Source organism: Neodiprion lecontei, chromosome 7 (genome assembly GCF_021901455.1).
Source record: "Neodiprion lecontei isolate iyNeoLeco1 chromosome 7, iyNeoLeco1.1, whole genome shotgun sequence".
Taxonomy (NCBI): domain Eukaryota; kingdom Metazoa; phylum Arthropoda; class Insecta; order Hymenoptera; family Diprionidae; genus Neodiprion; species Neodiprion lecontei.
This window is the reverse complement of record NC_060266.1, coordinates 19,823,031-19,959,332: the sequence shown is the minus strand read 5'-3', so window position 1 is coordinate 19,959,332 and position 136,302 is coordinate 19,823,031. Positions and strand designations below refer to the sequence as shown.

Sequence of the window (136,302 nt, the reverse complement as noted above, 5' to 3'; positions counted from 1 at the left end):
TCCGCGACTAGCTTAAGGGCTTTTACACCAATTTCTTTTACAACATTCTAGACACCAAGGTGAACGTATAAATTCATTCTTTTTTTTTTCTTTTTTTTTTCCTTTTTTGTACTCTTCCGGTCCTTCGACATGCGCTTATACGTACCTATACCTACCCTTCTTTCTGGCGTGCGGTCTCTCACGGAAACGAAGTTACAAGCGTGGGGGAATAGCTTCGGCTTCAGGGATGCGCGATGTCTGCTGAACGGGAGATAATTGCGCTGCTGGTGATTTAATTTAATTAGCCCAACTTGAGATCCAGCTTTATACTCACTTCACTCCGAATCTTCTATTATATTGAGTAAAAATTCAGATAGTATAGTCGAACTCGTCTCATTTCGTTTCTTTTTGCGTCAGGCTGAAATATCGACCTACCTACATTGTCCATACGAAGCATAGAATGAGATGAACTCAATTTTTAACTGTACTTATACTGTATTAAAATCGGTATAATCTGTATGAGTGCAACAATAAGAATCAAGACTACGCTGTATAAAATTGGCGGTGTTCTAAACGTTTTCTTTCTGTCTTCTTTTATACAGTGGTATTGACGTATCTTTTAACTGGACGTATGATACATCATGGTGCCTGGTATTTTGAAAAAAAACGGACTTTCTGGGTAATATCGTCATCCGATAACATTGTGTTCACAAAAAAAAATAGATAAGGAAATTTATTATAACTTGAATTTGCAGTAAATAACATAAATCCTAGCTTCATATTATATTATCCCAGCTACAGGTACATCATTGAGAGAAAAAACAGTCCGACATAGCTACACACGTGTATATGTATAATGCAAGTCTCGATCAGAGCTTACATTCCGATTTAAATTCTCTGCTGTTGAATTTGTGTTTCTCCGTTATTTTATAAGACTGTAGTTTTATACAGGCTTCTTGATCGTTTTGTTTTTAATGTACACACCTAACGTCTTTCAATTATTGCGTGTCAATAATCTTATCAAATTTCCATTATAATACCTCCCAACAGCTCTACAAAGATATCACATCTATTTTATACAGTAATTACTCTTCTTCCTTCTTTTATAAAACCGAGAGTTTGGGGTGTTTGCTATGCGAAGACATGAACCATCATTGAAAATACAAATCGTAAATCAATAGTCACTGACAACTCACTCACTAGTTCCTAAAAGCATTGCCCGAGCACCTGAGCAGCCAATGTCGTGTATGATTGTAATACCCATACATATTTCTGATATTTCCCAGTGTACGGTAGCTGAAAATTCCCAGAGAGTATCGATTCTATCCTAATAAATTCGGAATTTGCAAAATCTTGCAAGTTTCTCACGGTGTTAAGTCGGTTCACCCGTAAACGTAAACAATACCATGCACTTGCAGTAGGTACTTGTGTAGGTACCAACTCACCTGTGTAGACATACCATGTAAATTGAATTCTCCGTCGTTATGGTGGTGAGTGGAAGAAGGTGCACGGACGCCTGTCGCTACAGTGCATGGCCATAGAATCGCAGGTACATTTTCCACCAGGTATATATATATATATATATACGCGTCCCATGCCGAGGAATTTTATAACAGGCAAATCGCTTCCAGATGTGCTGTTCCAAGTCTACGGCAAACTCGCTTCCAGTACCCGAAAACTAAGTACAGTATAGTTACAAACCGAGGATTCCCACGAGTCTCCTACTGGGACAAACTGTCCAGGCAGGTTGTAATTACTATGCTGGTACACGAAATTCTTGCTTCAAAAATTTTTCACGCTGAAGAAGAAACCGTGTATTGGTATAGATGTGTATGACAGGTAGGACGAGGTTATTGCTCGTGGGTGTTGCAAGTGCACTGTGGGAAAATTCTTACTCAAGCTGTAACAACGCTTTCCACGTCGTAAATCAGGTGAATAATTCCGCCTAGTGTACGTGGGAACGGTTCGTTATTTAGGAAGGCGAAATGTCTGCACAACTACTCATGAATCCAGATCTCCCATTATACGAAAACTGTATATATACGTTGCATTGCGAAAACACGAAGATTATTGTAATTTCTTTTATTGTAGCTTTTGTATGAATTCGGAGTAAAGGATTGATCATTGTTCCTATCTTACTGTGCTGTTTCTGATATAAGGCTTCCAATTCTTACATCTTCCACGAAAATAAGAACAGAGCTGCAAATTAATTGTATCGAAATTTGAATTCAATGCTTTGAACTACCTCGGATGCGGATTTTATTTTTCAAGAGTAAGATCGTAAACTTACATGACTTTTTCCCTAGGATATTTCTCTCTTACTTAATCGGAAAATAATTTGCCTATTACACGATGAAGATTTTATACATTGATATAATTCTCCCTATATTTTCTCAAATGTCATTTCGTACGCACGTATAAAAGTTGCAGAAAATAATCAGATCTGCAAAAAAAAATAGAAGAGTAACCAAATTGTATAGCTTGATAAGTTTCATTGATCTATAGACTTGTCATCATGCGTTACAAAAGAACTTACCGGTGAAATAATCTCTAGCCAACGAACCTCGTGAAGATTCGATCGGACACTTCGAATTTTGAAATTCGAATGATTTACCGTTTGCGCGTGTGTAAGATGCGATTGGGATACCTACGCGCATTTACCGTCGGTAAAACAGAAACGGAAAGTGTTGCGTTATTGTGAAAACGCACGTTCCATCAAGCTCGTCATGTTACCGACCGACTTGATACCTAACCTAAAAAACTGTGTTGAAAAATTCTCGTCTGTTACACTGTTTACTGTCAAATTGTACCGAGCGTTAGGCATCATCGGTACCATCCATCGAGTTGTTGACATCCTGATCTCTGCACAGGTAAAAACATCCGAAGTAACTGAGAAATGTCTGACAAGCAGAAAGTGTTGGTATGCGGAGATGTGAGAGGAAACTTCAAAGCGTTATTCACAAAGATCGAGGTAATAAACAAGAAGTCTGGACCGTTTGACTTTCTGCTTTGCGTGGGGAACTTCTTCGGTCCAACTAACATCGAACTGGAGCCGTACAAAAATGGTATGAGACACATCTCTGTGCCAACTTATGTCATCGGTCCAAACACAGAAGCAGACGTCGAGCACTATCCCGATATAGATGGGTGCGAAATATGCCCCAATCTTACCTACCTCGGCAGACGAGGTCTCTACAATTCATCGTCGGGGCTGAAGATCGCCTACATCAGCGGTGTGGAAAACTCAAACTCTGCCAGATCCTCTGGCGCTTACAATTTCAACCAGACCGACGTTACGGCCATCAGAGATATTTGCCTTAAAGGACAGCCCAGCTTCAGGGGCGTTGATATTCTTCTCAGCTCTCCCTGGCCGCAAGACGTCACAAATCTCGATCCCAACAATCCACAGTTCAAATATCACGGCTCCAAACTCGTGGCGTGGCTCGCTGCCCATATCAAACCAAGATATCACATCAGTGGACTTGAGGATATACATTACGAAAGACCTCCGTACAGGTGAATTGGTTTTTTTCAAAGTTTATCACATGTTTGAATAAAAGTTTCAAGTTTGGCGATTTGTATTAAGAAATTTTCCTTATTTTCTGATTCATTTCAATAGGAACCACGCACCGAATGGAGACAGCATCGAGATAGCCTCAAGATTTATAGGTCTGGCTTCAGTCGGCAATACACAGAAAAAGAAATGGCTTTACGCCCTGAATCTCACACCTGTTGATCGCACAAGACTCTGTGATCTGGCGCTAGGAACGACAGACGAAACGCAGAGTCCTTATCCGCTATCTTTGCTGAATTCTAAGCACTCCAATCAGGCGGATGACTCGAGAAATACCCAGTTCTTTTATGACATGGACTCCAAGGACGATAAAAAACGATCCAAAAATCGCGATGGCGGTTTTCACAAAAAACCCAGGCCTGAATTTGACCAGGCCAAGTGCTGGTTTTGCCTTTCCAGTCCTGAAGTATCAAAACACTTGGTCATTTCCGTTGGCACTGAAGTTTACCTCGCTTTAGCCAAGGGTGGATTGGTCGACGATCACTTCTTGATACTGCCCGTGACACATCACGCCAGTCTTTCCATCTTGCCAGATAACGTTGCCAAAGAAATGAAAGCTTTCAAGAAAGCCGTGGCCAAGTATTATGCCAGTACCGACAGGGTACCAGTATTCTTTGAAAGAAATTACAAGACTTCACACTGTCAGCTACAGGCTGTTCCTGTTCACAAAAATCAGGAACCTGCCTTAAAGGAAACATTCGAGGTACGATGAGTAATTAAAACGACCAAGCAAACTTTGTCACGTTTCAATTTCTTTTCTGTTATTTCCCAATAGGAGTTTTCCCAGAGCAGTAATTTCCAGCTAGATGAACTCCCGCCGCGAACTCAGCTCGAACAAATAGCCCCGGCAGGAACGCCCTATTTTTACGTTGAACTTCCAAGTGGTGAAATGCTCTACCACAGAATCAGGAAAAGTTTCCCCATTCAGTTTGGGCGTGAAGCATTAGCAAGCGATCGGATATTGGACATGAGCGATCGCGCAGACTGGAAGGATTGCCAGTTGGACAAGGAGGAAGAAACTCAGTTGGCAAAAAAAATTAGACAGCAATTTCAAGAGTATGATCCTGCTGCATGAAACAGGAGATAATCCTGAAAGACACGCAAAGTGCAGTATCGCCCACTTGGTGCTGATGGAAATCACATTTTATATTCGCCAAATGCTTTTTATTTTCGTAAATTGTAAATATATGAAATGCCTCCAAAGTTCGACGTCCTTTAAAACATATTTTATTGAATTTCTGTACGCTGAAACCGTAACTCGTATTGCTCGGGTGTTGCCAAAGGGTTTAAATTATGCTGTTTCATCTGAACAGCGATGTCGAACAAGTAGTCGTAGCATTCTGTCCTGTAAGCGAAAGAAAATCGATATTCGTTAGTAATTTCAATATGTCGAATAATAGAAATTGAATAACTCTTACGCATGGAAAAATTTTAGTAAAAAAACAAACTTGATTCACAGTTTTGGAAATGTCGTCACATATATCAACATCATTCTTTAAATTCTTCTGAAAAGTGATAATCTTTTTTTTTTACATTGTCTTAGCTTGTTGCCAGGTGTCGCCCCATACATAAACGCCGTGCCTTCTGACCAGAATGGCGCAAGTTTCTGGATATTTTTCAATAATCTCTGCCATACGATCTTTCAAGTCTTCCTCAAACGGAGTATTTTCTATAATCGGCACAACCAGCTCTTCGTCGTAGCGATAAGCGCGTCCTGTTTTCTGATTTCTAATTCCTAAAAGGTGAATTATCTATTCAGTATGCCAGCCAATGTACAAGCAAACAACTGCTGCAGTTATTGACAACTACCTTTTATCATCTCTAGATGAGTGATGCGGAATTCTGTTTCTGGCCAAAGCAGCGTTACCATGACTGCAAATTTGGAATGGGTGTGTATAACCGCCCCTGCATTTCTTGCAGTATAAGCGCACATAAACAAAGGCGTGCACTGCGATGGTTTCAGCTTTTTCTCATCGGGAGGAGTCTTCTTGACGGTCCCTCTTATATCGTGAATAAACATCTCGTCAGGACTGATACGCTCTTTCTGCACACCAGAAGGCGCTATATAAATTTCGTCGCTATTCAAAAAATGAAAAAGTAATTTAATAAATCTTTAATATTTTCTCCTGGATCAGCTAATACTATCAAACTTCCAGGATGTCCAGTCAAATGTTAAAAATAGAGTTGATTATTTTATTATAATTATCTTAGAAATGAGATATGCTGATTGAATGTAGAAATTACAAAAAGTAAATTCGCTTCTGAATATGCCATCCATTTACAAGTGCAATTTATTTGGCAGATTGTAAAAGTTTCAAAAGAAACAAGTGGCAGTTTGAAAACGAGACTGCTTTTTAGTTCAAATTCACGTTCGACTTCAATATTGTATCATAGAATTCCAAGTAATTCATAGTCTTGCGATAATTCCCTGATTTAAAAAATTACAGTAACTATTGGACACCCTGGAATTTCTCCTTGCATGCTGAATTATTTTTTAAATTGATGAGGATAATAACCCATCCTTAATAGAGATACCGCCTCCAGTTCCAGTCACCCATCCAAGGTGATAAAACTGCCTACAAAGTTCAGGAATCAAATTGCGAGGATGCTCCTAAAAATGAAGTTGATTTCTCATCATTCGGTTTCCAGATTTCAAATTTTCCGTTCAAAGAACGCAACGATTATACTCAAAGTAGCAACAATCAGATCGAATTATCTAACACTTCGGTAATTCATACCTTCGGGTAATTTGCGTCGTAGAAGTCCATAGCGAACTGCAAAGATTATGATAATTTATGACACTGAAGCACGTCGTTGAATGATGAGTTCGAGTATTTTTCAACTCAACTGTGAATATTTAATAGATGATAAGAATTTCCTTATCTTCCTGACGAGATCATTTCGAAACGGGCCTTCGAACTCTGAAAATATAACGCATATTTATCGAGTTTAGGCCAGGTTAGGTTGACGTTAACTTAGGGTTAGGTTATGTTTGGGTTGACTAGGTTAGGTTAGCTTGAGAAACTGCGTGATGACTGTGATTGTACACAGTTTACGCGCAAATTTCGCATCATAACCGCCTAAATGAAGATCTAAAACGTGAAATTGGGCTAGCGAATCGTCCACCAATAGCAACATGATGTCAATTCATTGACATCCTGATTCCCTGTATCGAATTACGAAGCTGCTGGTTCGTCTCTGTTGAAGATTCTCTGATCGCAGACGAAAACAAGTGACAATCGCAGGTGAAGTTTTTCACCCTTTTCATGATGATCTAAAACGTGAAATCGGGTTAGAAAATCATCCACAGAGAGCAAAAAGACGTCGAATCATTGACATCCTGATTCTCCGTTCCGAAATATCAATTTACGAAACTGCTGCTTCGTGTCTGTTGAAAATTCTCTAATCGCGCTGCGTCACGTCTTTTCGCCTTTGCGGCTGCAGAGCAGAAACAAGCGACAGTCGGAGGCGACGTTTTTGACCCCGAGATACGAAAAACAAGCGAATCGTCAGAATGTCGGAAGAAACGGAGCTGCGGGAATACCTGGAAGAGGACGGAGGAACGATAACCTCTGAAAGCTTTACCTTCGCTACACCAAGTTTCGTATCAAGTCCTGACAAGGTAATAAACTTCGGGGTGAATTCTGAGCATGTATTTTCCGCCCGCCAGAACCAGGAGAACTCGTTCATTTTCGCACCTCCGGCAAGCGCCTCGCAATTCAGCTCACAAATCGAAGACTCTGTCGAGGAAACGGTGCAGGAACTAAAGGCGGTCAGAAAGCTTTACAACGCACCTTCGGGCCTTTTCACTTCAGCGCTGCAAGGCTTCAAGGCCACGGATAAACTCATCGAGGATTACGGTCATCTCAAAAAACATGCCAAGTCGCGTTCTGCGGTTAAAGAGGACACGAGAAAATCAATCACATGCACCAACGTCCCCGAGCAACTGTTGACCAAAACGGCGGCGAAGGAATATTTCACCCAGTTTGGCCAAACGGCGAAGATTGCATTGAAACCTCGTAAGACCACCATCACCGTCTACTACACTAACAGGGCGGCGGCAAACGCCGCGTTTCACAAAGCTGGTCAATTTGCGGGAAAGATGTTTGACGTGTCTTGGACGAGTTCGGAAGTTGCGCCTAAATCTTCAACGAAAAGGACAGTCAAATCTGATGAAGAGGCTGTGAGAAATCTCATCACCGCCGACAAGTACACGGTAAATGCTGAACTCCAGGCTATGATGGGGCTGGAGTACAATATGCACGGCGTTAAAACACCACAGGCCTTACTACCCCCTAAACCGAAATTGAAAAAGTCTAGGGAGGTCACAAAACACGAGAAGCTGCCGTCCAAGGCTGCCCTGAAGTCTGAGAGACCCGAACACGAGCCTCAGGCGATTGTGCCTAAAGCAAGCGCCGAGGAGCTGCAAAACATCATTCGTCAAGCGGCTTACACCGCAGAAGAGAAGTACAAGGTGCTGGAAGCGAGAGATAGATTAATAAGACTAAAACAAATAAAGCCAAACAGTTTGGCGGCAGCCAAAATAACTATAGGCACTTGTCCTGATATGTGTCCCGAGAAGGAGCGACTGATGCGCGAAGCGCAGCGGCAAGTAGCGCTATACGAGCAGCTCGAGAGCAGAGAATACAGGATAAATCACACCAAGGCTGTAAAGCAATATTCGAGGTCATCAGCTGATCAGGAGGAACCGCTGGCCCATGAGTTGAGGCCTGTCGCGTCGTTGAAAATGACGATGAGCTACCTGCTACACGAGATCATGGACATGTGCATGGCAGAGAGCACAAACCTGGCAGAGTGGTTTCACTTCCTATGGGACAGGACGAGGGGCATTCGCAAAGATATAACTCAGCAGGAACTGTGCTGTGTAGATAGCGTTGAGCTGGTTGAACAATGCGCAAGGTTTATTTTATTTAATCTCATTTTAATTACTTAAAAACAGGTTTACACTCCATACATTCAATACAAAATCACTATGTGGCATAAAAATATATAAATTTTAAACATTAATCAAGGAGAATTAAGTATATAACATGAATTATAATTGATATGAAAAATAATTAATGAATTCGATAGTCTTCTTTTAATCGATATTTATATATTTGTTTTTGCATTTCATTTTTAGATGATGTGCAGATTGAAAAAAGTTAAAATATATATATATATATATATATATATATACATTCTATAAAATGTAAAAAGTAAAAGAAAAAATACATATATTATTTAACTTATTCTTATTTCATACTTTAATGAAGTCTTCGGCAAACCAATTCACTACTTCATACCTCATTTTGCTCTAACATCTTGACAATACATTCATGGAGATATCAATTTTATAGGTTTCACATATTCTGTTCGGAACGTCTGTGCGCTGAGGGGCCGTCCGTCTTTGACAAGAAGATAAATACCGAGAACTTGACCAAGTGCTTGCAGACGTTGAAGTACATGTACCACGACCTCAGGGTGAAAGGAGTCACGTGCGAAAATGAAGCAGAATTCAGGGGGTATATCGTGCTGCTCAATTTAGACAACGCTAACTTCATGTGGGACCTCCAAAAGCTGCCACCCGATATACAAAAGTCTCCCGAAGTCAGATTCACCATTGAAGTTTACTCGTCCATTGACTCTCACAACTTTTCCAAGTTCTTTAAGCTTGTCAAAAAGACGACTTACCTTAATGCCTGCATTCTGCTGCGGTACTTCCAGCAGGTCAGGGTCAAGGCCCTGTCTGTAATGGTCAAGGCTTACTGCAGAGTCACATTCAACCCGTTTCCACTCTATGAACTAATTGACATCCTTGGATTTGAAGATGAAAACGAAGCCGTTAACTTCTGTAAACAAGTTGGGCTCAACATTTCCAAGGATGAAATGGACATTGTTTTAACCAAAGAAAATTTCAGCGAGCCTGAATCGTCCATTGAACAGGGCAGAGCTATTCTCACTGTGGAATCCAAACGAACCCGGCATCGTCTGAGTGTCGGGCAATGCATCGCAGGTGGTAGAATGCCTGAGAAAATTTACAAAAATCATATTCCCCACGACAGTTTTGATTCAAACGGATACCTGCAACCCAGCGCCATTAACGTCGAGGATCAAACTAAACAGTACAAATGTAAAACAGGCCCGGTCAAAAATGATCCCTATGAATTTATGGAGGAAGACACGATTAAGTCTTCGCAGAAATTAAGACCACAGTTGAAATCAGAGGATCGAACTGATACTGGGACCAGAAAACCAAACCAAACACTTTTGGCTGAATCTTCGAGCAAATCTGCTGGCTTCGGCGATGTTCTTAATAAAAGTGATAAAATTCCGCCATTGTTTCCCACTGTCTTTGACCAAGCTCCTGTACAAAAGGTACAATTTTCATTTATAAAACCATCCACTGCTTTCCAAAAGTCGGAAACTAACACACCGTTTGTATTCAGAGCAGATACCAGTTTACCACTTGAAAACAAGGCTTCAATTTCTGATGTGAAGCCTTGTCAAAATTTGGGGGATGGAGATAAATTTAAGAGTCACAGTTTTGGAGCATTTTCAAAGCTGAGTCAAGGCACAGCTCAGATTGGGAACCAGAAACCAATTAGCGAAAATAATACAGGTTTACAACATGGACTCGAGACGTCGAAAACTAAAGATATTTCCCCGTTTTGTATGCCTCAGAAAAAAAGTATATTTTCGGAGATTACGCCGAAGAATATTTTTGGAAAACCTGATAGTAGAGTGCAAATTGTGGGTACCAAAACAGTAAAAACAGATGCGACAAGGGAATTTGAAAAAAAAGAAAGAGAAAGAATTGAGGTAGAGTTGAACAAAAAGAAATTAGAAGAGATGCAGAGACAGCTTGAAGCTGAGAAACAGAAACTGAAGGAATTGGAACGAGCAAAGAGGTTGAAGGAGGTAGAAAAAGAAGCCAAACAAATCCTGAATGAGGTAGAAGACGAGATGATGAAGGAAATATGCGAATCTGTGCTAAAGGAAGCGATCGATCTACAAAAAATGTACGACGTGCTGAGCAAAAACGAAACAGAATCTTTAGTAGACCAAATTGTGTTGCAACTTTGTACGGAACTTCTAAAGGAAGAAATACGTATCCAAGATGGATTGAACAGAATATCGAAACGAATCGAACATCGAATAATGAAAAAGTATTACAAGACTTGGAGGCAAAATGTCACTAAAAAGAGACGTCAAAGAGAAGCTCTCGACGACACACCGGTTTGGCTACAAAATCACTCGGTCAGCGAGTGCGCCAGACTGTTATATCACCATGAGCAGGATATGGTACTCGACAACATGAGGAGAAAAAGATTAAGAACCGATTCACCACCACAGGAAGACAATCTTGCACCAGTCGAAGTGATAATATATGCCGGAATAAAGGAGAATTTAAAATCGTCCGACAACGAACTGATCCCCAATGTATTTTGGAAGCTTGTTATATCATGGCCCGACGTCGAGCACCAGGTTCAACTGTGGCAGTACAAAAAAATAATGAACACCTACCTAAATCCTGAAAACTATACGCAAGAGCCGATAATGAAGACCTACAGTCCGAACGAGTACGAAACCTTGAACATATGCATAAGACACTTTGAGGGTATAATCAATGATTATAATTTGGTCGGAACTGATGGTTTGTTATTTTTGGCAGCCTCTTCAGAGAACTTGAATACAGTCAAGCGACGTTTGTCAAAAACCATTTTGTCCAGATCCAAGCTCATGCCTATACCAATAGCGATTGTATTCCTGGGACCTGATGACCTGGTGCCAGAGAATGTAGAGTTGGAGCTTGATTTAGAGATTCTATTGGAATCTGGCTATGTATCTGAGTATACTGTCGTATTCGAAAAAGAAATTAACAAAAGTCAAATACTCAGATTAATCCAAAGTGCTGCACTCTGGTTAACAACAAATAAATCACCTGTTGTACCTTTGGAAATGGATTATCTTAACCAGGTGTTGAGCGCTTGTTTAACTCAAGAATTATGGCTAAGGTGAGGCACTTTCACTAATCAATCTCCTCATTACCGCTATACGTTCTTAGAAATTAGGAACTGTAATATTTTCACATTACTGAAGCTAATTGCCTCAATTATAATTTCTGTTACCTGTGTTTCCCTAACTTCACGTGTAGTTCTGCTTCAATAGAAATCAAACTATACTCTCATTCATTCACTTTGTTTATACAGAATACAAGGACACTCCAACTTCAACAAACATCTAGCCTCAGCGTTAGACGATCCTGCTTTCATCATTAACTTGCATAATGAAGCTGTTACGCATCTTACCGATATATTTTTGGACCCAGAGTCCTTACAATACACTGAGTTTCCAAGAGAATTTAAGTCGCTGTTGAGTGACCAGGTGGACCTGCCATACAGCTATGAGTATTTTGATAACGCATGGAAGAACGAGCAAAATAGATCTGAGCTTGAGCAAATTATGAACAGTTTTCGACTGCCGGATTGGAAGTAAGAATTTGTTGACCGATTTTTAACGTTCAGTAAAGCTGTCTATGTATTCTTACTACAACTTTATTTTATAATTTTGTGCTTTTCCAGATATCAGTGGCCAATAGCAAACATGTCGGAACTTCACAATGCAATAAAAAACTACTGTTCGAAAGCATTACCTGACTATAATTGCGATGACTTGGCTTACAAAGTTATGAACGCTCTCTTTTTTATGACCGACAACTCGCAAAGCCTTAGTTTTATAGAGGTGATTCTAGAGATCGCGAAGAGAAAGATTTTATTGCTCGAAACGGATTTAAGAGTAGTGTATAATAAAAATCACGTCAAACATTTCCGTACGTTGCCGTGGTGGTTTAAATCGAGTATATTGTTGGAATACATTTCACAAAAGGAACTTGACATCCAAAACCAAGCGAGTGAAAAAACTTTTATGAATGAACCGTTTGAAAAGCGGCAGCGATTGCAACCCGATTTTAACGATGATTTAGATGTAGATAGTTTCTATGATCGTAATGACAGCCTAGCTGAATATTGTAAAGAAAGTCAAGACCGAGTTATGACTGTACACGGTATGTGTAAACAGTTTGAACTCGATATGGAAAAACAGAAAATGAAAAATAAAGCGCTGAACAAGCTCTTGGAACAAGCTTTACTAGACGAAGATCTAAATATTTTGAATTGATGCTAGGTGTAGGATAAATTAATAGCACTTGACATTTACACAAAAGAGTGAAATATTTATTTAAAATAATGTAGTAAAAAGCCTTTCTACTTTATTGAAAAAAAAAACCGCAATAAATAATTGAAACGGCCTCAAATTCATTATTTACATCGAGTTATAAGAAATTTAATTGATTTTTCAACCCAAGTGCTATCTTAATAAAATTATTATCTAAACTAAATTGTAAGTTTCATCGTAATTATGGTAAGTTTGTACATTTCGCAAAATAAACTCCCTCCAATACAAGCAGAGGAAAAAAACCATACTCGGGCAAGAACAACTACAGTGACAATTTAAAAATTAGTTGTGTACATATAATTATTCAAATAAAATGTTGTGTAAATTATATTTTTCTCCGCCTTTTGGAATAATTTTGATAAAGAGTATGGCCAAAAATACATGCAGATGAAAACGAATTATTTTTCATACAAAGAATGCTGTTTATTATAATCTTGAGAGAACTACTTCCAAATTTTAATTAAGGGGACAAGAATATTGAATAAAAGATTGCTTTGTAATATCTTCAGATAGAATAATTTGGCATATAAAAACTCGAGAATGTCAGGCTGTGCAATTATCGAATTTTTTATACTCGAAGATGCTTTTGAACTACCTATCAAAAGAACATGATTTTCTCTGTTACAATCTTAGGAATATTACCATTTAGCAGAATGTTACAGGGTTTTTTAAAATCTGAAAATCGTCATTTTGGCCTCTTTTTTAAATCCCCCCCATTTTCCGCATTTTATCCCATCGTGATAAAATTTTCTATATCAAATGCAAAATGTTCAAATTCTTTTACATGTTTCGAACATCGAATACAAATCGATTTTTCCCCGTTTTCCGTGTAATCGTTAGTGACTTATTCAGGTATTAATCTGTCCCGAATTTGCGTCTGGATTCGATGTTTAGCCGGTTAAATTACGGACGTTACAGGATATTCGGATATAATTATGCAGCTGTTTGGAATGTGTATTACGTTATGCGTCATTTACGACACTATCGACATTTCCGCAAACCATAATACGGGATAATGAGTCATACGGACGGGGAGGAGGAAAGAGTAATGGTCAGCGTCAGCAGCAGTGAAAGAGATTATTTTTAACAAGCTCCTCAAGCTTATTATTAGTCACGGCTTCATTAGCCATGGCTGAGTGACTCGCCGATTGTAAGCTATTGTTGATTCGAATTGATTCCCTCCAGGAACCCTCGCCGCTTGACGAGCCAATCAGATTCGCTCAATCTGTGGTAAGTAGCGGCAGCCAATCGGATGTCTTGTGTATAGACAGCATCAGAGTCCTCAGCGGTAAAACGTCGAAGCTTCGAATTGCTTCGAATGTCGAGTTCATTTAAAGCCCAACGGTCGTTTCGGGTGTTTTGTTGACGATTTAAATGGTCGAAGCGAATCTCGCGCACTTACGCCGTGGTTTTGAACGGATTTTTTACCTGTGGCGGATACTCGTGGCGTCGTGTTTCACGCTTAACGGACAACAAGATCCAAGATAAACTCGCGGCATTGAATCAGTGTGACTTTTTGACGAGAACCGCGAGTACAATTTAACCGAAAACTCTGGAGCCTGCGGATCACCGACGGATACCCGAGGGAAGAAAAGCAGCTGTGATGTTGAATTGAGTGTCTGTCTCAACTGCTATACCAATTTACTAAACACCTGCCTTCTCTGTTATCAATTATACGTGTTTACACGTGCTGCTTGTAGAATTTGCTATTAATATTTCAAGTAACATGTCTCATCTCAAGTACATGAAAGAGCTCAACAGCTTAACCCGCATGGACGAGCCGGTTAAGGGCCCTGTTCCTAGGTGGCAGAAGAAATGTTTGGAAGCATCGAATTCAAGGTATTGATTAGGCTCTTTGCTTTGTTTTTTTACCTTTCCAAATTTTTACCTCTCTATTTCATGTCTCCGGTTTTTTTTTCCTCTACTACTCGGTGAAGAACGTGGATAATACTTTTTTTTCACTTCCACAGCGTCTTAACTGCAGAAACTACGAACCGTCGGTAACGGAGATTGACAGTTTTTTCTCTTTCTTTAGATATGAAAATTAACACTACCGAATCATTTGTCTTCTCTATTTTTTATGATTCGGTACGAGATATCGTGATTGCATTTTGCCAGATAATCAAATGATTTGAATATTGCGAAAATAATTTTTTACTCGAGTAATTCCAGTCGGTCAAGTAAAATTGAAATGTCGCCTTAAATCGCTGTGGAGTATTTGAAATTTTTAACGGTCCGTATGTAATAGATTTCTTGTCAGAAAATGACTTCTAATACTCAATTAAGCTTGGTTTCTGATAGGAGAAATATTTGTCAACATTTCTCTTTGATTTTTATTTTCTCCTCATTAATTTTACAATGTTTTATTTTACAGCATCAACGTGAGCATAAATTCGTCACGAAAAATAATGAGTGGATCATTTGCAAATTCAACAACGAGTAAAACACCGACCAAACGATCTGAAACACGGGGTAAAAAAACACCGGCTAAGGCCACGAAAAAATCTCCCAGTGAGTACAATTTTCAGTTTGTCTTCAATATGTATAATGTGTATGCTATTGGATTTTTTGTACGAATGAGGTGTATGTGCGGCAGTAGTTAGTACCTCATTTTTAACCTGTATCTTTGACTCATGGTTATTACAAGTTTCAAAATCCAGAAAAATTACTTGCAAGTTTCATTTTAAACCTGCAATTCGAATTATTTATGTAAGTAATCATAGATGATCAGACTATACGATCCTGACCGAAAACCTTTTTTTTTTTCATTTCAAATGCATTAGGTCCCACTTCCATTTGGTTGTTATTCATTAATAAATTTATTTTTTACTTCAACACAAAATTATGTTAGTACATTTTATTAGTCTTATTTTACGATATGTCATCATCAATGATAAATTATGGAGCATTTCCAAAGAAATTATCAGACCTAAGACAAAACATAATTTTTTATCAAAAAATCATCAAAGGTTTCAGAAGAAAGCATCAGCCAGCCTCACATTTTATGATGAATATCATTAAAAAAAAGTATTACAAAGCTGAAATTTCAAACTTTGTAGAAAATAAAACACTGTAATAAGGCATATTCTAAATGTCATATCACGATTTTCCCATGTTTATTGTTATTTGTCAAATGCTTTCGAAAATTTTTGACATCTCTATAGCATGATGTAGCAATTATTAAATATCTTCAATACTTTTTATTATTATCTGCCCCTTGTTGATTGCCTAGTATGCTTGTACTGTGTGATTAATATTGCTGTGTGTGTTGTCTGTGTGTAGTGGCTGAAATGTTGAACCTGCTTTTGGTGATAGGTCGAGCTTCAACGACTCCAGCGAAGACCCCTAGTGGAGGGGATAGGTTCATACCCTCGAGATCAACGACGAATTTTGACTTGGGCCACTACAAGGTAATTTTGAAGAGAGTGAAAAAAATTCTAGCTTTGTATAATGGCAGGATAAGAATAACTCTGTTATACTTGGTAACTTATTCTCATTTCCTAATGTTACTCAGCTTCAGCAACAAAATACTGATGACGCAGATAAGGGTGAAACGATTAGTCCTTCAAAGAGAGAAATGCAGCGCCTAATAGGGGAAAATTTGCACGGTGGTGACATTAACAGCATGAGGGTTCTCTCCTACCAAAATAAAGCCCCAGCACCACCCGAAGGCTATCAAAATCCACTCAGAGTTGTCTATAGCCAAACAAAGACACCTGCCAGTGTCAAAGCTTCTACAAGATACATTCCGCAGGCACCAGACAGGATTTTGGATGCTCCAGATATCATAGATGATTACTGTAAGTCGGTTTACCATGTACCAGGCATCAAATAGCTATGTGACTTACGTATATCATCTTTTTTAAAAATTTATTATCAATTTTTCCCCCACTTCAGATCTAAATCTCGTTGACTGGTCATCGTCAAACCTGTTAGCAGTAGCTCTGGGAGCAAACGTATATCTATGGAATGCAGGATCAGGAACCATTGAACAACTTCTGGAGCTAGAAGGCTCTGACTACGTGTGTTCTGTGGGATGGATTCAAGAGGGACCATACTTAGCTGTAGGTACAACAACAGGAAATACTGAGCTATGGGATTGCAGTCAAATGAAAAGAGTGCGAGTGATGAATGGGCACGTCTCCAGAGTTGGTTCCCTGGCGTGGAATTCGCATGTATTATCAACTGGATGCAGGTAAGAATTAAAGTTGCGCATAAACGTGGGTTTCAGTTCTTTAATTGCTTTTAATTTATTGTTATTTGAGTGAAAAATGTTGAACCGTTTCCACAGATCTGGGCAAATCGTACACCATGATGTTAGACAACGGGATCACATAGTCGCTTCCATAAACGCACACGCCCAAGAAGTTTGTGGCTTGAAGTGGTCACCTGATGGGAAATATCTCGCTAGTGGAGCAAACGACAATATGTTGATGGTTTGGTCTGCAGTTGCTGGCCAAAATCACTCGCATACCCAGCCTATTTACTCCCTTAATCAACATCAGGCTGCTGTGAAGGCTCTCGCTTGGTGCCCGTGGCAGAATAATATCTTGGCCAGTGGCGGTGGAACTGCGGATAGAACTATACGATTCTGGAATTGCAATACAGGTATATTCGCATTTTGTGATTGTGAAAAAGAAAGAATTATGAATACATGAAGACGATATGTTGAAGTCAGATTCGAAGTTGTGAATCAAAGTTTGTTCCTGTTCTGTTACAGGTGCCTGTGTCAACACGATAGACACAAAGTCACAAGTATGTTCACTGCTCTGGTCAACCACATACAAGGAAATCGTATCTGGCCATGGTTACGCTCAGAATCAATTGACCATATGGAAATATCCGGGAATGACAAAGGTCGCGGAACTAACAGGGCACTCTAGCAGAGTGTTGCATTTGGCCATGTCGCCGGACGGTACGACGGTCCTAAGTGCAGGAGCAGACGAAACTTTGAGACTATGGAAATGCTTCCAGCCCGACCCGCACAAGAAGAAGGAGATAACGGAAGTCAAATCCGTTGCATCTAGACTCAAACAATCCATCCGATAAAACGTAATTCTTGTAGGACTCGATCATTGATTAGAGTAAATTAATTTTTTTGTATAATTTATTTTCAATGAACGTATAATATTTTATTGTGTAAACTCTACCTTAGCTTGTAACGGCGGAAATTAGTTTTAGAGAATAAAGACTTTTCATTACTTTTGTAAAATGATATTATAGTTAATAATGACGTGTGTAAGCAATGAATATCACTGTATTTTTCTAACCATTATTTCACACTGCGGTTTCTTTGTTGACTTCGTATTCAAAATGCCCATACGATTATCTGTGTTATCCGCGCACAAATTCATCTTTTTCTTGACTTAACGTTTGGTAATGTGTTCATTGTAATTATAGTACTTGTAACCGTGACTGTGAGGTGAAGGATTATAGGTAAACAATACACATTGCCTTCATAAGAACTTCGCTTTGAATATAATCAATATAGACAATAGTAATGTATCTATTTCGTTATTATGTGCATCATGTAAACGTGCTCAAGTCAGATGAAGGCGGCAAAAGGGTTGACCTCCCGTTTCCCAAACAATAAATGTCACAGAATGGTTTGTCTACAAATAAGAAATATGAAATTCTTATTATATTAGATTATTCTGTGCAATTGCAAATAATATCGAAATCCCTATTGACTGACTTGTACACATTTACGCAGAACAGGTGATTATTGTACAAATATAGTCTTTACGGTAATTAAGATTGTATTATACGAACATGTATTTCGGTGATTGGAAATTTTTTGTTCGACGAACAGTTAGTATAAATGTTTCCTAATTTATGATTGATTACAATCATGTTCGTAGTTTAATTGTATCACATTTAATTCAATAAAATTCAATTATTTTGATTGCAAAGAAGCAATTCTACGTGATTATACAATCATATACTTGACTCGAGCAAAGATATTCATGATATATATTGATGGATGATAAGAATGCTCTTTAATTATACGATAACGATTTTTTGCATGCGAAAGTAATGTATCCATGACTTCTTCGCGTGTGAGGAGTTTTTTTTTCGTACACAAAATTCTAATTCCTACCATGAGGAATTCACTAAGTTTCAAATAATGAGCTGGCGCCATTTTAACAATTAACCATTAACTACAATAAAATCTTTTCAGTTAATAATTAAGTGTTAGTACATTTGAGAATAAAAGACTGTGCAAAATACATGTAAATTTATCAGTTTACACTAGAATTGTGCACAACTATATCATTCCGCTTTAAAATCTCGTCTAATGGCCGTTAGAATACGACGACTGCCGAGTCAAATGAGATTCCAATTAAAATTTACGCCTGAGCGACAGCAACTCGTCAAACAGGGAGTAAAAATAAAAAAAAGGAGAGCGTCTCTTACTTCATTTGCTGGGACCTCATAAGTTAAAAAAGAGCCCTCGGGCTTAAAACGCAATCGCAAGAATCGCACGTAAAAAATCCGCAGGCTCTCTTGGAAATATCCCTCGTCCAACTCTAATAGCATTTTCCGCTTTCGGGTACCGGCTGAATTGAGAGCGCACCGCGCGCGATTTCAAAGTGCAGCATATTTTATTTCAAAATCTGGTGCATGTTTTTTACACTAAGTGCAGAATAATTGACACCGTCATTGGGACTCTGCAGCGAGTGCGAGTGCAACAAAATTGTGCGAAACTTGCGGATAATATCAAGCGGTAAACTTTACAATAATTGGATTTATTATCGTTTTTCTCCAACTACGAAGATGAATTATTGGCTTATTTAAATATGGCTCAAAGGAATCTAAAGCCCAAAGGCCAAAACTTCATTACAGTCGTTGTGTATAAATTAACCGACAAAGAGGTGAGTAAATAAGTACATTTTTCTCGATTATTAATCAATTAAAATACATGAACAATTATATGTCAGTTCAGGGATGATTTTCGAATGAGTCGCAAGACTGCATATGAAGTAATTAATATGTACAAGAATTCGCAGTGTTATCCAAGTCCGCCCATTCGCTCGCCACTTTGATTTAGGCGGAAAATTGTAGATCTGTTTGCGATCCCACCTCACACTCAGGCAGTGACTAATCATTTCACACGTTTCACTTGGACCGCGCTGAACATGCACTGCTGCAGGATCTTTGAAGTGCGCAAAATCATCGTGTAGACTGGAAGAAAGCTTCCTGTTCCAGCGTGACCAAAGTTCACGCGTAAAGCTCGTGTCCTTTCGCTCAATGTAGTAACTAATCGGACATCATGCACACTCAGTTTTTCAGTTTCGTTGAAGTTGCTCAAAATCGATGACATATTTCATTTTATTATTAAACACTTCATCCTATTGGTGACAGTTTATTCTATTCGTGTCGACTCGATGCTTCCCGACCGGTCAAATCAGGCCTTCTTGGTCGGTCTGTTGAATGCTAATTCGTCCTGTCATGTCCATGGAAATGCTCGATCTGCTGAGTTAATATAACAAATTGTAGGCAAATTTTGCTACGGGAACGATATTCTTCGTGTGCGGTTCACATTTCTGATTCATATTCTTGATGAAAAATTACGGCGCATTGGCACTGCTTTTAAACGATTCCTCACGTAAAATTACGTCGGATTGGTGGACAAATCGTTTGATCCTGTGCTTTTCAAAATCGCGAGAATTTTCGCCAAAATTGCAAAGGGGTTAGCCTTACTTTTTCTTCATTTTTCGACCAAAAATTTTGGGTCTACGATTCGATTTGTATGACCTTTTTCTGACTAATTGGACCCTCCGGAACTCAGAAAACGCAGCGAAAAGAGCGTGGGATCAACAGGAGAGAAATGGCGAAGGAAAAAGCACCTGCTGAAAAATGTCGAAAACACAGGTTCTCGTTTTCTGGCTGTAACTTTTTATACAATAATCGCAGCGTATTGGGACTGCGCCCAATCGATTTCTTTCGCAAAATTACGTCGGATTAGTGCCACAATGAATTGATTCCAGCACTTTTGGAAATCGCGATAATTTTCGCAAAAAATGCAAAGGGGTTAGCCTTACTTTTTCTTCATTTTTCGACAAAAAATTTTGGGTCTCCGATTCGATTTGTATGACCTTTTTCTGACTAATTGGACCCTCCGGAACTCAGAAAACGCAGCGAAAAGAGCGTGGGATCAACAGGAGAGAAATGGCGAAGGAAAAAGCACCTGCTGAAAAATGTCGAAAACACAGGTTCTCGTTTTCTGGCTGTCACTTTTTATACAATAATCGCAGCGTATTGGGACTGCGCCCAATCGATTTCTCTCGCAAAATTACGTCGGATTAGTGCCACAATGAATTGATTCCAGCACTTTTGGAAATCGCGAAAATTTTCGCAAAAAATGCAAAGGGGTTAGCCTTACTTTTTCTTCATTTTTCGACCAAAAATTTTGGGTCTCCGATTCGATTTGTATGACCTTTTTCTGACTAATTGGACCCTCCGGAACTCAGAAAACGCAGCGAAAAGAGCGTGGGATCAACAGGAGAGAAATGGCGAAGGAAAAAGCACCTGCTGAAAAATGTCGAAAACACAGGTTCTCGTTTTCTGGCTGTAACTTTTTATACAATAATCGCAGCGTATTGGGACTGCGCCCAATCGATTTCTCTCGCAAAATTACGTCGGATTAGTGCCACAATGAATTGATTCCAGCACTTTTGGAAATCGCGAAAATTTTCGCAAAAAATGCAAAGGGGTTAGCCTTACTTTTTCTTCATTTTTCGACCAAAAATTTTGGGTCTCCGATTCGATTTGTATGACCTTTTTCTGACTAATTGGACCCTCCGGAACTCAGAAAACGCAGCGAAAAGAGCGTGGGATCAACAGGAGAGAAATGGCGAAGGAAAAAGCACCTGCTGAAAAATGTCGAAAACACAGGTTCTCGTTTTCTGGCTGTAACTTTTTATACAATAATCGCAGCGTATTGGGACTGCGCCCAATCGATTTCTCTCGCAAAATTACGTCGGATTAGTGCCACAATGAATTGATTCCAGCACTTTTGGAAATCGCGAAAATTTTCGCAAAAAATGCAAAGGGGTTAGCCTTACTTTTTCTTCATTTTTCGACCAAAAATTTTGGGTCTCCGATTCGATTTGTATGACCTTTTTCTGACTAATTGGACCCTCCGGAACTCAGAAAACGCAGCGAAAAGAGCGTGGGATCAACAGGAGAGAAATGGCGAAGGAAAAAGCACCTGCTGAAAAATGTCGAAAACACAGGTTCTCGTTTTCTGGCTGTAACTTTTTATACAATAATCGCAGCGTATTGGGACTGCGCCCAATCGATTTCTCTCGCAAAATTACGTCGGATTAGTGCCACAATGAATTGATTCCAGCACTTTTGGAAATCGCGAAAATTTTCGCAAAAAATGCAAAGGGGTTAGCCTTACTTTTTCTTCATTTTTCGACCAAAAATTTTGGGTCTCCGATTCGATTTGTATGACCTTTTTCTGACTAATTGGACCCTCCGGAACTCAGAAAACGCAGCGAAAAGAGCGTGGGATCAACAGGAGAGAAATGGCGAAGGAAAAAGCACCTGCTGAAAAATGTCGAAAACACAGGTTCTCGTTTTCTGGCTGTAACTTTTTATACAATAATCGCAGCGTATTGGGACTGCGCCCAATCGATTTCTCTCGCAAAATTACGTCGGATTAGTGCCACAATGAATTGATTCCAGCACTTTTGGAAATCGCGAAAATTTTCGCAAAAAATGCAAAGGGGTTAGCCTTACTTTTTCTTCATTTTTCGACCAAAAATTTTGGGTCTCCGATTCGATTTGTATGACCTTTTTCTGACTAATTGGACCCTCCGGAACTCAGAAAACGCAGCGAAAAGAGCGTGGGATCAACAGGAGAGAAATGGCGAAGGAAAAAGCACCTGCTGAAAAATGTCGAAAACACAGGTTCTCGTTTTCTGGCTGTAACTTTTTATACAATAATCGCAGCGTATTGGGACTGCGCCCAATCGATTTCTCTCGCAAAATTACGTCGGATTAGTGCCACAATGAATTGATTCCAGCACTTTTGGAAATCGCGAAAATTTTCGCAAAAAATGCAAAGGGGTTAGCCTTACTTTTTCTTCATTTTTCGACCAAAAATTTTGGGTCTCCGATTCGATTTGTATGACCTTTTTCTGACTAATTGGACCCTCCGGAACTCAGAAAACGCAGCGAAAAGAGCGTGGGATCAACAGGAGAGAAATGGCGAAGGAAAAAGCACCTGCTGAAAAATGTCGAAAACACAGGTTCTCGTTTTCTGGCTGTAACTTTTTATACAATAATCGCAGCGTATTGGGACTGCGCCCAATCGATTTCTCTCGCAAAATTACGTCGGATTAGTGCCACAATGAATTGATTCCAGCACTTTTGGAAATCGCGGGAATTCTCGCAAAAAATGCAAAGGGGTTAGCCTTACTTTTTCTTCATTTTTCGACCAAAAATTTTGGGTCTCCGATTCGATTTGTATGACCTTTTTCTGACTAATTGGACCCTCCGGAACTCAGAAAACGCAGCGAAAAGAGCGTGGGATCAACAGGAGAGAAATGGCGAAGGAAAAAGCACCTGCTGAAAAATGTCGAAAACACAGGTTCTCGTTTTCTGGCTGTAACTTTTTATACAATAATCGCAGCGTATTGGGACTGCGCCCAATCGATTTCTCTCGCAAAATTACGTCGGATTAGTGCCACAATGAATTGATTCCAGCACTTTTGGAAATCGCGAAAATTTTCGCAAAAAATGCAAAGGGGTTAGCCTTACTTTTTCTTCATTTTTCGACCAAAAATTTTGGGTCTCCGATTCGATTTGTATGACCTTTTTCTGACTAATTGGACCCTCCGGAACTCAGAAAACGCAGCGAAAAGAGCGTGGGATCAACAGGAGAGAAATGGCGAAGGAAAAAGCACCTGCTGAAAAATGTCGAAAACACAGGTTCTCGTTTTCTGGCTGTAACTTTTTATACAATAATCGCAGCGTATTGGGACTGCGCCCAATCGATTTCTCTCGCAAAATTACGTCGGATTAGTGCCACAATGAATTGATTCCAGCACTTTTGGAAATCGCGAAAATTTTCGCAAAAAATGCAAAGGGGTTAGCCTTACTTTTTCTTCATTTTTCGACCAAAAATTTTGGGTCTCCGATTCGATTTGTATGACCTTTTTCTGACTAATTGGACCCTCCGGAACTCAGAAAACGCAGCGAAAAGAGCGTGGGATCAACAGGAAAGAAATGGCGAAGGAAAAAGCACCTGCTGAAAAATGTCGAAAACACAGGTTCTCGTTTTCTGGCTGTAACTTTTTATACAATAATCGCAGCGTATTGGGACTGCGCCCAATCGATTTCTCTCGCAAAATTACGTCGGATTAGTGCCACAATGAATTGATTCCAGCACTTTTGGAAATCGCGAAAATTTTCGCAAAAAATGCAAAGGGGTTAGCCTTACTTTTTCTTCATTTTTCGACCAAAAATTTTGGGTCTCCGATTCGATTTGTATGACCTTTTTCTGACTAATTGGACCCTCCGGAACTCAGAAAACGCAGCGAAAAGAGCGTGGGATCAACAGGAGAGAAATGGCGAAGGAAAAAGCGCCTGCTGAAAAATGTCGAAAACACAGGTTCTCGTTTTCTGGCTGTAACTTTTTATACAATAATCGCAGCGTATTGGGACTGCGCCCAATCGATTTCTCTCGCAAAGTTACGTCGGATTAGTGCCACAATGAATTGATTCCAGCACTTTTGGGAATCGCGAAAATTTTCGCAAAAAATGCAAAGGGGTTAGCCTTACTTTTTCTTCATTTTTCGACCAAAAATTTTGGGTCTCCGATTCGATTTGTATGACCTTTTTCTGACTAATTGGACCCTCCGGAACTCAGAAAACGCAGCGAAAAGAGCGTGGGATCAACAGGAGAGAAATGGCGAAGGAAAAAGCACCTGCTGAAAAATGTCGAAAACACAGGTTCTCGTTTTCTGGCTGTAACTTTTTATACAATAATCGCAGCGTATTGGGACTGCGCCCAATCGATTTCTCTCGCAAAATTACGTCGGATTAGTGCCACAATGAATTGATTCCAGCACTTTTGGAAATCGCGAAAATTTTCGCAAAAAATGCAAAGGGGTTAGCCTTACTTTTTCTTCATTTTTCGACCAAAAATTTTGGGTCTCCGATTCGATTTGTATGACCTTTTTCTGACTAATTGGACCCTCCGGAACTCAGAAAACGCAGCGAAAAGAGCGTGGGATCAACAGGAGAGAAATGGCGAAGGAAAAAGCACCTGCTGAAAAATGTCGAAAACACAGGTTCTCGTTTTCTGGCTGTAACTTTTTATACAATAATCGCAGCGTATTGGGACTGCGCCCAATCGATTTCTCTCGCAAAATTACGTCGGATTAGTGCCACAATGAATTGATTCCAGCACTTTTGGAAATCGCGAAAATTTTCGCAAAAAATGCAAAGGGGTTAGCCTTACTTTTTCTTCATTTTTCGACCAAAAATTTTGGGTCTCCGATTCGATTTGTATGACCTTTTTCTGACTAATTGGACCCTCCGGAACTCAGAAAACGCAGCGAAAAGAGCGTGGGATCAACAGGAGAGAAATGGCGAAGGAGAAAGCGCCTGCTGAAAAATGTCGAAAACACAGGTTCTCGTTTTCTGGCTGTAACTTTTTATACAATAATCGCAGCGTATTGGGACTGCGCCCAATCGATTTCTCTCGCAAAGTTACGTCGGATTAGTGCCACAATGAATTGATTCCAGCACTTTTGGAAATCGCGAAAATTTTCGCAAAAAATGCAAAGGGGTTAGCCTTACTTTTTCTTCATTTTTCGACCAAAAATTTTGGGTCTCCGATTCGATTTGTATGACCTTTTTCTGACTAATTGGACCCTCCGGAACTCAGAAAACGCAGCGAAAAGAGCGTGGGATCAACAGGAGAGAAATGGCGAAGGAAAAAGCGCCTGCTGAAAAATGTCGAAAACACAGGTTCTCGTTTTCTGGCTGTAACTTTTTATACAATAATCGCAGCGTATTGGGACTGCGCCCAATCGATTTCTCTCGCAAAGTAACGTCGGATTAGTGCCACAATGAATTGATTCCAGCACTTTTGGAAATCGCGAAAATTTTCGCAAAAAATGCAAAGGGGTTAGCCTTACTTTTTCTTCATTTTTCGACCAAAAATTTTGGGTCTCCGATTCGATTTGTATGACCTTTTTCTGACTAATTGGACCCTCCGGAACTCAGAAAACGCAGCGAAAAGAGCGTGGGATCAACAGGAGAGAAATGGCGAAGGAAAAAGCACCTGCTGAAAAATGTCGAAAACACAGGTTCTCGTTTTCTGGCTGTAACTTTTCATACAATAATCGCAGCGTATTGGGACTGCGCCCAATCGATTTCTCTCGCAAAATTACGTCGGATTAGTGCCACAATGAATTGATTCCAGCACTTTTGGAAATCGCGAAAATTTTCGCAAAAAATGCAAAGGGGTTAGCCTTACTTTTTCTTCATTTTTCGACCAAAAATTTTGGGTCTCCGATTCGATTTGTATGACCTTTTTCTGACTAATTGGACCCTCCGGAACTCAGAAAACGCAGCGAAAAGAGCGTGGGATCAACAGGAGAGAAATGGCGAAGGAAAAAGCACCTGCTGAAAAATGTCGAAAACACAGGTTCTCGTTTTCTGGCTGTAACTTTTTATACAATAATCGCAGCGTATTGGGACTGCGCCCAATCGATTTCTCTCGCAAAATTACGTCGGATTAGTGCCACAATGAATTGATTCCAGCACTTTTGGAAATCGCGAAAATTTTCGCAAAAAATGCAAAGGGGTTAGCCTTACTTTTTCTTCATTTTTCGACCAAAAATTTTGGGTCTCCGATTCGATTTGTATGACCTTTTTCTGACTAATTGGACCCTCCGGAACTCAGAAAACGCAGCGAAAAGAGCGTGGGATCAACAGGAGAGAAATGGCGAAGGAAAAAGCACCTGCTGAAAAATGTCGAAAACACAGGTTCTCGTTTTCTGGCTGTAACTTTTTATACAATAATCGCAGCGTATTGGGACTGCGCCCAATCGATTTCTCTCGCAAAATTACGTCGGATTAGTGCCACAATGAATTGATTCCAGCACTTTTGGAAATCGCGAAAATTTTCGCAAAAAATGCAAAGGGGTTAGCCTTACTTTTTCTTCATTTTTCGACCAAAAATTTTGGGTCTCCGATTCGATTTGTATGACCTTTTTCTGACTAATTGGACCCTCCGGAACTCAGAAAACGCAGCGAAAAGAGCGTGGGATCAACAGGAGAGAAATGGCGAAGGAGAAAGCGCCTGCTGAAAAATGTCGAAAACACAGGTTCTCGTTTTCTGGCTGTAACTTTTTATACAATAATCGCAGCGTATTGGGACTGCGCCCAATCGATTTCTCTCGCAAAGTAACGTCGGATTAGTGCCACAATGAATTGATTCCAGCACTTTTGGAAATCGCGAAAATTTTCGCAAAAAATGCAAAGGGGTTAGCCTTACTTTTTCTTCATTTTTCGACCAAAAATTTTGGGTCTCCGATTCGATTTGTATGACCTTTTTCTGACTAATTGGACCCTCCGGAACTCAGAAAACGCAGCGAAAAGAGCGTGGGATCAACAGGAGAGAAATGGCGAAGGAAAAAGCACCTGCTGAAAAATGTCGAAAACACAGGTTCTCGTTTTCTGGCTGTAACTTTTCATACAATAATCGCAGCGTATTGGGACTGCGCCCAATCGATTTCTCTCGCAAAATTACGTCGGATTAGTGCCACAATGAATTGATTCCAGCACTTTTGGAAATCGCGAAAATTTTCGCAAAAAATGCAAAGGGGTTAGCCTTACTTTTTCTTCATTTTTCGACCAAAAATTTTGGGTCTCCGATTCGATTTGTATGACCTTTTTCTGACTAATTGGACCCTCCGGAACTCAGAAAACGCAGCGAAAAGAGCGTGGGATCAACAGGAGAGAAATGGCGAAGGAAAAAGCACCTGCTGAAAAATGTCGAAAACACAGGTTCTCGTTTTCTGGCTGTAACTTTTTATACAATAATCGCAGCGTATTGGGACTGCGCCCAATCGATTTCTCTCGCAAAATTACGTCGGATTAGTGCCACAATGAATTGATTCCAGCACTTTTGGAAATCGCGAAAATTTTCGCAAAAAATGCAAAGGGGTTAGCCTTACTTTTTCTTCATTTTTCGACCAAAAATTTTGGGTCTCCGATTCGATTTGTATGACCTTTTTCTGACTAATTGGACCCTCCGGAACTCAGAAAACGCAGCGAAAAGAGCGTGGGATCAACAGGAGAGAAATGGCGAAGGAGAAAGCGCCTGCTGAAAAATGTCGAAAACACAGGTTCTCGTTTTCTGGCTGTAACTTTTTATACAATAATCGCAGCGTATTGGGACTGCGCCCAATCGATTTCTCTCGCAAAATTACGTCGGATTAGTGCCACAATGAATTGATTCCAGCACTTTTGGAAATCGCGAAAATTTTCGCAAAAAATGCAAAGGGGTTAGCCTTACTTTTTCTTCATTTTTCGACCAAAAATTTTGGGTCTCCGATTCGATTTGTATGACCTTTTTCTGACTAATTGGACCCTCCGGAACTCAGAAAACGCAGCGAAAAGAGCGTGGGATCAACAGGAGTGAAATGGCGAAGGAAAAAGCACCTGCTGAAAAATGTCGAAAACACAGGTTCTCGTTTTCTGGCTGTAACTTTTTATACAATAATCGCAGCGTATTGGGACTGCGCCCAATCGATTTCTCTCGCAAAATTACGTCGGATTAGTGCCACAATGAATTGATTCCAGCACTTTTGGAAATCGCGAAAATTTTCGCAAAAAATGCAAAGGGGTTAGCCTTTCTTTTTCTTTATTTTTCGACCAAAAATTTTGGGTCTCCGATTCGATTTGTATGACCTTTTTCTGACTAATTGGACCCTCCGGAACTCAGAAAACGCAGCGAAAAGAGCGTAGGACCAACAGGAGAGAAATCACGAGGGAAAAAGCACCTGCTGAAAAATGTCGAAAACACAGGTTCCTGTTTTCTGGTTGTAACTTTAGATGCGTTGATCGCAGCGTATTGGGACTGCGCCTAATCGTTACCCTCGCCAAGTAATATAATGACAGCAGAGAACTTAGAACTGAAGTGGATGTGAAAATAACCGTATCATGTTCGAGCATACGTCGTTACATGAAAACTGATACGCTCATTTGCTACAGTCCTCAGTTTTCCAACTTTTTGCCAAATATTCTAACTTCACTCTTATCACTGGTCAGTTCCGTTGTTAATGGAGCAAATTCAGCCGTTCTAGAATCATGGGGACCTGGAGGTCTAGAGCACGAAAATTTCACCTATTTTTACGATTTTTTGTTCGCCGTTAAAAATTCACAAAAGATTTTCAACTTTTTGGGCTTATCACTATGTTTATTGAGCAAAAATTTTTTTTACATCCCAAATACAATATTCATCATTATAAAAATGCCGCTGAAGATGACCCTCTCGAAAAATCGGACCTGGACGGCGTAGGTGATTTCGAGACTTCTACTCATCTGAAACACAAAATTGAAGAAGTTTCTTAATCAGAAATAGTGCAGTTATGGTCGGACTTAGAACAAATCGAAAAAATTAAAAATAGACAAAATGTCGCGCTTTTGAAAAAAAAGTTCGTAAAGTCGGGTCTTCTTCACTAATTTTTTAGTGTAAAAAATAGGACATTATTCCAATGAAATTATGATTCTAGTTCCGAAGATAGCCATACCTGTTGTGAACAACATATCTTATTTCAAGTGCTTCGGTTGGATAGTTTTTTGTTTTCACCCCCGCTGTGTCGAAAAAAGTAGTTTCGAGATAAACGCGTTTAAAATTTCAAGTAAGTATTTTCTCAAAAAAACTATATTTAAACGTGTACTTACACTCATCTGCAATTTCCACACCACACAATATCCCTTCAGTCTTCTCATACTCTTCTCTCATATTTTCACTACAACTCAGGTAGACAACTCAGGTAGCAGCTGCTCTTCTACGAACAACAGAACTATTCACTGAGCGGACCGACCCTTCTACTTACTTTCGCGCCGACCTTAAATGGGCTGTAAAAGTAGAAATACTGTGAATATCATTACCAAATTTTTACAGTATATTCTTAAGGTACTATACTTTTGAAATATTGAAAGAAAAAAATCGATTTTCTGAAAATTCCAGACCACCGGTTCCCCCTAAGTTCTGCTTGTGTACTGTTTCTACGCCTGTAGGCGTATATACGTATAATCCCATACGGAATCTGTTGCGCCTGCAACGTAGGCATTAATACCTACGTCAACGCGAGCCGTGACCTGAGCAAATCAGGCGTTCCTTCCACCGAACTTGCTATCGAGATATCGATAACAAAGTAGGTGTTTTCAACGACCGTGGTTTTCTCTACGTCTTAAACACTGAACTCCGCCAAATATCGATACTCTCTCGTTTTAGCCCAACTTCACCTGAAGCGTGTGCTTCACGGGAATTCTAATATCTTGGTGGGGTTAGAGCCGAGTTTGAAATTAACTAGCCTAAATAATCACGGATTAATGTATGTCAACTAAGGATCCCTGCAAACAGTTTGCGTGCAAGCTACAGAAGTGTTTAAAAGGTATTCACGGTAGCGATACAAATTCATACCGCGAAGCGTTTCGTGGCGCCGGTTAGACCGCCGAAATAGGTTAGAAATCGTTAGCATAAATCCTATTACTTATTTTCCATGTTTCAGAGAACGTTTATCAACCGGCTCGCTGTGAGGAAGTGATAGAAGAACTACGCCAGTGTTGTATTAAACACGCTTCCGAATCCCTCGTTTGCGATGGTATAGATACATCAAAACCCTACGAGCACAACACCATTGATTACGTAAGACGATTTGTTTCGCCAAAAATTACTTTATATTCAATCAATCGACATAGAGACCAACCGAATTAGACCGAGCCAAAAACTTTTTTCTATATAATTAAAAAATCTATATCAACTGGTATTCCAGCGAATCTATGAAAGACAGATAATCAAAACATTTGAAATTTCGTTGAATGTGACGGATTTTAATCTCACATTCCGCTGTTCATCAAACCTTATAATTAATGTTATTTACTAAACGAACCGTGTTAAATATTCTTCTTTCATCGATTCACATCGACTATTTATGAAAAGTGATTTTGTTTTGTAATGATGTTGTTAAACACTGGAAAGTACTCGATACGCTTAATTCAAAAGAGAAGAATACAGAATCGATCAATTGCTGTAAAAACTGTTTAATTGAATTTCGTTTTCTGATTGCAGAGAAAAAGTACCAAAAGAATATGAAACCAAGACGTGCAGTGCTTGGAAAACGTTCGTTATTGCAACGTTATCCACGTGCCGGAGTATCACTAATTACAACCGGGTTGCTTTTGATATTCTTCAGTCGACCATTGTACGACGCCTTTCTCAGACCATATCCTGAGATTCCCATACCACCACCCGAAAGAAAATACAAACCGAACCGAAATCGAACGGTCGTTGAACCGCCAGCCAATCCATCGACGTAGTTTTCATAGGTCGCATCGGTGAGAGTGACGAAAGTATGGATGTTGTAAACAAGGCTAAGACTCGACTTAGAAAATATCCAATTTTGTTGGCTCAATGTAAAGATTCAGCAGCAGCTTACGCCAGTTGCGTAGTTAGCAAGGAGAACCTCAGAAAGGGTGACTGCCAAATTGAATTTGACAAGTTCAAAGCGTGCTTGATCAAAGCTGCTGCCGCATCCAACACTAGATTGTAGTTAACTAGTTAGGCACAGATGTTTATCGACAGGTGAAGCATAATCCTTGATATGTAGCCTCGTTTTGCATTTTAATACATGAAACACTAGCAACGATTGTTTCCATTTGTTTTTGCTTATTCAATCCAACTATCACCTTGTGCTGATACATGAAAACCTGAAAAAATGGAAGACAAACGTTACGCGATCCATTGCTGCGCTGCCCTGGCAGCGAGGCTAGTTCTCATCGCCTATTCAAATTTCCACGACAAAAATTTCAACGTTTCGTATACGGACGTTGATTATAAGGTGTTTACCGATGCGGCAAGGCACATCACCGAAGGTAATTCACCTTACGATCGTGACACCTATCGTTATACTCCATTTATCGCTATGATTTTGATTCCTAACGTTATCATCTGCCAGGAGTTTGGTAAAATCGTTTTTTCCTTCTTCGATATACTGATCAGTATTCTTATAAGGCAGATACTGCTGGGACAAAAGTTTAACGATAAAACTTCGAGCTTCTGCAGTTTTTTGTGGCTCTATAATCCTCTGGCGATGGTAATATCGACACGAGGAAACGCTGACTCGTTGGCAGTGTTTTTTGTACTCTTGGTAGCGTACTATTTGCAAAAGGATAATTATTGGCTTGCAGGAATCGTCCACGGATTTTCTATACATCTTAGATTGTATCCCTTAGCTTTTAGCTTGGCGATGTATTTGGCATTGAGAAAATCTAGCGGTTTGATAATTGTTCCGAACAAAAAGCAGGTAGCCTTGGTTCTGAGCTGCGTTTTATCGCTTCTCACTTGGACTTCGTTGAGCTATTATTTTTACGGCTACAAATTCCTTTACGAAAGTTTATTGTATCACTTAATTCGCAAAGATGCTCGACACAATTTCTCCGTCTATTTTTACATGCTTTATCTTTCCGCCAACAATGATCCCGGCATATGGCAAAGAGCCTTCACATTTTTACCCCAATTAATACTACTAATCGGTTTGTCCTTCTCGTATTCCTCAAAGCGGAATCTATCCTTTTCAATGCTAACGCAAGCCATAGTCATGGTAACTTATAATCCTGTTATGACGTCCCAATATTTCTTCTGGTTTTTATCCCTGTTGCCAGTGTGCTTACCTCGATTAAAAATGAGCATCTCAAGATGCGTCGTTTTGACCTCCGCATGGATAATCGCGCAAAGTATTTGGCTCTTCGCTGCCTACTTACTAGAGTTCAAAGGTTTCAATTCTTTTATCTACATATGGCTAGCCGGACTTTTATTTTTTATCGTTAATATCAAAGTTTTGATTGACGTTATGAATAGTTACCATTCAACTATGGATGTTGAAAAAAGTCAGTAAGATTTTCAAAGTCAACATTACGTACCCAAAGAGCATCTTTAGTTTATTCCTACAAATTGTAGGAAGCGTTTCGTTATATTTTTATTTAGTTTGATTAATCATTTGTAACACATCATTGTCTTGATGTTTCTCGATTTTATTCTTGCAGGAATACAAAATACTTATTTACAGATAGGTTTTTTTTTTTTTTTTCTTTTATCTTTTCTTGCAAATTAATTGCGACAGATTCTTAGTAGGAATTTTAAGTATAATAGTAATGGTAATATCGTTATAGTAAATCTAAATTACTAGCCTAGATTTAACCATGAGCAAGGGCATACCTTGGACCATATTCAGAAATATCATTCAAATATAAAATTGACGTTTTTCACAGTTTCTCCTTCTCCATCTATTCCCAAAACATAATAATCTTATTAATGTCTAGATAACTACAGATCACAACGATGGGACAGTTTTCGTTCTAACAGAATAAATTAGCATTTCTATTCGCATAAACATATTCTGTACCTGTATATCGTGTTATGTGTGTGGAATAAAAGAATAAGTTGAAAATTGAATCATAATTGATCAAAAAAAAAAAATAAAAAATAATTCTTTTCGTTGACACACTTCGTTACGAACAGATTTCAAGTTTGACACGCAAGTTAGAGAGCGGTAATCAACGATTTGAAATTTCTGAAAACGATCCAATTTTCGTATAATATATGTAGTTTAATTACGATATTCTTTATATTTACCTATTATTATCAAGATTTTTTTTTTCTCTACAAAATATTCATTACAATTATTTTTTCTGCAAACGTAAAAAGAGAAATCTTAACTTTATTTATTAATTTATTCAATTTGTTTATTTATTATTATTTTTCTTTTCTCAACAAACATCACCGTTACACCGGAAACAAGAATTACAGAAGTGAAACAAAGAGAGTTAAAGAGGCACGCATAATTTTATACGTTTACTCTGCCTTTTTTTTTTTTGTTTTTTTTTTCCTCATTTATTCAAAATTTTGCTACACGACGCCGACGCGAGTCTGTCAAGTTTATATATATATATATATATATATATATGTATGACTATGTACATATATATCACTCTGAGAAAGACGATTAAATACATATCTTACAAATATGTACAACAGTCCGATTACTAACTTACCGTGATTTTTTTTTTGTTTTTTTTTTTCTTCCTGTTTTCCATTATTCCTATCTTTGCCTCAATAACGATATATATATATATATCAAGGGGGTTATTATTAAAATATACATGCAAGTGATTCTTTCGTTCGTGTATGGATGAATATGGCATGAGTTGAATAAAATAATAACATTATAGATTATACATTATTTAATGAAAAATATATAAAATAATGGCTATCGTAATAGATTATTCATTTTTAGATGCATACGTTTATTCAAATGCTTATATAGACTATAAATAATAATAATAATAATAATGATAGTAATATTAATATAAAAGAAAGTATAGAGAAAATATTATAATTGCAAAATAATGTACAGTGTTGTTTTGAAGTAACACAGGAAAGTAAATGTTGTATTGCAAAAATGAGATAATAAAATATAAAATAAAATAAACAATATTATTCAAACTTGTGTTGACATTGATAATATTTAAAACAAATTAAAGCACTCGGTGATTATGTCTTTAAATCTAACAACTATACATTATGGGTATATTGCATACATATGTGAATATATATATATATATATATATACATATATACTTATATACATATATATATATATATATATATATGTATATGTGTGTGTATGTATGAACGTATTTATCGCATGCGCGCTTTTACGTAAACGCGGGTAAATTATTACATAATAAAACATAGTAAAATATAAAACTCTCTTTGGCAACAGAAAAAGTATGTATTCCGGCCTCCTCTTCAAACCGTTAATAATTATGCTTGTTCGTTCGGAGGCGCATTAATATAATTATAGAAAAAAAAAAAAAATTAAACTTCCCCTAACGCGTAGATGAATGTCGGGTAAGGATTCATTTGCAATGCGTATGTGACAAAACAATAATAATAGTATCTGTGATAATAATAATAATAATAATAATAATAATAATAATAATAACGATAACAATACCGGCCGGTTTAACTCGAGTGCGATGGAAAAAAAAAAAAAAAATAATTGGGAATTGTAATGAAAAAAATTATAAATAAAGAGAAATAAAAAATTATTGGCACACCGTTGTCGTACTTGAGTAATTAGTTCAACACCTGAACCGATTCGCGACGATTCGTCGTTTCATACTAACGGGATACACCGTAATGATGATAAATATTAATACAGTAATTTGAACGAATCGGCGAAGAAATTTTAACAACGTTTTCTTTCCCCATTGTGTTATAAGTTACATGCATACGGTTATCCATATTTAAAATACTAATCAACTTCTGCGGGTAGATTATAAAGTATGAAAAAAATGTGACAGACGTAACAGAAGTTGTTTAGCGCGATTGGATCGAGTAATTGATAGTTGTTGTTTTTGTTATTATTATTATTATTATTACTGAAAAATTGACGTAGTTTTATGTTTAGAACAGAGCAGTCGGGTAGCCATTGAAAAAAGCAACAGCCTTTTCCAATCCTTCCGTGCACCAAAAGTTTTCAAACCCTTATCGTTATCGTATAATATTTACACACCACTCTTATTGTTACTGTTATTTTTTTTTTTTTACGTATATACGAATACACATTTTACGTATCGTACAAATTGTGAAAATATGACTTCGTAGATGCGTAAAAAAATTTATTATACAATATCTGTAATATATGTATAGTTCTTCTTATCAATAGAGTACCAAGTATCAATTACGATCGGCGTTATTTACAATGCAAAATTAGATATTAATTATCGTTACCTTACACGCTATTACTATTTTGTTTGTTTATTTATTTTTATTTTATTTTATTTTATTTTTTTTTGTTTTTGCGTTTTGATCTCGCGATTTGTAACAGTTATTTGGATATTCTTTTTTTTTTTTACTCATAGTATTGATACGTCAAATTTATGAATATTTTGCAAGTAAAGTCGTTAAAAGAATTTAACACAGCATGATTAGTTTCAGCGGCGAAATAATTAATATTCAGATATCGTCGATGAAAATGAATGGTAATAAATATTTTAATTTTCATTAAAATTACACCCAGACTTTTAATAAAATATTTCAACATTGCTCTCATCTACGTTAAATGTACCGTTTGATAATTGATATTTTTATCATTGTCTCGTAGCAAAAGATCGTTAGAATTAAATCTAAATTCATGCATTCCAGTTATGTCGTTGAATCCAATATTTACTTAAAAAAAAAAAAAAAAAATTGATTCTACCGATCTCTGGTTATTATTTCGTTATAAAATCTCTTACGTTAAACTCCGTTCCCTATATGTTTACATAGATATTGATCGTTAAAGCGTAATCTAACGAAAATGGCGAACAGTCTTTTTTTTTTTTTTTTAAAATTTTTTTTATGCACTCTTCTCTCTTTTGTCGAAAGCAATACGATGCCTAATATTTTGAAAATAATTTTTCCGATCGATGAAACAGTTCAGATGAAATATTGTCGGCAATGCGTTATTTTTTCAACGTATACAATACGCCGGTTTCATTTTCAATATAAAATAGAAGAGAGATCGTGGATAGTGTATTTACAATATTATACGGTGAGTCGTGAAATTTTGAAATACTAATTAACATTTATGTATTCGAAGTTGTCGGTTCCTTTCTTTCTTTCTTTTTTTTTCGTCTCTTATTTTATTGTTTTTTTTTTTTTTTGTTTTTGTTTTGTTGTTTTTTTCTTTCTTCTTCCTTTTGTAACAAATTTTTTGTTTCAATTGTTTTTTTTTTTTTTTTTTTTCAAGCAAGCCTTACGGAGACTTGTATCATTTAGTTAACACATCACAAACACTTAGAGAGTATGCCAGGAAAAAGGATGCGAAATATATTTTATGTAGATGTATCTCATTGAATTGTGTTTTTAAAATCAATCGTTTTTTTTTTTTTTTTTCCCCCAATCACTGCTAACTTTAGTCGAGATTGTTTAACAGAAATTGATTGTTTCACATTTTCCTTTTCTCAAAAAAAAAAAAAAAAAAAAATTGACCCTTGAAACTTTTTTTCAGGAAAGAGAAAAAAGGTTGTTTTTTTTTTCCCCTCCACTTTTGAACTCGTCGCGATCCCAGCGAATTGAAATCGTATACTCAAGATGTTCACAGGTAAACAAATTTCATTAAAGTCATTCTTCTCCATCTAAAATTCAACACCTTCGAACGCGCTATATAATTTTTCGATATCCTCCGTTTTTTTTTTTTTTCATTCTTTAATTACCATCGTTATTCCTACCATGTACAAACGAAATCTGATCTTCGATCAGATATTTTTTTAATTATAGATAATTTCTATAACGTATCTACGCGCGCGTGTGTGTGTGTGTGTGTGTGTGAATACACGATAATTCAGGAATATCGTAACGCTATATTTTAATTAGATTCCGTTATTATTTTTTTTTTTTTTCTTCTTATCCTTATTTAAGAATTCGTCTATTATATATGTCTGAGAAATAGTTTCAACATCGAGAAAAATATCAGATATATTATATTTTCTAATCGTTCAGTCAAATTCGTTAAAGAGTATTCAGTATCAATATTATTACGATATATATATAGTTACAGTTATTAGACAAAAGGTTTCACTGTCTCCTATAAAACGTTACTTTTCCTACTTGATGTAACGATATTTAAAACGGAGATTCAATGAATTATTATACGATAATTTTTCATCTCTTCTAATATCGCGTCATCTGTTTGATCTCATTAATCGATTAGAAAAAAAAAAAAAAAAAAAACTTACACGGCTTGATCACTTTTACTAATATCGGTTACGTTTTGTATTTTCGATTAGTCTTTGTACGCTTGAAATGTTTGTTTTTTTTTTTCTTTTTTTTTTTCAACACTATCCCGCATTTTTCACCTTTTGACCACACTGATTATTTTGATGTATTATGAAAAGAACGGAACGTGTTGTAAAGTAACTTTTCACTCGGCGACAGATTGATTATTGTTAGTAATTTGTAATTCGTTTATTGTTGGGTTGTCGGGTTGAACGAATCCGTTATTTTCCTAATTCTGTAAAGTATTGAAAATTACGAGCGTTGCGCGAATATTATACTATTTTCATTGATAATCGTTGAATGTATAAAGAGAAAAGCTAATTTGTCAAACGAATTGTTTCGTTAGATTTCTATCAATCGTCGCGTTACTAATAAGACTGAAAAAATTACTTCTCGTATACCGATGTGTTAAATTCACATTTTAAAATATTTACATCCAACGTACATTCGGATAGTTGAAGAAAAAAAGCATATCTACGACGAATTAGTTGAGGAACTACAATGTTTACGATATATGTTAACTTGACTCGACGCGTTTGAATAAACGAATCGGTTCGGAAGAAAGAATAAAAAAAAAAAACTGTCAGAGACAATCGGATATTACGAGATTTTATCACTATTATCATTACGAATCTTTACTATTTTACGTTAAATATAATAATTGACAAATAATGAATGAATACGTTTTATGCTCTTACGTAGAATGACCCAAGCAATTATATACATATATATATGTATATATATGTACGTTTTACATTAAATATTTGTAAGTATTAAGCAACGAAATTTTCTAATTAAAACCATTGCTTCGGGTCACCCTTTGATTGTTGCGATTCTTATATTCGGAGTATAAACTGACTGATATTCAGGAAAAAAAAAGTCAAAGTTGCATAAAAAGGAATTAAGCAAGTAACGAATCTTTGTAGGCTTTGAATACATTCATGGTGAGTAAATTCCATGTTGCATAATTTTTGTTAGCTTTTTTTTTTTTTTCTAGTTTTCACCTTCTTTGCGTAATTTATACAAGTTATTATACAAGATCTGGATTTGATTGATTATTATATTTTATCGGTTTTTAAACGTTTATGTACACATATAGTATATATGTACAGAGATTTATGGTTTTATGTTTTTAATTTTGTCGATGAATTAGTGAAATATGTATTCGTATCGTGTGTTTAGATTAGAAGCGCGAAACGGTGTTGAAATTTTCGATCAATTTTCATCATTCGGTTCTTTCTTTTACACACACATTACAGGCTTATGTAACTCGTGTTTAGAAACCATGCAATTAGTTTAACACGTAATTATACTGTTGTTAAGCTGTTATCCATAATGGAATTATGGCAAAAGTGAGATAAACTAAATAAATTCAAAGTGTCTAAATGTATGTACATTTTTTAACGGTGTCAAGTGGCAAAAAGCAATCTTTGATTTTGTCAGAAATTTTTACTTTACGCTTTGTGAAAAAATGTGCGCAAAATTGACGAAGGGACGATTCGACAAACTTAATCTCTATGCCCGACGGTATTACTTGGAATGAATACAAAGAATCAAACTAAACAATGATCAACAAATAATTACGAAAGTTTTTTTTAAATTAAATTAATTTCACCTTTTTTCTTTCTTTTCTCTTGCGTTAATTAAAACTTGTAAGTATGAAAGATTTGTGTACGTAAGAACGGCGGTAGAGCTTTAGGGATTTGACCGCCATGCATTGAATAATTACGTAAAGTTGCATCGGTTAATGTGGAGATGAAACGAAAGAAAAAAAAAAAAAAGACTTAATTATACACCGGTAGATATCTTAAATTATTCGTACGATTCGTATAATCGTCATATATATATATATATATATACGTATATATATATATTTTTTTTCTTCTCATGGTATATAGTCGATAAGTATTAATGATATAAAACTAATTAAACTTACAAGATACAGTGAGCAATAACTTCAGCTATTTACACAAAGTTATATTACAGAGTTCTCAGTTATAATATAAAGATATTTTCTTTTCCTCGTTTTATTTATTTATTTATTTTTTTTTTTTTTGCTTCTTTTCTCTCCCTTTTTTTAAATCTATCTATCTTCTTTTAATTTCGTCGTCTTTTTTTTTTTTTTTTCCCCACCTCCCCGCTCTCGTCAATTTTACATCGTGTGACAAGATTTTATTATACGCGTTCGTATTAATGAATTACCTCGCTACGACGAAGGGTTGCCCTGTTTGCGTAACGCCGCTTCGTGGTTATATTCCTGTTTAAATAATTGATAGGCGACCCTGTTTCGTTATTAATTAGCAAAGCTTTCTCCTCTTCATCCGTACAGTTATTAATCTTATGGATGATTTTAAATGGGTTTTTTTTTTTTTTTCCATACCTATAACGAGATACGTGAGAATATATACCGTGTATTGTTTACCTCACCAGGTATTAGGTATAATGTATCCTTTGTACAGTTTATTATTTCTTTTCCTAATAATGCATTTTTCTTACGTTTTTTTTTTCTTCTTTTTTTCTCTTCTTTTTCCTTTTTTTTTACGAAAAAGTATGAAACCATGTCAGTCTCTCTATACAGACTGGCAAGTACATAGCGAAAGGGTGAAGTATACTTATAAAAAACGTATAAATAGGACAAGTGTAGTATAGGTGCGGCTTCTTACGTACGGAAATCATAAAGATAATATAATATAAGTGTATATGGAGCATTCCACGCCAATTCGACCCGGGTTTTACCCTTGACCTTTTAGATTCGGTGCGCGATTTTTAAAGGATTTTTTTAGAAACGACTTTACCGACCGACCAGAATTAAAAATTTCAAATAATTCGACCCACTCCGGGTCCAAGCTTGAAAATTTTGTTATCTGAGACAGGATTTTTCAGAATTTTTTCAAACTTTTAATTTTGGACGGTCGATAAAATTGTTTCTAAAAATTGTAGAAAATTCAAAACGGGTCGAGAAAAAACTTTTAAAAAAAACTGAGTACCATTCAAAGTGAGAACAATCATAGAAAAATCGCGCGCCAAATCTAAGATGTGAAGGGTAAAACCCAGGTCGAATTGGCGTGGAACGCCCCATATATATATATATATATATATTTTGTGTGTGTATATATATATATATATACACATATTATACACGTATCTATTCGAGGCACGTATAACGCACCGCGAAGAATATTTTCACAAAAGGTTTTTTTTTTATTTTTTTTTTTTTAAAATTAAAAAAATTCAGTTGCGTTTTGAAAATGAAGTATTTGTTTTTTTTTTTCAATATACATTGACGTACATATACGTTTGTATATGTATATTTTCATGTATACGTTATTATTTGCGTAAATTGTTTACGTTTTTCGTTTTGCTTGAAACGTTGGTTTTTTTCGATAATGAAATTGTTATTACTATTCTTGTTTGTTTCACTTTAGTGCCATTGAACTATAGGCTCTATATGTTCATATTAACAACAGTGGATTAACATATCTAATTATTTAGCTATCTATATATAATATATACATACATATACATATGTATATATATATATATATTCATAACGTGGCCTAACATTTGGGGTTTCTTTTATAATATGCAAAAGCATTCCTTGCTTTATCATTTCTCCGATTCGTATAACGATTTCAGGCCAATGGAAACTATTGCGACACAGAAAAACAAGTGTCAGTTTTACATTTATAAAATTCTTATAGAATGATTATTAAGAGTGTAAAGAGGATTTTGCTCAGCTCGTCGTGTAGATAAATAAAAATAAAATACTTTGTATCCTGGTCTGTTTTACTCATTCTGTTTTTTGTTCCCCTTTTTCTTCGATACATTCAACGAACTGGCGATCACTCAATTTGTTTCGTTAAGTTTCGTATTTTCGGTAAATATGTTTCATCGTTAGTTTCGATTTGTGATTCTGGGACTGTCTGTATTGCCCGTTGCTTGATTATGGTACGAGATTTTTTTTGTTCCATTGCAGGAAAAAAAAAAGGAAAAACAAAATGGTTGAAACGACGCGCGGCGGAGATTTTATCCAATTCTCAAATAAATGCTTACAATATCGATATCTAGTTGGTATCTGTTTCTTTTCATCATTTCTCTCTCTTTTTTTTTTAATCAAAAGATTGTCAATATCTCAAGTCGTCTATATATACAACGTGTATTTTTGATACTATATTTTAAAATGTTCTTTTACTTCTGCTAATTACGAAGAGACACCTATTGTAACGATAATCATCATTATCACACGCATCGGTATAAATTTCAACCTTACTGCATTAATTTCAATACATTTTCGGTATAATTTACGTACGTTTTTTTTTAAATCCTTTTTTTCCTAAATTTTGATACATACATACATACATACATGCATCTATATATATATATATGTATATGTATGTATTCGTTTTATTTACTTCACGTTAATTAATTAATAACGTAGACGTATTTTGAACAATATCAAAAGCCAAAGATTGTGAAAATTACCGAATCTTACGATTCATTTATCTCTAAGGAATAAAATTTTGAAAGTTGTCCAAATAACAATGATAAACATGTCAATTTAAATCTATGCAACAGAACGTAAGGCTAAGAAGGCTCGCGTATGACGATTATGATTATTATTATTATTATCATCATCGACTACACCTAAAGAATACTTTTTCTTTTTTCACATATTTGGGAACTTTTAAAAAGATTACTTTTTACAAACACGATAAGTTTTGTCCGTTTTGACGTTAGTTTTTCAAGTTGCTTAGCTGACAATTCTTACTACTCACATCTACTGAGTAGGTAGAAAAATGATTGACAATTAAAAACAAAAATAATAATAACGATTAGATAATCATTTTATACAAGTAATCGAGTGGAAACCCAGATCCCTTTCTTACAGTTGTATACAAGTTGACTTGTTTATAACATTTTCGTTATTTTTTTTTTTTTTTTTTATAATATATAATGTACGTTGACGTTGTTATCGATACATGAATTTCAGTGGCAATTATCATCTTTTTTACATTCATGCTCGTTTTCAGATCGTCACTGTTTTATTTATTTATTTATTTATTTTTTTTTTAATTTCACGCGCGATAGCGGTCATATTGTTCTTCGAGATTTCTTTTTTTTTTCTCTAACTTTCTCCTTTCTCTCTTTATATTTTGCTCATCATTTTCAAAATCCGAAACACTAGGCTTCTCTTTACAACTATTTATATTTCCTTTATCACAGGTTAGATCGAGCGTCTTAAGATGAAATACGATTCCTTTTAAATTTTTTTATTTTTATAACGATCTAAGGCATCGCTTGAAACGAAATATTATATTAGAAATCTTTTTCACATTACATCTTCTTTCTCTCATCATGTTTTTACCGATCATATACCTATTTAAATATCTCCTACCTCTTCTAATACATTTTTATCACTCCTTACAATAGCCTTTGCGTGTCCAACTTTCAATATTCGTGGAATCTCAATATCGATCCTCGCCATGAGATCTTTTGAAAGCAGTTTCAGACTGTAGAGATTTTGCGATCTGGGCAGACAATCTCGGTCATATCATCGTCGGAAAATCGTCGTATCATCAAGTGTGTCCTTTTTTTTTTAAAGGTCAACAGGGCGACGAATCATTTCGACGATACTCTTGACACGCACTTGAAACCCGAATCCTCTAATATTTAGCAGGGACTATTCCAGCTGTAGAATTCCAATCTCATACATGCGTCGCCAGACTTCCAACTGCTGATGTACGCTTCACCGTTGCAACGCCTCCGTTCGGCCCCCCCGTTATGTAATGGGCAGATAATGGAGCCTGTGAAAAATCGCACAATATGCATTCATTTTAGTTCACATTGTTGGGTACGGCAAGCCTCCATTATCACGTCTATCGATGTACTTTTACATAGCAGGCTACTGTAATTGATGATGATATTTACCTGTGGACCTGCCCCGTTCAACGCGTTCATATTACTCATTCGCATCGCCTGAGTATATGGCGGAGGGGCTGGAGTTACACCAGGTATCGCCGTGTGAGGTGCGTGCCTGAGTTGCTCTGCCGCTGACATTCTAATCGAGCAAAAGTCTTGATTAGTATATTCGTCAAAGATAATTATTGGTGCATTTTCTCGCTGGACCAGCAAATTTTAGTATTGAAGAAGTACATATGAGTATGGTTCAAAAATGGGCTCCATTTTGGGTATATATGTCTCAACGACCTATTATTCCAAATTGATTGGGTTCTGTTTTATGTAAAATTATGTATATCAAGGTTTATTTACAGTTGTTTTGTTTATATTAGAGTTAGTGGATAGGAAGCATTGTTATTGATATTAACGTCAACCATTTGACTCGGTGACACGTTATGCGATTTCTACAATATCACAAGAAAGGCTGAACCGATTTACTTCAAATACTTCGTATTGAATGACTCTATTGAAAAATTGCACGAATGAAGCTCTATCTAAATATTTTTGAGTAAAAAAAATCCAATCAAACAGAATAATTGGTTAATGAGATATAAACTTGCAAAATTCTCCCACTTTTTCAACCATCCACCGTTATAAATCTCCTTAAAATAAAGGCATAAAGTATTTTAGCTATTGTACTAAGAATTTTTACTGCAGTAGCAAACTTTTTACAAGTGTAGTCAAATGGGCTTCCCAATTTAGCAAGGTCGTTAGTTAAACTTGAAAGATTCTAGCTTTTGCAATATATTTTTCTCTTGCTATCTCCGTATTGACATTAAAACTTGTTGCACCAGCGAATCATTTCCTTTATCTGCGTGGTAATCTTTACAGTATACGTTTGTCCGATATATAATCGATCACTCACCTCAAGTAAGGGTTTCCATAAGTGGCTGAAAACCTTGGATCTATAACAGAATTGACCTGTTGCGTGTTGTTACCAAGGTTCGCCGAACTGAGACCAATTTTTTTAGAACCGAGAATACCTCCCGAGGGTATCCTGCTCAGGGATTCTCTGGATGCTCCCATTCCTTGGGCAACTGGCGGCGTGTAGTCACGAGCGTAGTCGACGTATGGCACGTAACCGTTGTTGTTGCTTCCATCCTGTATCGTTTAAATGTTAATTTTATCCAAGATTCAATTTACATAAGTAAGAGCGCAGCTATTTTCTGCAAGATCTGAACATCGATCATGTTTGATTTTTGAAAAAATCTTCTTACATTGTTCTTTGGCGGAAATGATGGCTCTGTGTAATCGGCGCTGTATCTGAATCCGAGCGGATTAGGAACCGGACCTGCTAATGCCAGCGCGTTGACGCCTCTGGTGCTCCCTTCCCCTTCGCTATCCAGGGCAGTGACGCTCTCTGCATTGCTTACACTTGATCCAGCTCTAATATCCGCTTTGACGTCGGAAAGATTGCTGCTACGATCGCTTTCGCGATATCGCTCGTTGTTCGAATCTGTCTCTTCTGTAAAATGCATTGGAAAATTCATACGAAGAAGAGATTATGAATGCAGACCTCGAAATTTCAGGGTAAAAATTGTTGCACATTTAGAAGAGTTAACCATTTTTCAGGATATTATCATCGATACTCCGATGATAATCGACAACGGAGAAAAAAGAATTTTCAAAGAATTGATAATTGCAATGTTTTACTCACGAAGATCGTTGTCTTGAGCTTGTACAGTACGTGGCCTAGGCTGTTTGATACGATCTCGACAGTGCAGGATTAGAGCTACGATTATCCCAACGAGGATCACACATACGACTAATCCTCCGACGATAAGAATCAGCTGCCAATCGACTGGAATCAGCGCTACAAGGGTAATAAAATTTAGTTACATATGACGTTGGAACTCTCTGAGGAAAAAGACGAAAAGTACGTTGCATTGAAGGAACACAATTATGCGTCAAGTCCGTAAGAAAAATTCCAAATCTTTACTTAGTTTTTACTTATTGGGCGTGATCAGGTTTGGGAGACATTTTGACAATCTCAAAGCAGGGTACAAAGATTACAACAAAGTCTTCTGATACAGTCGAAGCTGTTCGAGTACGTTTTCTGGTTCTTTTTTAGGCAGTATTTGCTCTTATCATGTAACGAGGCCAGGTATAAATAAGAGAACAGAGTTTTTTTACTTACCATGAGTGGTGAGCTTGATAATCACAGAGTCAGTTCCGTAACTGTTTGTCACCGTACAATTGTAGTCTCCAAAGTAAGTCGATACTGGATCCAGAAGTGTTATGGTGCTGACTATTCCTTCAGGCGTGAATTCTTCCTGGACAAGATAGGGCGTGCTGTTCGATGTGAAATTCAATTCTCTACCTCCGAAGCTCCACGTCACCGTATCTGCCTTTGGTACGGAAATAGCTGTGCATTCAACCTGCGGGATGAGAATATTTTTCTTCAATTCCAGATAAAAATTAAGTATGTCGGAAAAATGACGCATTGCCAGTTATCATAGAATATTGAGTTGAACGTAAGTCTGATTTCAATGGCCAAGATCCCTGACTCATCGGGAAAGTAGCGTATCTCATATGAAAAGATAAAATTTCTATGCCTGCAGTTGTTTTTAGTTTTTACCTTGACGACTCCTTCGTCTGGGACGTATTGAGTGCGTTGAGAAACGATGCTAGGTGCAGCTTTGATGTAGATATTTGCATAGCCAGTAAGTTCTGGGAATCCAGAAACATGCGCTTTGCAGTAATATCGTCCAGCAGATTCTGGGTTAACATGAACGCTGATGTTAGGACTGCTCGCTACGATTCGATCGGTTTCTTCGTGAATCCAGAGAACTTCTGGCGTTGGATTACCGTCAACGTCACATTGCAGGATTTCAGTAGCATCATAGTGAGTCTCTACCGATTGGGGAGGGTGCCGAAATTGTGGCCCATCTGTGCAAAAAACAAAATTCGATATCAAAAATTTGTCGCAGAGTTGAACCTCGTTTTTTCCTTCTTCGAAACAGCTTGACAGCACTATTTCTTCAGACCATTTCGTGAAAAACATCTGCAGTGAAAAAGGTAGACACTGAATAGACGTATAGTAAAGGAAACTAGTTAAATACTCGAATTAATACATGTTGTTGTAGAGACTTTTAGAGGCTTTGCATTCGCACTATGTTTGTTAAAATTTTACCATGTTTGTTTTTAACAAGAATGATATTATAATATACATTATAAGTTCTTCAGATATATTGTTGGGATTGAAGAAATGTATTTTTTAAACGTTATCTCAAATTTTTTGGAACAAATTTTTTTTACTTGCTGTAACTAGCTATAAAAAATTTTCAGCGATAAAGGACGACTTACGGTTTTATTCTAATTCTACATGAAATAGGATCAAATTTTAGAAGCGATCGAAAACTTATAAATAGTTATTTTAATAGTGCAATACATTTGTTTACAAGTTATATTTTTTTTTATTTTTTTTATCTGAATTTCTCGGCAAAATTGAAAATCCTTGTAGACAACTTGATTGTTTTCAAGGTAAGTTACAATTTCTCTAAAAATGTCTAAAGTACATTTAGCTATGAGTTTTCCGTTAAAAGATATAAATATCTGATAAACTTTCCAAAGTTTCCAAAGAGTTAATTGCAAAATTTGAGAAAAATCTCAAAAACTAAATTCCCAAACTTTTCCATAAATTGAAAAAAACAGTTGATGGAAGAACTGCAAATTTTTTTACCCACCGAGAGAAAACAAAAATTCACATACCTAATTAATCGTAATTAATGACTGTAAAAATTTTACGATGTGTTGCTACAACTGTGGTAACATAGACAGTATAAGACTGTAATAAATTAACGATATATATTGTTATATAAAAAATACGTTCTTTGTGTCCTGACTCACAAATGCTACAGCAGTCTTTTCAACGATTCTTTCTTCCCGATGTAAAATCACAACAATCTCTGCAATGTGATAATCGTGATTGCAGGCAATGCAGAGATCGCCTCTACCGACAATACAGTGTATATTTTACTTACAAGTGATGTCGAGTGTCTCGGTTTCTTCGCTTTTCCCGACGTCGTTGTGGACCTCGCATTTAACGATAGCGTCGTGATCGTGCCTCGTAACGTTGTGTATAATCATCTCTGTCGTATAATCGCCGATCACCTTTCTCTCGTTTATGTACCACCTGAAAATAAATAATCGTCGTCGAGACGAGAACGACGTTCGTTATTTAAAGCTAGCAAGCAAGGAAGAAAGGAAGGAAGGAAGGAAAGCAGGAAAGAAGAAGAGAGGAAAGAGCGCTAGGGGTTGGATTTCTTGGGGTTGGGGCGCGTAGAGGGAGAGAGAGAGAAAGAGAGAGAGAGGAAAGATTGAATTTGCAACCCTCGATGATGATATTGATTCCTGATGGAAGAAGTTAAGGTGTTTGATGTTGTCCTCTGTATGTATCGCTCCGCATCCGAGCGGAGTTCCAATTTCGCCGAGACGTCGTCGGTTATATTTCGCGAATCAAAGTAAATCGTAAATTCAAACCAGTCTGTAGGTAAATACACGTGCCGCGTTATAACACACGTCCCGATAAATACTCGATACGGTACGATTGGTTCAGTGGAAAAATTGTTAGAAGGGGGGTTGGTACGACTGCTTACCTGTATTCCATGTCTGAAGGATTCGCCTCTGCTCGACATTTGAATCTCAGCTCAGCGCCTTCGACTATTCTACCGTTCTTCGATAATCCTGATCGGATTCTGAGCGAAACTTTTGGGGCGTACCGTACCTGAAATTCAGTAAAATTTATTCCATGGTAGACTGAACACCAACGGCTGGTTAATTTCTCTAATAATATCTTCTCCACCTTTACACAGAATCATTTCCTTCTCTCTATCAATTTTGCCCCAAGGTTAATCGCGGGCATCTAATTTTACCCTAATGAATTCATTCCTTTATTATCCCGTTCGATTTGAATTTGGCAAACTTCCGTTACTCCGAATATTCCGAATCCTCTCATTCAAGATACGTCGTGAAACTCGCTTCAAAGGGTGTATCTTTGTTTCTAACTATGAAATTTGTCTAATTTCACCTGCGTACCACTACTGTTTAGAGTAAACATGTACAGAGTATTTCCGAGTAAGCGCCACAGTATGTTGGGTTGCCTACCATTGAGGCGAATCGGTAAAAAAAATCGGTAAAACAGACCTACCGGGTCATAACCACTTCAGTCATGTCAAGCCATATAATCACTTTAACGTGACTCCGGAACGCGATTACAGAATTCTTCAGAGTAGGTTGCAAACGACGAAACAACTACTTGGCCAAATCTACACAACTTGACGACAAGTGCAGTCCCAGCTCATTTGTAAGGACTTTTAAAGCGCTAGGTACCGATAACTAGGTAGGTCTGTTTTACCGATATTTGTTCCCCTCGGTGGTAGGCAACCCAACAGACTGCGACGTTTACTCGGAAACATCCTGTGTAAAATTGATTCCACAACCAAGATAATCATGTTTAAGAATTAACCAGTTTCAGACTGTACGGAAAATTCATTCCTGTAACTATAACTCGTTTGTCGTGGTACTTTTTAAAGTCCAGACGAATGAAAATCTCCAAAGTTTGATTTTCCAGATTTTTACCCTGAATAATAGTTTTGCAACTTATAATCGCGCGCTTCTTCTTTTTCTAAACTAATTAACCCAATGAATCTTACTGACCTCGACGCGCAGTTTCACGTTTTGAGGAGTTCGCTCAGCGGCGTTATGACTTTGACAAGTAAATGTGGTGTTGTCGTGCTCCTTCCTCGGCATGACAGTGAGCACCGATCTTACAGTGACGAGAGGTCCTCCTTCAAATTTTTCGGTATGAGTCTTGATCCCGTTGCGAAGAACATTGCCAAGTCCGTCGATCCAGGTGATCTGAAATGATAGAACCAAGAGAATGTCAAATCAGGGTATATTTCATCTCCTGCGGAATTACTGCAATGCGGAGCATCGTATACTGTATCCTGCAACGGTGGAGCGAAATACAGAATTCAACGAGCACAATTCAAAACTACGTCAGGACAATCCTCGGCATAACACGTTTCTGTACACAGATATAGACATCGAACATAGCTCTGTAACGTTTTCCCAATAAAACGAGGATTGCGCTGGTGGACCCGATGGCCTCAAAACCGATTGGCTCTTGGCTCTTGGCTCTTCGAATTCCTGTACCTACCCGCGTTACTCTGGACTCATTCTGGACGGTGCAGCATTCCGCGGGTTTACACCCACGGGAAATTATTGTTTGTTCGACCGCAAGAGTTGTTCCCGGGGATCATCGGAGGGTGAAGTACACCGTGATGGGGTGTTGAATATAGTATATTTATAGGCATTGCGGCAACTGCAGGTGGACGATCAATTTTCTCTGAAAATTCGCACCATTGTTGAAGGAGGTTCATCAAACGCGAAATTATGCATTTGCAGTTTATAATTCAGTCGGTTAAAAAAAAAAAAAAAAACAACCTTCAATCTATACGTAAGTATAATGCGACAAAATATCGCCATTCGAAGAGCCGGCATTTTTCGAAATCTTTTTTTTTTTTCTCTCACAATTTTGTCGTCATTTTTATCAAAGGTGTGAAAGTCAGACAAACGAATTTAGTATAAAAATTTTCAACCCATGATAAAAAGTCAGTCGGAGTAAATAGTCAATTCCTGAACTTCGTCGCAAACGTTTTTTTTTTTTCTCATGAAATTCTGTATCATGTATGGAGTGCCTGAAATAACGATTGAAATACTCTGCTATCTCGGTATATTGCCGTTTTTCCAAAAAGAAAGTACCATTTCCTTTGCTTAGACTCGTCGATCCATCCTGAAATTACGTATACATATACCATGTATAGACGGAGGAAAATGACGGAGGAAAGTATTGCAAGAGGGATGAAAATACCCTCTTTTCGCTTTGATCCAGACAGAAGTAACTTTTTCTCCGATATCTCGACACATATCCACCTTCTCCATGTATAATATAACGCGTATATGTATCGCAGGTTATTGACGTAATCCGACGTTTTCCGAGCAGCTCTCTACATCTAATTCTTTCGTATATAAAGACCCTTCTTATCATCATAATTGGTAAAAGTATAACGATATACGTCAATGGGTCAGGGATAATAAAAGTCGCGCTTATATTGCAGTTGAAAACGTTATACCTTCGTCCTAGAAATTTTTTTTTCACACGCCATTTTTATCCAACATCAATTCAAAATGGTCAGGATAAAAATCATAATAAAAATGAACAGCGGAATGTACAGAAAAGATGGAAAACAAAAAAAACCAGAACGATATTCATATATTACTATTTGGAAAATTCTGAAAGATATTTAGTTTTTTTTTTTTTTTTTTATACTGCCCTGATAAAATTTTGTAACAAACCAAATATCTGTTGTGTTTTTTCAATAATGCGAAATACTGTAAAGCCTCGATACTTTTTATTTAATCAAGATCTTTATGTGAACTATCATATATATATATATAATATTCTCGAGTAGTCAGAAGGGAGGATTTGTTATTGGACGTGAAATTGATTGCTATGTAAGCTCATAAAGGGGTTGCAATTGCAGCAGCAGAGGCCAGAGAGAGAGAGAGAGAGAGAGAGAAAGCTGCATCAGCATCAGCACTGCAGCAGCAGCAGCAGCAGTAGGAGGCTTATAGGCTGTGCCATGGTATAGAAGACGGAAATTTTGCGATAATTGAGTTTCCTGAAATCAAATGATTTCCTGGTATATACATGTATACTCCATCCACGCAAAGAGTACCGGGTCTGAAATCGATAACGGATAATCAGCTTCGCTCCGGCGCTAAGACGACAACGCGCTGATGACCGATATTGCGATCGGATGATCGATCGATCCGAGATCCGGTCGGTTCGTAGCTGCGTTGACTGGCGTTTAGATTTTTTTCCAAAGTTTCTCACTTTCTGTCGTATAAGAAATTCGATACTTATCCATACCTAATGAAGTTATAACGACACCCTGCGGTACTGAAATTAGACGAGTTATTAACCGCTGTTTTTTTCTTTCTCTTCGAAAAATGAATAAACAAATAGAATAAAAGAGTGTGAAAGAAATAAAAAAAATTCACATAATATCGTAGAAAATTTGTATGAAATGATTACGATTTCGCGTGAATTGTTCCAAGTATCATTTTCATTGGAAATTCATTCCAGCGTCGTCCGAGTAGCGAAAATTCATATAGGGATATTTCTACGTGAATCACACAGGGTTGGTTTTCAAAACACTTTAATTAACTTCGAAGAATTTTCTCAGGGAATTGACGGAATATTTCTGCGGATCATTCTCAGAGCATTTTGATGAAAATTTTATACCGAGTTTCGGGCTCTTTCTTCCGTTGCTGCTACCATAGCAACCCCTGAATTCTCTTACACGTTATATAAAGGAATTAATAATACTCTGCGAAGACGACGTTTCGAGACTATAGCCAAAGTATAATTAGTTCAACAATTATCTACCTTCGATTGTAATTGAGGACTTTAGCACCTTCGGCGTTGAGCGTGATTCAAAACTTCTCAAAAAAAAAAAAAAAAAAGACAACAATATTGCTAGATCGGTATCAGTCGACGTTCAAGTTTCATGAATTTTAGGATCTTGTTCGTATTCGACTTGAAGCCAATTCACAACTCGTTGTGTTCTCGCGCATTGGAACAGAAAAAAAAAAAAAAAAAACTTTTACCCTGCATTGGCCGGATGGAGCATCGACCCCGTGGGGTCGCGGTCGAATCAGGGATTAATTTAACAGCCTGTGTATTTTTATATATATATATATATATAGAGGGAGAGAAGGGAGCGTTGGTATCACGGTGGTATAAATCTAGATTCCAGATTCTAGAAGATTGCCGGTTGCATTCGGCCTGGCGATGCTACGGTGTGTATGCGCGTTGTGATGTGTATGTGTAAAGGAGTCGGGCGGATGGGAAGGTGTGAAAATCTATTTCCTGACGAATATTCATGACGCATCCGATTAAAATGCAGCCAAATTAAGCTGCGGCCGAGCGCGAGGGAGCCGCCCTGGGTAATCCTCTACTCTTCCTTCATTCCCGCAACTTCTCCGCTCTTCTCTCATCGGCGCGCTTTAATCCTCAAACCCAATTCCGACGAGGAGCCCCCTGTCTGTTATACCGTCGAGAAGACGACGACGACGATGAAGAAGAAGAAGAAGAAGAAGAAGACAAAGAAGACGAAGAAAAAAACAGAATTTAGTTAGATGTACATTATACATACATAAATATATACTATACATATATATATATGAGGCATTCCACACCGATTCGACCTGGCTTTTAACCCTTGACCTCTCAGATTTGGCGCGCGATTTTTTCTATGATTGTTCTCCCTTTGAAAGGTAATCTGTTTTTTTTTTTTTTTTTTTCTCGACTCAACTTGAATTTTCTACAATTTTTGGAAACGATTTTATCGACCGACCAAATTTGAAAATTTGAAAATATTCTGAAAAATCCTGCGTCAAATATAAAAACTTTTAAGCTTGGACTCTCAGAGTGGGCCGATTTTTCCTTCTTACGGTTTTCAAGCTTTTTCGAAATAAAAAAAAATTAGAAGCGAACGTCACTTTACTATGGATGGTTGCTGAAACATTTTTATATGTAACATGGGATTTTTGAAAATTTTTTTACACCTTTCGGAACCATTTTGCCATTTGTTATTTTTTTTATTGACAAAATAGGGAGGAAAAAAAAAATCTTGCGAAAAATTTGAAAAAATTTTCAAACATCTCAGGTATATAAAAATAATATAAATATTATAAAAATGTTTCAGCAACCATCCATAGTAAAATTACTTTCGCTACTAATTATTTTAACGTTTTTTTTCGGAAGAAGTTTGAAAATGGTAAGAAGGGAAAATCGGCCCACTCTGGGTCCAAACTTGAAAATTTTGATATCCGACGCAGGATGTTTTTACAATTTTTCTAAATTTTTAATTTTTGACGGTCGATAAAATCGTTTCTAAAAATTGTAGAAAATTCGAATTGATTCGAGAAAAAAAAAACAGAGTACCTTTGAAAGTGAGAACAATCATAGAAAAAATCGCGCGCCAAATCTAAGAGATCAAGGGTAAAACCCAGGTCGAATTGGCGTGGAATGACCCATGTATATACCTACAATAAGACCCGGCATACCTTGAGGAGTAAATATTGAATAAATATACATATCTAACGCGGTAAGCTCCGTCGTCAATTTTGAAAATTCTTCTCGACCAACGGAGTGTGATAATTGAAAAAGATGATGAAGAAGAAGAAGAAGAAGAAGAAGAAGAAGAAGAAGAAGAAGAAGAGGAGGAAGAGGAAGATGAAGGGTAGGAAAAGGCCGCATACCTCAAAGCGACTATTCCCCCGGTTCTAACAAACTTTTCACTCCTTTGAAGTTTGACTAAAAATAATTGGGAACTTTTTCATGAAGGTATACATATATGGGAGATTCCGGCTCGGTTCCAGGGCTGCGTCGTAACTTCGACAAACCTCACGTACCTAACATTCAACGAAATATTTTCAACTTGTAAACGATATTTTATTTATCAATGTAAACTGATCCGTTCTGTTTTGATTCGCAAAAGAGAAGGCAAATAAAACAAATAAATAAATTTTCAACTATTGTTGCTTATGAATGAATCAGATATTGGTTAAATGTTTTGTCGAACGTTGTATCGTAAGTGTACGATGAGACAAGTGTTAATTTTGTTCAAGGAATAGTCTAATTCTAACTCCTCGCGTTTACATGAACAGCGTGTGGAATTTTAGTTTTTAAATTGAGAATATTTTTCCGTCACACGAAACCAGAAGTGTGTTGGACTGAAATAAATTTATTATTCAACCGCAATTAGACTTAATTTCGTATCAGACAAAGTGAATACGGTATCATTTATTTGCTACACATATTACAGATAGATAATGTTGAAAAACTAAATTGGAAAAATGTTTTTTGCTTGAAATACAAAAAGTAATGAAAAATTGATTCGTTGAAGTTTCTTATTTTTATTTCTCGATAAAAAGGTTATCCCCCCCACCCAAACAAATGGTTCGTTCAAATTTAATGTCGCATTATCGAAATTCGTGGATTACGACGGAACAAAAGAAAAAAAAAAAAAAATTAAAAATTCACAGCTACAATCTAGCTAATAGAAAAGTATCGGGCAAATTTTTATACCGACTATACAGCGTACGGACATTTTATGCACGTAGGTGCACCTATCATACTTAAAATATGTGTACAATGTAGATATATTTATATATATATATATATGTCTCTATATATGTACGTATATATTATATACAAACGGGACTTAAAAATGTCACGCAATTATGTCACGATAAAGAAAAGTCCCGTGACATTTGCGACAAGTCTGATAATTTTGCCATAAAAGTGAAAAATGTTGAAATTTACTCAGAGTTCAACTTTGACATTGAATAACTTTTGAACGAAGAGGTTTATCGCACAATGAAAAGAGACCTTTTATGTAGAGCATTGAATTTCCTGCGAGAACATGCATTGGTCATTGTTGTAAGATTTCGGATCTGTGACTTATCAAATACAGACAGAACAAACAGGCTGCTTCCCATGTTATTTAAATGGGAAATCGAAAATGCAATTTTGCGACCTCTAACAATTTTTTTACGGTTCTACAAAAATTCATGATGTATTTGGAGGTCTCAAACTTGAGTTTTAGCCGGTGGGAGAATAAAAAAAAAATAAGTTTTTTTTCGAGTCACCTTAATACATATATATATACATATATGCAGATATAGGTATATACTGGGCGCACGTGTCTCTTTACGGTCTCAGGGAGAAAGCTTTTACCTGGGAGCTTTCAGACGGGTTTCTAGGGCGTGCTTAATTAACTAACGTCGTTAATTAGTGTCGGGCAGGGTAGTATGAGGAGATGAAGAGAGATAGAAAACTCTAGTAATAGATGCAGCTTCCCGAGGAGTTTGTCGCTGCTACAGGCGAATCGAAGAACGTGCCGCGGGGCATCCCGAGAAAGCCAAACGAAACGGAACGAAACGGAACGAAACGGAACGGAACGGAACAGGAGGAACGGGGCTAAAGGCGGACGGCTAACCGCCGATCAGAAGTTATTTTTAAACCAGTTTATGTAAGTTGCTGCGCGATATGCGGCAATTCGAGAATCGTCTGTAACGGGGGAGTCGAAGCGACGACGCCCGGAGGCATTTCGGGCTATTCAAAAACGACGAGCTTCTTTACCGTTCGTCGGGAAAAACCGCCGCTTCCCCCGTCGATACGAGAAAGGAATTCTTACTCCGGGCGGGAATTCCCCCCCACCGTTCCTCACCGTCATCCTCGCCATGGCGAGCAAATATTATCGTTTCACGATCACCTCGTTCTCTCATCCTTCTCGTCCTTGTTCTTCGCCGGTATTCAACGTCAGATCAAACTTATCGTACACAACTATTATACATGTACACGGGACGTTGATGATAGGAGGGAATTTATACAAAATTGTTTCGACTTCAAATTTTTCATCTTTATTACAAGATATTATTCGCGATTGATCGATTGATCGTCGAGTTTAACTGTTTTTTTTTTTTTTTTTTCTTATCCTGGTTATATAAATATAATTTTTTGGTTTAATGGATCATTGTCTTTTCAATTTATCGTTTCCTTGTTCAATTCATGGATCGGCCTCTTCAACGAGTCGTTTCTTCTTCTTTTTTTTTTTTTGTCTTTTGATCGACTTTTTCAACTGATCACTTTGCGATTAATCGATCAATCGACAATTTCGATTTAATGCTTTTTCGATGAATTGATTAATCGGCTCTTTCTTTTCCCAATAGTTTTATCGACCAATCGATTAACCGGCCCCTTTAATAAAAGGTTTCTTCAATTACTCGATCAATCGTACAAACCTGTATATTATTATGGTATAAATCGTTCTTAATATCCTGAAAAATGTATACATAACTCGCAGTATAGGTGAAAAAAAAAAAAAAAAGCCAACAAATTATGAAAGCAATTTTCTACCACATTCGATAAAGTACCGTTTGTCTCAAATTATCCAGCCTAAGATGACTGCTTTCCCTTATACATCTCGAATATTTCAATATTTCAAAGAACGTCGCGAATTTGAGTCGATTACTCCACAAATCTTCTCTATTTACCAGACTCAAATCCCCCCGTGATTATTGCCAAAGTTTTGTTTCTTTACTTTGAATTTCGCCACTGAATATTTCGAAATTTGGCCCTCTCGGAACTTTTCAAATTTGTCATTACAACCCCGCCCCTTGACTGACTTGAATTAATGCGTATACCGGGACAATATCTTGAAAAACTTGAAAATCAACCGCGCATGCGCCAGTTTCATCAGCTGTTCGCGCAGGCTGGCCAACCCGAGTTTCAGCTCTCATACACTGTTTTCTGGTGGCGATGTAGTTTATACGAATTTTCGAGGTTAGAATCTCAAATAATTGAGGTAGTGACCCGGAAAGGTTTGGGAAGCATTTGTCATCGGGTCGGAAAGTTGATTCTTCAAAGAACGGTCGGAATTTAATGCTTACGCTCTTTGAAAATTCAAACGTACACATTTTGCGTAAGTTGGCCAGCCTGCATCGCGGGAAAAAATATCGTTGCGTGAAGATTTCGCCGACCAATGAGATTTAATTATTTGGCGCATGCGCGGTTGATTCTAAAGTTTCAACAACTTTTACACTATCCATACGAACAGCGAATGCGGTAGATTTTCCGGAACGACGCGACGTGGAAACTACTTGTGCCACGAAATTTTAATATCTCTCGGGAAAGATGAGGACGATGATAGCTCCTGCTGTTTTATTTCTGGTGCAGCAGTCTCTCGTTTGTCGTCGTCGTCGACAGAGAGAGAGAGAGAGAGAGAGAGAGATGACGGTTCTAGATTCCCGGCAAGGTACGTTGTATGTATATGCATGTGCACATATATGTATATATATGTAGTGCGATCCGATCATTCGTCGTTCGTATGCTCGCTTATGAGAAAACTTTCAGAGAAACTGGATCAAGGGTTTGCGGTGTCTTGAATATTTCGCAGTGCACGAGACTGACAATTTGTTTATCCGCTGCAATATTCTGTTACAGGAAGGTATTCGCACATTTGTATACAGAAATACACCACGCTCTAATCGCGAGCTCGTACTTCGTAAATTTGCGGTTTTCTACTAATAGTATTAAACATCATATATATATTATTTGAATTATTATACTTCTTATATTACAGTGTGATATTTTTATTTTTTCATTTTATTTTTACGAAGCTCAAATTTATTGATATTACAATCTGCAATGATTATTTTGAAATAAAATTATCTGAGTAACAAAGAATATCTGTGGTAAAGTCGTTGATTCGACAATCAATTGTACGCGAATGAATTTCACAAATTGTGTATTTTCTGGTATGAGCGAACAAAAAATAAAAAAAAAAAATAAATATGTGCATTTACATATATTTCGTTGTTATCAGGTACTCTCTTACAAGATTATTATTGGTAGATATTTTTAGTCGGTAGTTCGTGTGTTTCCAAGTTTTTTTTTTTTTTCCTTCTTCATTCCACGACCAATAAATCGATAACGATTTCTGTATAGTATATAATATAACCCGTTACACGCTATCTGAAATCTAATTTCGCGTCTCATTAAGGAAATTCCGAGTTTCTAATATAGAAGATGTGGTTATTTTATTCGAGTAAGCGAACTCCCCGTACCTATGTTATATATATATATATATATATGTACACATTATATACCTGCCGACGAGCACATAACGAGACTGAAAATATCTGTTGTGGTCGGTAATTATGTATCGTTGATAAGGTAGGGAGTGGGGGTTTAATTCGCAACGTGATCTCAGAAAGTAATTATCGGGAAGATATCGGATCGCTCTGTATTTTGCATAATTGAATTGCGAGAAAGGTTGCAGAATTACTCGCGGAAAAGAGGGATCGGGTAATGTGATTCGCGATGCGGTTTTATTATACACACACACACACACACGCGTAAATTTAAACACGTCTGTGTGCCTGTCGGAAGGGGGGGGGGGGGGTTTAAACCTGCAGCTTCAACTGAAAAATTAATCAAATTTGTTTTCGCATTTGTAACCCTAAGTTTTTAATTAAAATTATGCAAATCCATGATTAATGTCTCGGGGTTCGGTGAAAGAGGAAAACAGCGCTTTGGGAAACGTACCAGTTTCTGCGATTGAATCATCCAAGGTAAACTTCAAACGACCGACAAACAAAAACGCGTCCCAATTTTTTCCGCGCTTGTTTTCTTGGGTTTTTTTTATGGCACAAGAAAAAACAAGACAGTACGGAATGGAAAAAAAAAAAAAGAGACCCAGAAATCACTGAATAAATTAATGAAAACAAAATGTCAAAGCCTCTCTCTCTCTTTTTTTACGTTTACTTTGAATTTGTGGCTAAAGCTTCGGGGATTAAGAGTATAATCGAGTTTCGCCGAGTTTACGTATACTCGGTAAAATTATTTCTCATTTGTTGTTTTTAAACTCATTTTTATTTTCATTTCATTTCGACGGGATCTTTGCTACGTTTTGCAAACCCGAGAGACGAACCTAAATCCACGGTTTTCGACAATCCTAGTCTCGGTTTTAACCTCGTGACGGCAATGTTTCAACAATATGTTATAAATTAATTATTGATTCGCCGATTTGTCAAAGGGCGGTGGTTTTCTTTGATACGTGTTTTTTATTTTTTCTCTTTTTTTTGTCTTTTAATCTGCCCAATTCAAAAAAAAACAAAAACTGTTCAACCCTTCATTTTACGCTGGGACGCTGAGCGTTCCACCTTTTTATTTGTTAAACTACATTTTGATAACAACTGCCGAGTTTTTTTGGTTCCACACAATTTCTGAAATATTTCTGAGTATAAAAAGAAAGTATCAAACTTATTTACTTAATCATTTCAAAAATAGCACGTTTAAGCAAATGTTCGAAATTCGTATTTTTCCACGATAAGAAAAAGCAATTTCTGCTAATCTACCACGATAATCCGGAAGCCAATTTTTACACGAACTCAATATACGCCAAACAAATTTCACACAATTTTTTAAAAATTATTCTTCTTGTTTTTGTTTGTCCGCCATATTAGATCCGGCATTTTAAATTCGTGCACTTCGATTTCAGATTCGTAATCAGCGTGAGCCGAAAAACCATGCAACATAAAGTTTTATCATAATCAAATAACTTCAAGAATTTTCTTCCGTCGTATTGTGTTCGCCGTTTTGAATATTCGAATTTCGAGTTCAGATTCGTAATAAGCGACTCCAAAAGCTCAAAAGCAAAAAAAAAAAAAAAAAAAAAAAAAAAAAAAATGCACGAGTGTTGAAAAAAATTTTTTTTAACCAAAAATTGTTACCAGTTACTTTCTATCAATTTCATCACGTGACCTGCGCGTACATCGAGCAATTCGTCAAATTGTAGTATCCCTCTAGATAAATAAATAAAAAAGTTTCGATTTTCGGCGAAACCATTGTTTCATTTCTTCTCTTTCAAAAAATCATTATCATCTGGTCGGTTGTTTATTTTGTTCTATTCTATTCTTTTCTTTTTTCTTTTTTTTTTTGTTTCTTCCTTATCGCTCATTCGTAGTATACTTTATTTCCTTTCTTTTTTAATACGGTAATAATCTCGAGTGCCGCTTTTATCCTGGTTTATAAAGACAATCGGCTTTAATAACCTCGCTTGCTTTCCACCCTAGCCGCCCTTCTTGTCGCCTTGACAATATTAACGGTGGAGAAAAAAAAAAGAAGAAAAAAAAAATATTTCTTCCTCTTCATCCGTTTCTTTTTCTTTTTCTTCATCACGAGGCAATTGAGACCGAAATACGGGGGCGCGACTTGCGATTCGATTATTATACCACGGGGCCAGCAGATTGGCAGGTACAACAGAGCCCTCCCGCGAATGTTAAAAATAGGGGCGGAATTTTCACCGCGTCGTATTTTCGACAACCCCTTTCGCGTCCGTACCTTATACCTAACGGTTAAAGTAAACTCGTCGCGGTTACCCATTCTTCCTCCTTATAATGGGGATGGATATATTCTTGGGTCTATACGACGCCTTTGCAGGACGCGGTGCATTATAAACGACGCAGGCACTCTTAGAACCAACCCCCCCCTCATCCTCCTCGAGAGACCGGAAAGAGGGAACCTCAAACAAAATTCACCCCCGTCTCGTGGTGAATAAACACCCCCCGGTAAGGCTAATTAGGAAGACTGTGCGGGACACCAATTTGCCGAAAAATAACAACCGGTTTAATAGTCGTTAATACAAATACTACCCGAATCGGTGGGCGGTGAAGGCGGACGAGGTTATTCTTCTTACAACGGAAGTTTTGGAAGCTTTTCAGCTGCGCGCCATCTGAGAATCATCCGAGTAACATTGTCGATGCCAGTGTTTCGTCATTGTACGCGAGGGGGAGGAGGTCTCTTTCCTTTCTCGTTCGAAGGGTTGAAATCCAAAAAGAAAAATCGTACCGGTTTCTCGTTTCAACTCTTGTACATTTTTTTTTTTTTTCATACTATTTTCAGGATGTTGGAAGCTTTGACTCGGTACCGTTTTACTGTCAAAGACGTAAACGACGGTTCGGATTTCTAAACACTACAACTTCCGGTGGATGTAACACCGGGTACATGTCGGGATATTGAATTTCCGAGTTGACTGTACTGAAATTGTTTCACGATGAATTTCAACAACTACCAGATATTTTCACATTATCTACGGACACAAATTTCATAAGTTTTTTTACGATTTGATACAGGAATTCGGTTGTGCTACGATTACATTGTGTTCCCAAAAAAAAAAAAGAAAAAAAAAAACCATAGATTTCAAAAATTTGGTTACGAGAAGAATAACATTTGCGTTACGAAACATGATGGAAAAAATCGTTGTTGCAGAACTTTAAAACGACTTTTCGAGTAACGACTTTTCGAAATGTGCACATTTCTTTTTTCTTGCTACTAACTCCAACCTCGTGAATAAGAGCATGAAAACGAGATAAAGGAAAAAAAAAGAAAAAAGAAAGTTAAACGACTCGATGAACTCGCAACGAATGTTCGCCGCAATGCGACGCGTACATCGTCCAAGTGTAGGTCGTACACTAATCGTAATCGTACAACCCGAGTAGGGTAATTATTTTTCATATTACGTGTATAATTACTTGATTACATACATGTGTACAAAAGAGAGCCAGAGAGGAGGAAATAGGATGAGGATGAAACCAGGTGGAGGAGGAGGGTTTCACGGGCGTACCGAAATTGATATCGATGCCTGAGCTGCGTCCGTGGCAGCAGACCACCACGGCTAATGGAATTTTCGTGTAATATGCCTGTTGAGAGATATGATTTGGCGTTACGTTTAAAACGATGAATTCAGATCTCATATCACCAGGGCTGCTGGTGACGCCTACTTTATACATCCGCTCTCACGTTTTCGCCAAGCTGTAGGATATTATGCCTATAATGAACCGTTGCCGAGTGTTCGACCATAATATTACAAATCATCGAGATTGAGCGCAACGATTTTATATCCCGAACGGGAAATGGTAGGTGTAAATCAAATTGTTGTTATTGTTATTATTATTTTTTTTTTTAAACAGAACGATGGTAGTAGATCGAAGCAATACAAAATCGGACAATCGGAGATCTGGTTTATTCATCACTTTTTAAAACTGATGGGTTTTTCAATCCGTGGTTTATTTCAAGTTAATTGGATTTTCATTTTCCGTAAAGCGGAGTTTCCTCTTTTTTCTTTTTTTTTTTCACAGATCATTTGCCCGACTTATCCATTGTTCTCGTTTCGAAATATCCATCGATATTCTTGATATCATAATCAGTGTGTCAAATTGTTTTTTACAGACGTGAAATTCCACGAGAATTCCATGATTCCAGAATTTCCATGATAACTGGACACCTTGATAATGATTTCAGTGAAAGAAGAGAAGACATTGGGATTGCCTGATATATCAAGAAAAAAATGATGGCTTACTTATGAGGTAGTTTACTAATTTTTATCATTTCGTCTCGACCACTTGACCGAATCCAAGTTCTTTGACATTCGGGTTTCTAGGTTCGACGGAGATCATAATATTCGTTGGATCGTCATTTCGTGATATTGCTAACCATTTGGAAAGAACCTCGAGAAGTGAAACGATTCCATCCGACTGAGTTTGAAGCTTTACAAACTCGAAACAATTCTCTGAAAGGTTAACCGCAGAAAGCAGCGATAATTTACCTCGTGCGAACCCCCAAGACTCAGTAATAAAACAACAAGAAACCTACTAGAGTTCTTCTTTCCGTAGTATAGTAAATGTAAGAATAATGGAAGGACCCTGCAAGTCCAAGAGATAAAAATGGGGAGAAAAAAAAAAGAGAAAACTACCGAAACTTGACCCATCTCCAAGGGAGAAGAGCGTGCATTAAGAGAGACACGGCAAGTGACCGACCCGAGGGAAGGAAACGAAATGTCACCGAAGCTAGAAATGGGAACGCGCGTCGTATAAACAATATACGAATGTGGAAAAAAGAGCCGCGGAAGAAGAGTAGGAGGAGGAGGAGGAAGATTTGCGATGAGTATAGGAAAACGGAGCTGCTGCTGTTTACTGCTTACACAGTGATGGGGAAACTTTAAATGGCACAGTGCTAGAAAGCTCAAAGCAAGTGGCTGTGCTGGTGGAGAGAAAGGGGCGGAAGACACGAGGGAGAAACAGAGAGAGAAGGAGAAGGAAGGCTGACTGACTGACTGACTAGTTTGGTTGGGAGTGTATCCTCGTACGTTTTTTAGCGAGTGAGAAGGAGGAGCAGCGTCGCGACGCCACGTCGCGTTTCAGCCCTCCTCTCAAGCTCTCGAGCTTCTGGCTCTTTGGCCCCCTTCACTTATCTCTGTACTCCTCGCGTGTATGCATCATGCATGTGTGCACGTTGTACGTGCTTCCTACCCTTCCTGGGAGGCATCGTCGTTACAGCAGAGTTGAAAGACTCGGAGAACGTTGTTCACACAGGGATGAGATGGGATCAATGTCTAATGAATCACGTTTGCGGAAACCATTTCGAACCCTGTTTATGGACAGGAGCATGTCCGCTGCCCGAGTCCTGAAGGATTTCATTACCTCCGGACAGTGAATGAATTTTAAACGTTTCCAGTGTCGTCGTCAAACGACTTCACGCGACTTTCATTCATCTCGGGTTACGTACCGCGCCTCATCAACCTGCTGAAGTACGATTCGGTGGGCTTATTACGGTTCTTAACTTTTCACATTTCGCAATGGTCGGCTAAACTTTGCAAACCAATTGACTGTCCGGATGTAATGAAATCCTTCAGACCTCGGGCAGCGGACTGCCCCAGTCAATTCTGATTGGTTTGCAATGTTTAGTCGACCAATCGGAATGCTTGGATGGTGGGAAATGTGGAAAGTGAAAAAGCGTTGTACGCTCCAGAAGACTCTTTCCGTACTTGAAAGGAAAGCGTGTGCAACTGTTGTGAGGATTCGAAATACTACGGAGAAAATACAAGATGGTTACCATAAAAAAGAAGATGGTGCTTTGCGAGAAGAAGAAACATGTCGCCGAGGCTCGTTTTTGGGTATCAGTAACCGATGTAAGCTCACTTAGGGTAAAAGCCCATTGGGGTTTCCCTGAGGTAGGTTCTCATAACAGGAGACGACAATTCCCTGAGGTAAACCCTGAGCGGAGACGACGACGTGGACGCGAAAAAGTGCTGCTTATTATTCATCAGAAAGAGTTGCAAGTTTTTCAATTATGACCACCGTCAAAACCCAGGTATACAATGTCAGGCGCAATCAAGTTACGCAAAATTCGCAGAGCTAATTGTAAGAATCTTGACTGGTTTCAAGACTCACTTATCTTCGGCGAACAACCAAATCATATCATTTGTCTACCAAACGGTTCGAACCATTTTATTGACAAGATGCTGAACTTCGGGCGACTAGTAAAATGGACAAGGATTGAAAAGAGATCCGATGAGGATGAGGAATACGAAAAATTGTTATAAGTAAAGACGACGATATAATTTGGTGTTAATTTGACGCCATCTAACGTCAATCCAACACTGTAATCTGACGGTAAATTTCCGAATCGACTACGAAAGATGTTTTACAATAAATTTTCACGTCGTTCAATTTCAACATAGCAGCTTTTACAATGAAATCGGGGAAAGTAAATTTAGTGGAAAATTGTGACTTACCTCAGCCGGCGGTTTTCCGGCGACGCTGACGCACTCCAAGGTCAGTTCCCGGTCCTCGGTTGTCACGAGAAAGTCCCCTTGAGTAATTTTCGGCTTTTGGGGTGGCACGAGGACGGTGAGATATGCGAATTTAGATCTGAGACCCGGCTGACCGTCGTTGGTCGGTGATGCTTGGCACTGATACTTCCCATCGTCCTCCAACTCGACCGGGTGTATGCGCAGCGAAAAGTCACCTGAAATATAAAAATTTGACAGAAGTTTGAAAATTGTTGCGTGCGAGGATTCGTTCACGATTCAGTTGCAAAAAATTTTTACCATATCGGTAGGAAATAATGCGACTAAGGTATAGACAAACCTAAGTTGGATGGGTTGAATTTTATTTAAAAAAATTTCTTTTGAAAATTAGGGGAAAGATTTAAATATCGCTGATTTTATCGAAAAAAATTTGATTTTTCATAACTTTTGAAACATCACATTATCGTTCCATTTTTTTTCATACCAAAAGCATATTTTACGTCAATTTCCATGAATATGGACTCATTTTTTTCTTGTGCTGCGATTCACTATAAGTTTCCTGAATCTTTATATAGCACTTTATATAGAACTTTAATAGCAGTATGTACTTCATTCGCAAGGTTATTTGTAAAGAATAAAAGAGTATTCATTGACGGTCAAAATAATCTACAATTTATTGAAATTCTGGGATTAAAAATTTTTTTTTTCTGAGTTGCCAAGACATCTTTTCAATATTAAATGAGAGAATTCGAACCTTTGTTTCGTCGTTTCCCTTTTGTTTCGATAATTTCTTCGTTTGTTAAATGCGTGAGATTTGAATTTAAGGTGTTAGAAATTTGAAAAAATCTCGCTTGTTTCCATTTCTCTTCGTTTTCCTCAGATCGGTTTTATTTTTCTTCAAATTTTACGAGTCAGAAACTAATCCTAAGTAGATAGGTTATATATGGGTAAAATCCTACAGGCGACGAAGTGTTTGGCGGGTGTTAGCACCTGTTAAAAGTTTACGGGGTGAATTTGAAGGGTGGGCGATCAATTCTGCCCCGACGGTTTTCGCCAGTTACTGCAGTTCTTTTCCCGAGTTTCAATAGTTCCAAGTTTCTGCAACGTTCAAAAGTTCCCATGCTTCTTCTTCTTCTTCTTCTTCTCCACTTTTCTTCTTTATTTCGGGAATTTCAGCTTGAGGTTTTTCGCACACACATACAAGAACGAATAATTTTGCACCACAAGTTTCGTGCGGGTGCCCGTTTCCAAGTGCGAGGGTTTTAAGTTTAGAGTATACGCATACGGATGTTAAACACCTAAAAGTTCAACAACTCAAAGTTTTTCACTTTTTCTCGCAAACCAGTCAATTGCCCCCCACCCACAATTTTCAAACCAGACAACTGGGGGTGTGGGTTTTTCCCCTTGTTACAAGTTTACGCCGCTGAAAATCCCTCACGATTTTACACCTGGACTAAATGTGGACCGAGTTTATACACTCTTTTTTCCACAATTACCCAGAGTGTCTAGCTGTCAAGGTAAAATGACAAATTCGAGAGTTGTCAGGGAATTTGTATGCGTGTGAAAAATACTGGAAGATGTCAGAAAATTCAAACACCGTGTGCTGAAATTTTGCTATGTTCTTTCTCACTGTTGTAAGATTCTTTGTAATGTTGATAATTACTCTCTGTAAGAAAATTCAGGGGTTTAAGTGAGGAAAAATATAGTTTATTGAAAAATTTCAAGAATTGATAAATTGATGTTGAGCACTACGTAAGATTCATGAAAAATATTATAAACAAATACTGCAAACAGTTAATATACTCAGATTGATGTTTCTACCTTCAAGTATCGAAAGGATGTCCGATCCTAATCCTTCATTAGTTTCTTAGAATTTAAGTGTTTGTTGATATATTTGGCAATTGAGTTTAAGCAAAATTTCACCGAAAGAAACATTGGCCTATTTTAACTTACGATGGAGAAATTTGAAGTCTAATTTTTATCTAACATATACGTTTTATATGCCATAAATCATATGCATATTGCAAAGGTTCTGTAATCCATTATACATTAAAAAAAAAAAAAAAATGAAGATAATTGAGGAGGTGCGTTCGAACATTTCTCCTGCAAGTTATAGAATCAACGTAAGTGTTTGAGACAAGATATTTGAAGAATGTTTGAACGAAAACTTCAACTCCGCCATTTTCTGCTTCGTTTCAAGCGGTTGAGTTCCGTCTCTGTTTATTTCTAACTAGCGTGACGTGGCTTTTTTACATTTCGCATATGTTACGGCTGTATAAAATGAGAAATACGCAGATACATATCCTATAATAAATAGAACGCGGGTAAATGGTCGGTATACCCACATTTGGAAAGCATTTACGTTACACTGATATTTTCCCACGTTTATCCCAACGGCGATCTGACTATGAAAAAAAAACGGGGGGGAAAACGATATCGAGAATATGCCCTCGGTTATCGACATTCTACGCCTATTGAGACACAGAACTGGAGAACTTGTGTCTACCATCGGTGGTAGTAGACGAATCGATGCAAACACGTACAATCACTAGATGCGAAATTTCTTTTGTTTCTTATTTTTCCTTTTATCCATAAGTCGCGTCGTTGTATAAATTGAAGATAATTAACGGTTGAAATTGGCGCTGAGTTGAAATAGTCATTGGGATCGTTATAATACGCAATATCAAGAGACCTTCGCATTTATCACTTGTTACATCCAGTCACGTTATAGTTTCCTCTAAGTACTCGAAGTATTTTCCCTGTGCTTGGTTCCACACTGTTTAACGGCATATGCATGCGATAAAATATAGTTTTGTGTTCGGTTAAAGTTTTCGCGCAATAATTCCCGCGTGTATTACATAACCCATGTATCGATTTCGATACTACTCGCAACCTGCACTAATTTGAACCGGCAGACAGTTGTGTAGATAGTATTTCATACGGACTGTTCGTCAACTCGCGTTCTACAATGCTGTCGAACCTATACAGTACACATGCAGAAATTAACACTCGACACTTTGTTTCTCATTACTCGCAGTGAAACGCAAAAAGGAATTCACGCACATTTGTAATTTTCGTATAATATATGTATGTACCGGGTTATATACAAGGTGTACACTTTGGTGATGAAAAATTCGATCAATGCTGTAGAGGTAGAGAGAGAGAGAAGAGAGAGAGAGAGAGAGAGAGAGAGAGAGAGAGAGAGAGAGAGAGAGAGAGAGAGAGAGAGAGAGAGAGAGAGATGTGAAGATGTGGAATAATTTTTGCGAGAGGAAAAATAAGAAATGTTAAAAACGAATAGACGGATGAAATTATTCTAAAAGCGTGTGAATATTCTTTGCACGTACTTGTATACCACCTACATAGATGTGTATATACTTGTGGAAATTTCAGTGTAGTCGTAGATCTCAAAGCGGGTTTCCTGCACTTTAGGGGAGTTTGCACGCCTTTGCATGCTGCACCTCTTTCGCAAATTTTAACGTGACCTCCTTTCGCACCCTATGTGCGACAGTATCATAAGGAACCTGCATGAACATTCAGCAGCCATCCAGCCAGCCTCCTTTCTCCAGAGCAGTGCACTTAACGTTCCGCGCAGTTATGGAATAAATAAATTTAAGATGCAATTTGTCGCGACGTAGGTACATAAGAGATCAGTAAAGTTCCTTTAATTATTCATCTCAATTGAGACACGTTTCGTATGTTTGAACAATTTGCTAATTCAAACCAGACCAATTCATTTCATGTTTTTATCGATGTCACGTGATGAAGTCAATTTAAGTCACTTGACATACGATGTTTGAAGTCACAAGTCCCCGATTGCAAAAGCTCCGAGATTCTGGTGGTTTTCCAACATGGATGTTGAAGGGTTTCCCACTCATGCTAGAAACTCATCGCGGAATCATTCTTTCCCACGTTCTCGTCTCTGCTTCCTGTCGAATCTCGGCCAGTACTTGGCAATTTTCAAATCAGTTGAGTGGAGAAAAGACGTCTGTGTAAACCAGGCTACCTTTTATAACAAGAAGGTGTCTCTCGATTGTCTGGAGTGCAGACTAAAGTAGGTACCTTTCCGGAAAATGAACACTCGAGAGATCTCGAATTTGATCCTACAACCACATCTCAACCGACTGAGGTAATTCATGATACGCGGTTGAAAGATGCCGAGACAGTGACGTCAGTCTCTCGTTCTGCAATAACGCTACTCATCTGCTGAATCAAGTTTTGTTTCATCCTTTGTCTTTTCTGACGTGGTTAATTTTCGATGACGGCTGCGGATTATCGTGGTCGATTTAAATAATCGCCGAGTAGTTTTCTTCTCTAGGCTAGATCATTAGTACGGAAGTGGTTGGATCGATGGATGGCTGGTTCATTAGTTAGTTCAAGTACTACACACCGCGATCTATACATTCAAAATAATGTGATGAAATTAATTTGTAAGTAAGATACGCTGTCACGATAGGAGATTACGGTGATACGGACGATCATGGGCGAGCATTTCCAACGTGTTCCTTCAGCGTCGCGTACACAGGTATCCATGCATAATTCAAAGGTTGTAACAACGAAGATAGTGTGCGAAGAGGTGGAGCGAAGACTTTCCAGCACTCTGCATGGTGCACTTATCGCGACGATCATGAACAGCAAGCGAGCTACTGGTGGTGATCGTTGAGATTGCGGAAGCGCTACGGAAGGCCAAAACTGATTGCAAGTGGTGGAAAATGTCCCCGTTTCAAAGTGAGCGAGAACGCATCGTTGACACGGGAGCTAAGAAACGATTCTAAGACACGCTGACCTCGTACCATTCCGCTTCTTGGCATGTAGCAGCTACTGTGAAAACATATCGGGATACAAACGCCAGTTTCAGGTGCCTTCTGAATGGTGGTTAGAGGTATAAGAGGTATACTATACGCTTGTCTGTTAACACCCACCACCTACTGCCGAGTGAATCTACTGATCATCTGATTATACGACGACGACGCCATGGCAAATTGCTATCAGCAGACACTTGGGCGAACTTCGATTTGGATTATTGGGGAAGCTTCGTTCCATCACTTCCATCGAGTTGTTCGTTTTCTCCTCTCCCCCATTTGCCGTGTGTCTGGGGACTGTTCTTTCTTTTTGTCTTCTCTTCTGACGTGTTCCTAAAGAGTGAAAAGTTCACGAGATTTTCTGCTTCTCTATCACACTTTACGATCAGTTCACCGTGTAATCGCTTCAATCACTGGGGATATGAACAAAAGTTTTGGCTTTATAAAACGCGTTGAAGTTTACCGATCATAGATGATTGATGCTGGTTACTTATAGATATGATTTCAATCATTAACATATTCATGCGAGATTGAACACTGAACTGTGTGGAATGGTTTCATAAGTCAAGAACGCAATTGAGAAAGTATTAAACGTTGAAACAATTTTACTACGCGTTTATGGTTTCAGTATGCGATATATTTTCGGGAGGAAGGTTATCCTGACCATACCAAGTTTTGCGGTCAACTATAAATGTTATAAAATTATGCGTTGTATAATTGTTGAACATGGGTTGAAGAAAAGTTTCGAGTTCAATAAGGAAGTGCGTGCGTGGCGGTGCGTAATTGAGCGTAAGGAATTAAAAACAGATTGAGATAATACCGACCGGGATGATAAATGAGTATGGATTTATAATTGATGAAGGGTGACTCTGCAAGGGAATTACGTTGTATAAATAGTTGATATTTCGCAAGCAGCACGGCGCGACAGAAGGAGACACACAACGCGGCGTGGCTGCGCCCGCAGGCAGGTATGAGGTAAGATATATCGCCATCTTGGCACGTAACGGTGGTAAGGTTAAGGTGCCGGTATAACAAAGCAGTAACCGAGCACCAAGGGAGTTGTATTGATTTATGGATGAAACCATTAAGCATTGAAGCGTGCGCCAAATGTTTCAGAACTAATTTAAACTTCGGTGTGCAATTCCGGGACGACGTCGGCTTAAAGTAGCAAGCTTTCGCAGATCCCTCGGCTTCTCTCCTCTACCTCCCTTTTATACTTACCAACCTCAAACGGCATCAGGAACCACGATGTATTTCTACAGTTTAAAATCACCCTCGTGCTCCAAGTTGCCTTGATGTGAAATGGACAAAAATAAACCAGGGTATAATGTACAACGGAAACAAGTTTTTCGATAATGAATCATGCGTGCAAAATTCGTTTGTCGAGTAACTCGCTATGGGGATTTCAACGGTTTTGGCAAATTACTTAAAACGCGATGCGGAAGAGTTGTTTCACCGTTAGGAAAGTCGGTTGCTAATCCAAATCATGGTAGTGGAAGACCGTCAAAGGTACGTCGTTTCTCGCAGATATTTGCAACGTGTGGTATCATGAAAATGATGTTTTATAGCTTGATCGTGGTGCTTTAGAGGCGTTATACTGGGGTGTTTTCTTCGGACAAGTGAACGACGAGCGATTAGGGATATTTTTATATCAAGCGTCGGGGTCAAGCATGGTACTATAAACGTGAAACTGCCGAACCCAGCTAGCCAGGCAGTCGCCGTCGTCCACTCATCGTCAGTGTGGTGGAATGGCTGGCCTCTGTCCCGGGTTGTAATTCGGTGGTGGCTACATCGCGCAGTGCCAAGGGGGTCGAATAAAATCAATTGGCCCCTCTGAATTCGTTGACGCACCCTGCGTGCAGAAGGTAGAAGAACGAAGAACAGTGAGGGTGGAGAGCGGTAAAAGAAAGAGAGACACAATCTGCAGAGGTGGGGCAGAGAGATAGAACGAGTCGGAGAAACCACTTCGATACGTACAAATTGATTGATACGTTTCCCTCCCGGCTGCTCGTCTATCCCTCTTATACCTCGAAGCTTCCAACCCCTCTCCAAAGGGACTTCCTTTAATCCTCGTCGTCGTTGTTTCCGTCTGTCGATAGTTTTATCCTCGCGTGTAACAAGTTCGGGTGAAGACAATAGACGCGAAATGACAGTGACAAGCGGTGTTAATTTGAAGAACTTTTGATACCCGCATGTGGCCAATTTCCCACGAATTACCAGCCCAATATTACTACTCCAACGTCGAAAATGGACTTTGCTGTAACTTGTACACTTTTTTCCGCATTTCAACCAATCAAAACCCCCGATAGTTAGTTTGGTTTAGGCCAAGTATAATGAAGTGTTCGACTTTTTACTCGGACGTTAACTCGATTCTCGATGAATTGAATTGTTTGCAGGATCATACATGCTAACGGAATTTTGGAAACAAATTATATGCTCACTTGGCATAGCTAGTTTCGCTTCATTTTACGATTCAATAAACTAAGCCCTCGCCTCGGTCTAATCTGGCTGAATACAAAGGGAAAAGCATCGAAGAAAAGGACCAATTTGGGACTAATCTCGTGGATGTTACGAACTAGTCGATGAGATCAGAGGAAGAGCATCGTACCAGCTATACCGCAAATCCAACTAATCCCACCGTGGTGTTACTACCACCAGGATTGAGGGTTCTTCCTTCCTTCCTTCCTTCCTTCCTTCTTGCCTGCCAGCCTGCCTGCCTGCCTGCCTGCCTTCCTTCCTTCCTTCCTTCCTTCCCGTGCGTGCGCGTGCGTCTCGTTTAAGTACTAAACCATCGATGCCGTAAAGACACCAATATCTTAGCGAGGAAGCAGCGAGCTCCAACGATGTCGAGAGTAGATTTTGGGCTAGAGCGTCGATATCGATTGACTTCGCGGTTCATGGGCTCATTCGATAAACAACGCACCACTCGGCTCGGCTCCACTACACCCCGGTGGGATTAACGGACGTATACCAGGGCGTTTTCTCTGTCCAAGATTACTTTAATGTGCTCAGTGATCGTGAAAATTGTCAAATTAGAACGTAGAAATTATTATATTCAAAGATGACGGTGGTTGGAAGAAACCAGAAAATCATCGGACATGCTTGCATTAAAGAGCATGACCAAATAGATAATGAATAGTTGTTTACTGGGAGTTTACTTCGCGAGAATCTCGAAGGACTCGACCATTTTTTCCCGGTTATTACACGAAGGAGATGCGGTGATCGAGTTGATTGAGGGATGAGTCGGAAGTTGCTTAGTCGAGCGCCGACTCATAGGTTGCTCTTGTTCAGTGTGAACAGTTATTAGAGGGGTCGGCACGTGAGGATTCTTCACAAGGGTTGGTTGGTTGGTTGGCTGGCTGGCACCCCTCTGACGTCGTCGTTTATGAGCTTTCAGCCCTGCTGGCAGCCAGCTCACTCCACAGAACAAACCCGCAGTTATTATGGAGTGATTTCTACGGCACCACCGCCGCGTCCGTCAGCCCCGCGAGGAGCACAAAGCCGGAAAGAATCAGAAGTATTGAATGCCTGTGCGTGCAGCTGACAGGCCGACAGTAGAATTTTCATCTCACGATCATGTTCAGCAACGGTTACCAACCTGCTAAAATCTGACAAATTACGTTCGTCCGTCGCACCAACGTTTTAAAACTTTTGGGTTATCAACACGCGTAGTGCACTTTGGTGGCTGGAATTAGTGTGACGATGCCGCGAGAAATTCAGAATAACATTTGACATCCTCGAAAACTGGTCTACCACGTCACTCGTGACGAAGCTATCCCATCAATTCTTCAATTTCCCTCTTTTCCCGCTAGTAAGCTTACCTTCCTCGTCGCTGCCAATCATTGCGTATCTTTCGTATCCGGTCAGGTTCCGCACGGCGCCAAGACCGAAATCATCCTTGGTCCATTGAACGGGACCTTTCTGATGGACAACGCGACAGGGAAGAGTGACTTCGGATCCGACGACGGCGGTTTGATCTTGCGGGTCGGTTACAATTCTCTGAAAAAGCATTTCCGTTGTTGACACTGTCCTCGACGTCGTGACCAACGACGATGACCATCCGGACCTCGCGTGTCCCGTCGCACCTCCCGCAAATTCGTCTCCTCTCCCTTTTGACGTGCAAAACGTCAATAGGATCCAACCCACCAAGAGGATCGAATTGCCGACGATTCCACCCCATCGATTCCTGCAACGATAAAAAGTAAGGACACAGATTAGGACGGGTGGAAAAAGAACATTACGGTTATTGCTGGCGGAGACATGCAACGCCTTTTTGATTTATTCTCTAATTCCGCAGTCATCGCCTTGCGGACTTTTTGCCTCAAGAACGCAACACATGGAAGATTCGTATTGGATACTTTGAAAACTGTCTCCGAGGACTTTCTTTCCGCATGCGACACGGCCTATTAATTGGAAGGAAGAGAGGAAAAGGAATCGAGGATGGTGAGGGTCGGAAGGGGGTTTATAAGTCGACGTGAAAAGCCTCGTATACTGGAAACGCACGATGTTTATAACAGATAAGAAGAGGAGGGAACTCAACGTTCGACCGGTGAGTGTATTAAATAAGTGAATAGCTGATGGAAGGTGGCGGATCGATATTACGAAGAGAATTGTTCTTTTCGGTACGCATGTCAGATTGTATCAATCAACAAACGGGAAGACGACCCGCGGGAATTCCCTAAGCGTGTTATCATTTCGTGAGGCAACGATAAGACACGTTCGTTAATTCGTGATGTCCTACAATATGCAACGATAACGAATACGATGCCGAACCGGATGAACACCAGAGTCGTAACTCGGGCGGCGGACACCGCACAAGTAGAATTATTCGAATTATCCTTTATTATTCAAAACCCATTCAAACACTCAACCACCAACTACTCGCCTTGGTTATTATCCTATTGAGCTTGTAAGACGCTCACGCTAGTCGCCGCTGTCTAGGCGGGAAGTATCTGCACGCGGACGTTGGCGATGCGTACAATTTTCATTAAACCACACTCTGCAGGTACATTGTATGGTACAAGCGTTAAGCACTAACTGGAATTCATTACGAAGAAAGATCTAATCTCATGGGATGTGGGTAAAAATTATGTCGAGTTGTGATCTAATTTCGTACACCACCATAACCTACCCATGAGTCACACCAATCGAAGACATCGATACTCAAGTCAATTAAGTTATGTTGGACCATTTCTACAACCAGTTGTCATTTTTTCATCCTGAATCTTAGTTGTTTCTTACACAGTCTGAAAAAATATTGCTGGAAGGTTAATCACCTGGATTAGGATGAGCCGAGTGAAAAATGGAGACCTTCGCAGAAATGCTGATCGGAAATTGAATCGCTTACTCGGGACTATAAGATTGGATTTATAATTGGAATTATTTAAAAGGATTGAATAATTCATGATAAAGATTATTCGATGCTTGCACGACGAAGCTTTGCCGAAGGTGTAAACTAAAAATAAAATCGACATTCTGACCCAAGTTTTGTCGTAATTTCTAGAAACGATCATGAATATTGATGAGTCGGGGTTTAAATTTGATGAAATTCCGGAATCTGTTGGATATAAAATGATATGAATAAATTGGCAATTTTGTCGAAGTCAGTATGAGGCGCGTTTGAGAGCTTCTTTTTTTTCATTACTTCCCGTATCTTTTTCATTTTTCTTTTTCTCTTTGCCCGCGTATTCCAGCGGGTCGATCCCGTTGATTTCCGTGACGGATAGTCCCCTGGGAAGTTAAGGAATTCTGGTCTGTGTCGTTAGGTCCGTAGTAAATCGACGTGTATTGGTATGGGTGAGCATTACCGCCTTCATGCCATTGGGGAGTTGCTCTACCATCCCTGTGACGGCAGTGGACCGAGAGCCGTGGCTCCTCCGGCATTGAGGGTAAGTCTGGCTTTCCGGTAAACAAACTATACGGATCCCTCGAAAGTAAACAATCAATTAGCACCAGCCAGCCAACCATTAACGTGGCCGTTCCCGCAAGATCTCCGTCTTCGCGGACCATCCCTCTTCTCCTCTCCCATCCACCTCCAACTTCTCTCTTCGTTTTCCGCCTCGCGATCTCTCAGGGGAAATTTTACCCCTCAAAGATAATCTTGGATTCGAAGCTTGTTGGTAAAACAATTTTCAAGAAATATACCTGCGCCACGCGGTTTTCACCCCTCTTCTTGAACAAGTTTATCCCTACTGCTTTTATTTGTTTTTTTTTTTTTTTACTTATTTTTTTTTCAAAAAGATCATCTCTCGTTTTGCCTGCATCATTACTTCAGCTGTTCAATCACGTTTCTTATCCGACAGTGCAATATTACATTTTCACTTTTTTGATATCGAGATGACAGTTCTTCTATCGGTACGATTTTTTTTTTTTTTTTTTACCCACATTTGGAACCTTGGACTTCTTAGTATACGGTCAAATATATTCGATTCGATCCTAAATTTTTAAGCTTTCCGATTTCCGTACCCTTCGATAATCACAACCTTGCGTTTCATTTTCTAATGAAACTCAAACGTCTCATCATTCATTTCTAAATTGCTGCGATAACTTCGTTTCACGAACTGTTAACGTAACACCCTTCGAATCCCGATAACCATAACTAGTTATCCTGTCATCTGGTAATCTCTTCGCCTTTCCGCGTACGTACAAGGTGATCGTAATCGAGGGAGCGCGCCGGAATTGAAGTATAAAACTGAACGTCTTCAGGTCCGTGCCGCGGCGCGACGTTACGGTAATTTAATGGAGCTCAGACAGCATCCGTCCGTCCGCGGTCCATGGACCAGAAGAATGGTAACGAACCCATCAACGTTAACGATCAATTTGTACGTTGTTAACTACCGATACTTTTTATCGAGTTACTTCCGGTAGGATGATGCAGCCTCCACGCTGCGGGTACCTAGTTATGCGGACTACAAGAGTCACTCACCCTCTCTATCCAACCATACAACGGAGCCGACGTCATATCGTTGAACCGAAAAAGTTGCGAGCTGGTCTGGGTATTCGGTTCGGTCAGAGTCTAACGAGCAAATCAACTCCTGGGTCTAAATTGGATAGGAAGTCACTTTTTCTCATCCTTCTGCTACTTCTACTTCTACTTTTTTTCTTTTTTTTTTCTTCGAGATCGATAGAAAGGCAGCTTATAAGAAACCACCCTCTAGCCGAGTATTAATGAAGGCTGACCATCCACGTCAGTTTTCAACTAACAGTGCAGTTTGGAGGCTGCGTGAGGAATATGGGGGCGAATTCTCACATGTGGGAAGCACCGAGCAGACATGATGAAACTTTCCGGCACTCTTGGCAGCCTGGATCAAAGCCGTTGGCAAGGTTTCGAGTTGGGAGGACGGAACCCTACGCCGCGAGTCGTAGGTTATACTGCACAAATTTCAAGATTCCCAGAGAGTTTCCGAGGGAAGGCTTGGCTTGCTTTGCAGCTGCAGAACCACGCGCGGTATTTTCTGCCTGCATCTACACGCCCGTTTCTACTGGGGTCGAAAAACTCTCCGACGATTCATATTATTATACCGGGTGCAGGGCGGGCGCTGCGTGAAAAGCCGTAGAAGTTAAGGGGTCGAACCGGTACGAGTTTGTAACTCTGATGAATGGGGGCAAATATACGTATAGGTATACCGACACACAGTTTTTCCCCACGTGGTAATTATTTTACCTTCTCAAATGGGAAGTCGATCGTTTTTATTTTTCTCGCCTCCCCCCCCCCCCTCCCCCGCCCTCCTCCTGCCTCCCTCCTGCCCACAATTTTTTTTCATTTCCTTTTCGAACCGGCGACAACTAATTACCGTCAATACGAATGAAAGGGTTCGCAACTTTCTCGAGCACTACGTTTCCGTTTTCTCAAAGTCGGCGGTCAGGTCAAAATGAGCAAATTATCATTAAAGGACTCTCGTCTAATTAGATTAGAAGGGTAGTCACAAAAACGATTTCTCTTCAATCGAATTACTCGAGCGTGATCACCCGATGAGTTTAGAATTCGTTTGGTATATTGGTTGCAACTAAACCGATTATGGAAAATCAAAACCAACTAATATATATCCGAGTGTGAAAACTGAAAAACAAAACACCAAGGATTTATCAGTTGTATCATCCTCGTAACTTTCGAATACTTTTTAACTTCATATTTTCTTTCTCTTTCTCATTCTCTCGTTTTCGTTTCGTGATTTTTTTTTTTTTTTTCTTTTACTTTTCCTCTTCAAATTCTTTTTGATACATAATAAATTGCGCATCGCGGTTTGTTTCCGCTCGTCGTCGAATCCGCGTCCAATTACGTCTGGGTTAATAATTACAGCGTGGCCTAATTAGCGAGGTTAATCCGGTGTAAGGCAACGCAACCCACTCCCTCGTCTCCCCGTCAACTACAAACTGGATACGATATAACGTATATATATACGTACACAGACACACAATACTCTGAATCACCTTCATGCGTAGTATCGCGTACCAAGTGCTTTGTACCGTGTATGTGTATATATATATGTATATATATATATATATATATATATATATATATATATTTATATATATATGTATATATGTAGAGGTCTATGTATCCAACAGCACGGCATACATAAATCCACACCAACATTTTCGCGTGGCTCATTCAGTCAGTACTCGAGTGACGATAAACATAACAACAATATATCATTGATTACGAAAAACTAATGTTCCCTGCATGTGTAATACGTATTAACCTACGGTAAGCAGAGCAGAGCAGAGCAGAGAGTCAAGTCCAAACGAGCTCATCAAGTCACCTGAAGTTGGCATTATGCATAACAGTGGTGGCAGTCGGCATTTATGATCACCTACCACGTGGATATGTCGCCTCATTGTGCAATGCAGGCATCGTCCAGTCCAGTTTTTACGTACTTTTTACAGTAAAAAAATCATAACGCTTTCATTTTACAAATTAAGTAGTTTTGAAAAATTTATATAACAATTATTTTCATCATTTCTGCGCTAGTAAAAACTACTTTGGAGAGAAAGTCTACGACAACATAGATGGATTTATAATATCTCATTAAACTTGGAAGGTTCCCAGGTGAATATTTTGATATAAAAATTTCACGAATTTCATAATATTACTGTCAATTATAGACTACGTGGATTAAAAATACTCATCTCTCAGAGCGTTGTGCGATAAAGGCGGAAAAAAAAACCCGTGCCTTTTTCCAACAATCGGTAACACAATTACGGTCGGTATTGAATGACTGTGTTTAAGGGTGATTCCATTCGGGGAAGAAAGCTGTTTCTCGTTTTGAGGGGCGCGTGCACAAGGCGAGTTTGTACGGCAGGAGCTTTCATGTAACTCATTCGGGTCTCGGGCGTGTTTTGAAAAGTGAAGGGTGAGAGTTGGTTGGTTTGTTGCGTGTCGCGTGACACCCGCTCCTTGACACCTGGCTGTCTTTTTTTCACACCTCTGGCTTTCACCCCCGTAAACCCAGCCCGGTTTCTCTGTGAAAAATTCCAAGTAAAAGACTACCACTAGCCATCAGCCACGCAGCCGGTTAACGCGGATGGTTTAGGAATAAGGGTGCTTGCGAGGGTTGGGCAGTCCCTTCCTATGCTTAGAAATTAATTTAACCGTTGAAAACCAGGGAGCATTACCGCCCCCTCCCCTCCCCCCCTTCTCGTCATATTTCATCAGCATAAAGCTTCGTTTCTTTTCGGGACGCGGAAACGCCCGGAGAAAGTCACGCGCTCTCGGATGACGATGGGACACCGTTAAACCGACAGACAGGGTGGCGAATTTTAAACGAATCATTTGAATATTTAAACCCTCTAAATTCACGCGACGTCTGCTTACACAATACAACGGCGAAATTTTCCGATTCAAAGAGATCGGTACCTGGTTGTAATTTTCTTCATTTGCCAATAATCGACATATACTTGCAGGTGTTCTCTCTGGATGATTTCGTTAACCGCGACCGCGTCTGTGTTACAGTTTAACGAAAAACGGAATAGTACGGCGTTTCGCCACCAGGCGGCGTGGTGGTCACTTTCTTTCTCATAGTCGATGTAACTTTTCAATTAATCGTCACCCAGGCGAATTTCAACGTTTGAAATGTTCTGTTACGATATTACAGAACAATTTTCTTCGTTTCTTTGCATGTTCAATCTATAACGTGTTGCATTGAAAAAAAGAAAATCAAAAAAAAAAAAAAAAAAGAAGAAATAATTGTCCTACTAATCCTAATTACGGTTATTCAGCTTACATTGTACGATACACCTTGAATAAGGTGATATTAACGCAGAAGTATTCCCTGAATTTCAACTTTGGCTCACACTCCCTGGGAAATGGCATTCAGACGTCGGCACGGAACGGCCGCGCCTCGTTGTTCTGCAATTAATATTTCATTCGAATCGACGACTGGCTTGGCTTGGCTTGGCTTGGCTTCGTGGGTTGCTCCTTCATCCCTTGTAGACTGCAGTGTCCGAATGTGGCTATGTATAAATCGACCACCCTCGTAATCCCGGGCTATAGATAGAGGAGGCCAAGGTTCCAACTTCGTGGCGCAGAGCTCGCGGTGGATTCCGACTACCCGCATCTATGTACGAACCTAGTGTCGACAAATTAACCGAATTCCCATTTCCCAACTTTTCCCAGCCGCAAATTCAAGCCAACTCATCCCTTCTTGATACCGCTGCTTCTGACAAAGTTCCCAACACACAAATATCTCGCGCCGCTCTGCGCCGGCGCACAAACTCCAAACGTATTGTTGGCCTAATGTACAAGTTTCTCTCGGGTGCCATTTTCATGTCATATTTCGAATGGCGTTTTATCATCATTCTTTGCTTTGCTTTGCTTTAAAGCAGTGCGACGTGCAGTATTGGTTCTAGAAAAAATTTGTTTGGAAACTTTTGTAGTACACAAAAAAAAAGTCAAATTTTCATGCGAATGATGAAATCAACCTCTCCGGGAGTAAAATATTTTTTCCATTAGTTAACCGACCATGAGATGAAATTTCCCAGACGGGATTAATTCAAATGCTTTGTATTTTCTTTTAACTTGTAAGAAATACTCTTCACTTGTACGACGACAAAACAAAATTTTGACAAAATTTTCAAATACACGGGTTCTCGTATTCATTAAAATAATTTTACTAAATGCACCGTTTAACCCGAGAGAAGAATGAATTTATTATTTTCTCTATAAATTCTTGGGTAATAAGCGATTAAATCAAGCGTAGTATAATATCGACTAACAGCCTTGTCCTCGGTCTCAGGAGAGTATAAGCCAATCTCGGCATTGTATCGTGTATGGTTTCAGATTAACAAAGTTATCCTGACACACCCAGATGACGGGGGTGGAGGGGTTTGAAAAAAAATAGTGATTATAAAAAGGGGGACAGAGGGTTGGGGTGAAAGGGAACACGAGGTGAAAGGAAAAAGTTGAGGAAGCAGAAAAAAATTGGTAATAAAAAGAAAAATATTGCGCCGCACACAGGCGAGTAACGTTATAGCAAAAACCTGACAGTCGTTTTTTCCTTCGGTTGCAAAAGGGGCGCGGAAAAGTAGAATGGCCAAATCACGAAGGAAACGTATAATGTGATGTCAATTTTGGAAAACGCGAGAATGGCACGATTGTGTAAAACTTCCGTTAGATTCGATATTTTTTGGCATTATAATATGTGAACTAGGATCTTTTAAATTAACGTGAAATTGGTGTCCACGAACATTCTAACACCAATGAAACGATGATTGTTGATAGACGTGATTGCAATGCCTCGATTTTTATCAACATTTTTCCTCATATCACGATTTTTTTTGCTTCACGTATCATTTTTATAAACTTGTCTTCAATTTTGCGATATTTCTCACTCAAGCAAACGCGTACGTCGTACTGGGGGAAACGGGTATAAAGAATGGTAAAAATGGTTGGTATATTCGAGCTTGCGGCAGGGTTTCTCGGGTTGAAACGAGGAAGACGAATAGTCGGGACGAGGAGTGTGGACACCGCAGTGTCGTCTTCTCGGTGCTGCAAGAATTCCGCTGTGAACATTGATAAACGTCGTCACGAGGTGCGGAGGAGGGCTTTTATTGTGCCGGATGGAACTCGGGGCGCTGTGCCTTTATCTAGGAGGTTGGAGAGAGGGAGAGAAAAAGGAGGAAGAAAAAAAAAAAAAAAAAATGGAGAGAAAGAGAGCCATAAAGATCATGGGGACCCGGTGAAAAATCTCCCAAGTCCTTGCGTCGATCAATCCGTATCCGACACCCCCAACGACCCCCGCAAACTCGAAGAAACTCACGAGCGTGGCTTGTGGCTGGCTACAAATCACCCCTAAATCAGGGATCCGACGACTCAAGTTGAAGGAATAATCGCCCTTTCCTCTGTGGATCGCATCGTTTCGTGTGTAAAATTCCGAAGGGTTGAGGTTTATATGTTTGCAGGGGTTTAATGCACGGCAAACTTTTAACAGATATTATCAATGTTAGAAAAATTTAGCATAAAATAATGTTCCGGTAAGTTCACTTTATATTTGTGATATTTTCTACATTTCTCTTACACAATATGACACATATTTTTTCAAAAAATCACGCACGAGTAGTATAACTGTCAGAGTTCTGGGTCCAGATTCCTGTTACCGACAGTTACCGACATTTTACCCAGACTCAAACAAAACTCTCATAGCTATACGACTGCTACGATTTATTTCCCCCCACTTTTCAAGGGTGCGTCTATGATTCAGGATTTATGATCACAGTTTTTCTTCCTACCTTTCGTCCCCCCTCTCTTTCTTTCCCTCTTTTAACTCGCGTTTGATTTTAATTTCTACGCTCGGATTGCAGCTAAGAATTATTGCAATTCATTTCTTATTCAACGATTTTACGAATCACAAAAATACGTGGTCAAGTATAAAAATGAAGTGTTACAGTAATTTTGTGATTAATCAAGGACGATCAATTTATGTGAAGGAAATGGAAAAATGGTCTAAAAGTAGGGTACCTATATCGATTACGTAGAAAGTACCACGCAGAAACAAATTCCTAATTTTCGTTACTTTGTATTTTCAATTTTTACCGCAAGTGAAAATTATACTTCTCAGTAGAAAATGAAAAAGGAGTTTTGTAACTGTAAGCAGTGAATCAAAATATATGTGTTAGTATTCGTTTCGCGCTGATCTAAAAAAATATTTAGTCAACGAAGCGAAGAGATTTAACGTCGTCAAAAAGCAGAAAATCTAGGATTGACATGTACAATGATACTAAATAGTTACTTGCACAAAATTTTCTTTTAATTTTAACACTATTGAATACATTATTGTCACGATATATATCCATTGTACTAAAATTCTCTGTAATACCTGTAGAAAAAATGAATTTCTTTTCAGTGTTCATCATGGCACAATAATCGCGTGTCAATTTAGTTAAGAAGAAGTTGGTAAAGGGGAATGAAGTTGTGCAGGCGCATCGACCCTTGATCACTTGTAGGTAATAATTATACACGCTCACAGGGTAAAACAGGGCGGAGGATTGGTGAACATGATATATGTATCAATTTTCACCAATCAACAATCCATCACGTTAAATCGTGTGTAAAAAAACACATTCACACGCAAACACACTGCACAAACAGATTGTATATTATATCATATCGCCTCCTTTTACCTGTTTCTGCACAGTCTAACATAATATAATAAAACCACCGGTTTCCGGATAATACATATACGTATTTATATGTTAGGTAAAAGGGGTCGATGTGCTCTGTGACTATACCTATAATAGTATATACACTATACTGAGCCAGGCGAGCCAATTATACTACCCCAGGCTCATCAGCTGTCATTGTTATAACGTAATTGTATCCGTAACAAATAAACGTTTTGGATATAGATATAGGCAGCTAGGGGTTCGTCCGTTCGTTTGTTCGTTCGTTCGATGGTTGGTTGATGTATACATATAATAGCTGACGTATAAAATCCCAAGCGATTTTCCTCATACAATTTTACCGCTATCGCTGCACACACCTTGAATCATTCGTTTTTCCTCGGTATTTTTCTTTGAATAAATCTTTCTTTTTTGTTTCGATGTTTATCATTTTTAGACGTATATCATTCCTATTTTTCACTAGCATCAATTACACTGGTTAACAGTGGTTTTGTAGCCCTTGATATTTGGGTAGTTTTAATATGATTCGATGCCAACGATCGTAGGAGTAAGCTCAGTTTTTCAAAATTGGCTACAATTATTTATTTTATCCAAATTTTCATACATAACTCAAAAAGGCAATACTTGAATAAAAAGTTTGAATTTTTTTCTTAATATCCAAGGTTCATCAAATCTACAGACCTTAGAAAAAGGAACAAATTTTTTTTTTATTGCGCTAATTTTTTCCGTGACTTTTGGTGTTCGGGAGAACGAAGAATTTACGAATAAAATCTAATTTCAGGTTCTCAAACAGCGATCCCAAAAACTACAGAACTACTATCTTTTATGCGAAAGTTAACTCAGCACGATAACGCGTGACTCAAAGGGTTAACGAACATTACTGTACACACATACTATATGTATATATGTACACGGACAACGCACCGATAAAATATCCCCCATTTCTCGTTCATAAGCTATTTCTTACGAAGTCTAAAGAGGTCTAGATAGGAACATGACGGGTCCGGGCCATTAGGTAATGAATGGTAAATTAAACCGACTCGTGGATGAAGGAAAACTCGACAACAGGGAAGAGCACGGGAGGGATGAAAGACGGAGACAAAGAGCGGGAGAAAATGGGTTTGGGGATGATTTTGCAACGCGTGACGCGTACAGAGGATAAAAAATGAAAATAATTGTGGACCTCGGTGGCAGAGCCAAAAACTTTGATACTTTTTATCAATTTTATTAAAAAACCAGATTTTCATTTGTATTCTTTTTTTTTTTTTTGTTTCTCTAGTAGTCAATTTGATATATATATATATATATAATTGACATTTGTCGGTGCAATGTTGTGAAATTAAACATTTAAGAATGCGGATATGGTTGAATAAAAAAAAGAAAAAAAAATGTTTACATTGAATTTGTAGAAAGTAGTAGGTATTACAAATAAAAGTGATCCCCGGTATTCGTAGAATGAAATCTAACGAATCTGCTAGTTTTCGGAAATCGTTTTGAAATCACGATTTGAAATTTAACAAATATAATTCTAATTTTCAAAGCTCATACGAACGTGAAAAAATTTCACGAATACTCAAAGCGCGATTATTGTTCAATGAAATTAATGAAAAATTATCACTTTTTGGCGGAGTAAACCTACACTGAGAAAAATTTCATTTGTTACAGTACCTAGAAAAATTCAGTAAAACAGGTACCGGTAAAAAAAACTGTTCGAATATTGTTGGAATTACGAAAAACGAGGTACGCTTAAACATTTTCCGCTATTGTCGATCTTTTTTTGGTAATTGCAACGCAAAATTATTTTGTTCGGTTTACTGTACTTTTTTAGTTAAACAAGGCATCAACGTCAATTTATTCTTGCACAAGCATTAAATTTTTGCAATAGTTGCAAGAAAATATAGCAACAGTGATCGTAATGAGAAAGAATAGTAACGGATACTAGACTTTCCGGTAACATCTAGAAAACTAATTTTCATTTTCTACCTAAAACTATATTTTTAGATTGTGATAAAAAATGAAAATAGTTATGAACTTAGCGGTAACGGGTAATAAAAATCCGCCGTTTTTCCCAACCAATTACTCGTCTCCTTGTCGCCAATAATTTTTTCTTTTCTCCCCAACGGATACAAGAGTCCCAATAATATTAGCGAACGAGCGAACAGCCACCGAACCGTTTCTCCTCTCTCCTTGCAGGACATACCGACCAACATAACCTGTCCTCTTTCTTTTATGCCCTTCCTTTTCACCTCTTCTCTACAAACGTTCCGCGCGTCCTCGTATTCGACACACGATTCCCATTCGCCATCGACAACCCGTAAAACATAGACATAGACGAGTCGACGAGGGCGGCAAGAGCAAGGGAGGAAAAGGAAAATCCGAGGTTCGGGGGGTCGAGGAAGAGTCCGCGGGGTCCTGGCGAGAATCCCTTCAGGACCTCTTCCTGCTCCCTCCCTCCCCCCCCCCCCCCCTGCCCCTTCCCTTTCCCTTTCCTTCCGTCTGCGTTTATACACTCGTACACTACGGATGGTTCGCGGGCACGTACGAGGAGGGGGGGAGGGGTGGAAAAAGGTGGGGAAGGGAAGCGACGAGGGCATCGATTTCCTCACCCTGGATAGTAGACAGGCAGAGCGAGCAGGCTGGAGGGATAGAAGAAAAGGAAGAGAAGAGGGATGGATCTTTTCCGCCTCTGTTACTCCCGTAACGCGGAGGCTTCATCTTTTATATTATCCAGCAACAAGGGTAAGAATAATAAAAACCCTCTTCCGCCACCCCCACCCCCGTGCTCCTCAACCACCCATCCACCCCTTTTTGGTATATCCGTACCCCCATGCCACCCCTAGCGGCGGCCGAGGGGAGACGTAACGAAAATATTGACTGACGGCTTAATCGGACGTAAGAAAAACATGATCGTTGATTCAGGGTAGAGAAATGGCGAGAAGGGAGAAGAGAGAGGAGAGAGAGGAGAGAGAGAGAGAGAGAGAGAGAGACTGACCCATGCCATGCCGGATCACTGCGCGATATGGATATGGCATATTAATGCGGGATGTATCCTATAGGATATGGAAGAAGAAGCTCCCATACTCGTATCGACGACGACGTAATCCTCTCTACATCGATGTCCAATCTAATCTTCTTCTTCTTCTTCTTCTTCTTCTTGTTTATGTATTTCCTTTTCTTCTTCGCAGGTCATAAAACGAAAAGGATTTAAAGGGAGGGGAAGAGAGAGAGAGAGAGAGAGAGAGAGAGAGAGAGAGAGAGGGAGAAGAAAGCTAATAGGTAGAAGACAAGAGAAAATGGGCAGAAGCTTTTCTACCCTGTTAGAACGATAATTTTTTTTACGTTTTTAAATTTTTTTCTTTTTTACGTGTACAAATCACGAGGTTGAAGTTAGTAACGTTATCGTAACGATGGATTCGGAAAAAATGACTATGTTTTTTTTTTATTTTTACAATGACTTTTGTTTCGGTGAATTTTTCGAATAATTCAAAAATTGCGAAACAACAAGTTTTTCCTAAGCAGGTATCGTTACGATAAACTTATCAACGTCAACATGATTAAAAAATCTTGGTTTCGTAAGTCACGGATCGATGTTTCTTCGGTAATCGTATTATCGGTCAGCCTAACGTAATTCGGTATTTGTTAAATTTTCAGATTTGTAAATTTTGACGATCAGTTTACCCTGCAAGTTTGTGAAAAGAAAAAAAATACAGTCCACGCAAGTTATAAACGAAGAAGACGAGCTTTGTACATGTACAATTTTCATTTTGAATCCCTTTTAAATAAAAGAAACAAAACTTTCGGACACTTTGCGATAACAAATTCTGTAAGGGCTGTAAATATTTCATTTGCACTAATTTCCCGATCAAAAAAACCTAACCAAACGAGTCTACCATGTATTATATCATTTCTTGAACTCGAACTATTGATGAAAAAAATCACCGTGGCCTACGAAAATATATTAATTTGACGATTACTCAATGTGCAAATTCCGTCTTTTTTTTTTTTGTTTGTTTTCAATCACTGATTTCCGGTTCTCGCTGACGATTATTTAAATTCGTTTGAATTTATCAATTCATTGACCGTTGCGCGTGGCGTAGAATTGCGTACGTGCCAAATGAATTTACATTAAAAACGTGTACACATATGTTTCCCTCTCTATTTCCTTACAACAATGTTTTAATCAAGGTAATGTACGTTTATCCACTATCGAAGTGCGCGTGCTGTCGCATCGATGATTGTATCCGGTTACTTACGTAAAAGGGTTTGTTGCACGTTGTCTATGTACAGAGATGAAAGTAATAACAAGATAGGGGATGAACACACGACGATGGTAATAATAGGAATAACAACAATGATAAAGATGGATACCGTAGACGGAAAAATAAGGATAAAAATGAAAGATAGAGAGAGGGAGAAAAATATATGGAAAAAGATTTTCTTCTTATAATCTTGTGTACCTAGGCCATCTTCGCAAAGCTTCTTCTTCTTCTTCTTCATCTTCTTCTTATTCTTAGCCTCTCCATTTCCACGATTCCTATATCTACTCGTTCGGCCATGAATTGTAGGCGAAATCCTCTCCGCCATCGTCTTCATATATGCTTTATACCAAGGTGTATGTATCAACTACCCGTATACTGTACACGTCCATATCTACATTCTATATCTTCAGGACAATCATAGGATATATTTTTCGTTGGTGATATTATATTGTCGCGATTGTCACGCAGCAGAAGTATCCACAAAGATATGAAGAAGCGAACGTTCTTCGATTCCTAAACGATTGGCAACTATCATTACTACTATTATTTTTACTATTACTGTTCAGTATTCGTATACCTTTCAACGAACTTTGGCAAATAAAAAAATAAAATATAATAATATCGATGTAAGAAATTGAATGTTATCAAGTAACGTATTTCGAACCATCAACATACACATAATTCTGTTATTTATAATAACGGTGTCTTTTTCCATCTATTAATATTCTGAGTTTGAATTTCTTGACTCGATTCCCACCTGAATTATTCTCCAGTGAAATTGGCATTACTGCATCCTTCTCTTATCGCTATATATACTCGTACATTGTAATATAATTGTAAGTGAAGCGGTGTAACATGATGAACCATTTCCGTCAATCTGCGTGTTAATAATTAACCTGAATAAGTGGATCCGAACGAGTCTCGAAAGTACAGCACGAGAATAGCTCTGCATCCATCTCTAGACTACATTAACCCATTTGAAGGGTCTTTGAGGCACGGGTTAATATTAAAGTTAAGATAGGATTTCATTTATAAAAATCATTTTTTAGTATTGCGAGTGAATTTAAGCGGTGAATGAAAAAAAATTTTCTTCATACAAATGTATATCATATAAGAACAGTTCCTGTGGAATTTATTCCCGATAATTTTACCAGTTCCACATATAATATATATATATATATATATATATATGTATGTATGTATGTGCTTGTCCTTTGCCTGCCTGCCTGCTGCTGCTGGCTGCTGCATCCCCTCCGATCGATCGCAGACATGAAACAGGCATCACCCCTGCAGTCCGCAATGCCACCCTGAACGTATACCTACACAGTATACACACCTACGTACGTATACGTACATTGTCGCGTGCAGCGCGACGTTTTGTAAGTCATGCGAATGCGGACGCAGGTCAGTATTTGCAGGGTTGAAACAAGAAGGGAATAGGAGGGAAGAAAAAAGTGTCTTTGACTCCCCCTCCCTCTCCCCCCCCCGCCCTTCTTCCCATTTTATTAAAATTTCGTCAAAGAAACTCAAATACAATCCTAAAATCGAATGATGCGATTACGAATTGATTTTTACTGCTAATTATTTGATACAATTATTGACGATTATTGACAGCATTGAAATTAGTTGTTGGAATAACGTTATGCAGGTTGGTATTATTTCACGAGGATTAGTTAGCGAATATTAGTAATTTATGAAATTTGTTGGAGTATTATTTCAATCGATGGTCTGGATAATGATTATACTCGCATTTAAATTGCGGTAGGTTGATTAGTGAACCGCCTTTTTGTTATAGTAGATTGTGCGCAACAGATCAGGATAAAATAATTCTACTATTCGAACAGAGTGATTGACCATAGAATTCCAAATTCTTTACAACCATATACGTAATCGGATATTCGAACCTTATAGAGCGGAGTAGTGAAATTATTTCATCCATCAGTTTGTTTGAATAACGTTCATGTGTACGTAAGAATCTCACGATGAATAATGGACCACTAAAATTATAAGTAGTTTAAAAAAAAAAAAAACAAAAAAAAAACGCATCAAGATGATTTTAATACGGATAACGATTCTAAAAAACTGAAATTCAGCAGGAAACGTGCAATAAAATATTGTGCCGTTTATACCTGATCGAGAAATGACATTTAATTCAATTCAGGGTAAAATGTAACAACGTTTAAAATTGTATACTATTTGATCTCGTAGCGGAAAACGAAAAGTAAAGAGATGTGTTGCCTTCTTTATCGAGCGTAGATAAAGTCGTATAAATTTCGGCTTTAGGAACGAGGAGTGAAAACGTTTTTCTGTAACGAGTTACCGTAAAGGGAAACGGTGGTGGTTTGGTTGAAGATCGATTCGGGAATAATGGTGGTAACCTACATATTTAAGAGTTGGCCAAAGTTCAATATACATTAAATCGAGGCTGGTTGTGCCCTATAATGCAGAGGTTACATCGTAAAATCCACAGGCTGTATAGGTATCCTCGATGCCTCGCCATCCCGTACACATTATACGTGATACATATGTATATAATGTATGTATGTATAACTATGTACAAGGGTCTCTCATACTTACCGCGTTAATGGGCGACGCGTGAGCCGTTAAGCGAATATAATCTGCTACCGGTATTTTTGGATTCTAAAACTTTGAGGGGCTTCTGGGTCAAAGCTCGAAGGTCGAAGGTTGAACGCCGCCCGGCTGCCCCCCCATGTTAGGGTCGCAGGTCGCCGGGACCCCTCAGTTAACACTGCCATAAACGAGGAAACTATAAGACCATGCTCTCGAACTTACCGACCTCATTCCCCAAGCTCGGCTATTACAGGTACGAAAAAGAGGGCGCCACATTATTTTTATGTAAACTCGAATCGGGCATTTCCTTATTTCTCGATGAATCGCGATACTTTCGATGGTGGATTTAGGAACTGTTCATCGCCAAGATACGAGGTTTCAGCTTTCATTGACAGTTTTTAGAGATTCCTTTCCAAAGGAACCCGCAGAATCCTTATGGACATTGGCTGCCGGTCGAGATAACTAGATTTTCAATACGTTATAGTACACTTGGGGACAATGAATCTGAGACGGTTAATTTTCTACACTAGACAGTTGTGTTGGCAACGCAGAGACACCTACAGCGCCACAGTCGGCCGAGCGTGAAACAAACTCAATCTCAATAAACATAACATAACCCATGACCGTCGAATCTAACCTTAAAATAATACGTGTCAATCTAACAAGTGATTATCTCCACGGTATTCTAAGGTTAGATTCGACGGTCACGGATCATGTTATGTTTATTGAGATTGGTTTTATTTCGCGCTCGGCCCACTATGGCGCTGTAGGTTTCTCAGTGTTGCCAACATAAATGTCCAGTGTAAAAAATTAGCCGTCTCAGATTCATTGTCCCCAAGTGTACATATTCTCCCGCTCAAAACTTCTAATGGACACAAGTCCCAAAAATCAGTCATTTCCGAGATACAGGCTTCGAAACGGGGTCGACGGATTTTTTTATGTCTATGGATCACGCGAGTTTTACGAATTACAAAGCTTCGAGGGCGACTTGAAATCAAATATTAACGTTGTATATCCTTCCGGTAAACCAGGGAGTTCATGGATGGAATCAATCACAGCTTTCTGTCCATCTTTGAGAATCAACCGTGCAGTTTTTCGAGTCATTTGTTTGATTTCAAACCCCCCTGAAGCTTTTGTAATTCATGAAAATCACGAGATCCATAGGTATAAAAAAATCTGAACACCTTTCGTCCGAAGCCTGTACCTCGGAAACTATTGATTTTTGAGACTTGTGTCCGTGAGAACTCTTCATTGGCACGATATGTACTATGGCATACTGAAAATTCAGCTAATTCGATCAGGAGCCAATTTCCATCAGGATTTTGCAGGATCTTGTGATAATTTTTTCAGTTTTATAGTAGAAGTATGAGGCCACCAATCCTCGAGATCTGAACAAGATTTGAGTTCGAATCGTAAAGGAGGTTGTCAGACACTTGTGAATAAAGGATTATTATGCAACCTTTCTTTGTTATCTTCGTTCATTAGGAGAATACTCGGTGAAAATAATAATCGGCAGGCAGTCGAGCCTGGTAAGAAAAGAATTTTATTCCAGTTTGGCAGCGACTGATCGCCGTACCCGAACAAACCGATAAAAGAACCCCGATTTTTAGAGCCGTTTCTTTCTCTTTCTTTCGCTCTACGACTCGACGCCCTAAAGCTTCAGAGTAAATTGGTCATAAACCACTTCGATCGCATGATTCGACGAGTCGCTCGTTTTTCAAAGATTCTTTGTTCGGTTTGGGGCGGTTTTTCTTGGGCCGTTTTTCTCGCAATAAACGATTCATAATGACTCAAGTGCTCGTGTCGACGGGATTCTTGGCGAAATTTTACCGACGAGGTACTTTGATTTCCAACTTAAATAATGGCAGTAGTGCCAAAGTGATTTGCACATTCCTGATACGTACGATGAACACAAAAATCGATAAGTACCTCGAGAACCTCGAGAGAAAAATTTGTAATCATTAACTAACAAGAATTCTGATCGTTTCGTTGATTTCAACATCACAAGGAATGATCACGTAACGATACAAAGCGCAATGTTAAGATTTTTCTCTCTCGATTTTACTTTCAGCGTCAAATTGTTACCTCGCGAATGTTGACGTACTCCAACTGATTTTAATTATCGTTTCGATTTTTTTCTGCCAATCGCTTGGCTGCCAGACACGGATTTTCGAAACAAAGAGAACTAATTTAAACAAGAATTCCAATTCCTGACGTATGAATAGCCGTCGGCGCTCGAAAATAAGCTGCAGGATAGTCTTGAAATCTGGGACAAATTAATTCCACGAGAGTGAATTGGGAAAGTGGGCCAATAACCCGAAAGGTGAGGGTCGATCACGCGGGGGAATGAAATTTTCAAAATTTATCTTCACCCATTCGGTAAATAAAATTTTCAGCCGCGTCTGGCCCTCTTTTTCTCCTTTTTCCTTTCAACCGTATCAGTGAAATCCTTTCCAGCAGTTGTTGTAGGCATGCATACAGTTCTTTTCCACACGGCAAACAGGCACATCAGCACAACACAGTGCGTAAATCGAATTGCGCTGGGTCGCCAATCTCCGGGAAAAGGCTTTGTGAGAGGAGAGTACATAGAAGGTTGTGTATACATACGGGCTATAGTATAATACCTACATACGTACATACATACATACATACATACGTACCCTAGCCAGACTGAATTTGCGCTGTTCGGAATTTCAGAAATGTCAGTGGCCCTCTGCAGAAACGGCTGTTCGGACTCTGAATTCCAAAGTAGGATTCCCGCGTTTCTTCAAATGTTCGAATAAATCGGTAAAGTTTTCTGTGAAATCCACCACTCAGTCCCAGCAAATAGGCAATCTTAGCTACATTTCGAATTCAGTATTAGTAGGGCTGTGCGGTATCGAAAATTTCATACCGATTTTCTGCGTCGATTTAGTATTTGGTACTTTCAGTTTAGCGAAAAATACCGTTCCTGTCGGTAATTATAGAAATATTGCTCTGCCGGTAAATATAGAAATACTGAATTACCGACAGAATACAAAATTATCGACAGGATGCTGATATACCGATAAAATGTTGAAGCAAAAATGAAATACAGAAAAACTGAAATTCCAAGAGCGTATAAAATTAGAAACTGTTTCACCTGATTGCAGCAAACAACTGAACGTACCTGTCACCGAACCATCACACCGTAAGGCTGTGCGGTGTCAAAAATTCGATACCGATTTTTTATATCGATCTCCGATTCGGTATTTTCGGTTTACCGAAATACCCCTCGTGCCGGTAATTACCGAAATATTACTCTGCTGGTAAATCGAAGTACTAAATTACCGACAAAGTACCAAAATATCGTTAAAATACCAAATTATCGACAGGATGTCGAAATAGCGAAAATCGACGAGCGTAACGTAGCTCTGATTGTCTATCCGCTGGCGTTGAGTGGAAAGTTTCTAATATTAAACAGATATTATTGTAGGTTACATTGGGAAAACGAAAACGAAGCAACTGAAATGAACAGACGACGATGATAGAAGCGATGGATTCGCAACGCGTTATCTGCATTTCCGCACATGGCGACGAAATTCGTGATCACTTCAAGAAAACGTAACAATCGGTTACCAATTCTGAACCGCCATCTGCCGTAATGTCTTTTCGATTGAATAATTCATCCGTGGATGCTGAGGTGCGGATGTCGCCCTCAAGACAAATGCCGAATATTATATACTACTCTGCAACAATGTTCACAAGCGTGAAAATCACAAGATATCTTGTTCTTCTTCTTCTTCAGCTTCTCCGATTGATTATCGATTCATTTCGTACGTTGCATAATTATGCTATAACTCATCATCGCATGAATTCACTTCAAGTAATGTCACGTAAGAGATCAAGAATTCTGCACTTACACTCACTTGAATCGAATACAAGGTATTCGAGTTCAAAGACCATACCCAGTTACTTGAGTTCAGTCGATGTCGTTCGATTCCATTTAAAATCCCACTAATTCATCGAAATATTGAAAGTTAATTAAAGTTGTAAGAAAGTCACCTTGATGTCATTCGAATTAAAAGGAAAATTCGTTAAAAACGGTTTAAATAATTAAATTTGCAACTTCCATCCTTTAGCGAATTTCGCAGATTAAATAATTAAGGAAAATTCGAAAATTACGTGAAATCTAATCCATGTTTCCCTGCAGGGTCATTTAGCATTCATACAGTAACCCTGAGTAACGATTTGTTCTTTCCCGACTTTTATCGTAGAAGCTTCCTTCCCTTTGTCACGAATCTTCTTTTCCTTTCATTCATGCTTCTTCGAAATACTTTTCAACTTTTGTATATGTCTCCCGGGGTACCTTTTTACTTGTTTCATCTCATCTTCAGGATTATATGAGACCTGGAGGGTTTTCGAAAGATGTAAAAAAAAAAAAAAAAATTACAGAGCACAGTGACACGTGTATACAGTAAAAGTATGTGTGTGTGTGTGTGTGTGTATATGTATGTATGTACAACTGTCGGATACATATAATATACGCACGCTGGATATAACACCGGTATATTGCGTATCAAGATAGGGTGTAGCTACCCGTCCTTTGATAGAGCGAAAATGAAAATTTAGACAGCGTTGAATTAAGGGAGACGAAGAGATAAGGGCGGAGAAAAGCAGGAGGACGAGGGGGTGGAGGGATGTGAAACGAGACGAGACGAGACAGCAACGGGTGCTCTACGATAGCTACTTTCCCAAGGGGTAGTAACAGCAGCAGCAGCAGCAGTAGTAGTAGTAGTAGTAGTAGTAGTAGTAGTAGTAGTAGTAGTAGTAGTTAAAGATAGACGAGAAGAGAATGGGGGAGAGAGAAGGGAGGAGGGTTGATTCTAAGGCGTAGAAAATTGTTTCACGTTTCGTCAAATTATTTCGCAAATTTGAACGAAAGTAAAAGAAAAGAAAGGAAAAGGGGGGGGGGGGATAAGACAAAATGACGCAAGATGGGGCGAAAAGAGAGAGAGAGAGAGAGAGAGAGAGAGAGAGAGAGAGAGAGAGAGAGAGAGAGAGAGAGAGAGAGAGAGAGAGAGAGAGAGAGAGAGGGAAAAAACCAACAAGGAGATTGCGTCACGGGAAAAGAGGGAGACAATTTATTTTCATTTATTTTTCTTTCCCTCTCTTTAATTGTTATCATCATTATTATTATTACACATACATTAATGTCCAACCGTTATTATTATTATTATCATTCGTTATAAGTTAATTCTTCAAGACTGCTCTTTGCCATTTCTGCTTACATTACGAAGAAACAAGGAAATAAAGTGGGAGTAAAAAAAATTTAAAAAAAAAAAAGGAGAAAAAATTGCTCCAACATTTCTTTCAAGTTTTTACTAACGGCGGTACCGTTACAGGATCCCGATCAAAATCGGACGAAACGACGACGACGACGACATTGTTGCAAAGTGTGAGAAAAGGACGGATTAAATTCAAAAACCACACTCGACATGAACGTGTTTTCTTTTTTTTTTTTTATTTCTGTTCTGAAAATCAACAACCAACCACGAGTTTCCACAGATTTCAATATTACGTCAAAAATTCTTTTTTATTTTCACCAATTTTGGCACCTCAACTATCGTTCCGTCAATTAATCGGATAAAAGATTCGAAGAATTGAAGTATTATTATGAAACAAATAAATTTTCGCACTCGAGAAATAACAGAAAAATAAATTGTCACAAATAATGGATAATAAATATATTTGAAAGTTCTTAGACGCATGCCTAATTTTTTTTACCCCCTCCCCCCCCCCCCCCCCCCCGGCCCCTTTTTTGTCGCTTATTCTCGATTTCGTGTCAATTTTCTCGCGCGTGTTATTACTCGAAATTAATTTTCGAAATTTCTTCCAAAGCGATGCAAATTTGCTTTTCTCACGTGAGCAACGACGCTGAGAGAGTTTGTTACATACGTTATGGGAAGAGCGTAACGATCGTACGTAGATGAAAAGTCGAGTGGATGGTGCTTCGGAGTTGCGGGGCTTAATAATGGGATGATTTTGGTGTGTGTGTCTGTGTGTATACGCATGCGTATACATACGTATATATACATGCGTACATATACATGTATCCATCTATCCCAACATGTTACTGCTTTGCGCGTCGCGCCGCCGACGGACTTGTTAGGCAAATGCGGCCCTTGGGCATCATGCATGCCATGCCCATGTATGTACACAAATACGTACAAATATAGCTAGGGATAACGTGTGGATCTAATGCGTAAGGCTATGTAGAGCAGAATAAAAATAGAATTTAAAAAAATAATAAAAAAAAAAAAAAAAAATCCACACGAACGGCTATAAAAATTTTCCGCGGATCGGTAAAAAAAATATTAGAAACAACAACAACAACAATTCATTTTTCGAAATGATCTCGAAAGTAGTTGACTTTTTTTTTTTTTTTTGTTTTTTCAATTACGAATTTTCGCCGCCGGAAACTGGAGAAAAAAAAAACACGACCGCAGGAAATATTTCAGTCAAGATTGAAATGATGATTAAAAGAAATTAAATTCCCTGACATTCCAGAATTGAATTTACCAATTTTTCAGAAACCTCCGCCGTGTCTGTTGACGTAAAAAGACAAAGTGAAAAAAATTATAAACGTTCTTTACAAATTACATTTCGAATCGTGGTAAAGTCTTTTGCATTCCATTTACAAATATAAATACAAACGTTGAATTATCAAATTTCAATTTTTCAAGAAAATCGACAAAATTTCTAAACAACTTTTTTCCCGATTTAGTGAGGTAACAAACATAAAGAAAGAAAAAAAAAAACAAACATTCCTTAATATCGCATGTTTTCAAGGTTTCCGGGTAGGTACACGGGTTTTCACAGATTGACAACGCTGCTGATTGATTTGATTTCAAGGCAATGGAAAACGGAAAATATTGTCGTCAAATCTAAAAATTTTACAGGCGAGGAAACGATACGTTTTCAATTGAAAATACGCGCACGTGTGAAACAGACGTCAACTGCCGAGGAATAAAAGTGAAAATAAATTGGTAAAAAAAAAAAAAAAAAAATCTAAAACACGCGAAACGAAACAATAAAAAAAAAAAAAGAAATTGAAACTAACGGTAAAACCGACGTGCGTAATTAGGAAGATATTCAAAAATGAATTTGCCGAGTTAAACTGCAACAGCTGTGCTGATGTCAGGCGAGGTTTGGTTGGCGGTGGTGATGGTGGGGTCAGAGGGGTTGACTGACTCGCAGAGTGTCACACGGGGCCCGAGTTAATTACACGCATGACGCGTGAACCGCGATGTCAGGGAGAGGAAACGGATGAGTGAGAGAGAGAGAGAGAGAGAGAGAGAGAGAGAGAGAGAGAGGGAAATGACGAGGTCAGAGGCCAAAGGTCGAAGCCGTGGAGCGGGGATGAAATTCGGAATTTGAAAAGTTTCGAAAACGCCAGATTCCGAATTTTTTAATAACGAAACTTAGAGTAAGGAAATCAAAATTTGAGGAAACGTCAAAGTTTCGAATGTTCCGAAACCCGACGGCTCAAAATTCCGAAAGGACAAAATGCGACGAGTCAAAGTTCCGGAAGTGGGAAAGTGAAAAAATGAAACAATCCGAAGCATCGAAATCCCAAATGAACCAAGATTTTCAGTTCCCTCAATTTCTGGCTCGGTGAAATTTCACCACCTTGATCTTCCTTTGTTTTGGATATTCCACATTTTTACGTACGGAAATCCTGTTCATTCCGATTTTCGATTTTTCTCATTTTTAACATTCCCTCGTTGAGTAAACCACGCTTTTCGAAAATCTAATCTATCGAAACTTTAATTTTCGTAACTTTGCTCCATTGTGATTTGAATTTTCGGTATCTTGCATTTCGGAACTTTGAGCCGTTGGGTTTCCGACTTTTGGAAACTTTTTTGTTTCTTAAAAGTTTGGTCTCAAAATCGGAACTTCAACCCCGTCTGAAAGTCGTCGAAACGTGTGTAAAAGATCGAATCTTTCTACTGCGCAAGATATTAAAAACAAAGAATAAAAAAAAAAAAAAAAGTGGGTTTACTTTTTGACCGGTTGTTGCTGCTGCTGTTGTTGTTGTTGTTTTTGTTATGCTTGTAATTTTCCGTCAGTTTGAATTAAATGTTATTCTTATTATGCAACAATATGCCCGTTACAAACTGAAACAAATGATTCCCGATATTTCATTTCTCATTTTATGCTTTGTTTCAATTTTTTAAAAATCTTTTTGACAGTCCACTATTTTACCTGCACTTTCATACGTCTATTAGTTTTATTCTGTACCACGTTTTTGTTTTTTGCTTTTGTTCCTTGCTATTCAACTGAACGTACGTACATACATACGGCATTTTATGTGAATACTCGCAAAATAATATTCTGCACATTTTGCCAATTATCGTTTCGTATTATAACGGTACAGTGAAAACACAACACTTTGTGTAAACCCCCAAAGTTTACTTCATCTTACTCGTTTGTTCATAATTAAATGTAAATATAGTTGCAGGAATTCAAGTAAAATATGAAGAATGTTGAAAGATAATTCATATCCCCTCTTCGTATGATACGTATTAAAAATACCGGGGGAGAAATTGGCCCAAAAGAAATTAAAGACAACCGCAGTACGGGTGAAAAGGCATTCTTATCACTATATTTCAATCGCAATTATATTTATTATAACAATTTTTTATGAATTTCGGTAAAGCGATAAGTCACGAATCATTGCAATTCGGACGAAATCATTTTCTTTCCATCGCAATTACCATCAATTAAGTGAATTATTACGAAATTTTTACCTTCCCCTTTCTTACATCAATTTTTTTTTTTTTTCGCGTAAAAGTATTGAAAAAAATTCACGCACTTCGCGTTAAAAGTAGCGTGTTTCATATTAGATTTTTTTCCGTCGAAAGCGGTTGTGCTTACGAATAATAATACTACAAAAATTGTACAGTTGAAATAAAAGTGTTAATTAATCAAAGAGGATAACAACGACAGCAAAAATTGAACAAATCCGCAGACGCGAAAAGTACAAAAAAAAAAACAAATAAATAAATGAATAAAAGTAAAAAAAAAAAAAAAACCGTAAGCAATAAATTCTCATTTGCGGATCAGTTTCCCCTCTTCGCCAAAATTCATAACCGTAAATAAATTATTATTTATAATATTACACATTTATATGCGTTATTTCCGCTGGTATATGTATATATATACGCGAGATGCGAATTTCGCGTCAAATAGAAATTCGGAATTTCAAATTCACACGCGGAGTATTTAAATATAATATTAGCTCCCCCCGCCCAATTCGCCGTTAACTACGACGACGACAATAATGATAATAATAACAACAATGCTCGCCGACCGCACGCAAGATTACATGTACAATATATGTATACCTATATCGTGCCCCAACGATTATACGTGTTACTCCAGCTGCTACCGACGAGAGGAATTTTTTCTTTTTTTTTTTCATTTTTTTTTTTTTTTTTCAATATATACCTGCAATATATCGCAGATTTTTATTATAACAGGTTTTACTTGCGGCAGGAGGGGGGGGGGGGGGAGGCGGTTATTAAAAAGTTCCATTTTGTATGTAACCCAAAATATTTCCACAGATATATATATATATATATATATATATATATATATGGGTGAGGGGTTCTATATTTTTGTTTTTTTTTTTTTAAATCTTGTCTGGTTTTGAAAAATTCTAAAGACCGAAGGTTTACGATTATTGTGTACTTACTAGAATAAAAATAAAAATAAAAGCAAAGAAAAATTTTTCATCAACGTTCATCTTTTTATTTTTCTTCGTTTTATTTAGTTATTTATTTATTTTTTTTCTTTCAATTAATTAGTGATTGTTATGACAAACGAATTGTGAATTATGTATGTATATGTATAAGAGAAAGAGGGTATTATTGTTATTCTTTAATTTCACTCAATTTAACATCAACATAACAATACGTAGGTACTTATGTGTATAACACACGCATTAAAGCTCAATCTCAAATCATAATACGAGAAATATAATCTTGAATAAAATTGTCTAATTATAAAGCTAGTGTATATATATATATATATATATACATATATATACATACATATTTATATATATATATATATAATAAAAAAATTTCCAGACCAAAAACTTCAGGGTGAAACATTGAAATATTCATAAATGCAAAGAAGGGAAATTTTTATTTAACATGGAAATTAAGAGAATAAGAAATGAGAAATTTTAATAATCTGAAATTATTTGCGGGCTTATTTCGAGCTCAAAAGTCATCGTGCCAATGCATGTTTCTTTTTTTTTTTTCCGGGTGCAAGTATTGCACATTCTTTGTACGTAATATGTTTACATATCATACGATTCTCTCGAGTCTCGTTCATGTGACAATGATTGTGCGAAATGATATGTGAAAAAAAAAAAGATGAGAAGATAAAAGTTGGAAAAAAACGAAAAACAGAGAAAAAACATTTCGTGCACATGTAGTTTAAAATAATAATAAACGAAAATATCGAACTAGTTAATTAGCTAATGCAGTTGATGAAATACATCGTAATTAATAGCATTCAATTGAAAACTGTATCGCATCTACTATTATTATTATTATTATTATTATTATACGTTATAGTCACAGCATCGAAGTAGATAACAAAGATTTAATCAGTATAGCTGTGGAAAAAAAATAAATAAATAAATAAAAAAGACCGAAGGCTGTTTAACGAACGATTTATATTAATTATGAATCCCATTAAACCAATCAGAGGGAACATGAATTGGGCAATTAAATATTCATCCATCGTTGATCGATATCATTAAACATATTATATTGTATAATTTCAATCGTCCTCTGCATGATTCTCTTTCTTTCACAGAGTTCTACAATTAATTCTCTCCTTGTCAGTTGTCGGCGTGCAGAGGATAAATTTTCATATTTTTTAATGAATACCGTTCAATAATTTAATATTTATTGTTATCAGATCATTCTTGGACAATCGCGTTAAAGATGGATTTAATTTTTGTAAGAGTTTCTTTCTTTTTTTTTTTTTTTTGTGCGATGTAAGAATTTTAAAATCTGCAGTTATAAGGAATATATCAATTAATAATAAAAAATTTAAAAAAAAAAAATTAAAATAATCAATTCAGAACAGAACATGAAATATCATTTTTCCTCAAACGATATATTTGAAAATGGTAAATTTACAAATCATCTTTCGCAAGCACGATCCCCTGAGTGTGTAACAACCGGGCGAAGAAAGTATTAGATGCAGTTTGTAACTGGCAAAAATCTTGAAACAAAATAGAATGAAATGAAAGAGCGATTTCGAGCGATTTCAATTGATTTTCAATGTCACCCTTGATTTTCAACGTTTTCCGACCGTTTTAGGCGATTTTCGTTTATTTACAGATTGGAAAAAATCATGCAGGAAATTGCAAAAAAAAAAAAATCAAAATCATTGGAAATAAATGGTAATCAGTTTGATGAAGTGAAAACCAAGGAAATGTCGTAATGAATTAAAAAATCACTTGTTAACCGATTTCCAAATTTTCAACAATTCGTTTTTCAATCTGAGATCGATGAAATTGACTGGAAATAAATTCACTCGCACATTTCGATCATTTCCTCGGTTTAGTAAATTTACATCCACATATTGCAGGGTTGTTAGCAGTCAAGTCGGCTCAAACAAGTGAGAAGAGTGACCTCTGACCAAAAGAGAAGTGACTCAAAAGTGACGGATCGAAATTAATTATTACACGGTAAATAAACAAAAAGTACTGCAGAAGTGTTATTCGTCTCATCAGAAATTACAGCCCTATTTTAAATTATATCGTTGCATACGGTTTTTTTTTTTTGTCTATTACGTATTTTTCCGCATTACACAACGTCCTTACAACTTTCTCCGAACTTGCAATTTCATTTCGAACAACGATTCAAAACTAGGGGTTAATCACTTCTGAAATATGGTGTAAACTTTTCCGTAAATATTGTAAAGTCTGTTAAAATCTTTGAAATCTTTTGAAATGTTTTTTAGTCTATTGAAATCTCTTGAAATCTTCTGAAATTGGTTGAAATTTCTTAAAATTCACTAATATCCTCTGAAATCTTTCGAAATCATTCAAAATACTTTGAAATCCTTTGCAATCTTTGAAATATTCTGAAATCTCCTGTAATCCTTAAAAATCTCTTCAAATCATTCACAATCTTTCGAAATCCTTAGAAATCTTCCGGAGTCTCTTGAAATATTACGAAATCCTTTGAAATCACGCAGTCGTTTGTAATCTTTGAAATCTACTGAAATCTCCTGCAATCCTTAAAAATCGCTCGAATTCATTTACGATCTTTTGAAATACTTACGAAATTTTCCGGAGTCTTTCAAAACCTTACGAAATCCTTGTGAGATCACGAAATCTTTTGTAATCCTTGAAATCTCCTAAAAAACATTAGTAATCTCTTGAGATCGCTTGCAATCGTTCGAGATCCTTAGAAATCTCCTGAAATCTTTCAAGGTCTTTGTAATTTGTAAAATCTTTCAAAATCATTTGAAATCTTTTGTAATCGTTTTAATTCCATTGAAATCCTTAGCATCTTCGATATATTTCAAATCGTCGTCATCGAGTCTCTTGTAATCACTTCAAACCTTACGTAAACTTTTTGTAATCTTTCGCAATCTCTTGAAATCCCCGAAATCTCTGTAATCCTTTGGAAATATTTCTTCAATTTCATCATCACGTATCATCACTAAATGACTACCCCTCCTTAAAGATTCATACAGTTCAACTAATTTTTCGTTTCGCTCCCCTGCGAGAACGTCCAACCGCGTTCGCTGCACACACGCCAAAGACGAAAATTTGTTTGAACGTGAACTTCACCGGGTTCTAAATTATACACGTACATACGCACATACATATGTATCTACATATATATATATATATATATATATATATATGTGCGTGTGTATATATGTACAGTCAGTCTCGGGGTTGTGCAGCAGCGACGGACGGTGTTACCGGGACGTTCGGGGGTTGCCAGCACCGGCGACCCAGGGAGAGAAACGGCGGGAGGAGGGGGGGGGGGGGGGGGGGGGGCGTCGAGTCGCTCGATACCACTGCGGCACCGGCATTTGCCGGCACTCGGAGCCCGCTGCTGCCACGCCGCGTCGCCCGCGACGACGAGCACCTTCGGCGAGGAGCGACCGGCCCCTTTTTCCATCCCCCGCGTTCCACCAAAAGTGCCCGGATTCGCCGGTCATCGGTGAAAACGTAGATTTAAGAAGTTGCCGTCGCGTGTCGAGCCAGTCTTTACCGACTGAGTACGTGGGATGTCACTTGTTTTTGCCGTTTGTTATCAATGTATTCGGCATTCCGTCAATGGGATTACCATTTCGACATCAGTGATGCGCAGGTATTGATTATAAGTGGTTGGAAGAAAAAAAAAAAAAAAACAATGTAACATTTAACACACTCGGTCGGTAAAGACTCGCTATACGCAAACAAAAAAAGCATCCTCTTAATCGTTGAAAATGAAATCGTGAATTAGATATGATGACCGGGACATTATCCGATAGAATGATGCATCGGTCGAGACGACCAACTTATCGACATTATTAGTGATCATTGCCTAATCGCTTGAGAATTCGGGGTGAAAAAATCACCCGATAAGATAGAAAATTATGGAAATCGTATTGCTTGTACATATTTTGACGCGAGCGAAAAACATAGGATGAACGAAATTTCGACCGGGCACTTGAATTGAGCTTTGGCAACTGTTGAATCGTGGAAAACGATGCTACACATACGTACACATTTTGACTCGACGAGTGGAGTTGTTCACTTGACGGTGAAATAACCTACCACCCTTTGCATCCCTCGAAATCGATTCGCAACGCGCGGAATCTGCGGTCGCGAGATCAAGAAAAAAAAAAAAAATAATAAAAACAAAAAAAAAAAAAAACCATGGAAATCTAAAAATCGCTGAAACTGTCCATAATATAATTGTTAACTGATAATTGAAATTGTTAATAAAAATCAATTGAATCACTTGAAACCTTTCCTCGACTAACCAACGTATATAAACCGCTCAAGACTGAACAATTTCCAAACTTCGGAATGACAAAATTATCGAGCTGGAAAATCATTGAAATTTACACAGAGATCTGACCTTCCCCGTCCAAATCTTTCTCTTTGTTATCTCATATTCTTCAAGACGTAACTTGGACTTGTACAGAAATGTTGCAATGTAACTTATAATAACATACAATGAATTATATAGATATTTTAGATTTTTGCGTACACGCTATAATCATTATTTTTTTTTTACCACCAATTTCGTCTACATCAAATCATAATGTGGCTTCTACGTTACTGTAGAATATAAAAGTATATATATATATATATAAATGTATACAGTAATAAATGTTTGTGGTGCCCCCATTTCTGGTTTCGTTTCTCTCCCTCTCCCTATCTCCCTATATTCCTCTCTTTGCCCTTATGTGCAGCAAACAAACACAGAAAAACTTCAAATTCAACCCACTTCGGCGACCTACATGAAACACCGAACGAAACCTTCGGCGCGCTTTTCCCCCTGCCTCCCCCACCATCGAAGAACTGTGACAACTTGGACGAAACGAAGGAGAAAAAGAAAACTGGGAAGAAAAAAACAAATGTAAGAAAAAAAAATTTAAGGTTCAAATCTCTCCTGCGGTAAGCCGCAGCACGGTCGAAGGAGGTGGATCATTGCTGCGTTTACGCAGCCTGCAACACGAGCGTATTATTATTGTTGTTGTTATTATTATTATCATCATCATCATCGTCGTCGTCATCGTCATGGTCAACGTTACTACCAACATTTTTATTGTTATTATTATATAGGTGTAGCGGACGCGGTGGTGGCCGCCTTACTTACACCAACAGTAAACAGATTAGGGATCAACCCTTGGATTAAGATTAGGGTTTTGAATTAAGATCAAGATTACGCGGATATATATATATATATAGATGTGTGTATATGTATGTATATATGTTAAATGTCGTGAGGGAGTAAGAATGCGAACGTTGCGGAAATAGTTTTAACCCCAAGAAATCCACCCCCCACCCCGAATACGAAGATCCCGTAACACCAAGCTCGCCTACGAAAGGCACGTCTCACACCGTGGGATGTAGGGTTTCAGTGTAACGAAGAAAAAAAAAAGTGTTAAAAAACACAAAAAAAAAAAAAACAAATAACAAATCATTCATCGCGCTCGGTTGTAGAGCAAATGATCGTAGGAAAAACATTCACAAAAAATCGAATCTTACATTTTTTAGATCTACAATTGTGACCCGAGACTCGGAGGGGTTAAACGTTAATGTGGCGCTTACAGGGCCGTGCCTCATTTATTTCGGTCCCCGGGTACGTGCAAAACACATATACAGATACATAATACTTGAACAAAGGTACGTCTGATTGTGAGCACAAAGCGTCTATTTCTGCAGAATAGAACATATATATATATATATATATATATACAATATAAAATTATACAATATACACACATATATACATATATATATATATTATATACAAGTATATACACGTGTCAATACAAAATACATAATATACACTAGACCGAAATTTAGCAGCAGTAGCAGCAGCAGCAGCAACGGCATCGGCAGCATCAAGTGAACCGGAGCTTGGAAATGCGCGACGGTATTCTGTCTGCTGTATATTTGCTCACCGTGTATTCCCGAGCGAGTTCAAAATCAACCCCCGCCCCCAACGACCCCTTCCCCGAAGTTTCCCCCCCTGCGCCTTCCTGCCCCGCCGGCATGCACGCTGCTACCACCACACCGCACACTTCCGCAACACACTTCTTCGCTCCCTCCCTCACCGCCCGTCACTGGGAGGTTGTAATTGGGACCGAATCCCCGAAACTTTGTCCAGCATGCGACGACGGCATCCGTAAAGTCCGCGTTACGCGGGAAAAGCAGGTTCGCCTCGTTAGCCGGAACCTTAATATATACCTACTATAACATATATATATATATGTATATATCCATTGGTACGCGAAATAACATCGGTGAATCTCTAGCCGATGTTTTTAAGACGCGAGGCAAAGCTGTGGCGGAGGATTTTTGATTTTTGATTTTTTTTTTTTTGTGGTCGTTTCAGTTTCTTCACTCTATTCGGTTTCGATTTGTCGATAAAACGGTACGATTTTTTTTTTTACCATTCGTCGATAAGACAGTAGACTTTGTTCGATTCGTCGGTAAAACGGTGGACATTTTTTTTTTTTTCATCGTCATTGATATTTTTTTTTTTTTTTTTTGCCTAGGCGAAATCGAGCCTGCGCACACGTTTGTGCGCACGCTTTGAATATAAGTAATGAGAACCAGGAGAGAAAAAAATTTTAAATGAAAAAAAAAAAAACAAAAAACCGCTGGTAACGCGAAGCGCCGCTGGGTGGCGGAACGATCGTCGATTCTCTCGCGGTGAAAGTGAATCCTCGAATTATCGTTGCATTGTACGTTAGCGAATTATTAAGTGACGTTTCTGAAACGGATGCTCGACGTCAGTTTTCCTAGTTGAAATTGAAAAAACGTTCGTGATTTCAAATAATGTTGACCCGTATCCTCGAAATAAAATCAACTATTATCGCACTGTAAGAATTGTTTCGTTTGAAATGATGACTGTACAGCCTACGGGTTAGGATAAGAGCACAAACGAAATAAATGAATAAATAAATAAAAAAATAAATAAATAAATAAATAAAAAAATAAATAAAAAACTGTGCGAGACGAGAATTTACGTCGTACAGAAAAGAAAAACAACAAGAAGTTAAAGAAAAGAAGATGCGATAAAGGAGGCGGAAATAAGATTTGTGGATTTCTTGTTTTCTAATTAAATTTTTAATAAAATAAAAAAAAATAAATAAATAAATAAAGAAGGCAAGAACTTATAGGCAAAAGTTTTCGCGGAGAAAGACGACACGGGACGGTCGAAGAGAAAAAGGCAGATGAAGAGGAAAAGGAAGAAGAAAGTAAGAGTGGAATAATGCGTATAAGCCCGATATAAGCCGACACGGTTGGTTGACACAATGCCGAGAAGAAAAGGCTCAAATTCACTTATTGTTAGAAAGCGTTGAATTACAAGCGTACACAATTCGCACGTATCCATCCTTGTTTTTAGATATTATGTGCCTAAATATACAAATTGCGTGCATAATATATTCCACGTCAACTCGACCGACTTTGAAAATATTTCAAGTTCTAAAACGACGCTACAACGAATCGGGAAAAACAAATTGTTACAACTATGTTTATGTTAAAAGAAAAACAAAAAAAAAAAGAAAAAAAACATAATCGTGGTTCAAAGTTTGTAAAGTTGATGTAACGATGCACCGAGAAAAAGAAAAAAAAAAGACAGAGTACCTTTCAAAGTGACAACAATCGTAAAAAAAAAAATCTTGCGCCAATTCCAAGAGGTCAAGGGTAAAACCCAAGTCGAATCGGCGTGGAATGCCCCATGTACAAACGAATTGTGTAAAATTACCCGTATTTAAATGTCAACGAAATAAAATTGTTTCTCAAATACCGTGTCTTTGTAAAATTCGAAATCTAGAAATTTCTTTCAAACCATTTTTTTTTTCTCAGAGGAAGAAGAAGAAAAAACAAAAATAGAAGCAGATTTCGCTCGGAAAAACTTCAACCCCGAAGAATCGGACAAAAATACACGTACCGCGGAGTGAGAAGATAAAGAAAAAGAAAAAAAAAAAAAAGGAAAAGACGATTTTTGGTGACTGCGAGAAAAAACAAATCCAAGTTGGCGGATGTCAGTGACGCAAAAAGAAATGAAAAGAATATACACGTGTATATATATATATATATATATATACATATATATGGGTCAAATTACCGAGATCGTCAGGGTTAATACCCGTGACGCTACATATACATATATATATATATACACATCAAATCCATACCTACCCCGGCAATAGTGAAAAGGCGGCTGAGGGTTGCAAGCGTCGCGGGTCGCGTTAGCTTTAGTCTGGCTAAAATCAATGAAGGGGGTGCCGCGAAGGGTGGCGTGGTGGGTTTGGGGGGCGATGCTCGAAAAGTACCAACTAGGGTATAAATTTTCACCCGCAGGCACGAGGTCAAGGCCTCGTTTTCCCATATATAATATATATGTTTGTATATATAGGTATAACGCACAGTCAATCTACGTACCGGACGCTAATCGCTGATAACTCCGACTACAGATACAAGGTAATTTTATCATCGAAGCTCAAAGGCAGCGGCTTAAATTTTCGTTTCAAATTAAGGCATAATCTCAAGCCCGATGATTCTCATGCGGCATCTTGACGAGAGAAAACAAAATTGCCGATCTTTTAACGGATTTGAACTATTTCTTTTCTTTTTTTTTGTTTTTTGTTTTTTTACCGTTTCATTTTTCCAGAGTTTGCTTCAATTTTCAATATATATACATATATAAGTGAACGAAAAAAACACGGATGTCAGTTGTAAGTAATACGAAAATTCGAACTTCAACTGAATGATGAAAATCGTTGTGAAAATGTGACCAAAAATTCAAGTTAATATGAAGAAAGAGAAGAAAAAAACAGAAAGTTGAATGTGTTGATAAAATAGACGAAAATTGGTGTATAATGGAACCTGTCTAAAAATGATGAAAGTGAAGGATAAAAGTTTTGACTGATTTGATTTTGAGGATGCTGAAAAATAAATGAGAAAAAAAAAAAATCAAATCCATCGCGAACTCGGTCGTCTTGAAATCTTTGGAAGTTGGAAAATACGATTTCTGAGAATTTTAAAAAAAGGGTCCTTTTTCAAAATCACTTTAAACATTTGTTTAAATAATTAATCGCTCGAAAAAAAAAAACATCAAAATCTTGAAAAAATTCAGAGTACTGTTTCAGAGTTAGGAAAATCGAAGAAAATTTTTTCAAACAAAATCAGAAACGATGAGGATCAAACGTTGGTCGGATTCGTATCGATAATTCCTTCCCACATGTAATACCCTCGGTACACAAAATATCCGCGCGCGTTCAATTTTTGTCATAAAGTTACCCGCGGCATGTGAATAAAAAAAAAAAAAAAAAAAAAGAAAAGAAGAGGAAAGAAAAAAAAAATAACTAAAGAATGAAAAAATATTCGTAAAGCTGACTATTGATACCTGTCGCTGTGACAACCATTTTATACCTACAGGTTGTATACGTTACACACAGGTGCATTTTTTGTTTTTAATTTTTTTTTTTTTTTTTTTTGTTGTTCGTCGGGCATCGAACGACGCTGAATGCGATGCAACGGAAAAATGTTAAAAACAGGTGTTGTAACGTATACACACCGCCTTGCGATAGATCCGTGCGTATAGTTTCGATGTCGAGTCATCTTTGTTACAGGAATGAATATATATATATATATATATATATATATATATGAAATATCGTGCGTATATAAAGGGTGTAAGGTATAATATTGTATGCACATATATACATACATAGATACGCGTTGTACGCATGATAAAAAAAAATATACATACAGACCGCATATTTAATTTATGTCACGTCGTCGCTGGGGGGGGGGGGGGGGGGGGGGGGGCGTTTTCGAGAGTACGATTTCAAAGGGGGAAGGGGGGAAGGGGGTGTAATACGTAAAGTAGGCATCGTATATAAATATATACCCAATGCCGAGTTACGTTACGTATAATGTGTGCATAGTGTATATAGAGACATCTCGAGAAAAAAAAAACTGGAGAAAAAAAAAAAAAAACGGGATGAATTTATGCGTGGCGCGACGTTAGTGCCGGAAGGAAAGCCGAGAATAAAGGGGAAAAAGAGAATATATATATATATATATTGCCTCAATGAAAGAGAAGTAAGAGAAGTGAAAAGAGAGGAGACTGTCACGATTTGAGTGTAAAAGAGAAGACGGAGGGTGGCAAGAAGAGGTGAAAGGAAAGAAAGGGGGTGGGTGAGGGGGAAGAGTAAAAAGAGGAGAGTGGAAAAAAAAAAAAAATTTAGTCACGTCAATATTTGGTTAGCTGGAATTTCAAATTTCCTTTGGGGTTTACGTCGCGGGCGCCGACTCTCTCTCTCTCTCTCTCTCTCTCTCTCTCTTCTCTTTCTCTCTCTCGCTACTCCTCTCTCTCTCTATCTTCTTTTTCTTGCTGTCGCGTTTCGGAGTCACGATGATGATCGATATGAGTGAAATGTTTGATTTTTATCACCACCGTGGGAAAAATTGTGTATACGTATACGTTGGAGTGTTGAAGAAGTGTTGGAAAAAAAAAAAAAAAATAAGGAAGAAGTTTCCGATTTTCGACCGTTGAACCACCGTAACAAGTTTGTTTGGCTCAAAAGAAAGATTCTGTGAAAGGGCTGAGCGTTGCATTTTATGAGATTGAATCAATAATGAAAAGATCGTGAGATGCAATTTTCAAAAATCAACCGGAGTCTTAACATTATGATTTAAACGTTACCCAAAAAAAAAAAGCGTATCGAAGAAATGACAAGATGTTTGCCAGAAAAGGAAGAAGACGATGTCCGTTTGAAATGTTTTCCAAGTAAAAATCGAATCAGAAAAATTTTTTTCGCAAACTTTTCCAGTGTCGTCAACAGATAGAAACGCCTAGCGGTGTAAGTTGGTAAGGGAGTTAGGGTAGGTAGAGATGGGAAGGAAAAGGAGGAAGACTCCCCAAGGTTTTCGTCCTCTTGAGTGGTAGCATGAGGCAAGTGAAACGGACGACTTCTTGCGGCGGTTTTGGGGGATGGTGGGCCCGTAACTCTTAGCCTATTGCCGTCCACCGCCAAGCATTTTCCCAACGAGGCCTGTCACCAGAAATATGCGACCGCTGGGTCATATTAAGCCCCCCCCCCAAAGCTACTCTCTCTCTATCCCTCTCTCTCTCACTCCTTCTCACTCTTTCTCTCCGAGCGTCTTCCGACGTCATTCATCTTCCCCGACCTTTCCTCCTTCATTTGTAATTCCTCTGTAGTATGGGACTGTTATACAAGTATCCTGTACCCAACCACCACCACCACCACCACCACCACCACGACCACCACCACCACCACCACCACCACCACCACCACCACCAACACCGCCACCCCCCCTCCCCTTGCCAGTCGGCCGTCTTGAAAGAACCTAACCTTCTTCGTCAGGTAAGACGGGGATGACGGAAAGTAGTCGGTGTTGCTTGCTAATTCACCGTCCCGGCTGCCAATTCAATTCGTAAACCGATACTCCGTGTCGTTTGTTGATTTCAATTTGGACCATTGACCTAACCTGTATCAATTTAATTGTAGATAACCTTGCCCCATGACCTGAGATAACCTGATTCAAGTTAAACCCAACCCAACCTGATCTAATTTGATTTAATCTGAGGTTTAAATTGCTGCTCGAAAAATGGTATTTCCTGTATTTAAATGAACTCGTTACGTTCCGAATGATTTTTTCCTCATACGTGCGTGGTATATATGTACGTATATATATATATGTATACACGTTGTGTGATTTCCGGATGTAAGCGACCCTCATTTCCGGAACACGGAATCAGGTACCAGCCGCACGATTCAAAGATTAGAGTGGAAGCGATGCTTTTGGTAAAGAAAAATGAAAGTGGGTCAAGTTTAGCGTAGCGGGCCGCGGTCAAATATTATTGGGATAAATGATTCAACGGCGAGTGCGACAAGATTCCTTGCAAAAAATCAAGGATAAATGTTCTTTGCGCGGAAATCGTTGGATGGATAGTTTTCGAGTTGGAGAGCTTTTAAGTTGAAGAACCGCGGAACGACGTGAAGTTGGACAAAAGAGCGTCGCGCGCCCCGCCTCTCGGGTCGTCTGCTAGAGGAGCGAGGCCACGATTGGTCCAATTCGAAGCTTCGATAACTCGCTAACGGTACGTCTCTCGATATTCGTGTAAAGGAAGTTTCTAATCAATTTTAAGCGTAGAATCCGCGTGCCGAATACGGCAATCTTCCGATCTGAAATAACCGACGAAACACGTTAACCCCGAATGAAAATTCAAATTTAATAACGTCGTTAAATCTAACCGAACGTACGGGGGATGGGTTAAAATTCTATGCGTCAGAATTTTCGAAGATTTATCGTAAGGAGAGGGTAGATAAGAGAAAGGGGATGAATACTCAAGGGTGGATGAAACGGTGAGTGCCTGGCAGAAGGCACGCGGAGAATCCTACTACCTCAAGGTCGAGCCAATTAGACATTTAATTACGACGGCAAAGGAGATGCGAGGAGAGGAGGGGAGGAGGTGACGGGATTGAGAGCGGCAAGACGCTTCTGGATAGAAACTTCGCTTCGTCCTCCCCTACACCCGAACTCGGATTGCGAATTTGCGACGTACGTGTGTCCGTGTGTTAGGTAGTCACCTTTTCGTGTATGTGCGCATTGAGAATTCATACCTTTGCTTCCCTGTCACAGAAATGTCAAAATCTTAACCACCCACCACCACCACCACCGACGGCGAAGATAATTATCTCTACAAATTTCAAGATTAACCTCCCTTCCTTGTGACCTCTGAGAAGTTTGATGGAAATTAATGTTCGTCTTAAAATGACAATTTTGCCTACCACGTTTGTACCACGCGTGAATTTATGTAGGTTGTACGTTTCCGCACTGAAATTAAAACGACTATTTTACAATTCACGTGTAACGTAGCTTTTACTGCCAGTTTGTTTAAACTAGCTTTTGTTTCCAAGATTTACAGAAATTTTTCCCAAACGAAATGAAACCAAGAGTAATCGTATTTGTCACGGTTTTTCTCCTTTACACATTATAAACTCGAAACTTTCATAATTTTCTATTACATTCTTCCGTGAAATGCAGAATTTAATTTACAAACTTATGGAAAAATATTTTCAAAAGATATTTTATACACCCGAAGAAGATTCAAAGACATTTCAAATTACGAGTATTAAAAAATACCAAAAAAAAAAAAAATAAAAAAAATCAGTTTTCACCCCAACGGTGAATCGATAATAAATGATCTGCGGGAGAAACTGTAATTTGATTTGACGAGCGATGAAATCTATGTAAAGAGAAAGGAAGAAAAAAAATACTTCAATAAGTGATTATTTATTACAATCAGCCCATCGCTACGCAATTCATACACCAAGTTAAAACGAACAGTAGTGAATAAAAAAAAAAATATATAAAATGTTGTCAAGATTGTGAAATGTAATAAAATAACCGTTCAACCTTCATTACGGAAAAAATAATAAAATTCGAAACTGACAATGAGCACAACCTTACATAGATAGTATTTTCAACAATATTATTCTAAACGATGTTCAAGTATATTTTATATCTATATCTTATACGTATATATATATATATATATGTATATATAACTTTAAACCCGAAGAGAATACTGTAATATCGTTTGACGATAAATTGTATCAAATTTCATTCGATAAAACAGATCTTCTTCTTCTCTCCACGTAACCGTTGTTCAATTCTATTTGTATGTTATTCTAGAGATTCCTTGAAATTGAACACCTTTCCCCCCCATTCCCAAGAGAAGAGATACATTTTTACGCATACAGTGGTCGTCATACGGCAGCTAGATAAATGTATTCGAATTATGTCAAATGCCTGTTTTTTTTTTTATTTTTTCACACACCTCATAGCTACGGTTTTATTGTTATTAAAATTTCATCCTCGTCTTAAGAATCTAAATCGATTTTTAAATCATATCGCGGATGAACAGTCTTGAACATAATTTTATTTTCTCTATTTGTGGAATTAATTATTAATTTCTATAATATTGAGAATTTTTTTTTTTTTTTTTTTTTTTTTAAACACATTCTCAATAATTATTAACCGCGAAAGGGAAAAATATTCTCAAACGAAGGTTGCTTAATATTTGACATCGTCAATGCGATAGATTGTAACAAGATTTGATCGAAGGAAACTGTTTCGAAGAAGATAAAGAAACAGAATGACAAACGGAAAGAATGCGTGATAAAATTGTCGCTGAGAATGTCCGGCGAGAGTTGTAAAATTAATTGTGGGATGTGGAATTAACTCGTCATTTCCCCTCCAACAAGTGCCGACTTCCGTCAAGTGTAATTAATGAAAAGGAAACTAACGAACAGTGAAACGTGAACTTGCAGTGAATGAGAATAGGTAAATATAACAATAGGTATACTTGAAAAAAAAAAAAAAGAATAAAGATTCGCTCGTTATTTACTTATTTTCTCCAACAAATACACACTCATATACATATGTCTGAAAAATTGTTAATTAAATCGTCATTAAGGGGAAATACCGGTGAAATTTCTGTGACACCGAGTTTTTCGTTTTCCAAATTACTAAAAAAATATGTCATCGAAAATTCCTTCCAACGAGACTTACGTCAGAGGTGTTGTTACGCGCGGTGGAGAAAGAAAAAAAAAGAAAAGAAAAAAAATAAAAACTATGCTCAAGAAACTTTGAGCAGAAAATTTTCAGCCCACCGTTGCCGAGTCTTGTTGGAAGTTCGGTAACTTGAAAAACGAAAAAAAAAAGAGCGTTTACTACACTTTTGGCAATGATCGCCGTTTGGGTCCATCGGTTGCGGAAAAAAAAAAAAAAAAACCACGAATCATTTCAAAGAAAAGAAAGTACAACGAGAAAAATAAATTGCACAAAAAAAAAGAGCGTAAAAAAAAATTTGAAAAAAAAAGAAAAAGAAAAGAAAACATAGAAAGAAGTAAACAAGGATGAAAATCAAAGAATCGCATGTCCGTGAAGAGGAAAATTAGCTGCGGGATGCAAATTGGCTGCTGATTCGTATTCGCGAGCGTAAAGTAACTAGATAATCCGACCGATTATTAGCGCTTTCAATATGCAAATCGCTTAGCGCGTTTCGGTAAACAGAACGGGTCGATGGGGGTTCGCGGATATAAACGCGCGAAGGTGAAGGATGAAAAAAGAAGTATGATGAGGGAAGTTTGGAGGGGTCGTCGCGCTGATGGCGCGGGCGCCACCCTCGAAGGTTTTGAAAAAAAAAAACTCTCTCAAGTTCAAGAGACTACGAGATGGTCCGCCTTTTTCCTCTTTTTTTTTTCTTTCCTTTTTTGTTTTCACGCGGCGTCAAAAATCAACCAAATCCTACAAACGAACGTTGATGAGTGTATAAAAATGCGCGCAAGTCGAGGGCGTGCCAAAAAAAAAAAATAAATAAATAAATAAATAAAAAATCGAACAATCTCTTTTCCTCAAACGCGAATCAAATTTTCGGTAGATCATCTCAAATAAAATATCTCACAGCGCTTGATGTTGATATTTGGAGGTGTCTGCCTATAAACGCGAATACGCGTACAAAAAAGATCGGAAAATTTTTGAATTTCTTTTTTTTTTTTTGTCGTCAACGGCTTGACTTGTAAACTATCCGAATGCGAATTCTTGCGGGAAATTTCACGCTCGATGAAAAATTAGTGATTGAGATAGAATTTTTCTAACGCTTAACGGATTACGAGACAAAATTTTGATTACTTTTTTTTTTTTTTTACAATTTTGAAAATATAATTATACAGTACACAACGAAGGGACCTTTTTTTTTTTTTTTTTTGCACAAAAAAATTACGATACTCCAAGATCGTTGATCTCGTATTGTATTTGTCATACACACTGTAGTTGGAACAAAAATCAAACCGATTAGAAAAATAAACACTGTTTACATTATATTTATGGTGCAATTAATTATCACTTCAACATGGGACTAATTAAGCGTATCAGAAAAAAAAAACAAAGATTCTTTACAATACCATTATTTTATCTGTTACAAAAACCATTGCATAGAAATCTAAGATAAAAGGAAGCATGCATAATAATACAACGATCACTGCGAACTAAAATTTGTCGCTGTTAAAATTGATTGAAAAAAAAAAAATTACAAACGCCTACAAAAGATGGAGGAGAAGGTAAGAAAATAAAAACAAAAAGGTACGAGAAAAACAGAAAACGAGGGAAAAAAAGGACATCTCACATTCTCCGAATGTTTAAATTAAATGACCCGAGAAAATTTTTCGTCCGTTGGACGAATTTGTCAAGATTGTGCGCAAAAATTTTTTAAACGCAATTCACGCGAGTGTAAATAATTGAGTTACTATTTGTTTTATTACTTTTTTTTTTTTTTTTGTTCTAATTTTTAATCCTTACGCAGTTGTTATACGTGAAACATTACACGTGCGTACGAGTAAATAAAATATAACATTCCGATTATGCGATTTCGTGCAAATTCTACCAACATTTGCACGAAAGTTACGAAAAACGGTACACATTTTTTTTTTTTTTTTTTTTTTTTTTTTTAGCAGACATTTTCGCCGCGGCGCACGAAATGTTTGTCGCTGTTGTTGTTGTTGTTGTTGTTGTTTTTACTTTTTCTTTTCGTGTTTTTTTTTTTTTCCCCCCCTAGGTAATTCCAATTTCCCGATGAGTTAAAACACAACGATTTCAAATTATCCGCGGTATACAAAAATAATTCCCGATCCACGAGAATCGCGAGTGTGTTTGTCTTTTTTTTTTCTTTCTTTCTTTCTTTTTTTTTTTTTATTGCGACTGAAATAAAAACGTCGATTTTGAATTTGAATGAAGATCGATATTTTTACGGTATGTTTCCGTATCATTTCTTTTTTTTTTTTTTTTTTTTTTATGCCCCCCACAACGAATCCGAACGCCTCGTAAATATCCACGTTTCGGGATTCGAGCTACGCTCAATCCGTTCGTAATATACATATATACATCATATTACAATATATGTATTTATATATGTATGTATAATATATATATATATATATTGTAACAGTGCTGGCAATTCGCAGGGTCGTGAAAACGGAATTGAAGCATGCGTGTGTTTGTGGGTGCAGGATTGGAGCTTATACCGAAGAGCCACAACTTTAACCCCGAAATTGTTTCTCATACTTGTACCGATTCGTATTGCATCTAGTAATATACCATAGCGAGAGTTTGTACGACACGTGAACGTTACGTGACATTTATGCACCTATATTATTATCATCCGATGATGCGATAATTGCTATATATATATACATAGTATAGTCTATTTTCGACGATGCGATTTAAACAATAACATCAACGATATCCTTCCGACTTAAAAGGTTCTATCTGTTCTTCAATATCATAATTCTGCGTGTGATAACGTATAAAAATGTTGTAGAAAAAAGTATTCCTACCATTATTGGAAATAATAATAATAGGTGAAAGAAAATTAGATGATGAAAAAAAAAAAGCAACGCGAATCAAGCCTGATTTTATTACTTTTTCTGTTGCTTTCAATTGTCAAACTCACTTGAGTCAATTGTTGATAAATTTTTCCGAATTGTCGACACCAGCTATATAATCTAACACGGGCCAAGATTTCGATTCTGTTGAGCCGTACGGGAGGCAAATGAAAAAAAAAATAAAAAAAAGAAACAGAGCCGCGGAACGGGAAGAAAAAAAAATCAAAATTGACGCACTCGAGTACAATGAACGTAGAAAAAAAAAAATAAAATATAAAACAGAAGAAACACAATTGATCATGCAGATACAAAAATAAAACTGACAATGAATAACGCGGTAAGATTTTAGGATTTGAAACTAAACGGGGTGTGTAATAAAAAAGCGAGTGACACAAAAAAACGGGGTCGTTACATTTCTCTCGTGTTCCTTCTTTGATTCGTCCTTTTTTTTTGTTTTTTTGTTTTTTTTTGTTTTGTTTTTTTTTTCGCCCGAACGAAAAGAAGAGAGGGAAAAAAATAAGACTAGAATTGTTCGTGGTTTTTGTTTTTTTTTTTGTTTTTGTTTTTTCTTTTTTGCCCGTAGTAATTTCGAAGCGAATGAATGGAACGTTTTTGTTTTTTTTTTTCTCTACTATCATCCACCACGCCTCGCGCTCTAATTCGGTGTTCCTCTTCTCTTCTATTCTCAGGCCCCCACCTTTTATTCCTCACCGCCTCAAACGAAAGAAATGAAATATAATATTCCGGCACGACCAACCCCGGCTGCATATATCCCCGTTCCATTTCACCAAATCCCCGGTTTTTCTCACCCACCCTTACGCGCAGACCGGCAGCAGCAGCAGCAGCAGCAGCAACACACGCAACGCAACGTAACGACCCTTCCGCCGCAACCGCGAATGGACGAGAACCCGGCGAATCCGACGGGAATACGAAAAGAGAGGGTGGGGGGGGGGGGGGGGGAGAGAGCTGGTTGATGAAAAAAAGGGATGAACGGAATAAAATAAAAAATAAAAAAAAAAAAAAAAAAACAGAGGGAAGGAAAATACCAAGCAGGCGAAAATTAGGAAGCGAAAAAACTGTGAAAAGGGGTGGAAAATCGAGTGGCAGGGGTCAACGGAAAGTAGGGAGGGTATGGCGTAAATGGTGAATATGTATACAGATGTGTGGAACGAAAAAGAAGAAAGGGATGGAGTGAGAGAGAGAGAGAAAGAGAAAACAGGAAAGGAAATCTTGATAAATCACTGGTCGTTCTGTCGGGTTGAAGAGGAACGATGAAAAAAAAAGTACATGTATTTTCAAAGGAACAGTGTTGAACAAAAAAAAAAAAAAAAAAAAGAGTTCCCCTATTTTGCCACCCCTGATTCGACTTTTAAAGAATGGAGAGAAAAAAAAAAGTGTGCGGCAGGTATCATCCCTTAAAACACATGATCAATTAGGTGCCATTCTCGTTGTTTTATTTATTTTTCCGGTTTTTCGTTTCTCTTTCTTTCCAGAACGAGGTTGGAGTTGGTAACGTTACTTGAACGATGCATTTTCATGGAAAAAAAAAAAAAAAACAGCAACATTCAAATTCTTGAAAATATAACGACGTTCCGAGCTGCAGACTTAAGGTCGTGTAGTACTTCTACCTTTACCGATCGAGCAAACTCAAACTTATTCTTCTTATATTAAATAAACAAACGAACGAAAAGAGTTATGAATAACTTTTCCAAACTCCGTTACAAAAGAGCGATGCACCGTTGAAATTTCAACCCCTTCCGTTCGTTTGTTTATTTAATACAGGAAGAAAAAAAATTGCGATTTTGCTCGGTCGGTAAGGGTAGGAATACCACATGACCTTAACCCTCATTTCACTTGAAAATAAATCGAATGATGAACGGTGCCGATTCGTTAACATTGATTTCACGCGATTTCCACTCATTTCCATCTCATCGTGCGAATTTCAACGATATCAATCTCGTTTTTTCAACCATTATTTCACTCTCATCCGATTTACTTTCATACGCAATTCCGTCAAGAAAGGCTTATAAATTTTTCAACACTTCCTTGAGTTATCGGCCCCTCGTATACATACATATATACATAAATATATACGTATAATTTATTTTTGATCCCTGCAAAACAACAACCTACGTAACCAACGCCGTCTAAGACCCTAAACCAGCGATCCATAAGGTATGTATGAAGGTACGAGCAAGAAAGGAGTAGAATAAGGGCGGGAGGGGGAGGGGGGGGGGGGAGAAACATCAAAATAAATCAAGTTTCGCGGGTTGTGCGTGGCGCATGCATGCGCGGCATGTGGGGAAGAAAAGAAGGCGGAAGGACTGACCAAATTTCACCTTCTGGGTTGTTTTAATGCCTCCAATTCCTCGCCGACTACATATATATAAAAAGGTATAAGGAAGCAAAAAAGGAATCCCTTTATCCAAGAGGCTTTTTCTCTTCCCCCAAAACGCGTTGTTCGTTAAATTTCCATTTTCGTAATTTGTTTTTTTTTTTTCTTGTCCCCTGTCTCAGAACTTTTATCCAACAAATATTTTTCACCTCTTTAAAATATCAAGTACTCGCAGTACCATGTACGCTTGAATTCTATATTCATAGTCATTCATTTTTACGAACGTCGTCGGTTATATTTTCTACGACATATAAGTCAATATTTTCGTATTATTTTTTTCGTTACAAACATGTGTAAATTGTTGTTGCTGTTGTGAAATTACTATCAGCGCGGGTGGCAAGTTTGATTATCTTCACCGCGTGGTAAATCGATTGTCAAACTTCGTAGTCTGTGCGCAATAAATATAAACAAGTAAAGGGAGAAGAGGAAAGTGAAAATAGGAAGGTAACGTAAGTCGTTGGATTTGCAGAAGAGAAAAGAAAAGAAAAGAAAAGAAAATAAATAGAAAGGAGGGCAAGAAAATAAGAGGAGATGATTTTCCGGGGAAAGTTTTACATGCTCTTGTTTCACGTATCAGGGATTATAACTTGATGCATATAAACTTTTTCCCTTTTTCGATTACCCTAAACTTTCATCTCTCACCTCCTCGTTTCACCTAATTTTCCTAATCCTTGGCTCGAGAGACTCGCTTCGCATCGAGGTGTTGCAATTAGTTTCAAAGTGCGACAGCCTTCTTCAACGACGCGGCTTGCCGACTTTGATATATTGCAAGAGATTATCTCTAACTGTCGGATAATCGTTGCGTCGCATTTACCGCCTGGATATATTAAGTTATGCGTATATATATACATATATATATATATATATGCTGAAAATGAAGAAAATGAAAAATTAGAAGAAAAGGAAAAAAAAGCAGAATCCTCAGAAGTAAGAAATTAGTTAGACCGTATACCGTAATAACGCTCCTGATTAAAAAATGTAATTTTACTCGATTCAATTTCAATTCTCATTCATTTTGCTTTTCATTTTATTTTCGAATCTTTTATTCTTCCATATTTCAAACTAGCAACGAATGTTTATTCGACCCGATTCGTGTCACGACACGCGATAAAATCTGTGCGATTAAAATACGAGGAAATTATTTATAATTTTCTCCTCTGTTGCGTTATATCCCCATTGAAGGGGATTGAATAAAAAGAGACGATTACGAAAAGCGATTTGAAGAATTGCGATCGCCTTTCCGGAGTCGGAGAAAAACGATATGTGAAATAAAAATGGGAAACAGATGCGAGAGGTTATCGTCGTCAGGGTTGAACGTCGTTCGTTTTGTCGTGAAACGTTCTATACACGTACAACCAACGACCGCTTTTAGCGATATTAAAAGCTTAGAGATCAAGTAGGTAACGTGTACATCCGTGAAGTGGTGGAGTTAGAAAAAAAAAAAAAAAATGCAGGGTGAGTCATACATACTATGAAACGTAATCGCGTTTAAATAATATATCACATTCCACTTATTGCAATAACTTTTCACGTTACCACAATTACAATGATTTCTCAGTTACTACAATTAAAATGATTTTCCAGTTACTGCAAATTACAATAAATTTTCATTTCCTGCAATAACTTCTCATGTTAGCAGAATTACACTGATTTCCCAGTTACTAGAACTTGCAACAACTTTCCACTTACTGCAACAATTTCCCAGTTACTACAATTAAAATGATTTCCCAGTTACTACAACTTACAATAAATTTTCATTTCCTGCAATAACTTCTCATGTTGGTACAATTTCACTCATTCCCCAGTTACTACGACTTGCAACAACTTTCCACTTACTGCAACAATTTCCCAGTTACTACAATTAAAATGATTTCCCAGTTACTACAACTTACAATAAATTTTCATTCACCGCAATAAATTCCCAGTTACTGTAATTAAAATAACTTATCATCTACCAGAACAACTTTCCATATTACTAACAATAAAATATTTTTCTAATTAATTACTGTTGAAAAAAAAAAAAAAAGAAAAAGAAAAGAAAAGAAAAAAAGAAAACCAAATCCCTCCATCTATCCGTCCATCTCTCTCGGCGTAAGTTCACTCACTCGCCGGGTAGCTCGCTCAGTGAAGGAAGGTTGGTTCGCGAGGTAACAGAAACGAGGGGCGAAATTTTATTTACTTTCCGGGAATCGATAGGGGGCGCGAACCCCCGGACGAAGCGAGCAAGCAAGCAGCACCAGCAGCAAGGGGGGGAGAAACGACGGCACCGCGAAAGCGCCGCGACGCCGACGTCGACGTCGGTCGTAACGTAGTCGTCGGGTACGTCGCGTCCCTCTTTTGTTCCGACACAGAGGCATCCACCTTCCTCTCCCTCCCTCCCTCTCTCTCTCTCTCTCGCTCATCTCCTTCTCTCTTTCTCCGTCCTTCTACTCGGTCGGTTTCTTGGCCTCGTATAGATGCCGCGGAACGCTGCTCAGCCATTCGCTCGGTGAATCAAATCAAATTCACCGGCCCGGCGCCCCGATAGACACATTATTTATCCAAACAAGCATACACACAAGTACGTACACGAGTTTCGTTCGGGTCCCTCGACGCCGCGTCGCAGTTTATGCTCCTTATGCGTTTATACGCGCAAGTTACGCACGCCTGTGTATTTTTTACCTATACACGTACATAAATATGCCGCACGTAGCGTGTCGCGGCACGTAAATCGTGCTGGTCGTACATGACGTTGTGACGTGTATTGGGAGAGAGAATAAAAAAAATATAAAAAAAACGTACCAAAAGATTCGAGGGGTGAATTCAGGGCCGATTTACTTCGAACCTGACCTAACCCGCAGCGGAATTGTTATTATAGTACAGCGTACGATCAATCCTTCCAAAAGCATCTCTTGTGCGAAAATTTTTCGCCGAGTACATTAACGTGCAAACTGGCAAGTAAATTTCACTCTGGAACGTGGAAAGTATCAGCGTGAAAATTTACGTTCCGATAAGTACCGGGAACGATAAGTGTCGTGGGGAAAAAAATTTTAACCAAAAGAAGTGAAATCAAAATCCTTACCGCCTGGTACATAATTTCTGCGAAAAAATTTACTGAGAAAAATTTCATTTGTTATAGTAGCTAGAAACATTCGCGATGCAGTTGATGCGAATTTTCGAGGTTAGAATCTCAAATAATTGAGAGGTGGTGACTCGGAAAGGTTCGGGAAGCATTTGTTACTGGGTCGGAAAGTTGATTCCTCAAAAAAACAGTCGGAATTTAATGCTTACGCTCTTTGAGAATTCAAACGTACACATTTTGCGTAAGTTGGCCGGCCTGCGTCGCAGACAAGAATGAAGATTTTGCCCACCAATGAGATTTAATTATTTCGCGCATGCGCGGTTGATTTTCAAGTTTCAAGAGATTGTCCCGGTATATAAAGTATTTGACTAAACTTTCCACATTCATTCATAAAATAACCGCAATCAATAAATATCGTCAAACAAAATTCGCCTAATTTTTTTTGTTATTGTATCAAAAAAATTACCGCTTTTCCAAAATAACAAATCCACACTACTGATATGGATTCGCTTCGACTAAATATCGTATAAACGTTAACTTGAAGCCCACATCCGTATAACCCGTATACAATTCATGCGTAATTCTTACACGATTTTTTCTACCCAACTTTGTTCCTCCAAACAAGTTTTAAAGGTTCCATTTAGGTATAAAAATAAGCCTGTTAAAATTTCACCCCCTAATACCAACACATTAAGAGTTTGCGCATCGCACTTTTCTATATTCCATAACAATAATATCGAAAAAATGATTTTTGCTCCTTCTGATTTTTATAACTAGCTAACGAAGCGTCGCAAAGAAAATTCACCGAAATACTTTTTTAGATAACAGAGAGCTCTTGAAAAAAGTTCTCTTACACCATTCCACCATAAATCTACACTTTCAAAAGTTACTTAACGTCTTTCAAATAACTTTTGCAATAGTGAATTTATCAGAAAATAGTAACAGATCTTCAGAATATATACATAATAATATTTTCGCCGTGTAGACCAAAAGCTTCCGTTCATGGTAATAAAATAGTGCGTCGGTCACGTTTTTTGTTTTTTTTTTTTTTTCAAATTTTTAACCAACTTTGCGGGATGCGCGACCGCCGATCTTGATATCACAGAAGAAAGAAAGAAAGAAACAGCACTTTTACAGTATTAATGAATGCTCTTGTACCAACGCAACGCAACGACGACGAGGACGACGTTAATCGCGATCGTCGACGTTCAGTCTAGGACGACGACATCGAGGACGTTGCAGGAGCACCTATATAATCAGCAACAACAGCGGACCTAAAGGCTAATAACCCTGCGGCAGTTATCTAACATGAACAGCATCGACTTCTCGGTACAACGAGGTAAAACAACAACAACAACAACAACAACAACAACAACGACGACAACAACAACGACGACAACAACATCATCTCATCATCCCACGCGATTATAACGTACCTATGCCTACGTTTATATGTACGGTGCATTCCACGCCAACTCAACCTGGGTCTGACAATTGATATATATATATATATATGGTCCTTATTCAGGGTGTTGACGAATTTTTGGCAGACCATCCCCAAAATCAACTTCAAATAATTCGAAAACAATCGCCTAATTTTTTCAAACTTTTACATCGAATCTAAGATGGTCCGCATTGTGATCGAAGTTTCTTATGGAAATTAACATGGGTAAAACTTTTTCTCTCAGTATATATTTTATTGCAAGAGTGATGATGTTCCAAATAATCTGTAACCGCGAGGTTTTGGTGAGAATTAGTGCTACTGGGAAAAAATACACATCATCGTACGCGGCAATCTAGACGAATTGCACAACCTCGAAACCTGACTTTTTTTTTTATTTAGAGGAAGTGCAATTCGTCTAGATTGCCTCGAACGATGATGTGTATTTTTTTTTCATACAGCGTCGCTAACGCCGACTGAAACCTCGCAGTTGCAGATTGTTTTTGGAACATTATTACTTTCACGATAAAATATATAGTGCGAAAAAAAGTTTTTCTCACGTCATTTCCATAAGAAACTTCGATCACAATCCGGGCTATCTCAGACTCGCTGTGAGAATCTGAAAAAATTTGGCGACTCTTTTCAAATGATTTGAAATTGATTTCAGTGATGGGGCGGTAAAAATTCGTCAACACCCTAAACAAGGACCACCCTAGTATATAATATACACACATACTCTGACGCTAGTAATTTTACAAACCAAAATATAAGCCGCGCGTCGCGTTAAAGCGTAGCTGAAAATTAGAATTTCACTTCACCGCGAGTTGAAGCAAGGAAAAATAAAAAATAAAAAATACCGACCATCGGTTTCAGACACCCCCGTCAACCTTATCTTCTTGCGTCATAATGTACGCATCCTGCACGTCAATATCGTACATATAATACATGTATATGTACAGTAGTACGTATACGTCACGGACCATTTACGCCTGCTACGCGTGGTATGCAACCCGACACGCGTCACTGATGCCTGTCTGACTGACTGACTGACGATCCGATATTTCAGAATGAAAAACGATTGGAAAGAGTCGTTGAGGGGGGGAAGGTGGGTGGGCGAACAAAGAGAGTAGATGAAAAGAAGACGATGGGGAAAAACTGGGATAGGTATCCAATACCATCTTACACACTTGTTACACGTAAATTATGTATAACATATACACACACACACACACACGCGAGGAGAAGATTCATCGATCAATGCATGATCGCCGATTCGAACGTGACGAATGTCCGTTGTTCTGTTTTCAAGGATCCGTCGATAAAAAAGAAAATTGTAAAATAAGGTCGAGACAAACTCGTGTAAGTCGTATTAGTCGATGCCAATCGTCTGGAATTCAATTAAAACTGTACCTTTTTTTTTTACCTAACCCCTGAGGTTGAGAATTGAAACGAAGAAGAGGAAGAGAGAGAAAAAAAAAAAAAAAGACAAGGTATTTCAAACAATAGAATTTCAACTGGAAATAACCGATTACTTTTAAGGAATTTCAAAGCTAATTACGTTCCGTCGTATCGCGTCGTTGCGCGTGTTTCTTCCTCGTCTCGCGGTAGCGGTAAGAAAAATAAATAAATAAATAAATAAATAAATAAATAAATAAATAAGTAAGTAAATAAATAAACAAATAAGCGCAATCGTTCGTCAGATTTATTTCCAATTTTTAATTTCTTTTTTTCTATTTGGATATTCGGTTTTTATGTCATTGTATAATAACGTAAACAGAATTGTAATTATGTATGAAAAAACAAAAAAATTTACTTCACGACACTGCCATATCAACATGTTTCAAGTGTGTGCGCAATTTACGAATCATCGATGTCGAAACAATGATTCCGCACTCAAGTTTCAAGAAGCTCATTTCATTTTTGCGTTTCAATGAACTGGAGAAAAAAAACAGAACAAGAAAAAAAAAACAAAGACAACAACGTCTTACGCGGTTTCTTTTTATTTATCTATTTTCCTTTTATTGTTGTTGTTGTTATTATTATTATTATTATGCTTTACAAAATTACTCGTCATCCGCACTGTTGGAAATGATTCGTGAATTTACTACACATTTACTTACCGTTGAAAATTGACAAATTTCGTTTCATGCGAATAAAAATGATCGATTTGAGCGAAAGATTGTAAGAGAAACTGCGATAGAGTAATTTGAATTTACAATATTGTGTTGGTAAATTTAATGTATTGTTTTGTAAATTGAATAAACAGCGAACGTATATACGGTGAATTCACTGTTGCGTAACCGAATAAAACATCGAATACGTTTCCGTACAAAAAAAAATTTTAACAATGTATTTTTATTACGTATCGCTGCGATTCGAAGCGGACCGACGAATAAAATATATCGCCGTTCCTATCTATCGGGCATAATCGCTATTAGACACACAATTTATGTATAAATAATTTACACCATGACCGAAAATGATTCGAACCGATCGATCGGTTGATTTATTCGACTTTTTGACCGTCGGTGTATCGTTTATTCAACATCGCTTCAATAATTTAACGAACAATTTTAAAGTCTGCGTGCTTGAATCAGGGTTGTTGGTGCGAGTGAAATGAAAAATAATTGAAAAAAGTTTGGGGTCTTTTGTTTTTTTTTTTTTTTTTTTTTTTTTTTTTTGTTTTTTTTCCCCAAATCAACGAATACGACAGACACGTGAAAGTCTTCTTTCACCGGCTTGTATCTTTCTATTTCTATTTTTAATAAATAAAAGTTGCCGAAGAGAGAGAGAGGGAGAGAGAGATTTTTGTCGTTTAAGGAGAGAAACTCTGACAATGAGAAAGGAATTGCATTCCGGTTCGTCAAGTACATACCTAACCCCAACTTGAACCCTCGGCTAACCGTCGTTGGATTTAATTGTAATTAAATCACCTGCATCACCTCATCTCCGTCTATAATTCACTTCTTCGATTCCCTCTATCCGTATCTCGCTACCTCCTTTCTTTCTCTTTCTCGGTTTTTCTCTCTTCAAAATGCATTGAGGGGCTCGTCTAGCGTAAATACCGTTTCTCATACGTTGTTTGGATATTTTTTTTTTGTTTTTTTAAACGAACCATTGAAACCAAGTTTCTCATCATTTTCACATTATATATACATATGGGCTATTCCGCGTCAACCGGATCAGTCATCTCTCAGATATTTTTTTAATTTGGCATGTGGATTGTGTAAGGGGAGTTAGATTTTTGTGCCAAAGCGCGAATCTCATAATGCAAAATTCGATTTTTTATTAACAATAACAAATTAGACTCCCATTTTTTTCAAAAATTCATAACTTCGGCAACAAATCAGATACAATTTTTTTTTTTTTTTCAAATTACGCGGAAAGCTCCATAGAATTTAAAAAAAAATACGAAATGGTAAAAAAAAGTTGTTATCAATTGTTTATTTAACAATTAATTTTTCAAAGATTTTTAAAACAGTGACCGACACGATCAAAAAATTTTTTTTAAATTCTGACATGTTCCTTGAACTGTACTACAACCTGTGAATTAATTCCAGAGGGGTGTTTTTCTTCGTTTTCGAGTAAAAAATCATTAAAGGTGTCGATGCGCATGAAATTGCGGCGCGTCGAGTCTCTACGTAATGGCGGGCGGCCGGTTGCCGTCCACCGCTACCCCGCGGTGGCGTCGCAGCGTTATTTTAGAGTCATTTTCACGATGTAGGACATGATTGAAAAATCTGAAAAAAATACTGTACCTTCACAAGGCCTGCTCAAAGCGATAAGTGAAGTTTCAAGAATGTGTTTTTCACCGTTTTTTTATTACAGAGATTCGAAATTTGGTGGTGCGTAACTGTTATTTTGAATCTCTGTAATAAAAAAACGGTGAAAAACACATTCTTGAAACTTCACTTATCGCTTTGAGCAGGCCTTGTGAAGGTACAGTATTTTTTTCAGATTTTTCAATCATGTCCTACATCGTGAAAATGACTCTAAAATAACGCCGCGACGCCGCCGCGGGGTAGCGGTGGACGGCAACCGGCCGCCCGCCATTACGTAGAGACTCGACGCGCCGCAATTTCATGCGCATCGACACCTTTAATGATTTTTTACTCGAAAACGAAGAAAAACACCCCTCTGGAATTAATTCACAGGTTGTAGTACAGTTCAAGGAACATGTCAGAATTTTAAAAAAATTTTTTGATCGTGTCGGTCACTGTTTTAAAAATCTTTGAAAAATTAATTGTTAAATAAACAATTGATAACAACTTTTTTTTACCATTTCGTATTTTTTTTTAAATTCTATGGAGCTTTCCGCGTAATTTGAAAAAAAAAAAAAAATTGTATCTAATTTGTTGCCGAAGTTATGAATTTTTGTAAAAAATGGGAGTCTAATTTGTTATTGTTAATAAAAAATCGAATTTTGCATTATGAGATTCGCGCTTTGGCACAAAAATCTAACTCCCCTTACACAATCCACATGCCAAATTAAAAAAATATCTGAGAGATGACTGATCCGGTTGACGCGGAATAGCCCATATATATATATATTGACATTCGAACAAACTTTGTGCATTTTTTAGAAACGAAATAGTTAATTTAACCTAACGTATATCGCCTGATAGGAACGTATGTGAAAAAAAAACGCTGTAAAAAATTGAGCAGGATCGGTTTAGTGCTTTTTGAAATATCGCGTCTACACTGTTTATTTTTTTATTTTTATTTTTTTTCACACACGTCCCTACGTCGGGCGGTTATTTACTATTTCGTCTCGAAAATATTGACAAAGTTTGTTTAAATGTCAATAAATAAATATAATGTGAAAATTATGACAAATTTTATTTCAACGGTTAGTCTTAAAAACAATACCCAAACGAGCTTTTAAAAAAAAAAAAACAACCGAAACATATTTTCTAATAATTCAAACTTTATACCACGTGTATGTACGATATTAATGTGTACAAACATTTTTTATTCAATAAATAAATGCAGCAGCAGCGTACCATTGATACAGTTTAAGAGACGAGATGCCCGTTAGTGGAATTTACGTTCCGTGTAACAAACTCGCGTTATCGACCCCTCGGCCAACCTGACCTGACCTACATTATCATCGTTTAGTTATTCGATTTAGTCGTCTTATTTAACGCGGTATATTCTTCACTTATCCTCCCTCGATTGTAACACGTGTGAAAAACCTACCGTGGAATGATGTTAATTTTTTTTTAATTTTACAATTCATTACTACCGCATCAGGTTTTTTCATCTCTCACACAGTCTATGAAGATCAATTATATCGTTTGACGAGTCTGATTGTTTCAACGAATTTTCATTTCAATTGCTTTGTCGATGGAAGATTTGTTCAGAAATTCATATTTCAGGTTAACAATTCAGGATGACGATGATGATGACGATGATGACGATGAACAACATCAACCTCATCTTCTGTGTTTTGCGCGTTTTTTTTTTACAGATTCATTCGCTTAATATCCTAAAACTCATTTTCGCCAGTTTTTTTTATCGCGATAGTTGGTCTCGAAAGAACGAAGAGTCGAGACTTTTGCCAATTTTCAAATCAAAGATACAACGTAATTAATTGGCAACTGTACCAAGCTCTGATATTACGTACAACAAAGTCGAGGGGTAAAAAAAAAAACTATATGGAAACAATGTATGTACCATTAGTGAAGAAAAGATAATTCCGGCGACATCAACCGTGACTCGAGTATCAAAAGGTAGAATTTGAAACTATCTTTGAAGAGACCGAAATGTGAGAGGAGAATAATTTCACACGATACGTGGAAATCAAAACAAAAATGTAAAAATTGGCATTTAATGTATGTGTACATATGTATCTGTAATGGTGGTTTCTTTTAAAAACTTTTTCTTTCTCCTTACGTACCCTTCGAAGTTTTTATCCTCAAACGAAGCCTAGTGAACCGGAACTAAGATTCTAAAAGAAGACTCATCCGGTTTGAATTCTTCGAACACACTGACCGAAATATATCAAAAACTATGCAAATTGGAAAGCTGTTTTTGGTATCATTTTGCAGATAATCGAATTTTCTATAAAACTAAAAAGTCAAGACTGCCATATACGCAAATGTTCATCTTGTATTCGATACGAACGATACGAAAATGAAACTCAAAAATAACTTTCCAACTTGTATACTTTACGAGATATTTCGGTTCGAGTGTTTGAAAAATTCAAACCGGATGAGTCAAGTTTTACAATTTAGGAATCGAGTTCCGTTTTCACGAGACTTCGTTTGAGGCTGAAAACTAACTTTCGAGGGGTACGTGAAGAAGGGATAAAGAAAAAAAGAAAAAAAAAAGTTGAATAAAAAAAACCACCCTAGTATCTATAATGCGCGTATAGTAGAAACCTCTTTCAACTAATCATCGTCCTGGTCTAAAGAATTTTAGCTTGTTTCAGGGAGAAACATCCAGCCGTCGGCAATCATTGGGGGAAAAAAAATTCTTGGGGCACGAAATTTACATAACGCGAGAAAAAAGATTTCTAGGGATTTTTTTTTTTTGCCACAAAAATCTGAACACGGTAATTGAAGTTCGTAACGTCGACCCAACTTAAAATTGTAAGAAAAATAATGACTACTTTGCAAGTTTAAAACGATCGAAGTGTAGTCAATTGCTCGCGTCGTTACATTAACCTAAAAAATTTCATTAATTTCATTTTGAAAAAGTATCGCGATTACATTCGGATTCGCTACACTACACGAGAATACCATCACAAAATTCTCCACTACAATAAATCACGCACCGCCGCCGAATGCGAGGCAAAGCCAGAAGGATTAAATCAACTTCGGGGATTTCCGCAGACCTCTAGTGACAATAACAGCAGAAAAACGGTGGCGGGTGGGGAAAAAAAAAAACAAGATAGAAAAAAAGAAAATCCCTAGGGATCGATATTAAGCAAAGGGCAAATAATCGTTGAGAATCGAAGGTGGAACGAAAACGTCGACGAACTTCACATTGTACGAGAATAAATAAATGTAAATGCGCTAATTGACAACTTGCCTCTGGTTTCTCCGTGCAGGATGAAACGCCGTCGTTGTCGTCGTCCTCTTTCTCCGATTCTCGATAACTTGAACGGGTCGCGCTGCGATTAGCGACATATTCACTTCGTTCATTCAAAGACACCGAGGGTGCGAGAGAAAGAAAAAAAACCCACTCTCGAATATCACGAAATCACCACCAATCCAAAACAGAAAGAAGATTGCAGGTAGCGCGGTTTGTTGAATCTTCGGAACAACACTCACAGAATCACCACCGAAACCGTTGCGGCATTGTCGTTGTCGTTTATCGCGCAATGGCAACAACGATCGTTTCTCATCTTTTTTGCGAGGTTCACTTTTTTTTGTTATTCTTTTTTTTTTCAATCTTTTACTTCGAAATTGAATTTTTATCGCATCAATCCGCGAGTCGTGTATTAATAAAGGCGTGTTTCTTTCGTTTTATTTCTTTATTCACCGCAACGATTGTTTTCCGTTCATCGAAACAATCGGCCAACTTCACTCAGCTCGAATTCAAACGCGCGCGTTTCGAATTTCAACGTTCACACGCGAAAAACACCGTCACTCGGCGAAAACACGAAAGAAAGAAAGGAAGTAAAAGAAAAGAAAAAAAAAACACACACAGACACACAACTCCCAATAATTCCGCAGGGAGTTTCTTCGCTTCGTTTCTGTTTCGTATTTCACACTGTATCGCCGACGTTGGTCGGGGACGGACTGATCGAAACAATCTGCCTATATAGGTTAATCCGTTCCGTTTATCTATTTTGTCGTTGTTTAGCAACAGGTTATAGTAATAATGATAATATCAAATCCGATAATGATAAAATTCAATCTACAGATTTAACGAAGATGAAACACAATAGGTATAATATCGAATTAACAACGATAATTACAGCGAATAGAAGCGAATATCGTCAAGGCAAAACGCACACCGACTTTTCCTTCTCAAGAACTTGTATATTTTACTTAACAGAACGTTCTTCTTCGCTGTACCCTCGCATTCGCGGGATATCATTAGTGTTTCGTTTGTTTTTCCGTTTCGTCTTTGCGTAATTAATCAAATCCGTAGCCAACTTCTTCTTGTTCTTATCACTATTATTATTTTTATTTTCATCACTTGCGCTGCATAAACGATGAATTTCACCGGAGATATATATATATATGTGTAAATTTTACGACGACGAAGAGGAAAAAAAATAGTACCGAAGAAAGAACACACTATGATCAAACACACCGCTATGTATCGAATGAACACGAATGAACACAAGAATAAATCTGCATCAAAACTGTGTTGCGACGATGAAAAAAGAATCGAAATAACCGAAACAGCTGCCGATCGATCAATCCGATGAATTCTCTAAGAGTGGGGATGATTGGACGGTGCATGGAGTAAAAAAAAGCCGGCGTTAGAAAAGCCCCGGGCGATGAACGGTCGTCGATGATGATTCGCTAGTTAAAATCTCGTCGTCGTCGTCGACGTTGTTGAAGGTGAAAAAGGATTCCCCGTTGTTCATATCGAAGACGACAAAGCCGGCTCGAGTCCGAAAGCGTCAGCTCTCAACTCTTCCGGCCTATAAAGGTAAGCAGAAAAATTCGAATATCGAACATCGAACGCGAGTCATGGGAGCAGGACGACCGCTACCCTCTGTCCCGTAGACGAATCGCACTTAGCTTGAAATATCAACAACATCACACACAGTTGCACAATATCTTCATGCGGTGCGTAATCGTTAGTAATCCGTACAGATGCAGGTGAAGACAATTTTGAACAACACGCACTCGTCACGTCACCGTCATCACTTGGCTGCTCTGTTTGTTTCTACACGTACTTCGTGTGGTTTTAAGAAAACAGAAAAAAATAACGATTCCTGCCCCCCCCCACCGCCGCCACCAACTACCGCCAAATGGTCAGAAAAACATTCGAAACTGTAACGATAATTAAACACGATCGCGCAACAACACGACGAATTATCACCCAACTTACTCCTGATTGTCTACTTCTCCGTCCGCACGCATTCGCGTTACGCTTGAAATTATACGCGCGCCGCGATGCACCTTTCTCTCGACGTACGTACGTCGCGTTGCACCGCAGGTACGAGACTGACGTTCGCCGAGCGAGCCCCCCCCCCAGACGACCCAGTCAACCGCCCCCCTCCCACCGCGCCGCTGCCGCCCGGCCGCAGTCGTGGGGATCGAGTGGGGGGGGGGGGCAACGGGCGCGACACACGCGCGAGATCGGAGTGGGGAGTGGGTCGCGTGGCGGTCGAGGTGGAGGGGGGACGCGCATGCGCCGAGCTCGCGACTGGCTCATATAGCTTCGAGAGCGAAGCGAACGGTCGTGCAGCGGCGATCCGCGTCGCGTCTCGTCGTTTTCAGTCGCATGTAGGCGGCCGGAGGATTATTTATGCTTACACTCTTTCTCTCTCTCTTTCTCTCTGTCGCTCGCTCTCGCTCTCCGCGCGTTCAACGATCAAGATAATAGGAGGTTTTACAAGGGGGGGGGTAAGCAATTACACGATCGCTTTGCCGATTCTGTTCTAGATGTTTTAAGCTGCCTCTGCTTGTTGCTGCTGCTGCTGCTGTTTGCTGCACCCGCAGAAACCGCCCGAAGAGATCGTTTTTTTTTTTTTTTTAACGAAGGGGAAAGACGCGTGTGTCGTGACAAAAAGATGACGATTTGTGGAAAAATTTTATGTACAATTGATCCTTTCGAAAATTTTTATTTTTTTTTAGGTTATGTCATTGTAAGTTTAACCGTTCGAGAACGTACCGGGTTAATCCGATTGTGAGACCCGTATCTTTTTCTTCTATAACGGTAATTGTTGAGATAATTTCTCTTCGTCCAAAATTTTTTTCTCAGATATTTACGACTGATATGTTTATACTTCTGAACCGCGCTATATTATATTCTAAGAGACAGTGAAAGTATAACACTGAATTTTTTCAGGTACATACATCGGCTTCGCAGGTACATTTGAAACGATATCGCATCAAAAATTGGACAGGGTCACTTTGACCAAGATTGTTCTCAATGATCGAAAAAATAGTTGGGTTGAGCGAAGAGATTCGAACATTTTTCTTTTTTTTTTTTCGATCGAAAATATTTCCTCATCGGTAATTAGAAATTGATTTATTGACGCGAAAACGTTCGCGCGATGATTTTGGCGTGTAAGTCTAGCGTCCGTTGTAGGGATTCATCGGTAATATAAAAAAATCAAATTGTACGGTTTCTTCTTCTTTTTCTTCTTCTTAAAAAAAAAAAAAGAAAAATTCCTAAAAATCATCTACTCTTCAGCGCGTCACACGAGTCTCCCCCCCCCCCCCCCCACCCCTTATCGGCAATTTTTGTCGGGGAAGGAGAAATGGTGGTTGGTTTATTTTTTTCGTTGTCGCAGCATTTTTGTTTTTTTTTTTTTAAACCACACTACACGAACGCGTCGTCCACGAGGCTGAGGTTTCTATATACCTGCGTGGATCCGTGTATATATATGCGTGTACCTATGTACATACCTGGAACACCTTATTTCGCGGAAACATAACGTGTTGGATGTAATATCCCGTGATCGGTCGGTTTTATGGTGGAATATTACTGACCGTACACGCAACCTGCTGAGCTCACGGCTTCCGCTACTTTACACTTGTTTTTTTTTTTTTTTTTTTTAGGGGTGTAATAATAACGTTGAAATGTCGCAGAATCCTGAGAATTTTTAAGGGATTTTCATGTCTCTTGGTAAAACCTTGTGCGACCGTGTATGAAAATCTTGCGGGGATTTTTTCTTACTCGATAATTTTTTAGATTTAATATCAAGTATAGGATGTACGGAATTCCTGACCGCTCGATCATTGGTTAGAGGATTTTTAGGCAACGAAGATAATTATTATTCGAGTTTTACCGATGAATAATTACAGCAATGTACAGGTAAAATTTCGGTTACTTTGACATCGAGCTTTACAGAATTAATCTTGAACTACCGTATTCTAGTTAAAATATGTTTTCAATATCTGTGACAGTTTTCTCAATCCTAAGTCTTTGTAAATAGCGTACATTATCCTTAACTGTCTTATAATTCGGAAAATTTGATCTAGCTTAAACCCAATCTTATAAAACATACCTACAAGTCGACAAAGCTTGAACAAACGACGAATAAATAATAACATCCCCAATGATGTTGTGACGAAAATTGTTTCTTCAATATTTGAAATCTTGGAATTAACTTTTCCCCGAAATTCTTTTACGATCTAACAATTATACAACTGCACATTTATATCATATATTAATAATAGTTATTTACAATAAACATTTGAGAAAATGGGTAATTTTTCTTTACATTCGGAGTATCGTTCCGATTTCTACGAAAGCAAACCTTATCTAATAAAACTATGTTTTCATTTATCAAAAGACTCGGAATTCGTGTTGATCGGTGTAATCAATGTAGGTTAATGAAAAATTCTTCATCGACGATGTCATACGGAATTCCTTCTCACGACTAGTGTCACTGAACAGTATCGCCATCTTGACGAAACTCAACAGCTATATAACAATAATTTAACGGCGCAGACGTTAATTAGAATCGATTCGTATAACGAAACGCTTTCATAAAGCACGCGACAGACTGCAGCGGCAGTAACAGCAGGGTTCCCTCTGTCTGGTAGGAGCATACATACCTATATATATATATATACATATATATATAATATCATAGGTGCACAGTGCATACTATATATTTATACGTACATCTATAATAACGTATATAAATCTATCGAATCGACGAAATGAATGTAACGTACGGTGGGTCCAATTCCGAATGATGCGTAAATGCGATCTTTCTTAAAATAATATC

The 136,302-nt window shown here is 38.0% G+C and overlaps 7 protein-coding genes across 7 annotated transcripts; 5 read left to right on the top strand and 2 right to left on the bottom strand.

The window, feature by feature from the left end:
• Positions 1–2,711: 2,711 nt before the first annotated feature.
• LOC107220872 (CWF19-like protein 1) lies at positions 2,712–5,682 on the top strand. The gene is made up of 4 exons (XM_015659640.2): positions 2,712–3,495; positions 3,599–4,256; positions 4,329–5,295; positions 5,379–5,682. Exons 1-3 carry the CDS (start codon positions 2,876–2,878, stop codon positions 4,626–4,628), a joined length of 1,578 nt encoding a protein of 525 aa, XP_015515126.1. The 5' UTR covers positions 2,712–2,875; the 3' UTR covers positions 4,629–5,295; positions 5,379–5,682.
• On the bottom strand, positions 4,691–6,497 carry LOC107220873 (methylthioribulose-1-phosphate dehydratase). Its single transcript, XM_015659641.2, has 5 exons — positions 6,292–6,497; positions 6,070–6,164; positions 5,363–5,631; positions 5,087–5,288; positions 4,691–4,898 (listed from the first exon to the last, which is right to left on the bottom strand). Exons 1-5 carry the CDS (start codon positions 6,319–6,321, stop codon positions 4,781–4,783), a joined length of 714 nt encoding a protein of 237 aa, XP_015515127.1. The 5' UTR covers positions 6,322–6,497; the 3' UTR covers positions 4,691–4,780.
• Positions 6,498–6,589: 92 nt separating this feature from the next.
• On the top strand, positions 6,590–13,120 carry LOC107220871 (germinal-center associated nuclear protein). The gene is made up of 4 exons (XM_015659639.2): positions 6,590–8,473; positions 8,914–11,571; positions 11,767–12,048; positions 12,139–13,120. Exons 1-4 carry the CDS (start codon positions 7,068–7,070, stop codon positions 12,731–12,733), a joined length of 4,941 nt encoding a protein of 1,646 aa, XP_015515125.2. The 5' UTR covers positions 6,590–7,067; the 3' UTR covers positions 12,734–13,120.
• Positions 13,121–14,107: 987 nt separating this feature from the next.
• On the top strand, positions 14,108–18,679 carry LOC107220868 (cell division cycle protein 20 homolog). The gene is made up of 7 exons (XM_015659633.2): positions 14,108–14,629; positions 15,165–15,301; positions 16,106–16,200; positions 16,305–16,590; positions 16,688–16,985; positions 17,082–17,398; positions 17,511–18,679. Exons 1-7 carry the CDS (start codon positions 14,517–14,519, stop codon positions 17,837–17,839), a joined length of 1,575 nt encoding a protein of 524 aa, XP_015515119.1. The 5' UTR covers positions 14,108–14,516; the 3' UTR covers positions 17,840–18,679.
• Positions 18,680–30,254: 11,575 nt separating this feature from the next.
• LOC107217094 (cx9C motif-containing protein 4) lies at positions 30,255–31,160 on the top strand. The gene is made up of 3 exons (XM_015654468.2): positions 30,255–30,444; positions 30,562–30,698; positions 31,122–31,160. Exons 1-3 carry the CDS (start codon positions 30,387–30,389, stop codon positions 31,143–31,145), a joined length of 219 nt encoding a protein of 72 aa, XP_015509954.2. The 5' UTR covers positions 30,255–30,386; the 3' UTR covers positions 31,146–31,160.
• Positions 31,161–31,607: 447 nt separating this feature from the next.
• Positions 31,608–33,598, top strand: LOC107217093 (GPI mannosyltransferase 1). The gene has a single exon (XM_015654467.2). It carries the CDS (start codon positions 31,768–31,770, stop codon positions 32,944–32,946), a length of 1,179 nt encoding a protein of 392 aa, XP_015509953.1. The 5' UTR covers positions 31,608–31,767; the 3' UTR covers positions 32,947–33,598.
• Positions 33,599–42,765: 9,167 nt separating this feature from the next.
• LOC107222257 (irregular chiasm C-roughest protein-like) lies at positions 42,766–133,537 on the bottom strand. Its single transcript, XM_046744866.1, has 13 exons — positions 131,463–133,537; positions 73,683–74,047; positions 65,045–65,277; positions 49,491–49,691; positions 48,431–48,558; positions 47,816–47,967; positions 46,411–46,721; positions 45,970–46,210; positions 45,490–45,645; positions 45,050–45,297; positions 44,698–44,933; positions 43,803–43,932; positions 42,766–43,678 (listed from the first exon to the last, which is right to left on the bottom strand). Exons 1-13 carry the CDS (start codon positions 131,573–131,575, stop codon positions 43,580–43,582), a joined length of 2,613 nt encoding a protein of 870 aa, XP_046600822.1. The 5' UTR covers positions 131,576–133,537; the 3' UTR covers positions 42,766–43,579.
• Positions 133,538–136,302: the final 2,765 nt, after the last annotated feature.

Excerpts from the sequence above, each read along its gene's own strand:
- LOC107220872 (XM_015659640.2), top strand. The coding sequence starts at position 2,876 with ATGTCTGACAAGCAGAAAGTGTTGGTATGCGGAGATGTGAGAGGAAAC. Across the intron at positions 3,496-3,598 it reads TACGAAAGACCTCCGTACAG|GAACCACGCACCGAATGGAG; the intron begins GTGAATTGGTTT and ends TCATTTCAATAG. Across the intron at positions 4,257-4,328 it reads CCTTAAAGGAAACATTCGAG|GAGTTTTCCCAGAGCAGTAA; the intron begins GTACGATGAGTA and ends ATTTCCCAATAG.
- LOC107220873 (XM_015659641.2), bottom strand. The coding sequence starts at position 6,321 with ATGGACTTCTACGACGCAAATTACCCGAAG. Across the intron at positions 5,289-5,362 it reads TCATCTAGAGATGATAAAAG|GAATTAGAAATCAGAAAACA; the intron begins GTAGTTGTCAAT and ends TTCACCTTTTAG. Across the intron at positions 4,899-5,086 it reads TGGCAACAAGCTAAGACAAT|GACAGAATGCTACGACTACT; the intron begins GTAAAAAAAAAA and ends TTTCGCTTACAG.
- LOC107220871 (XM_015659639.2), top strand. The coding sequence starts at position 7,068 with ATGTCGGAAGAAACGGAGCTGCGGGAATACCTGGAAGAGGACGGAGGA. Across the intron at positions 8,474-8,913 it reads CTGGTTGAACAATGCGCAAG|GTTTCACATATTCTGTTCGG; the intron begins GTTTATTTTATT and ends TCAATTTTATAG. Across the intron at positions 12,049-12,138 it reads TTTCGACTGCCGGATTGGAA|ATATCAGTGGCCAATAGCAA; the intron begins GTAAGAATTTGT and ends GTGCTTTTCCAG.
- LOC107220868 (XM_015659633.2), top strand. The coding sequence starts at position 14,517 with ATGTCTCATCTCAAGTACATGAAAGAGCTCAACAGCTTAACCCGCATG. Across the intron at positions 16,986-17,081 it reads GTATTATCAACTGGATGCAG|ATCTGGGCAAATCGTACACC; the intron begins GTAAGAATTAAA and ends CCGTTTCCACAG. Across the intron at positions 17,399-17,510 it reads ATTCTGGAATTGCAATACAG|GTGCCTGTGTCAACACGATA; the intron begins GTATATTCGCAT and ends GTTCTGTTACAG.
- LOC107217094 (XM_015654468.2), top strand. The coding sequence starts at position 30,387 with ATGTCAACTAAGGATCCCTGCAAACAGTTTGCGTGCAAGCTACAGAAG. Across the intron at positions 30,445-30,561 it reads GCTACAGAAGTGTTTAAAAG|AGAACGTTTATCAACCGGCT; the intron begins GTATTCACGGTA and ends TCCATGTTTCAG. Across the intron at positions 30,699-31,121 it reads AGCACAACACCATTGATTAC|AGAAAAAGTACCAAAAGAAT; the intron begins GTAAGACGATTT and ends TTCTGATTGCAG.
- LOC107217093 (XM_015654467.2), top strand. The coding sequence starts at position 31,768 with ATGGAAGACAAACGTTACGCGATCCATTGCTGCGCTGCCCTGGCAGCG.
- LOC107222257 (XM_046744866.1), bottom strand. The coding sequence starts at position 131,575 with ATGAACGAAGTGAATATGTCGCTAATCGCAGCGCGACCCGTTCAAGTT. Across the intron at positions 45,646-45,969 it reads TATCAAGCTCACCACTCATG|CGCTGATTCCAGTCGATTGG; the intron begins GTAAGTAAAAAA and ends TTACCCTTGTAG. Across the intron at positions 43,679-43,802 it reads TGAACGGGGCAGGTCCACAG|GCTCCATTATCTGCCCATTA; the intron begins GTAAATATCATC and ends GATTTTTCACAG.